The 142433-nt window shown below is 42.9% G+C and overlaps 3 protein-coding genes across 9 annotated transcripts; 1 reads left to right on the top strand and 2 right to left on the bottom strand.

The window, feature by feature from the left end:
• Positions 1 to 24089: 24089 nt before the first annotated feature.
• CD99L2 (CD99 molecule like 2) lies at positions 24090 to 55225 on the top strand. The gene is made up of 11 exons (XM_082289284.1): positions 24090 to 24209; positions 40463 to 40528; positions 42546 to 42584; positions 44032 to 44127; positions 44346 to 44426; positions 45365 to 45457; positions 47070 to 47132; positions 48071 to 48103; positions 48180 to 48299; positions 50811 to 50876; positions 51314 to 55225. Exons 1-11 carry the CDS (start codon positions 24152 to 24154, stop codon positions 51376 to 51378), a joined length of 780 nt encoding a protein of 259 aa, XP_082145410.1. The 5' UTR covers positions 24090 to 24151; the 3' UTR covers positions 51379 to 55225.
• Positions 47550 to 102406, bottom strand: MTMR1 (myotubularin related protein 1). 5 transcript variants are annotated; one of them, XR_014226752.1, is made up of 19 exons: positions 102375 to 102406; positions 93714 to 93819; positions 91172 to 91195; positions 87499 to 87574; positions 86571 to 86665; positions 86253 to 86360; positions 85752 to 85853; positions 84967 to 85050; positions 84239 to 84388; positions 83323 to 83511; positions 82653 to 82838; positions 79373 to 79579; positions 78490 to 78582; positions 73438 to 73551; positions 71856 to 72032; positions 58786 to 58986; positions 48861 to 49033; positions 48647 to 48738; positions 47550 to 47883 (listed from the first exon to the last, which is right to left on the bottom strand). XR_014226752.1 is itself a non-coding variant. In XM_082289278.1 (16 exons), the coding sequence occupies exons 1-16, from the start codon at positions 96690 to 96692 to the stop codon at positions 58822 to 58824; spliced, it is 2010 nt and encodes a 669-aa protein (XP_082145404.1). In that variant the 5' UTR covers positions 96693 to 96726; the 3' UTR covers positions 57440 to 58821. The 5 variants fall into 5 exon arrangements, 2 of the variants coding, with proteins under 2 accessions (XP_082145404.1, XP_082145405.1); XR_014226753.1 differs by lacking the exon at positions 102375 to 102406 and adding an exon at positions 96559 to 96726; XR_014226754.1 differs by lacking the exons at positions 91172 to 91195; positions 102375 to 102406 and adding an exon at positions 96559 to 96726.
• On the bottom strand, positions 97001 to 139782 carry MTM1 (myotubularin 1). 3 transcript variants are annotated; one of them, XM_082289281.1, is made up of 16 exons: positions 139695 to 139782; positions 137764 to 137915; positions 129564 to 129635; positions 128578 to 128650; positions 126983 to 127077; positions 125850 to 125960; positions 124864 to 124965; positions 115246 to 115329; positions 113936 to 114085; positions 111909 to 112097; positions 108648 to 108833; positions 107397 to 107603; positions 103807 to 103899; positions 102866 to 102979; positions 102375 to 102551; positions 97001 to 100143 (listed from the first exon to the last, which is right to left on the bottom strand). In XM_082289281.1, exons 3-16 carry the CDS (start codon positions 129624 to 129626, stop codon positions 99976 to 99978), a joined length of 1812 nt encoding a protein of 603 aa, XP_082145407.1. In that variant the 5' UTR covers positions 129627 to 129635; positions 137764 to 137915; positions 139695 to 139782; the 3' UTR covers positions 97001 to 99975. The 3 variants fall into 3 exon arrangements, with proteins under 3 accessions (XP_082145407.1, XP_082145408.1, XP_082145409.1); XM_082289282.1 differs by having other exon boundaries at positions 97001 to 100140; XM_082289283.1 differs by having other exon boundaries at positions 97001 to 97219.
• Positions 139783 to 142433: the final 2651 nt, after the last annotated feature.

Genomic DNA, 142433 nt, shown 5'->3' with positions numbered 1-142433 from the left:
CAGTACAAGCCACACAGTGAGAAGTGCCCATGGCTGCTCTCCTCAGACCGGCTCTAAGAACGGACCTGCAGCCCAGTCAACCAGTACAGCAGGCACCAGAGAGGCTTTCAGCACCTTTACACTCCCAACATCACCTGTGCATTGACTCTGTGGTGCCCGAAACTTCCTTCCTTACCATGAGCCTGCATTGCTTCTCCTGGTGAGGAAGGGCAGATCCTCCAGGTTTTCACACCTTCATCAAGCTGTTTCTCCAACAGCACTTGCACTGCTGCAGTGTCCTGACACTGTTTTTCCCTCGTGTTCCTCCCCGTCCATTTCATCCTTAAAATAAATAAATGAAAAAAGGCATTGCTGGCTGAGCCTTGACCCTACACAGCCCATACCACTGACAGGTCCCTGCTGTGAGACCCCTCTCTCCCAGAGCTGCTGGGCACAGCACACCCTGACCTGTCTCCATCACCCTGGTTCAGCTTTTCCCCCTCGCACACCCGTATAAAGGATATTGTCTGCCTCTAATTTGCTGGGATTTCACACCAATAAATGAGTGCCAGTGTTCCTGTGAAGGGGGAGAGTCACCAGCTGTGCAACATCCAGTGTCAGGTTGCAGCTCCTGGCCTAGCTGGTTGTGCAGGCACCTACCTTGCAATCCCTTCATTATTACATCTCAAGGCTCACCCCACACTTAAGGAAATTCTCCCCTCCCTACAAGAGGACACAAAGCAGAATGGACCAGTTTGTGTTTCTCAAGGCATACTGGGAAGTCAGTGCTGAGTCCGAGCCCAGGAAGGGCTCTGCAAACCTGCCCTTGTAAATCCCTCGGCAGGAGAAGTTACGGTTCCCCCTCCCCCAGCTCCGAGGCTTCACACTCCAGCAGCACGTTCCCGGTCTGCCTTGCACATCTGCTGAACTAAGGTAAAACCGGACACTGCAGAGCTGTGATTGATGTCACCAGGGTAAGGCACTGCTGGAGAGGTCCCTCCCTGCTGCAGGAGGAATTCTCACACTTCTCTCCCTCTCCTCACGCATCCTGCCCTTGTGATCATGGCACAGTTACAGAGCCTGTTACGAGATTGTCACCTCTCCTCCTCCTCCTCTTGCAGTGTCCAGAAGTCCCAAGGCTTGTGGCTACTGTGCCACCCTGTAAAGGCAGAGGAAGGGCTTGGGCATCCCTGATAGAGTCCCTTTACACAGTACCCCCCAACCACTGTGCTTTGGAGCAGCATGGGCAGCTTTACCTTCCATGAGCACAAACTGAAGAGCTCCAGCAGAGCTGGCAGCCAGCTTGGCTGCAAGAAGAGTTAACTCGGTGGAAGGAGGCAGAGGAATAAAAGACCTTCCTTTCTCCGTTTGTCAGGCAACAGGTCACACATGCTTGCAGACAGATCCCAAAGACTGTCTCTACTCTCACATTTCCTCTCTTCCTTTCTCTGACGCTTTCCTGACATATCTTCTTGTGCACTTTGCTCAGCTTTTGAAGTAACACTCCTCCCTGCTTGTTCTCCTTCCCACTCCTTGTCACTGAAGTCCTGCTGCTGTCATCACACTCCCATCAGACTTCTCCTTTCAACTGTGCGTTTCCACGCTGTCTCTCCCAACTGTCACATACGCTTCTGGTTCAAACATCTGTTCCTCCCCCTCCCAGGGAAGTTACTCCAAAACAAGCTGCTTTCTGTCTGAATGGCAGGGAGGATAGATTTGGTTGTACATGTGGCACTACACAACCATCGTGCTGCCAAGTGAAAGGCTCCTCTTCTGTGGTTTGGTCACATCAATTCCCAGGGCTACAGGCTTAGGCCCTCCTTATTCTGCCAGGAGGAAGAGTGAGAAGCCTGCTTCTTGCACCTTACAGCCTGGTTACTCAGGGCTAAGCCTCTGCTCAGCAGGAAAGCAAAGGAAGGGGACACTTGCTGCCCTGCACGGAGGGAAGGTCTGCACGATCATTCTCTGTTACAGGTAAAGGAATGCCCGTGCAAGAATGGCTCAACCCAGTGGAGTACCAGCAAGGACTGGCTGGAGGCCAGCAAAGAACTGACAAATTACAGGAGCATTGTGGCTCCCCAGTGTCCTATAGCTGGTATTGCCTGGTGATCTCAGAGGTCCTGTGGCGTTGCAGGTGAGTCTCAGGCCAGGGCCAAACTCAAAGTGGGGTTAACCCAAGCAGCATGGCCAGCAAGGTGTCCTGCACAGCCTCCCAGAACCAGGGGGCTCAGGGGCAGAGCACATCTCCAGGTCTGTGCAGAGGCCACAGCAGCCCCACTGCCTGCACGCCCAGCTCTGCTGGCAGCCTTGGACTGCCCAGCTTCACTGACACCATCAGGAAGGAGAACAGCTGGTCTCTGGCCTTCTACTTGCTCTGTCCCCATGTGCTGGCTGGAGGCAAGGCCCCAAAACAGGTGTCATAACTTAGAGAAGGTTCGGAGAGGTTTTATCAGCCTTGCTAAGTTCTTCCCATTGTGAAGAAACAGAAATGCAGTTTCTATTCTATTCCCTTTTCAGCTGCTTATAAGTTTTTCAAACAGATTCCCATTCAGGGTGAAATGTTCATTGCTTGGTCTCAGCTCAGAGATGATTTCTTTTATTTTCCCCTGCAGGAACTGTGAGCAAAATACTAAATGGAGTAGATTTGGAGTTTGGGGAGCATGAGCAATCAAGATATTTCCCCCTTGTTCCCTCTGATACCATATGTTCCAGTTGGAAATTTTACACTTGCAGACTGGTAACTCATAAATGGTAGAGATGATAGACTTCAAATGTTCTCATTGAGAGGCAGAAAACAAACCCAGATTTAACAAAATAATTGGTTCAGTTCTGTTAAGATGAGTTTAAAGAATTCTGATAATGCTTTCTCCTTCCGTCGTTTCCCAGGAGGGACAAGTACACACATTTTATTTTAATCTGTGTGCTATAATTTTAAGGATAGCTGACATGGGGTGGTCTTTGTTAAGATGTATCTATTTGCTTTGTAATCCAAAGAAGTTCAGCACTTGCAGGCTGCCAGAAATCACAGACCTATTATGCAAGGAACTTTTGAGCTGTGCTGTCAAGCCCATCAGAAGCCTGTACACTGAACAGCTTCCATTCAATGCATTTTTGTGCTCATTTACAAACTCTACAGTGGGACTGCTTGAAGCTTTATTCCCCTCAACTTGAAACTCACTTAAAACTAAAGCCAGAGAACCCTAGTGTTCTTGGAAAGGCATGTTTGGAAACCCAGCCTTACAGAAGCAATGGCAGCCTGATCATCCTCACCTATAGTGTCAGCTAGGTCATTTAAAACGTCACAGTCTAGATGATTTTTTTTACTTCAAAGTCAGTCCTGCAAACCCCAGGCAAGCTTTGGATAACCTGTTAATAAATACCCTGCATGTTGGTATAAATGCAGAAGTTATAAGACACAGACAGCAAGCTTTAAGCCCTGGAAGTTCCTGGTCACAAGTGCTCCATCATTATCAGATTCATGTACGCACGTAGATGGTTATATACATTATCTTTTCCAGGGGGCAGGTTTACTAAGGGAGACAGTATCCCTATTTCCTTCTCCCATTCCAACTGCACAGCACAGATGTCCTTTTGTACATGGCTGGGAAGACACTGAACAGCTGCCCAGCCCATCCTGCTTCCCCCACTCCATCCATGGTCCCATTCACAGTCCAGAGAGGCACTAGTGACAGCTCACATATATTTAACAACTTGGGCAGCAGATGACTACCAGAACGGCCCAGCACATTGTGGCATAGTAAAACAGCACACAAAAATCACCCTGTTTGGGCAAGGAAGTCTCCTGACCTGGAACTCACCACACACCAGGGCTGGCAGACCATCCAGGAGGCAGATGATGGCTCTCTTCCAATCCCACTGACCAAAGTGACCCAGCAGCCACCTGGAACACAGCAAGAGATGAAATCTCTTTGGCAAGCAGCTCCCAGCCTGTTCTCTGCCTCCACAGCAGCTGGCACGAACTACTTTCACCTCAAGCTCCTGATCTCTTTGATCTCCCAGATAGTTATGTACTTAAATGATTCATGATTGTTACTCGAGTCCCACCTGGAAGCAGGGAAGCCTCCAGACCGGCCTACAAAGGTTATGGGATAGCTGTGGGCTCACTTCCCCAACCTCTCCTGGGAACTACTTCCTTACACCAGTCTCACAGCATGGTAATTCTATTAAGTGCTATGGAATTAATCATGATTTATGCCAGGTGGAAGGAGAGAATAAGCAAGTCCTGTATCCTCACCTCCTGAACTACTGATACTGCTCTAATCTTGTTGGTACTTTGAAGTGCTTTACTCTGGCCAGGCTGTTAGAATTACTTTGTGCCTGTACCCTTAAACTCAGGTCATTCTTTGCTGTAATTCCTTGCTGTGGCTTCTGGAAAGGTGTTTTTCTCCCTCCACTCCCCACAATAAATGAGTTTGTCACTCGAAATATACTGCCAATGTGTTACATGTCCCACAGTGTTTGTGGTTATATCAGAAGTGTTTGTTTATAGCACCATAATTCAGCAATATCTTGATTACAGGAGAGATGGTGTTGTAACTCACTGTGGCTAGAGAGAATATTATTTTTCTTTTCCTTTAATATAAAATGTTGATTTTCAGTCAATACACTGAAAGAAAAAAAGTGCAGTTGTTGCCCTAGTAACCAGCTGCCTTGTAAACCATAAGATGTTAGGAGCACAAGGTGTTAATTGTTCCAAGTGCTGTTTGTGGTCAGGGGTAAAAAGCTAGAATGGGAGAGATCATAAGAAACACCTGGGAAGATAAAGTCAGCTGGTCTCTGGTTGGAGAAAGCCTAGACAACAGCAGGTAGAGATAAAGCGAGAGGTATCACTGCCACCTGAGGTGCAGGATGAACGGAATTGTGGCCACATGTGAAAGAGTCTCTGAGGGAAGCCTGCAAGACCACAGCACACCCTGGGAGCCTGATGGGTTTTTACCAGGCACGTTAAGGGTTCAGCACTCCATCACCACAAGTAGCAGCTCTTCCTGACAATGCTCATTCCCTCCTCCTGACCAAACCCATCTCCATTTCCCCTTCTGCTCTGTGTCCTGGTATGCTCTGCTCCAGAACGTTCCTTCCTTCAGCATGAATTGAGGTTTGTCCTTCCTGTCACACACCTACCTGGGCTGCCCTGCTGAGCAGCTCCTGCTCTCAGGCTCTTTGCTTGGCACAGCACAGTACCAACATCTTCCTGGATGATCCTGCTGTGCTCATCCTGGCTCTGCTGCCTGGGAGCAGCCGATGGCCAGGGGGGCAGACTGAACACAAAGCATCTGTGCCTCTGCCCCAGCCTCCTATGAGGCACAGCCCCCCAAATCCAGTGGGTTTCGTGCTGGGGCTGGGAGGGAGCACCAGGAGGGCTCTGTCTGCAAGGGGCGTCAGAGGGAGGAAGGCTGCAGAGGGCTTCTCTACCATCTCTCCTCCCTCACACGAAAGCAAGCTGGCAAGACAGCAGCCTCATGCTCCACAGCATCTGCCACCTCTCCCCTCTCTCCCCCTACCCAGTCCTTGCAAACTGGAGAGTGAACAGAACAGATCCGGGGGAAGGTTTTCTGCTTTCTAGCAATTTGCCATCTCTTAATGCCCACTGAACCTGCCAGTATGCACATTCCCTTAGGAAATAAAGGGAAGGAGCACAGAAAAGACAGTATATTTGCAAAATAAGCCCCTCCCAGGGGCAGGGTTGTGCTAAGCAGGAGCCTCTGCCCCAGCATGGGACGCGGATTACATCTACACGACAGTAACATATGGAGAGGAGGGCTCACGTCCTGCAGTGAAAGAGGATAGGCCACCAGGATTTTTTTTTCCCCTTGGACTCCATTGTCCAGGGATGTACTCCTGATGTCTCATTAACTTCTGGGGGGCAGTTTTTCCCCCTGTTGTTTTTATTTACTAACTCTTGGTGTTTATACTTGCCAATATTGCAAGTGAGCCACACCACAAAGCCCTGAGTGCAATCCAATGACACCTCACACTGGGGGTGAAGCCTACATTTAAGTAGAGGTTTATTTTCTTTCTCTTGCTTCCCCTGGTACAGTTGCCCATGATGATGCAGCCACCTTCATCTCAGCACAGCCTGATGTAGACCTCTGCTGCTGATCAGGGCTGGGATCTCTGCCATTCATCCTTTACACTAAGAAAACACAGTTTGAGTGAATAAAGCTGAGAAACCGTGAATTTTTCCAAGCAGAGAGTGCCTGGGCAGCACTTCAGATAGCAAAGCTGCATTTAAACTGGGATCTGTGGGAAAAACTGAAAAATAAAGATGAATGAGTTTGGTTGGGTAATTAGATAATAAAATTGAAGGCTCTGGAGTTTAGCCCAGAAATATAACCCAGTGTATGTTGCTGGCTAGCCTGCTGACTCTCCTACTGCTGGCAGCACTGTCTTAACCCAGCAAGGATATCTGTCCTTCAGAGTCCAAACACAGAAATGCATTTGTTTAGCACAGGATCAGTGGCATGGGATCAATCCTGCCCTCTGTCAGTCTCCCAGAAGCTGGATTCACTCCCCACAGGTGAGGCAGGGCTGCAGAGAGGAGCTGCAGGACTCAAAGTGGCCTTCCCACTGCTCCAGCAGTGCCCAGACCTGCAGGGCAGAACAAACCCAGAGGAGGGCTGGGCACTGGAACAGGCTCCCCAGGGACACTGTCACAGCACCAAGCCTGACAGAGCTCAAGAAGCATTTGAATAACACTCTCAGGAGCACGGTGTGATTCTGGGGCTGTCTTGTGCAGGGTCAGGAGTTGGACTTGATGATCCTTGTGGGTCCCTTCCAACTCAGGAGATTCTATGATTCTATGAACTCTCATGCATATCTCATGCCAGTAAATACTACCATGGCTCTGTAGAGGGTGGTGTTTCAGGGTAAAAAAGGGCAGCAGACCCAGTCTGAAAGGAAAACTGAGGGTGGCTTAGCTTTCTGGAGTGGCTGTTTTCCTAAATTCAGTTTTCAAATTGCTGCAGAACTGAAAAGCAAAGCAGAGGCAAGTTCTCTTTAACTTAGGAAATCCTTCAAAATAAAGCAAACCCATTTTGAAAGGCAGACTTTGTCAGCTGCCCTATTTTTAGGATTGACTCCTACAGGTCCTTCCTACAATGATAGCAGTTTTGCCTGAGCAATGACTAGGGACTGCAGGATTTAGGCTTTTAATAAAGCAATTGTGTAATTAAAAATAAATGGGTCTCTAGTGTCACTATTTAAAAGAAAAGAAAACTTAGATCAAATAAGGCATTTCTTTCTTTTTGGTTTAGTCTGCTTGGATCATGCAGAGCTTTAATGACGCAGTCACAAATGTTGTATTTAAAAGGCCTCTTAGTTGCTGAGAGGAGCCCCAGGAGAGGGCTATTAACTGGCCAAATCAGGCTATTTATTTTTGTGAGTTTTGCAAGTTTGAAAAAGAGAGGCACATTTTCACTTAGGAGAGTGATATTTCAAATAGGTCACAGGAAACTCTGGCAGGCAGGGAGCAAAGCAGAGCGTCAGTAGGAAAACATTAACCAGAGACATTTTGCAAGTGTAAGTCGACATTTGGGTTCCTAATGGCTTCTGAAGTCCATTCAAAAATCTTTCAGTGAATATAAAATAGGGGCAAGGCACTGCAGCTGTGCAGGAGCCCCAGCCTGATCCTGAATCTCTTAAAAATGGCAGAGCCATGCCCTGAGTGCTGCTGTGAGAGAGCCCAGGGCTGCTAGCACAGCCAGCAGGATGTGTTTGGAGGAGATGGACTCTGCCTTTGGTCAGGAGAGAGCTGGGGCTTGCATAGACAGACAGTCAGTCCCGAAACCTCACTGCACCTTTCTGCCTTTACCTTTGATTTTGATTCTTCAGACAAACCATGAACTTCATTTTCCTCTCACATAATCACAGCCTGGAGCAAATCAGGAGTGACTTCAGTATATCCTGTAAAGCATGCTGCATGTACACCTTCAGAATCAGGCATGGTACATTTTACATGCAGGTTGGAAAAGGTGCCTCCACACCACCTCTGCAGGCACAGCACATGCTCATCATTAGTACACTTTTTCCTCCTTTTCACCTTTACAAACAGAATCAATTAACTGAAAGCCCACTCAGGAATGATTCAGGTGAAATTACTTTGAAGGACTGGTCCACCTCCCATTACTTTCAGCAGCTGAGGATGAAGTTACCCAGAAGTTAAGAAACCTCTGGGGCAATGTCAGGCTGTCACTGGGTCCTGTCCTGTTCCCTTGAGCTGCTGCCACACAAGCAGCTAGAGCGCCACGGCATCTGGATGTAAAAGTTTTGCAAGATCAGGATGAGAAAATAAATGATATAGTAAGACAATAAAAAGCAGTGTTCCTAGAAAGTGAGGTCTAATGGGTTCCTCTTGGTGGATTATAAATCCAGCAGCCATACATGTCATAAAACAAAAAGTTAAAGAAAAAGTAACCACATGCCTATTAGAACAGTCTCCCTCAAGTTCTTTTCCTATATGAACTGGGTAATTGAGGACTCGAAGTACTGGCATGTCTGTGGCTGTGACTGTCACATCAGTGCTTCCATCACTGAATGACAAATCTCTATAAAAACACCCTTCAGTGACTATGGTGGGACAGGCCCTCAGTACCACATTCTCGTCCCCTGGCTGGGTGACCAAGTGAAGCTGCAGGTGCTTTGTGCGCAGCGTTTTCACAGGTTTTTTATCATGCAGCCAAACCAGTGGTTCATTGGATCAGAATGAGGGAGCTGGCACTGGTGTGAAGGGAGCTGAAAGGGAAACTTGGAGCACACCAAAACCAGGAGGGGTTTCTGGCATGGTGAGGCTGTGTGCTGCACTGTGAACAACACTGTACACTCAGCAAGAGGAAACCAGGGGTAGAGAGGGTCCCTCCAGCTGTGTCACAGAAGAAACCCCTGCTCTGACCCATGTGGCATGTGATGGGGTGGGCATGTTTTCAAGGGGTGAGGAGGGAATTTATAGGTACAGGGAAAGCACGATCATATTGCTTTTCTGTTTGGCATGAAAGGAGCTATAAATAGTGTGACAATTGTCTCCAGAAACCCAGGACAACCCCTGCCCTGATTAGCAACCACACACTGTCCCTTTGGACTTTACTGAAGCCATCCAGGTTGCAGTCACCAGCTCAGCTGACTCAGTTGTCTGTTATTCCCTTTAAAACTACCCTAGCAAAGCTGCCTTTTCCAAGGAGAGACAGAGGCTGGTTCTCTGCCTCAGACAAACCTGCTGTAGCTCCAGTGTTGATCATCATCCAGTTGAACAGTAGAGTTCTCCAGCTGGACCCTGTGCCTGCTCCATGGTGGTAATTCTTCCAGACCTACTCTGTGTATTAGCTTAGCCCGGCAATATTTATTTAGCAGATAAAACTTTGATGCTGCTCCTGTAGAAATAGTTTGCAATATATTAACAAGGCCATAATATTAGTCAAACGCATCTTTGATGTGCCCCCAAATTTTTGGTGTAAAAAAATCAGCAGATGCCAAAGGTCACAAGGCAAATTCAGCCCTTATGAGAAGTTAACCATTAGATAAAGCAAAAGGATGAGGGTGATCAGGGGTACCATAAAACGCTCTCTCCTCCAAGACCTTGCAGCTCACAGCATGCTGTGTATAATACATGCAAGGTTATTGCTTAAAACAATTCAATATGATCCAAGTCCATCCAGACACAAAGAAGTAATTCATCCTTTTCCCATGGATGGGCACAAAACAAACCATGCCATAGTGCCATCCAGGGACAAATAGGTGTTTCTTGTTCAGTGCATCTGTATGAAGTCCCACTGCCTGCCTGGCTGAGGTGGGGCTTTCAGGAAGGCTTGCAAGGATTTGGGTCCCTCTTGCTTTCTCTAAACCACCCCATCCCATTGCTCCCCTCCCAGGCACAGCCACGGGCATCAGAGCCTATCCAGCACCAGTCACAAAACAGCTCCTCCTGGCCCCATGCCAGGGGCGAGGCGGGGCCTCTCCAGCAGCCAGGTCACCTTCCCCAGCAAAGGGCAAAGACATTCCTCAGGGTGATGGGGGGCTGGCAGTGCCCACTGCAGAAACCTCCCCCTGGCCTGTTTTCTCTCTGTCTCTGTTTCCCCATTCAGGAAAAGCTTCTGTCACAACAGCTGCTGATTCATTTTCTGACTTGGTGCCGAGCGTGCCAGACATAACATTTGTTTGCCGCCAAAGTGGTAAAAACAATGACTTACCAGCTCATTTTTCTTCAGCTGATTATGTGGTGGGGGGAGATAGGAGCTTTAATTAAAATTAGATATGGAGGAGAATAAATCCACTGAGATGCAAAGAGCAACGCTCTGGAAGGCAGGAAAGGGGAGAGCATCTGAGGCGGTGTGGGAACAGCCACCACCAAACAAAGGAAAACAAGCGGCAGTGGGGAGGGACTCTGTGGTCCCTTGCTGCCCTTCACCAACCTCTCCTCTCTGTGCTTTCCACCATCCAGGTGTCAACAGCTTCCCCAGACCAGTAACTCTCAGATCCAATACTTTACCTTCCAGACTGAGAGGAGAGAAGCCACCTAAAGATCGCTCCAATGCAGGCAGACAAGTATACTCGTCTTTGATCCTTTCCATCTTTCTTCCCTGATTTGTCTACTGTGGTGAAGGAGTCCCACCATCAACATTTATTTGCTTCTTAAAACACTGACTAATGATTTCCCCCGTAGAGAGAATCTACATCCCACCCACAATTTGGAAGTGTTCAGGGCAGAGTGATTGGACTGAGATTTTGGCTTGCCTATTATACACTAGAGCCAGGTCTGGCTCCAATGAGTGAAGAATAATGGTAACCAGTGTAAGGGTGAGGAACTGCTGTGGGAGAACCATCCAAAGCCATTATCCCAACACAACTATTATCATTGCATATGATGATAAAGAAAAGGCTAAATCATTCAGAGGCTGCAAGAGAGATTTTTAAGGCAGATGGGGAACAGCCATTCCACATGTGGAATGTGGCTGTGTGGTCAGATACCATGATTCAAACCAAGGACTCGTCAAGGACTACTTATCTAATACCTGGTAACCTCTCCAAACACATGAAGAGGAAAAGCTCACTTTTATACTTTGCAAGCTCTTGCATTCTTTGCTTTAAATGCTTGTTTGCTCTCTTCATCTGAGGGGAATACAAAGAATGGCTATTTGCAAATACGAAACCCAAGATCAAGGAGTCATTCTTGTTCACCAGAGAAAATAAAATAGACACTAGAGAAGCTCTTTAGAAGGAAGGAAGGAATTTCAAGCATACCAAATGAGGCACCTAGATACCACCAACAAGCCACTGAAAAATCTATCCAGCTTCTTGGAATATTTTTGGAAATCCACCTTATTATGTCAACTTGTATTCAGAACCTGAAAGGAGTATTTTCAGCACCATATTCTCACAAAATGGGGAAGAAGGGATTTAAGAGGTCTCTTATGTTCTCTGTTCTTATCTCTGCTACACAACTAAACTATTCTTTCCTTGACTTGATCTACCTGCATCACCTTACAGGTCTTGTACACACTGTCTCCTTGGATGACATTGCTAAATTAATTCACTATAGCAAAATATAAGTGCTTAAGAAAATCTCCGGTTGATCTCTCAACCAACCACGGTACAAGAAGACTACCAAGAAAGGTTTCTCCCTCCCATGACCTTTTGCTGACTTAGATCCCACAGAAGGCAATGCTGCACTGCAGAGCAATGGTCAGGCTGTGGACTGACATACCTGACCATCCAGAGACACCCTGCCCTTCTTGGCTTCAGTTGGACCTGTAGTTTCTCAGCACCTTTGCAAATTAAGTGCAGAAACTAACACATTAAATTGTATTACTGCATAAGGACCTTCATTTCCAGTCTTTTATCAGCAGGAATGATATTGCCATTCTATACACTAGACCTGTTTTTGTAATACTATGGTTCATCAGAAGTTTTTATGTTAATATCGAATCAGAAATAATACACATGTGATTCATAATAATCTGAATGGCTGCACTGAATGTATTGTAAGAAATTCTGGTTAGGCAAGAAACTCATTAAAGAAATAGTGACTACTATTATCCCACAGCATATATTGTTCTTATTGTTCTACTGGAAAGTTTCCTTGAGTAGTTTCTTTAATTAGCAATTTGATATTTTGAAATAGTGTGATCTCCACAACACACAATTTGTAACACAGACTTGGCTGGCAAAACAAAGGAAAACAAGCAATCTTTTCAGAGTTTGCATCTCTAGGGCATATCTTGTCATTTGCTGCTGTATATGTGTATAACATGGTGACACTGTTCTTGAGGGATTTTGATTCTTAAAAGTTGCTTAGATAAAGAGCTTTTTTTATTGGAACAGAATATATTGTCTTTTTTTTTCTTCTTCTAGAAAATCAACATAAAAATATTTGCATAACTTTGGGCTATTCAAATAGAAGATGTTGACCCCAGCTGTGTTCTAGTGAATGAATCATTTATGTAGGAGCTCATTGCACAGAACGTATGGTATTTTATCTTTGCTGGGTTTCTGCCAAATACAGTCTGTAACAATTTTTCCCCTTTGCCACATTTACTGCTTGATATCCTTTAAAATATACCAGCTCCAAGTGTGAGAAAGCAAAACAGATTCTGGCCGGCTCTGGCTGAGAGCTGTTTGTATGGATACCCCTGTGCTGGCACCGAGGTGTCCTTGTTTTTGGAGAACATCCATTCCAGATCTGAGACTCTCCTTGCACTGACTGCTTTTAATCAACATTGATTCAAAGTTAATTTAAACCTGCAGGGAACTGCAGAAGCCCAGGAGCAAGGGAAAACAGGGATTTTCTTCAAAAACAACATAGGAACTGCCCCAGTGAGAGAGAAAAATTTCCAATGCCTTGAACATCCCAAGCTCTGCACCTGCAGGCAGAGGCTGCAGGGAGTAAGGGAGGATGTTTCTGCCACAGCTCTGCTCAGTTACAGCTATCCTCCAGGTATCACTTAAGTGGTATTTGGGCAAGACATATTTCTACCCAGAAGGGCAGGGAAAAAGATTATTTCATTAAGTGACTGAGGCACTGCATGGCCAAAGCCACTATTACACCAGGTTTGATTTGAAATGGTAAGCAAGAGGTCAGACTCTCTCAACACTGATCTCCCGGGGGAGAAGAGATAAGGCAGAGTGCTAAGATTTCCACGCTCCCACATGAATAGATAAGGTCTGAATGAGCAGCCTCATCTGTAGGCTGCTTCCCTAAGCGTTTTTCATAGCTTTCACTGGAAACCCTCATACCTTTCTACATTGAATCACATAATTATGGTTTCCACAAGAAATTCAGAGCAGGATCTCCTCCCACAAAATTTCCTCTCACCTGCACTCCTTTCATCACCAAAGATAACTGTTTGTCAGCACTACCTCTACTGTTGAAAGGGTTCACAAGCAGCTCAATTTAGCAGCCAGAGTCAAGAATATTTCCCCATGTGCTTCTAAAACGTGTTTCTGTGTGTGGCATGAGCATCTCCATGAGGAATCATTCATTCAGGACACACTTGCAGTCTCGATGTGTTCTCCCTGCTAAGCAAGGAGCTTCTTTTACAATAGACAACCCCCATCATCAGGAGGTTGCCTTCCAGTTTCCCAGGAAAGCCTTGCTCAGATGGAGATACTGCTGGCAGGATGCAGCCCCATTAATCTCTGCCATCCCAGTTCCTCATGCATGAGCTGTTCCCTGTCACAGGAGGCTCCCTCTTCATTACAACCTCCCACATGCAACAGGAACATAATAGCCTGGTGCAACCTGACCCTGGGTAAACTCCAAACACAGACAAGACACTGCTCTGAAAGTCACCAGTTAATTCATCTTTCAGCAGCAGATTATTTCTGATGTGGAATGCTTGCTCTCATTCCCTCAGAACAGCAAGCTGGGGTTTATCACAGCTCTGCAAGAAAGTCCTTCCTGATAGACTCACCCAAGAATTTGCACTGACACCGGGGCCAGTGTTCCAGAGTTGAAAGCGCCGCTGTAATTACACGTGACTGTTGTATAAACTCCAGTTTTGGTTGCTCATAACTTCATCTATAATTAATTGTTTAGGCTGAAAATTTCTCCAGCTGGATTCAGCCTCAGGCTCAACTCTTTCATTTTGGCTGAAATGGCTTGAGTCTTTCCCAAGAATATATTTAAAGAAAAAGACTCTCTTTTGCCCCTGTTAAAATGATCTTTTTGTAATTTACTGAAATGTTCTCACAACTCCATGCTTCTAAAAGCAGCACCTTGAAATACTGGCAGACATGACTGTTGTGAAACACGTCTCTTCATATTGTCAGGGGGAGAGAAGGATCATAATTTGGCTGTTTTCAGCCTCAGACTTAAATATATATAAACATATATAGGTATGTATATACATACACATACACATATTTAACTTTGACTACCCTGAGTGCTGAGCAAGTCTGGTGCCCCACTGTGCCAGACACTCCAGTGAGGGGACACACACACCATCCAACAGAGACCAAGGATACTCCTGCAGCTACAAGCCTTGGTAGAACTTTCACTGCAAATGTGCCCTTTGGTTGCAGGTTCTCTGAGGTACCAGGCCAGAAGAGAGCAGGAGACAGGTCAAGCTGAGCAGGACACAGACACTACATCTCAGTGAACACAGGGGAAGCAACTACTGAAAAGAGCCTGTGATGAGCCTGACCACAGAGCAAGGTCTGACCTGTAGGCAGTGAAGACAACCCTGGGTGCACATGGAGCAGCAAAGACAAATCAAAATGTTCAAAAGCAGTTCAGTAAATAGCTTCAGTCTACTCTGAAAACAGCCAGAAGTGTCTCTGCAGAGGTCTACTCTACAATGACACAGAGGTGGAGAAAATGAGTACGTGATCACTCATGAAAAAGAGCACAGCACAATGCAAGAGGGCTGAATGCAACGTGCCTGAACAACCTAAAGGTTCCTTCTTCAGGAGTATCTGAAGTTGAAACCTTATGACAGGCTAAAGATGTTGTACCCACATTTAAAGGGGGTGCACACCCAGTGATTTCTGGCCATGCAGAAAACAGTCAGAAAGCACATTTGGCTGCAGAAAACAAACCCTTGAAACACAAGAAGTCTTGAAAAATCTGAACAGAAAAGTGAAAATTACTTCATTAAAATTTTTACCAATGTGATAGAGTCCAGAGATGTAATCAGGAAAAAGAAACCCCTGCACTCATCTGCCTCCAAGCTAACCAGGAAAGCAAAATGGGCCCACTCTAACTAAGAAAATAAAACACTTATAGACAGTTCTTACTACTCTGTGAACATGAGTCAGTACAAGTGAAAATGGTGCACAGATGGGCCAGCACAGAAGCAACAGAAGTGCCGTGATATTTACAAGGGGAAAAAAAAAATCTTCCTTTACAAGTGTAAATATACCAGAGAAATCATCCACTCGCAGCACAAACCGGGCTTTGATGTAGCAAACACTCCCACCAGGGACGGCACTGGCTCCGCCGGGAGGAGCAGGGAGGAGCAGGCATGGTAGACGTTGCATCTGGAAGACAGTAGGCTCAAAGCACTGAGCTTTTCCAAGGAGTCACAACACACACGAACATGCCAGACACACAGACCATTTTATAGTCCTCATGCAACCAGCAGCAAGGGGCCAAGCACTGTCCCAGGCTGTGGAGAGATGCTGAGAAGGAAAGAATTGTGGTCAGTGTTGGGTCTAACAGCTGGAAAGAGCATTAGGAGAGCCCCACTAGCCTGGGCTCTGGTGCACTGCCCACAACACCAGACATGCAACATCTTAAAAGACACACGAATCAAAGCTGGTGGTGCTCTGCATGGGGCCAAGAAAGCAGCACCTGGAGCACTCTGTCCAGCTCTGGGGTCCTCAGCACAGGAAGGACATGGACCTGCTGGAACAGGACCAGAGGAGGGCCATGAAGATGATCAGAGGAAAAATGATCCAGGGAGACCTTAAAGCACCTTCCAGTACCTAAAGGGGCTACAAGAAGGATGGGGACATTTTACCAGGGGCTGTTGTGATAGGACAAGGGATAATGGTTTTAACTAAAAGAGTTGACTTCAACTAGATGCAAGGAAAAGTTTTTTTACAATGAGGGTGGTGAAACACTGGCACAGGTTGCCCAGAGAGGTGGTAAATGCCCCATTCCTGGAAACATTCAAGGTCGGGTCAGATGGGCTCTGAACAACCTGATGTTTGGGCTGAAGTAGATGATCTTTAAAACATCCCTTCCAACCCCAACCATTCTATGATTTTTGGGCCCCTCAGCCTCTCACAGAGTAGCAATAACACAGGGGGTCTTTTTCTCCAGCCTCTCTCAGGCCTCCCCGTCAGTGCAAGCTGCTCAGTTCACAGCGAGAGCACGGGGCTGAGCTCTCCAGACTAATCACATTCCTCCCCACACGCCTTCCCCTCACCTGTAAAACAGCAGTAACAATATTTACACTTCTGCAGCTGGCTCAAGATGCGGGAAAGAAAACTTAATTATCATCAGTGCTATTCACCTGTGAGGAACAGCTCACAGCCTGGCCACAGGAGGAATGAATGGAGCCCAAGGAGTCAGTGGAGCTCCCGGAGTGGAGCTGCAGGAGACAGCACAAATCTAATCCCAGTGGTAAAAAGGTCTGGCAGCTTTGAATGGGAGAGAAACAGCTTCCCCATCACTTACGAAGATGTTTATAGTGAATTATCACAGAATTTCATAATGGGTTTCCAAGCAGGTCAGGCAAACTCCTGCCATTCAGCTGCTCTGACCGCTGACTCTGCAGTGACACACATACTTGTGTTCCACGGGACAAACCATTTTTAAACAATAAACCCGGCTTTCCAAACCTCTCACCTCCCCCGGGTCCCTCTAACAACTTTGTGGGTTTGTGCTACATTGTCTCACTCTTGAAGACCTTTTTTTCCCCAGTGTTGTGTGAAAGACCCAAGCACAGCAGGGGAAATTAATTAACTGAGCAGACAGCGATTCTGCCATCAAATGAACAAAATGAAAGAGTAACAGAGACTTACACTTATAGTCACCCCTAAGTGTTTCACATGACAACAGCAGGGAAAACACAGTCCAGACTGTTGTTTTAATGTTGATAATATTCCAAAATCTGCAGTGCTTACCAATTTCTCAGTGGAAATAAAACCTTTGACATCAGTGGGAATTCTGTCTGGGCACGAAAGCTGGTTGTTATATTATGATCCAGCAGTAAGAGTCTGTTTTGATTGTCAGATGTTTAGCACCATTCCTTTCTATGCCTGAGAGCACCTGGACTGACAAGCAGAGGACAAAACTTCAGTGGAATTGTGTTAGACATGAATACATCTGTGCACTCACGTGCTTTCTGCCAAGGCTTGTGCTGGCAAGGAGTTGATTCTGTGCTCCAATACGGGCAGGGTTTATACTTTGCAATCACCTCCCAGCAGCTGGAGGGCTGCCTGACGCGTCAGCCCGCTCTGCTGGAGAGCGTTGGCTTTTTGCATCTCAGCTGGTTTGTTACTGCTGCACACATCCCGCCCAGGTGCGGACCAGGACTGGGCAGAACAAGGCTGCTAACTTCCCCCAAAATCGTGAAGATGTTAAGGTGTATAGGGGGAGGGAAGGGGAGAAGGAAATTGTTATAGTAACAGCAACAGTAAGAGGGAAAAGAACTAAAATGAAGACAGGAACAAAATTCAAAGGCGCACAAGTGTAAGACACCATCACTTCAGGCATATGTCAAAATAGTGTCAGATTTTTCTCTGTTCATTAAGTCAACAGTTAAACACCCACCAGCTCTGCTTTTTGCTAGCCCTGGAGTTTTGCTGCACCTGGAGATCCTCTCTATGGCATCAGCAGTAGAAACAACTAGGTTTGTCAGCAGATAACCTCATTCAAGAGCAGGTTGAGTGACCCCTTCCACTCGTGTCCCCATGAGGGCCACAAGCAGGGGTCAGGTCACAGAGTCTGTGTGGTGGAGACCAGCCCAAGCACAACAGAAGCCATGGAAAAATGGCCTGAATTTTATCCATTTTTCCTAGTTTTAAGTCACACATAACAGCACTTAATATTTGTCCCCAGAGTTTGATGAAAATTATCCCCATAATACTAAGTTAAAAGCATCAGATTGATATCTATCCAGCTAACGTGGTAGAGATCACCAGACTGTGGTGAAGAATGATCCCAGCAAGGGAACATTGTGCACTGGTCTGAGAAGAACTTCCCCTCTCCAGCAGTTGGGGTTCTTAACTCCCTCACATTTACAGAAGATTCACAGAGAAAGAACCTGACACAGGAGTGCTTTTCAATAGGGCTTTGAACTGCTAACAATATTTGATACAAAATCACTGCCCAATTACAAAATTTGGTGGTGTGGTTAAAGAAAACCCAAACAAACAACCCACATGCAATAACTTAAGAACTTACTGGGTTTTAGAAATGTTCATTTCCTTTTTGGTACATAACTCCTATTATACTCAATGGAACTTTTCCATTACAGATAGAAGGATGAGTAAACAAGCAAACTCTTATTTACAAAAGAGGGATAACATTGTCCAAGGGAGAGTGCATATTGGATTGAGACTATGGTAATTTCCTAGGACTGTATTTAGATGAAAGAGTCTGGGTTTTTTAGTGGTTTTGGCCTCAAAAGCCTTCCCAAGGGACATGTATAATTTAGCTGTGCTAAGTCTCCCTTAGGTTTAGGAGCCAAGAAGACAGACTCATCTCTCTTCTGCAAGAGCCAACATCCAGAATTTGGCAACAAACACAATTTTCTCCTAAGCAGTGTCAGCCCTGACTTGTACCTGCTCTTTGCCATTATACCAACCCAGGCACATAAATCACCCCTGTCCAGTCTGAGGGAAAAAATCCCACACAGACACCTTGATTGCCCTGACACTACCTGTTCTGCACTCCAATTCCCAAACTTCTCAGTCCAAATAAAGCTGCTTTATGCACTGTTTTATTACCTCAGGTAATACTGCACACTCTCAGCAACAGGAACAAAGACTTTGGTGAAAGCAAGCTTGTTTGTCTGAGGGTTTTGGGGTTTTTCCCGTAAAAAAAAAAATTCTCCCCATTTGTAGCTATGAACATTCCTCACCAGTCCTCACCTAAGTCAGCCAAAAATCACATGAGGTCTTTCTGAAAAACTAAGTTCTGTGCAATGAAGTTATTAACTGCTGGGAAAGGCAGAAAAGCTTTTTTACAGCTGTTCATTGATCCACTGAACGTCACCTTACACTCTGTAGCCCCTTTTGGATTCTGCAGACTTCTGGAGTAGGCTAAGAAAAAACAAAAACCTTGGCCAGAGCAGTTACACTGCTTCTTGAGACATGTTTTTTTTGGGTTAAGGCCTCAGATTTTCAGCCAGCAATTTCTGTCCCTGGTGGAAATAAAAAAAAAAAAAAAAAAAAAAAAAGAAAACACCAGGTTTGTCTGCTTTTCAGGAATCCAGAGAACACATGTGAGTTTCTAAGACATTCACAGGAGATGTGAATTGACCCCAATGCCCCAGCATCCTTCCATCAAAGATACCAGTTATTCTGACAAAAGCCAGCAGTGCCTGGCTCCAGACCAGAGCGCTCCCAGACACACAGAGATGGGAAGCGGGAGAGGAGCACCTGGTCATACCAGCTCCCCTTTGGCACCCAGTGAGCCACATCCCTGTGCCCACTCCAGCTGTGCTCCCACAGAAGGGGAGAGCCTGGTCCACCTGATGCTGAGGTCCCCATCACCAGTGCTTGAGCCTGTCCACACAGCAGCTTTAATGACTCTCAGAAACCTTTCACACAGGGACCACGGCTTGTGCTGCTCACTCTGGTTTCAAGCAGGTGCACAAACCCCTTGGTTTAAGCAATTGGCTGTCATCCTGCAGTGAATGAGGCCAGAATTAATTTTCTCCATTTAATTTATGCTTCAGCATTTTTATTCTACAACTGTACACGGATGCTTGGGAACCAGCAGGTGCATTTCATCGGTACATAAACCATACCCAAGCAGTCCAGTTCTTATTCCTGCATGCTTCTGCAGGAGCACACCACTCCTCACACCCAGCCTGCTGCTTAGCTTCCTTTCCTCTTTCCCTTTTAAATGGCATAGACAGCTGATGAAGAGCCAGGCACTCACCTTGACCCAGACTTGAATCTCCATCAGACTTTCTCAGCAGGAACAGCCAGGTTTGAAATGAGAGGAAATGCTTGGCAGGTGTTCCCAGGGGACTGGCCAAAAATAAATGCACTCTCCAGTTAATTTCCATCTGAGTACTACTAACATTTCTCCTTTAAGAGTGCGGCTGAAGCGTTTGATTTACACAAGGTGAGGCATTTGTTTGCAGTCGCCTGGCAGAGCCAGCACACAACAGGGAACATTCAGACCCATTTTAATCACCTATGTAAGGTGCCCGCGTTCTCCATACAGACAAGGGATCTTTTAGGGTGTGATTCACTGTAATTAGGAACCTACCTCTCACCTTTGATTATAGCAGGAGTCTAGACAGCTAGTGTTGGCAGAGAACTGACAGACTTTAAAATTAGCCTGTACAAATATTCCCCAATGCATCGGATCAGCAAGGAAACAGACTGGAGGCTCTCTGGGAAGAGGGTTATAGCGAGCAGTACTCGACACTTGGCAGGCAGAGGAGCAGGTAAGGCTGTTTACAGGGAGCTCTACTCAGCCGTGACTTCCGACAGACAAGTCCCTGGAGCCAGCACAGAACGCCGCAGGCTGGGCGAACCGGGTCCCGAAGCCCCCGAGCCGCTTCCCTCCGCTCAGCTGCTGGCACTGGAGGAGAAAAGTCTGCTGGATGTCAGCTCTGGCGCAGGACCAGAGCCGGCAGCATGGCGACCCGCCAGCCCATTGCCCAGCAAAACCCACTCCTTCCTTCTGCACGGGGATGCAGCTGTGACTGAAGAGCCCGGGAGAACCCCGAGTCCAGGAGCCGCGGGCTGCTGGGTGGTGCAGGCTGAACGCTGCTCGTAGCTCTCATCTCATACTACTGCTTGCCTTTTTAGTGTTTTTTTGTTTTTTGTTTTTAAGGAACTACATGGATCATAACTTTAATAAGGACTTTAGAAAACAAGGTATCTAGAAAATTTGGCCAGATGCATTCTAGCTTCATTAAAGAATTTAAAATCTCTCCCCAAATTAGCAAATCTTTTACTTAAAAAAAGAATTGTTGTATTTGAAAATAGTGCCATAAAACAATACCTCAGGCAGGAGACAGACTAAGGTAGACACATAGTTCAGCCTCTGAAATGACTCGCTTTAAATTGTGTATTTTCATTTTCCATCCCAGATAACTGTGTGGCAAGGCTGCGCATTGCTACATGACAGCCCGTTCTGCTTTTAAAACACCAGCACTTCAGTAGCAGCTAAATTGATGCTTTTTATGTGTCCATCACTTACCGAGGGTAATTGATTGGTGCCTGTGAGGGGCTCTGAGATCTAATGCATTACATGTTCTGAGCCTGCTAAATTATTTGAAGAGACTTAGGAAGAAAAATATTCTAAATCAGATTTTTGTGTGATCCAGTATTCCCTTTCCCAATCAGCATTTCCCCTTTCCATATTTTTGCTCAGTTTGAAAAAGCTTGCTAAGCCCAGGGAGCAGATTTTCAATGGCAGCAAGAAGAGTTGAGCTTGACACCTGTTAAAATATAATGGAAAGTGAGTATATTTTTCCACTGAAAGTTTTTCTGATGACTGTTTATCCCGCTATTTAAAGATTACAGCTTTAATCTAGCTCAAGAGAAGAAAAGGGAAAGGTCACAGCTCCGTCGAGCTCGGAGGAAAGCGATCCGACGGGCAGACGGCACTGCAGCCCTGGACAACATGCTATGCTCCAGCCTCACAACGCATCCTCTGTGGTACAATTTGGAAGCATTTAAGCTCAGCTGCCTTAAACACAGCCCGAACCAAGAATAGCCTCGGCTCCCGGGCACAGGTCAGGCGATGCTGAGTCACTTGCTGGCCGGGCCCCAGGCTTTTCAGCTGCCTTGGGCTCGGCCTCCTTAAAGACACACACAGCTCCAGCTGGGCATGACCAGACAGGGATGGCACCCTCGGATGCCAGGGAGTTTAGCCGGATGCATGATTCCAGTATGAATTCCTGGTTCGTACCGCCCTGTTTCCCTCCAGCTTCGGAGCGCAGCACTGCTGCTGCCTTCCTGCCCATTCAAAGCTACATTCATACATCTCTTTGTAATTATGAATCAACTCCCAGGCATCGGTGCGCACCCCAGGCTCACACAGAACGGCAAACAATATACTGTCACGGGTTGCATCAGCTGCACGATGCTCTCTCATGCCTTCAGGCTCGCTAAAGCTGATCCAACGCTAATATTATAATAGCCTTTTTACCCGCCTCCTCCCCCAACAATTACCGGAGGCTTGGAAAGCCATTGAAATGCAAATAGCACACGGAGAGGTTATTGGGGAACCAGACGGGGAAGGTACAAATGCTGTCCTGCTAGTTTCCTTTAGTTTGACACGAACGGGACTGTAATTCTGAATTTCTCTTTGTATAAACAGGGAGAGAGGCAATATTGTCAATGTACAGACGGCCGTATGTAGCAGCTGAAGTGCATCTTCCCCAGCACCGCCTCTCTGTATCTGGGCCCCCCGTCGCTCCCCTCAGTTGCTGTAGTAGCAGAGAATTGCACAGCACAGAAGCGTCTGTAGCTCCGATGACACGAGCGTGCCCAACTACACTAACTCACAGAAACGCACCCAGTGTGGGTTTGAGGGACCTTGCCCCCGCAAGGAAAGGCACTTTGGAGCCTGCAGTTTGCTATGTGGCCATAGATGAAAGTCAGAAATATTGCATCCCTGCCCCTGTTATCCCACCGCATCCTTCAACCCAGGCGCTTCTACAGAGGACGGGTACCCCCCACGGTCTGCTTGCCTACTATCTTTTCAGGTAATGTTTTCACCAAGGACAAAAAAGGGCTTTCTGGACCCAAGGCAGTCCTGACACTCGGCTGGAGCAGCCGCGAACAGCAGCGTGTACCAGCTGCTGTGAGGTGACACGGGACTACGATGTCCCAGACACTTCTTCAGGCTCTTAGTCCCCATTAAAGCTTCAGGAATACCTCCTAAAAATAAGCTGCATCCTCATCCCCTTTTCTGTAGCAAAACAACATATAAATATCCCAAAGAAGATGGTTACCGTGTTATTAACAATTCCCTACCCCCCTTCAAAAGAGCCAGAGAGAAGAGGGTCCAGCACCCGGTGCACAAAGGGTAGTTTGTTTGCCTTGCCGAGGAGGCGGCTGAGGGCAGCTCTAACAGCGGTTTACAGCCACTCAAGGGCTGTTATTAAGACGACAGAGCCAACACAGCCGGGGGTGATGGCTAAAGGGTCAGTGGGAGGGGCAGACTGAACCCAGGAGAACCTTATTCCCAAGGTAGAGGGATAGCACGGCCACTGGTCATCTTAAGGGAGGTGGGAGAGCTTTCAGCCCTGGAAGTTTTCAGACGTGGCTGTGGCTCGTGTAACCTGGTGTCCATGGGTTCCGCTCCGAGGGGGCCTTTGGGCTGGAGACCTCCAGAGGTCGCTTCCAGCCAACAATTCCATAGCTCCATAACCTCCACGTTAAATACTTGGCATTAAAGGGTGAAACTGCAGCAGCTCCTTCCTTTGTACTTCTGTACTTTCCCTGGAGCAGGGCAGAGCCCCCAGGCCCGCACCACCGCCCCACGCCAGCACCTCTGCAGCCTCCCAGCTGGAATACGCGGCTGTCCCAGCGCCGGAGGTCGTGCCCGCGGCCACACGGGGCTGTCCCTGCCCCCCGGGTGCTGCCTCCGGGCTCCCCCAGACGCGAGGTGCTGCTCCCGGGGGGTGATGGACGGTGGGGTCCGGCAGCAGCAGTGCCAACCCTTCCCCGCTTCCCCGCGCGTCTCCCCATCGCTGTTTGCCGCCCGGATCTCCCCACTCGGGTGAGCAGATGTGCGGCTGCCGCCGGAGACAGCCCCGCTCCCGCCCGGCGGAAGGATGCGCGCCGGGGCCGCATTTTCGCCGAGAGGAAGAGGCCGGCAGGTACCGGGGCTCGGCCATGCCCCGGGGGCCGCGGGGTCTTCCCTCAGCCGCCCTCTCCCCCGTGTGGGGCCGGGGCGGGGGCGCGGCCCGGCGCGGAGGGCGGGGGGCGGTGGCGCGGAGCGCCCGCCCCTCACAGCCGCGTCCCGCCCCGGCGGAGACGGGAGCCGAGCCCGCGGCAGACGCAGCCCCGCCGCGCCATGGCCGGCCGCCGCCTCCTGGGGCTGCTGCTGGCCTTCGCCGCGCTGCTGGGCGCAGGTAGGGCGGCCTGGGCCGGGCACGGCGGGGCGGCGGCGGGAGGGGGCGGCCCGGGGGGAGAGCGGGGCCCGGGGGCGCGGTGTGGTGTGCGCATGATCGCGGCGCCGGGCCCGGCCCAGGAACGGCGGAACCCCCCCCCCCGGTCAGGGGCACCCCGCGGGATGCTGCTCCTGAGGGATGCGGGGGTTGCGGGCCCCCCCCCCCCCCCGCCGTGGGGGCTTCTCGGGCTGGATCCTCCCCCGGTTGCACGGAGCCTGCCCCGGGAGGGCTCACGGGGCCGGAGAGATGCGGCCCGAGGAGGGGCCCCAGCTGGGAGGATGCACCCCCGGGGCATCGCCTCGGGGAGGGGGCTGCATCCTTCGGGCTCCACCCTGCGCAGAGCACCCCGACTCCGCAGCGGATGGCGAGGTGCCAGCTTGTGCATGAGGGCCGGGCCGCAGACGACCCTTGTCCCCCCTTCTTCTCCCGGACCCCACCCTGGGCTCTGTCCGCCTCCGGCCCCCCTGCTCCTGCTCCCCCCGCTCGCGATGGGGCCGGTCCCGCACCGGGACCCGCAGGCAGGGCCGCTCGAGCCCGGCGCTAGGTGACGGTGCTGGTGACGGACGCATCTCGGAGCGCAGCGTCTGCCTCCGGGTGACAGTGTCACAGCGATGCTTAAGATGTGCGATGCTGCAGGTATAAAGCTCTGGAGCAGCCCGGGGCTCAGCTAATCCTAAACAGAGGTAGTCATGGAGTCACCGCGAAAGGAGTTTGGGTTTATCTCTCTGCTCGCTGGGCTGTTGGATTAGCGGATTCTCTGTGTGACCCAAATTTGTCGAGCTGCTGGTTGCATTCTCACTCTTTTTTGGTCCCACTGTTATTTCTGCAGATCAGAATAGTCTAACCCAGAAATCGGTCCCAGCTGAACAACAACTAGGAAGGAAAAAAATTACCTTTTTTTTCAGGAGGGCAGGGAGGGAGACATTAAGATCAATGCAAACTCTTTTAAGGAAACAACTCTTTGTTTTCTTAAAAAAACGCAACAGTACTCTTAAAAAGATGTTTGTTTGAATTGAAAAGAAGGGTCCTTCTAAAGGTTATACAGAGAAAATAGACAGCAATTATGTAAAAGGGCCCAGGAAAGTTTTTCTAAACAAAATCTGTTGTTAGCTAGGAGGCACCCGGCAAGTGTAGACTGGTTAGATGATAGCATCAAAGCAGATAGTGAACCAAACCCCAAGTAGGTTTTGCTGTTGAAATAGATCAGGTTTTCCATGGGTCAGCCTGGAATTAGTTTGTTTGCATTTGGTACTTAGCTGTTTGTGCACCTGGAATGGTAACAGCATGGTACAGAGTTGCTTATGCTGACCAGGTTAGCGGCTGCATTTTTAATTGGTGGATATCTGCTTGACGGGCTGAGCTGAGATGGTGCATAAAGTCCTGATTTTAGGTTAAAATAAAAAAAAAAAATCTGATTAGTCAGTACTAAAGCTATTTGCATTCTGTGTTTTTCGCAATATGGGCAAACAAAAATGCTGTTCTTTTTCATTTTGGAGCTCTTGGGCTGCAGGGTCCAGCTCTTAAATATCATTGGCTGTGTTTGTATCAAAATGAATTTTACTGGAACATTCATAAATCATTCTTGCCAGCATGAGACTTCACAGGTAATTGAACAACATTAAGTTTGTCTCCTCTCCGAACTGCTTTAAATTGCCTCTGCATGGCAATCACTGTGCAAGGGGAAGCGGGCTCTGCACTTGCGACCTCTCCCGTGCAGAGCCTTGCCGACATGGGACACACCGAACCGAGGGGCTGGAGTGTGACACAGCCTTTCCACGTGGCCTCTGGTTCCTCCCCCGGTGTATTCCAGCAGTGGCTCTCGCAACCCGTCCTGGGGGCCTGCTCCTCCCCCCCCCCCCCCAAATGTGTTGGAGCAGTTCTGCAGTACCCTGGGAGAGCCTTGGGAATCCTTCCCCATTTGAGCACTGAACTGGCCTTTTGGATACCAGCACAACCTTCCTGCCATCATCCTGTACCCGTGGGAAAGTAACAGGTGATTGGAAGGCAGTGGGTTTCCCAGGCAGGGCGCTCCAATGCCATTTCTTCAGAACAGCAGCAATAGAAATCACACTTCGTCATTGCCTCTATTTCCCAGCTTGTTTTTTGCCTTCTTGTTCTGAAACAGTTGCTCCAGCAGTGTCGAAGGCGGCCTGAGGGCAGCCCCGTCTCTTGGAAGCTCGGAGATTTACAAATTATCAAGAACTTAGGATAACAAACAACATCGTCAGTACTTAGCATGATTCCTGCAACTGATGTCCAGATCCACCAGTGACACAAGACTGATGTGTGTCTTGTCTGTGACTGTCCAGTAAAGCAGGAGCAAACTTCACTTTTTAGTTGAAATAAAACGGCTTTGGGTTTCTCTTTGATCAAATTCTAGTGCATTTCCCTTCATTCATGACTGTGTGCTTCAGTGCCCTTCCCGTGGGCTCTCGGACACAGCCGTGCCGCATCCGTCTGTGCCTCTGAGCTCCCTCTGCCCACAGCCCGTCTGTCTGTGGCTGCAGTGCTGGAACCAGGCACTGCTTGCAGGGCACCAACCCATTTTCCAGTGCTGCTAAACTCTGGCGTATTCCCAGTGTGTTGGGAGGGCAGAAGCATTAAAGTATTTTGAGACAGTGGAGAAAACCAAACACCCTGCAAAGCCGCTTGGCTGCAGCCAGAGGCAAGCATTCCCTATGCCAGCACATTGCACGGTGTTTTAAATTCACAGATCTGTGGCTTTTCCCGAACGTAGTTATGGTTCATGTTTATGAGTCATCCAGGGATAGCCACGTGCTTGTGGAAAACAGTAAGATGGTCAAACAAGAAACTCTCCACCCTTATTGTTTTCCTCTCTCCTCTCCTCACTTTCATAAGCCAGTACAGAAATGCATGGATGTGTTTTCATGGAAAGCTGGCACATTTGACATCTGAGGGCTTTTTGAAGGGAGCACAAGGTTTCCCCTCGCAGGCCAGGCAGAAAGGGCACGTGCGGTTTTTGTGCTTTACGTTGTGTAAGAAAAGGTTGAAGAAAAACTTCACTCTACAAACGGCGATGGGTAGTTGGGCGTGTCCTCCACAGTTGCCGTCTCAGCACTGACAAGCGACTCTCTGTGTTGTTACACGTGTCTTCACAGGCAGTCTCACAGATCACCTTTCCTCTCGAGTGTGACTACAGTATCCCACCAGCAATTAGGATAACTACTTAAATGTGAAAGCAGTACTAGGCAGTATGATGAGCTGTATATAGTAACTGTTGCACCGCTGGCTGCAGTCACTGCGGGCGGCTCCCCTGCACCAGCTCCGCATGACAGTGCCCAACGGAGAGCACGGAGAAAGCAGACCGGAGCCATCTCTTTCCAGATGTTTTTTCAAGTGTCTGGACTCCACTTTGCACTGGGCAGACATGGATACAGCTGGCGGAAAAGGGGGTGCCAGTGCCAGGTAACCCCATGTCTTTGTGCCCCGTCACTTGCCAGGGTCACTTGACGCAGATGTGCTGCAGGAGTTGCAGGGAGGAATTAATTAGGAGCAGAAGAGAAAGGCTTGGTTTTGCATTGTTGTCGAAACTGAAGGAGATAGCAGCATTGTATAAAGCTGCTAAAAATCTTTGTTATACTACATTATTGTGTTATTAAAGTTATAATTACCAGGTATCAGCGGCGAGTCAAAGTAATACATTTAAAGAATAATTTTTACTTAGATAGTGTCTTTAGTGTGTATGACAAAGCAGGAGAAGCCAAATTGGTTTTCTTAGAAATTATCTCTGATCTTTGAACAAATATGCATTAATTAAATGTGCCATGCTCAGATATTTATGTACATAGCTGTGGAAATAATTAATTTCCATAGTTCTACTTGTATTTTGAAACTTTTTCTTCTACCAGCCTAGTGATAAATGTACTTGGAAATGGCTGTTTAACTCTTGGGGTCTTTTTCCCGCTCTAAAAAAATGTGATTTTTTCCTTCCATCTGTTGCAAACATTTCAGCCCTTAAAGCACATAAAACAGAAGTGCATATTGATCTCCTGAGTTGACTAGAATAAACTTTTAAAACTGCTTGGTTTAAACCCAGATTTGTTTTCTTCTTGGAAGACTATCTCCTGAAGGTTTAAGGCATTGACTTTACAATTAACTAAAGGAAAAACTGGGGTTTTATTAGACAGTGCTTCTGAAGCCACTCTAATAACAAAACATATGTTTAATAAACTACATAACACTGACGGCAAAGAGAAAACCTTTGCAATAATTCCTTTGTAAGTTGATTGATATAATTCACAATCAGTGGAAGTGCTCGAATAGAGGAAAACGGGAGAAGATGAACATGGCACATCAAAATGTAGAACATGAAAGGACTTTGAAAGGGAAACTTCAAAGTTGGGGATCCAGATGCTGGAGTCACTAGCTGTGATTTAGGATGTGAGCACGGGAATGTGACTGCTGAGGGAACAACACTTTTGAGAAGGAAATACAAGCCCGGTAGCCATGGCAAAGAGAGAGGTGAGCGCTGCCTCTGCACTCACAGGGATTTCAGTGGAGCTGCTCAGGGTCAGCTTTGGGTTTGATCTTCTGAGAGCTGAGCCTGCTGGTGCGATGGGGGCGAAGTTAATGCTAATACATATTTACAAAATTGCCTTGCAGTCACTCCAAAATCCTTTTCCTTTGCTTTTCAACCTTGTCTAGGAAACACAGAAACTTATTGTGGGAGGAGAATGGGGGCCACAGGCAGAAAGCTGATGCTGAGTGTGAGCTCTGCTTCCCTGAGTTACCCGATCACATGAGCAGCATCTTCAGGGAAGGAGAGGGCCAGGTTGCTGTAGGGATCTGGTGCTGTCACCACATACATACGTAAAAAACCCAAAGTGAGTAAAACCAGAGGCATTGGCAACATTTTAGAGGTGGTGGCTCAGACAGGGAGGAGGGATGCTGGGAACTGCATCATTCTGCTGTTGGAATGCTCTGCGGGCTGGTATGGGGTTGTGTCCAGCAAACAAGGTGCTGGGAAAAGAGAGCTGCTCAGCATTTTGTATGCCCATTGAAATGCTCTCTTTGCCTATGCACAAAGAAGTCTGGGTAAAAAGAACTCGTCAAAGTTGGAATAATCTTACTGAAATCCTGCTTCAGAAGGACACGCTTGGAGTTGGGTGTTTAGGGGTAACTGCAGCTCTGGCTCTGGGAGGGTAGAAGGTGTGGAGATCTACTTTCAGCTTTTTACCAGCTAGGCTCGTAGTTCAATGCTTTAGAAAGCCTCAGGCAGCCTAGAGAGGGAGCATGGGCAATCCAGCATTTCAGTAGCCCAGCAACAGAAGGCAGAAGCTAAACAAGCAGAAGAGGTTTCCAGCCCCAGCTGTGGATGGCAAAAGAGGTGCTTGTGCTGCAGAACAGATGTTAGATAGCTGGTAAGATTTTGAACAGCACATTAGTCTGTGTCCATAAAGCATTGTCTGCTGATGAAAGTGTTCTTTCAGGAGTAGGAGCTTGGGGAATGTCTCTATCGTAATGTCCGATCTCCGTATGATCTCTCTATGGGGTGAACGTGAGCAGCTTGGTGGGACACATCTCTGTGGTGACCAGACACCTCCAATCAGGTGTTCCTGCTACTGCAGGACTGGGATCATCTTTCCAGACAGTGAAATCTGAGTGAAAATAATGCCAGACTAATGTAGACTCTGTCTACCTCATTTGGAGTAAAAACCTCCCCAGGTCCCATCCTGCCATCTGGTACACAGCCTTTTTGCTGGGTTTCCACTACAGAGCCTGAAGAGGTAGAAAGACCCAGAATTGGTGCAACTTCACCTGGCACAGTTTGTTACCCTAGAAGTTCTTCTGGCCAGAGAATCACAGAATCAGTTAGGTTGGAAAAGACCTCTTGAGGTCATTGAGTCCAACCTGTGACCAAAGATGACCATGTCAACCACACAATGGCACTGAGTGCCACATCCAGTCTCTTAAACATCTCCAGGGACAGTGCCTCCACCATCTCCTTGGGCAGTCCATTCCAATGTTTAATCACCCTTTCTGTGAAGAAATTCCTCCTAGCGTCCAACCTAAAATCACCATGTAACCTTATGCAGAAGAGGCAACGCTAGGCACAAGAGGTTGCATCCCCCCAAAATCAAACCATCCCATCCCGGGTGGTGTTTCCAGCTGGTGCAACCTGCTCTGAGCCCCTGCTCAGCCCCACACAAAGCCCTGCTTCATGACCCAGCCACAGGCTAGGTTCTGCCCCAGGTGCTTCCTCTGGGGTGAGTGTTCAGCCTGGCCCCACTCGCTGGGCCCCAGCTACTGCTGCTGGTGACAGACTGTCTCTTGCACTGTCAAGTGACACTGAGCCCATTCCATTCAGTTCTGTGTAATTATTTGCCAAGAAACTGGAATTAGTTATTTCAGCCCCCTGCCCCCCACCCCTCCCCCTCACCCCCCTCCCCCGGACAGCACTAAGCTTTGAGCTCATGTATGCTTTTAAAAACACCCACAGTTCCCAAACATGTCTTTCACCTCATGCAGAAAATAGAGCATTTTTAAGTGAGGTTAAACATATGTTTGAAAAGAAAATGTATTTCTTCTTTCTATTTTGTAGTGATGGTCTTAACTGAGTGAATTATGTAGATACTTTCACAGAGAAAATCTCAGAGCCACAACAGTTTGCAAACAGTTGGGTTTGTAAGTGTTGGTGCTATTTCCTCTCCAAGTAGGGTCAGAGAGAGCAAGCGACCTGTTGCGGGATTTCTCTTTGAACTCAGTGAGCTCTTAAGTTTTATGTTTAAATTATTTCATGCTACATCAGTAGCACAGAGTGCTCTGATTATACAGCACCTGTTCCCCTGGTGATGGGGATGCAGCATGGGAAGTAGCAGAAGCTGGATACACACCCCAAAGTCTCCTTTTCAGAGACTTCTCCAAGCTCCTCTATGAAAGTGAGGAGCCAAACTCACCTTATTGAAAACAAGCTGTTGTAAAAGGCCGAGGGATGTGGCACAGCTTCCCTCGATGTGGGCGAGCCAGGAGGGGTGGGCTCACAGCTGCTGTCTGGGTGGTTAAAAAATCACCACCAGTTCCTGCACCGCCTGCTCAAAATTATCTCCAGCAGGTCTTTGGTGCTGCTTCCTACTTGGAGGGTGCAGCTCCCCACCCTGCCGTCTCTCCATGCTGGCTCCTTCCCTCGGCAGCACCACCTGGATCTGGGATGCTCCAGGAGCCGCAGAGCCGCATCACCCAGAGCACAGTGGGAGTGTGGGTGGGCGAGGAGGGTGCAGGCAGTGAGCAGCACGGGGTGGAATCTCAACTGCTCCCCACCTGACCCGAATACCCCATGTTTGCATGGGGAGGTGCTGTGGGAAGGCAGGGACAGCAGTGGCCAGGAGGGAGCCCTACAGTGCAGCTGTGGTGACAGGGCACACAGATCCCCTCAGCCAGAGGAGAAGGCTGAGCCCCTCCATGCCTTCCTAGAGCCCCGCTCCATCTGTCAGCATTGCCCAAGTCTTCATTCCCACCACTGCTCTGCTTCTGATTTTAAATAGCACAGTGTGACAGGAGCATCACATCCCAAGTGATGAATCAGCATTTTTACCGTGTAATTCCCTATTTACCTACTTTTAACTACAGCATCTTCTCTTGATCTTTATCTGGTGAGAATGATCTTTTTCCACCGGGAATCAGGTGATAAGCATTTAATCTCCTGCTTCAGTTTTCTTTGGGCTCATGCATCACTGACTTTGTCATCAGGTGTTCTTCACTGGATTATGAACAAAATGCTTTCATGCCACAATTTGTTGTCTGGTTGATAAACAGGCATCTTTGGCCATAGGCAAATGCGTAGTCATTACTTAATGTGTAAGCAGATATCAAATGGCTAATGTGAATGTACATTGTAATCTTTCTGGGTGGACAGCAGGCAGGAAAACACAGAAGCAGGTGTTGTGGTGTAATCCCAAATGGCAACTCAGCCCCACACAGCCATTTGCTCACATTCCCTACGTCAGGATGGGGGAGAGAATTGGAAGGGTAAAGGTGAGAAAACTCATGGATGGGGATAAAGGCAGTTTAACAGGTAAAGCAAACCAAGGAATTCATTCCCCACTTCCCAGGGCAGGCAGGTATTCAGCATCCCCAGGACAGCAGGGCTCCATCACCTGTAATGGTGACTTGGGAAGACAAACACCATCACTCCAAATGTCCCCCCTTGCTCCTCCTCCCCAGCTTTATGTGCTGAGCGTGGTGCCATATGGTCTGGGATATCCCCTGGGTCAGTTGGGGTCAGCTGTCCTGGCTGTGTCCCCTCCCAGCTCCTTGTGCCCCCCAGCCTCTCTCTGGTGGGGTGGGTGGGGAGCAGGAAAGGCCTTGGCTCTGGGTAAGAACTGCTCAGCAACAACAAAAACATCTCTGTATTATCAACATCATTTTCAGCACAAATCCAAACCACAGCCCCATTCCAGCTGCTATGAAGATAACAAACTCTACCCCCGCCAAAACCAGCATGTCCCCCAATTTTCAGCCCTGCACCCACAGTTATAGGATGAAAAGGAACTTGCTGTGTTTTTTGACCTTCACTAGGAATCTCAAACCAGATGAGCTGGGATCCATGTCTCCCACTCTCTGCCTGGTAAGGCTGAGTGAAGTCTGGGGGTAGGGCACTTGGGCACAGGGAGTACCAAGTGCCTTTGAGTGGTTTCAGCTCAAATCCTGCTCCTGCTCCCAACCTGCCTGTCCCTGACAGGGCTGGCTCTCAGCAGTGCTGCACCAGACCGTGGCTGTCTGGAGAAACCAGGCTGTTGCCTGCTGGGCGGTGGGATCATGGCACCCCCACGTCTCCCCTTCCCTTGCTGCCAGGGCAGTAATCCAGTTCACCAGCAGAGGCCTGCACGCAGCACCTACTGGGGACAAACCCGAGCCGAGGGTGACACTGTTGTTTTTTCCATCACTGAAAAGTCATCTTAAACCATTCTCTATCCTGTGCAGTTGGGTCAGTGCTAATTTCCCCTTGGCCTCTTGCAAAGTGACTGGGGTGTGGGAATAAAACAATGATGCTCTCCACATCCTTTCCCCTTTAGGTATATAAATTGTTCTTCCTTAAAAAAATCCCAAACAAACAGCAAAAAAGTGGAAGGGAAAACCAGCTCCCTTTCTTACCAGATACACCTTTAAGTTATTGAGGTTTACAGCTGGGGCATTTTCCCACAGTCCCAGGGAGGGTCAGAGGTTTGCAGAGCTCCTGTGAGGGCCGGGACAGGCTGAGCTCCCCCTGCCCTCCTTAGTCCTTGGCCACAATGTCCTGGTACCCACTCCAGGCATGGAAAGCTGGGCATCACCCCATCCTCATCACAAGTACAGAGCTGGACTCAGGCACACCCCAGAAGGGGGGGAACCTTAAATATTCGTGCTCTAAACCTTTCAGCTTTTTGCTCTGGGTGCAATTGATTGTGGACTAATTGAAAGCCGTTTTTGGCAGTGGTGCGGCAGAGCTCTCTTTGACACAAACCTCAAAGAACAGCTATCATATTAAAGTTGCTTAGAGAACATCACTTACTCCATGCACAGAGATGGCAGAGAGCCCTGGAAACCTGGAAAGCTTTGAGTGCTGATACTGAAGAAAACTGTTTGGATTGGCATCTTGTGTTGCCAGAGCAGGGCTACCTGGTCTCGGACTGTGCTGGGATGGAAGAGCTGCTGAAACATTTGTTTGTTGTGGAGTCAGAGGGAGGGCGCTGCTGTGGAGCCAGAGATGGGGCAGCCCTGACCATCAGCTGCCGGCCCAAGGCATTTCATGGGAAACCCCCACACAAAGTCTTTCCTGGCTGTGGTCCTGCTGACCTTAATGGAGATTTGTTTTCCCTCGGAGCTGTTCAGGGTTGCTGCTGGCACCCAGAGGTGTTTGTCTGTCTGTGATAGGGGCTCTCGGCTTTCAAGGGTTCCTTGCAGCCTCCATGCCAGCCCCTGGTAAATAGGGTGAGCTCTGGGTGAACCAGTTACCAGATGCAGCTGTTGGCAAAGAGAAGTCAAGGGCTCTTCCCTCTGTGGTTTTAAATCGTGCTATGGAGGAGTGGGAAAGGCTGTGCAAGAGGGCAGCAGATGAGAAACTCCTCCCTGCTGTGTTCTTTGTCTGGTATCTGCAGAGGGACCTACTGGCAGCTCCCAGTGTGGCTATGGCAGCAGAGGCTGAGCCCCTGGCTGCTCCCCTGGGGCTGTGGGACACGGCAGGGAGAGCAGGGTGGTGCTCCTTCTTTAGGTGCTTTGGAAGCAACCTGGAGGTCTGTCCTTCCACACCAGATGGGGAGAAGATGCTTTTGGACCTTTGTGCAGCCCTCAGCATGATGGAGGGTGGATGGCATTGCATCCCTTGAGCATCCAGTGTCTGGCCAGGCAGGTCCCAGTGACGGCTCACCTTTACTCACCAAAACTCACCCTTTTGGCCCTGCCCCACATCATGGTGCCAGTGATGTCTGCTGGGAAGGAGCCTGGTGCAGGCTGGTTTTGCTGGTCATGTTTTCCTCACCAGCTCCATCATCCCTGCTGAGTGTAGAGCTTATCAGGTGCCGCTGCCAAATAATTTATGTGATTCCTAGTAAGTCTGGAAATCAAATTGCAACAGACACCTGTTTCTCGCGCGGCTGCCCCAGCGCACAGAACCGCGGTGTTATCCTGTGGCTTAGAGCCCAAGTGAGGGGTGTTGCCCTGAGCTGCAGACTCCAGAGCTTGCACTGGGGCTGTGCTGCCTCTCCTGCCCTATCCCGGGGCACCGGCTGGAGGACGGGGCAGAGCTGGAGTTGTCGTGGAGCTGAGGTTCCCAGCAGGGACCCGAGGGCAGCGTAGGCGTTAGAGCCTGCACGGGTCAGGACAGCACTGCCCTGGCTGTAGTGGAGGCTTTTAGGCATTTCCCTTAATAGGTTTCAAACACAACCATCATCAGCCCCTCCACAAAGAGAAAGTCTTCATTATGCAAATTCTCATCTTAAAGCTTTATTCATGTGCTTCCTGGCAGGCTTTCCTTTAATCTCAAGAGCGAGATTGCTTGGAATTACCATATACCCTTGTTAATTGCATTAAAAAAAAAAATTCAGCAGAGGTTGTTTTTGCCATAATCAAGAGTGATTTTTGATTAGTACTTCTGAAAATCAAAATGTTTCACTGAGAATAGAGAGCAAGGACAGCAGCATTCCCTCATCCCCCACGAGGAGCAGGGGTCATCCCAGCTGGGGGAATGTGTCCCACTGCTCTTGACTGGTCATGCCCTGGGCTGGAGTGATGTACCCCCAGCATCAGCTGTTGGTCCCACTGCTGGGGTGGATGCAGGGGACTCTTTTCTCTCACACTTAGAGCCCTTCCACCCCTTGCCCTGGTAGGCTGCTGACAGCTTGTTTGTTCAGGGCAGCCAGTCTTCCCTGGCAGCAGCTGAGGAGATAGATTGGAAGTTCAAAGTCTGCTTTTTAAGGCAGAGCTGCCTTGAGGAGGATGTCTGAGCTGAGGAGGCAGCCTGGCCTGTCTGCAGGGAGCAGTGCAGCTGCACAGAAGCTGTCCTTAGCTACCTGCCCCACCAGGCACTGCTCCCAGAGACTGTGTGTGACACCCCAGCTCTGAGGAGCACTGCCCTCCCTACACACACACAACTGTGCTTTGGCCTTAGCAGTCAGCAAGAATTTGGGATTCACAAGTAAATATCCCACATGTTTGGCAGTAGCTGGGGCCAGTGGCCGGACAGCAGTGGTGGAGGCATCAGCAAGTCCAAAGCTCTGCTCTATCCTGACTGGGATCCCTGCTCTGGCTGGTGGTGTTGTGCCATTGCCTGCGCCAGGAGAGGTCCCCAGGGACCCTCGGTGGTGCCCCAGGTACCCCAGCTGCTGCAGGGCAGACCCGTGCCCATGGAGGAGCAGCCATTTACTCCCCACAGACTTCTGGGGCTGTGTCTCTGCTGAGATGGCAGAAACCCTACTGCGAGGATGCAGCCCAGAGGTCCAGCAACAGGGCTCTTCTCCCAAACTCCTCCTCCCCCAGTGCCCTGCCCAGAGCTCCCAGCACAGCTGTGGGTGCCCAGCCTCAGGGAACTGCCTGTGTGTGCCGACATCATAACTTGGAACCAAAAAGATGAGGTTGGTCACTGGGGACACCCTTTTGGCTACCTCAGCACTTGCTTTCCTGCTTTCCTGCTCCCCTGCCTGCTGCGTCGCTCCTAAGGTGGATGCATAAAAGTCAGGCTGTTGGAATTACTTTCTGCTGCCCTTGTACCTGCTTTGCATTCTCCCGTAATCTCCCGGGCTGTCAATCTTGTACCATCTCAGGCTCTCTATTCCCAGGGAAGCTAAACACATATATATTGCACAAAGAGATCCGTGGGCTGGCGCTAAAAATGGAATACACCTCGCTCTGACTGCTGCAGACGGCCTGGCAATATACTGGGTGTGAATTATGATACTGTAATTCAAGCTTTGTCAAACAGTGGGGCTTAATTAGAATATATATATAATTGTAAAAACTAAAAAGCTGACGAGTACAATTGTGTGTTTGAGCTGCCTGCTACAGAAAATAATGAGGAGAGAATACATTAAGGCACAAAACCCTTCTACCTTCAAAGAGCAGCTAGCTCTGATTAAAAATACCCCCGGCAAGGCGAGGGGACTCAGCAAGACGTGGGGGAGTCTGCCATGCTGGCTCGGCCATAACTCTCAGCCCTGTTCTACAGCTTCTGCTGGACACAGCTGCAGCCTTGGGGTCCCCCCACCTCCCCACTCTGGCATTGGGGGATTCATATTGGGTGCCATGTGATGTCCCAGCTTGGTCTCTTTGGATTGTCAGATTAAATAAAAATAGGGAAAATGTATCTAATTTGCCTATTCCCCCCTTGCCACGGAGCTGCAGTGCCATGGATGCTCCAGTGCCCTTGGCTGGTGGCACACAGGGCTGGAATTGCCCCCAGTTGCCCCTGGGGATGCGCATTTTCTCCCAGCAGTCAAAGAGCAGAGTTCTTTCAAAGACCCAGTGCAAGGGTAGCGAAAAAAAATAACCCGAACTAGCCTAGTCATCAGCCCTGACAAGGATCCCATACTGCTCCCCAGCACTGAGCAACCTGCAGGAGGGGTTTTGCATGTAACTGCTATTGTGGCCCTGTAATGGGTTGTAGGTGGGATGTCCTATGGGGAAGGTGACATGTCAGGCACGACCCTGACTCTGCCTCATGGGCATTGCAGACAACCTGTGCTGCAGCTCAGCAGCTTGTGAGTGCTGATGTGCAGGAATGGGCCCCAGCCTCTCCCGAAAAGTATAAATCCTTAATGTAAAGATACTGCGTGCTGTGCGTGGGTTCCCATCAGAGGATGGGCTTTGGAAGCTCCACTCCTCCACTGCTTGTGGAGCAGTGGCAGGGCCCCAGAAGCAAAGGAATTGCAGAGGACAGTGCAGAGCGCAGCTGTGCTGCCTCCAGAAAAACTGCATGTGCACGGTAAACGTGTACCAAGAGCTGGTGGGGTTTTCAGTGTCTGGCCATGAAATTCCAGATTTGTTGCCACTTAGTAAGTGAGTAAAACAACAAGGGGGGCATTCCAGTCTTCTCTGTCGGAGTGAGCAGGGGAGTTTGTGTGCCTGTGATGGCAACGCTCGGTTATTGATCCATAAAAGGTGTAATATGTCTCTATAACACCCTTTGCATGAAATAGAGATGTTGTCAGCTTCCATTAACTGGCAGTCTATTATTAATCCTTGCCAATGCCTAGGAGAGTCCTGGAAAAGGATGTCAGTTTGCCATGGACAGCATTGGGAAAGCCCTGGGTAGGGGGCTGTGCCAAGCACTGCAGCTCCTTGGGAAAGTTTTAGTGGGAAATTAGGTGCATTTGCAGTTTTCCCAACCCTCACTTGGGCAACATTCCCACCTCTCCCACCAGTGGGGGGAAAGCCCCCAGGATGTAGCTCCAGCCCAGGACACTTTACTGCAGGGAGAGTTGCTAAGAAGAGCTGTCATCAAACCCAGGGAGGTGTAAGTGCATCTCAGCCAGTGGGTCCAGTGAGCCCCCCAAAGCCAGGCGGAGGGAGCCCACTTTTTGGGACACTGTGTTTCCTGCAGGGCCCATGTCCCCACCAGGGGGGACATCTCTGTGCAGCCCCACAACCCCCACAGCCCTTCATTGGAACGTGTGAGCTGCACACACCCCCCAGCTGTGCACTCCCCCACTTGGTGTTTGGGCTCCTACACCGGCACAGGGAGGATACGCTGACACAGGGCTCAGCGTGCAGCAAGTCAGTGCCTTAATATTGACTTAATCATGGAGAGCAGAGGGAGTGAGGGAGAGGGAGGGGAGGGCTCCTGGCATAGTGATGCGAGTTGGTGCTGCCACCACATCCCTCCTGCCAGCTCACATAGTGATGGAACATTTCCCCCAGTCGGGTTGGTAACGCTTCTCATCCCGCCAGAGACGCGACGTGGGTTTCCCCTTCTGCCTATTTTTAAGCATGCTTTAAAATAGAAAGACAAAAATGACGGAGCCCTGTTGGTTCCTGAAAATCAGTAAAGACTGGGGAAAAAGCCATTCTGGGAAAGGAAGACTGCACAAAATTGTCAGACTGACAAGGCTGGGACACAGTGTTGGCCAGCACAGTGATGAGTGTGTTGAGTCTCAGCAGGGATGTTGGTGGTTTGGCAGCCCCCTGTGCAAGTCCTGGAGCTGGGCAGGTGTTTCTGAGCACTGTGGATGGCCTTGCACATTCCTGACTCTGCTCCTTTGCACTGACCACTTGTTAACCCTGCAGCTTCACCCAGGCTGTCAGAGCAGGAGAGCATCACCTGTCTCACAGTGCCAATATTTCACCAGCAATAAGGCCGAAGAGGGAAAGATTTTGGGAAGGCAGCAGAGAAGCATGGAGGGAGGCTGAGGGTGGCAGACACACCCTGCTGTGCTGAGCAAGAGGCTCTTCCGCATGCCTCTCCCTGTGGATTTCACACGGATTTTCCCTGCATCGCCCGCTGCCGGCCGTTCCTCCAGGCTCGCAGGGAAGCGTTGGCATCGCTCAGCTCGATGAGAAACACAGCGTGGGCTGGGACACTCATTCCTTACACACCCCCTCCAGCAGTGCCTAATGCCGAGCCTTTGCCAGGGGGGAGAAGCCCACAGCAACTTCCCAGCCCCAGCCCCTGCACGTACATCACCCACAGGGCTGCTGAGTGTACGTTTAACAGACAGCAGATGAGATGAGAGGTGATGTGTGAGTAAGTGGAACTGGAGCTGCAGCTGTTGCAGTACTTAGTGACCACTCTCAGTAGAAGTTTTTCACTGAAATGCGGATACCTGCTTTCTGATGGACTGGTGCCTTCCCATTGTTGTTGTCCTTGTCAGTAAAGCTTTAAATTTATTCATGAAGCACACTGGAGCTCAGGTGGCAATAGCTAAATCCATTTAGCAGTAGGAATAAGAGGAAAGCCATTTTAATGTTCTCTTGCAGTGCTGCAGTACTTAGCAAACCCAAAGGATATTAATTACTCAGCATGCTCCGAGATGTAAAAGCATGAATTTATCAAGACAAATACATTCAGAACTGGGGTAAGTCAACAGTAATTAATGCCATGCAAAAAAGAGACAGAGAAAGGAAGGATTAGCTGGCCCTGTTGCAGGAGAACATGATGAAGCCCTGAGTTATTCCTGGGATATGGGACTAGAGTTGTGGTGAGGCATCTCTAACAAAAAAATTGGCATGCGCCTGTCAGATATGGCCCTGGGATGGGGGGTTTGGTCCTGTTCACATTTCCAAGGCAGAATGATGCAGGCAGCCTCTGAAATGCTAAGTCGTGCTTGGCAGCCAGCAACAGCTTTTTCATGCAAAGCCTTTGATGTTGGAAGGTACTTGAGAAGAAAAGGGGCATAGGGCTTTTTTGTTTGTCACTGAATTTGTCTGCACTGTCCCAATGTTTTCATGGTGTTTAGCAAACATATAATTGTGAGCACAGCCAGAGGTGAGTGGCAGCTCGAGAGATGAATTGGTAGGCTCTCCTTGACAAATTTAAGCATAACATGTGTCTTTATACTGCATCCATTAGGGCAGACAAATGGAAAGTCCAGAGATGACTGCTCTGCAATTTAACAGTCACAGCATTTGGAGAGGGCTGATGCGTTCCTCATCACCAGTGTTGGGTCAGGCTTGGAAAAAAACAGCAAAAAACTAAAGCAATTTGAGCAAACAAGTCTAGCCATGCCTTATTTAAAGGTGGTTTGCTCAGTGTGGAGTGAGTACAGCCAGTGCTGATTGTTTTTCTTCAGGTCATGGGGATGACGCAGATGACTTCAACCTAGAAGATGCCCTGTTTGACCCCGTCACCAAGCGACGTAAGTCACATTTACACATTGTTTTAAAGAGGAGAAAACAAATAGATGTTAATGGATGCGATTTGTTTTTGGGATCTGGTGCTGGTGGGAGGGTGGTAGAGGATACAACTGCCTCATCATCTCTGCCTGGGAGATAACAGGGTCTGGGTTTGCAGACAGGTGTAGCTGGGGACAGTCGTGGAGGAGCTGGCTGCTGACCAGGTGCCCTTTGCTTACTGACTCCTGTGAGGAACCACAGAGACACAGCACACCTGTGCTCTGAGGTAGCAATGGCACTGAACTTGCCCTTTTTGCTTCCTTGCATTCCTCAGTAACACCTACCAGCAGGCCTGGCCCCGTTGGCCTGGAAGCAGTGCATCATCCACTCCCTTCCCCAGCTCGGGGGGAACAGCTCGCTGTGCCCAGCCAGGGAGGGGCAGCACCGGGTCCTTCCCTGCTCCCATGGCAGTGTGGTGCCTGGGAAAGCAAAGTTAGGGCGCTGCTTTGCTGCAGTTCCAGTGTAGCCCATCAGTTAAAGGAAGCTCACTTCCTTGTGGGGGGCCTTGCTGCTGGCATTCAGCATTCAGTATTTGGTGTTTTACACCCCAAGGACCAAACCTAACTGCCAGCAGCTGAGGGATGGGAGAGGCTCATCTCCCTCCCTGGGAAAGGTCACACGCCTGCCCCCAGTGCCAAGGGCTGAGCCCAAGACCACTGTGCACCCTCACACACCTCTGACTCCCTTTGCTACCCAGCCACGGAGATGCTGTGGCAGAGATGCACACTCCAGCACCCAGGACCCCTTGCTGCCCAGCCCTCGCAACGCAGTTCATGGTGACTGTCCCCAGACCCAGCACCTGGCGGGGCAGCAGCAGGGATTGCTCCATGAGCAATGCTGGATCCTGGGATCGTGCAGAATAAACCCACATGTATTGAAGGGAAAGCTGTACCAGTGTTTGAAACCTCTTGTGCTGTAGTCTAACAACACACGGACACTTGTGCTGTGTTACTTTGGAGTTTATGTGGAATATGGGATCTCTCTGCAGCTCTCCTGCAGTGTGCCAGGATAGGCCACGGGATATCAGACTTGGTCACAGGGCTGATGCAGCTCATCTAGGATTTTTCAAGCCCTTTAATGTAGCATGTGAGGAGACATGGTTAGAAATGACTAATGGCCACCTCATGTGAAGAGAAAGTGGTGTTCCCCAGGCTGGAGTCCCAGCAGTGGGTGAAGGGAAGAGGCAGCACTGTCCCCATGGCCTCTCCAGCTGCTGCATCCCACTTTGGATTCATGGTGTCAGCCCCAGAAAAAAGCAAACCAAGGGTCTGGAGTTGGGTCACATCAAACTATACCAGCATGCTGGAAATGAAGCCCAGCAGCACCACTCCAGTGTAATGGAAATTAATGGGAATGGAGCAGCCACAGCTCTTGCTCATGATTTATTCATATACTTGGTAATGCCAGCCACTATTAATAGGCAGTGGTTTCCATATTGCTCCCTCCCTCCCCCCTCAAAGGCTGGCTGTAGCTTGTTTTAGCCCAGGAGCAGCCAGGGGGGCTGGGATCTGAGTATCAGGGTGTCATTGACAGCCCTCCAGCTGACAGGGAACCTCCTGTGCGTAACACAGCACAGGAAATTATCTGTCATTGGACTGACTGACCAGGCCAGGGACAATAAAACATTGGCAACTCACTGCTGGTTTCCATGCTGTTCTGTACAGCATCTGTCCTTGCCTGTCTGCCGCTGTACCCAGGAGCCTTAGAGCAGATTGTTGCAGCTCCCTGCTCTCCACCTGGGATGGGATGCTGGCTTGGCCCAAGGCAGCAGTGTGCTATGGAGCACTGGGCTCCATTCTCATCTGTGGGCAGTCCTGTGGGACATTGCATGCAGGGTGTTCATGGTTCTGTGCCCTGAGTTTACAAATGCAGATGTCAGAAAGTTGTGGTGAAACCTTTGCCATTTATTCTCAATCCACAGGTGACATTTTTGGTGATGGCTATGACTAACACTTTTCTTCCCCATCTGTTTTGTCACAGCCACTCCCAAGGGCCCCAGAAAGCCGGCAGGTGGGACAGGTGAGACCTTCTTGCATGCACATTATCGCAGCCCAGTGTGGGGTGCACTTCCCGTGGGATTGAACTGTGTGAGTCCCCGTGGGCTGCCCGTGTGTGGCTGGGTGCTGCTGCCTCAGCAGCTGCTTTGGGACCCCTTCTCTTGCCTTAGGGAAGCTGGAGCTGGTGTGTGCACATGCACTGCTCCTGTGTGGCCAGAGAAATGCAATATTGATATTTCTGTCCATGCTGAAGGTGAGTGGCAGCGGAGCATTTACAGCCAAGGCAGAATTTTGCACACTTTGCAGTATCCTAATGGAGAAGACACAAATCACTGCTCAGCTACACAAGCACTTTTGTTCCTATCTGCTGGAAATGAAGCCCAGCAGATAGGGCACCTGCTAGTTTTCCTTCCAGGAGGAAGTCCAGAGGATATTTTCCTTTTTTTTTAATTCCAAGATACCCCCAACCTCCATGTAAAGTCCCATCTTGGTAACACTTCCCCATCCAGGGAAGAGTGGGTCTCCGGCTGTTTGTGCACATCAAATGTGCTGGCTGGCCGGCTCCCAGCAGTGCTACAGCTGAGGAAGCTCCCTTAAATTCACAGGAGTTTTGTTGCCAGCTGCTCCTCTGGCTCAGTTCTGGCCAGAGAGTCCCTGTTAAATACAGCACAGTCACAGGAGCCGAAGTTTGCTCCTCCAACCTGGCTGGAGGAGCTTGCAATAAACTGCATCAGGGGAGCACTCAGAAGTGAATCCACTCACCCCTGCATGAAGATCTTGGCACAGATTTAACCAATTTCAGCTGTCTGGCTCCTTGGCCACCATGGTCTTTGCTAGGGACAAGAAAAGCCAAGTGCCAGAGGCACGTGCAGGGTCAGTGTTTGGATCAGAGCCCGAATGAGAGGTTGTTCGATCCAGTAAACTCTCCCTTGGAAATGGACACATGCAGAGGCTGAGGCTTTGTCTCAGCCAGTTGCTTCTTCCCCAGGGAGTGTTTTCTGGATGAGTGATGGCACTGAGAGGCTCCTGCAGTGGACTCCTGTGCCCTGGCCCCTCTCTGTGCATGCCCTGCTCAGCTCAAGGTCACTCATGGGTGGCTGTGCAGGGAGCAGCGTCCCAGCCACTGGCTCAGTCCCACAGTCCCTTCTCATCTGCACCAGCTCTCAGGAAATGCTGCAGGTACCAGCAGGACTCCCCCAAAAGTGAATTATTTTGGGGTTGCTGGGGCTGGGCAGCAGCCACAGCTTGGATGGGGAGAGTGAAATGGTGGCCAGGCTTTTCTGAAGCTTTTGTGATAGGTCACGATTGAGCAGCAGAGTGGCTGGATGCCCTTTCCAGCTCTAGCCTGACATGGGAGCCCCTGGCAATGGTGCAGCATGACGTGCACAACACCCACAGAGTGGGGTGTGTGCCAACAGCCTTGTGCTGTCCCCACAAACAGGAGTTTAACAATCCCTTCTCTCCTGCAGACTTCGATTTGGCTGATTACTTTGACACGCCTGTGGAGACTACCACCAAACCAGCCAAGCCGACTCCCAAGCCCTTCCCCAGGCCAGGGAAGCCAGGTAACACAGAGCTCCCCGCAGGCTCGAGCATCCTCAGGACACCCAGGGGGAGTGAGTGGTGCTCCCAGTGTCAGCTGAAGCTGTGTAAAGACCAGAGCACTGAACTGGTCCAGTGCAGCCCCAGTCTCCCGGCGGGGGGGGGGATTCCCTCCCAGCACTCATCTGAGCCCACATTTCAGAGGGTAGCGTCATTTTGGTCTTTTTTTTCCTCCCTTCAGACAACAGCTTTTGGGATGGCATTCGCACCACCACAACCAAGCAGCCAAAAACAACAAGAGCACCTCCTAAGCGTAACCCAGGTGAGCATCATCTCCAGAGCCCCTGCTGCTTCACCCCAGCTCTGCTGCTGGCATGGGGGGAGGATTTGGGATGTGCCATGATGGTGCCACTGCCCTCATCCCAGTATTTCCAACCTCTGGTCTGTTTGCTAACCTGAGACACCTCAAGAAAAAAACAAATATCAAAAACCACAGAGAAGACAGGGCATCTGGGCATTACCCTGCGCTTCCTGGCCCATGTTTCATTCCCATGCCTGCTGGAAGGCTGTGAGCTGCCTGTTCCCCCATCATGGTACAGCTGTGTTGGGCTCCACTGGCACACACCCACAGGCTCAGGGCACCCTGTCAGCTGGGTGTTCGGCTGCCTGCCCGGGCAGGGTTTTGGCAAAAAGTGCTCCCAGGCTTAAAAAAAAAAGAAAAAAAAAATTTGGACTAGAATAAACTCAGGAGTGCACTGGTGGGAGGGCTGGGGAGCTCAGTTGGCTCTGTGCCGTGGTTTTAGCTGCTGTTTAGCAGAGACAATATCCTCTGTCAGAGCCAGGCTGCTCAGGGGACCAACTGAGCATTCACAGAGGAAAAGAACTCCAAGGAATCAAGTCACAGGCTGTTCTAGCCAGCACGTGAGCATGGTGCAGCCACCTCCCTTCCTTCCACTGACTGGGCCCTTGGGGCACCAGTTTGGCTCTGACTTTTCCTAGTGGCCTCATTTATCTGATTACCTGGCACTCCAGCCATGGGGACACTGTTTCTGCAGGAAGGACATGATGTTTCCTACCACAGCAGCGTGGGGGCATGGAACAGGGTAGGTTTGGAAATCTGCCAGGAGGCTGCATAGCGGAATTGGAGATACTTGTGTCAGGGGTTTCAACTCTTTCAACAGTGCTTTTCCCTGATTAATGAATTAATTGCAGAGTTCCTCAGCCTGTCACCACACTGCTAACCCTGGTCTTGTTTTCTAGAAAAGGATCCTATGGATTTGGACTTGGCTGATGCCTTTGATGATAAGAACGATAGGAAAGATGGTGGGAGGCCGGATGTAAGGCCAGGTGAAGGTAGGCTGACCTCTCCTCTCTGTCCTGCTTGCTACCAGCCCGGCTGTTCCCTGGGACCTGCAGGAGATCCTTCCCAGCTCTTCACTGTCAGACACCATTCCCACCAAGTGATGGGATAAAGAGAAACAGGCACTGCCTGGTCCAATGTCCTGCCCACGGCCAGCATCCACCGCCCCTGTCCTGCCCACCCAGAGTGGGGACGTTTCCACAGGCAGCTTGATCCTGGGGAGGGAAGGAGCCTCTTCCTCACTGGTTCAAGGCAGAAGGGGACTCTTCCTAATGACTTGCACCCTGTCTGTGTGCAGGTTTTTTTCCCCAGGGTCTCTTCTGATCCATTAAGTTGTGGTGGTTGTGTTGAGTTCCTCCATCCCCGTAGCTGACAGCTCTTTAACCGAGGGCATGTGCTGCTGGGGTTCACAGTCACTGCCAGGGTGTAAATCTAGAGCAGGCTCAGGTCCCGGCTCCACTCTGGGCTGGGAGGGTTCTTTTTCCTTCTCTGAAATACTCCAGTGAATGAATCATTTGTCTGTGAGGATTGTTCCCCTGAGCACTTGAGCTGGGAAACAGACTTTGCACGGCTGGTTTATTGACGTCGGGATGGCCGTATACCCTGCTCGCACGCGTAATTAACAGGCAGGTATTTTATTACATTGTATTAACTAGGTGACTTGTCTGCACTTTGGTGTTCTGGGTTTGCTGAGGTTTCAGGCTCCTGCAGGAAAGGTTGAGGCGTTGAGCTGCTGGAACGTGGCGCTGGCCACAAACCAGCACACGCGTTCCCCCGGCATCGCTGCTCCCTGGACTGCCTGGGACCTCTCCAGGCTCTGGCATAGTCAGGGCTTTCATTCTTTTCACACTCATTACTGAGCCCATAAATCTGTGTTTTGTGGTAAGCTGATGAATAAGGCAATCTCTTCCAGGCTGTTAAGGCAAAGGAAACCCTTCCCAAGACACAGCATCAGAAGAAGAACCTTTTGCTGTCTTGGCCTTGGATCTCTGCTCCCATCACACACCTTGCTGCACCCCAGGGCTCCCTCTGGGACTGGAGCTGAGATGTGCAACAGCACCACTCATTCAGCTGCAGATTCACAGACCTTGTTTCTCTGTACTTATCCTGCACTAATTAGACTTGCCCACTACAAGATAACTTTTTCACCTGTACCAAAACATGCTGGTGCTCAATTTTTCCCCTGGACTGCTCTGTCCCTCTGGGAAGGATAAGGGTCAGCTCCTGCCTGCAGGACCCCAGGCCCAGCTGGTGCTGCCAGGGGCTCACTGGTCCCCAGCAGCATGGCCACAGTACACACAAAACACTTCTTCCTGCCTCCTCCCCTGCCAGCCAAGGCTGAGCACCAAAACATTTCATGAACTCTTAAATACATCAGTCACTTCAGTTAAAAAAATACAGTAGCATTTAAACTAGTCAGTTATTACCTTTTCTATGACCTTAAAGTAATTCAGGGTTAACATCTGGTAATTGCGAGAGAAACAGAATTACTTTTTGACCAGTCCCAGTTCCCCACTGGGGATGGAGCAGCCCATGATCCCAACCTCCAGCACAGCTGTGGCTCCCTCAGGTGCCAGCCACTGTTTGTTCCTGTTCCTTTTAAAGGATTTTCAGATGATGACCTGGCCAGCATTGTGGACGGGGGCTACAGCCCAGACAAGAAGAAGGGTAAGTGGTGACCTGTGTATGGTGGTTTTCTTTAGCAGTCATGGCTCAGGGTTACCCCCAGCTTTTAGAAAGAGCCCTGTGCAGAGCAGTGCTCAGCTCCATGGCAGGGGCAGAAGGGGTCTCAGCCATGGAGACAAGGGAAAAGCTTTTGGCCTCCCTGGTCATGCCTGGTGCCAGCAGTTGGAGGTGCGTAGTTTTGATTCCATGGGGGCTCTGCAGCTCCAGCTGCCACCAGGACAGACAGGACCTGTGCCTCCCCTGTCACCTCGAGGGCATCCTGGTGCCATGAGCGGGTACATGCTTTCGTTTGCCTTCCACCAGTGTTTGGAACAAGGGGGAAATCCAGCAACAATCAGATAAGCCTGGGCGTTCACAAGGATCCACAGTATTAAATATTAAAAGCAGTTGCATAAAGAGCTGAACACCATGAGCCAAATCAACATTTAATAAATCCCTGTGCCAAGGACAAGACACATCAGAGGCATTAATACAATGCTGACCTGCTTCCATAAATTCCGGATGTGACTTGGCAAGGGCTGCAGTTTCCAGTGCGAGCAGCTTCTCCTCCCAGCCCAGTTTCTCCAGGGAAGGCGATGTCAAAATAGACTTCAAGCCAATTGAGGGTTCCCTAACATGATGGAACTCAGCCAGTCACCTCCTGTGACTGCCACCAGTGTGCTCTGTAACACTCTGACAGCCCTTCAGGTGTTCCCTTAATGCTGAGGAGTGGAGGTGTAGCAGCTTCAAAGCCCTGTGAGAAACAAAAATGAGCAGCCCAGCAGAGTGTGGGGCAGCAAATGCTGCATCCCATGGGGGGCATCTGCCCACCCCCAGCCCAGGGCTGCACTGCCACCCCCCTCCTGTGTCCCCTCCCTCCCAGCACAGCAGTGGGGGCAGCAGAGGGGTGCAGGGGCACTGACGGGATTGTGTCTCTGCAGGTGCCAGCGGCAACACCGACAACGACAACAGAGGTAGGTGCCACCATGGCTGGTGGGATGGAAGGGGTGGTGCGTGTGCCCATCACAAAGCTCTCTCTGTGCCCCACAGGGACAGGGATAGAGACAGGGACAATCGCCGGCATTGCCAGCGGCCTGGCCATGGCGCTCATCGGGGCTGTCTCCAGCTACATCTCCTACCAGCAGAAGAAGTTCTGCTTCAGCATCCAGCGTAAGTCCTTCCCCAGGCACCTCGAGGCACACAGCAAGCACACAGCTGTTCCACCCTGAACCCCACTGCCATTGTCCACCCAGTGCCCCCCAGCTGGCAGAACAAAGCCCCAGCCATGGGTCATTGGGTCCCCCCATGTCAGGCTTTCAACAGACAGGAACCCACCAGCAGTGACAGCCCCAGGACCCACTGCCACCCCCAGGGCTTACGCTGCCCCTCACACCCCCCACAAACACAGCCCAAGACCAAACCACCAATACCAAACACAGTCAGTATGAAAAAAGCCATCCCACCCCAAAATAAACAAACCAAACCCCCAAAAATCTCAGCAAGCCATAAAAACTCACCAGGCAGCAGGGAAGGAAGCAGGGGCAGTGTCGGCATCTGGGGCTTCAGCCCACTGCACCCTCAGCAGGTGTGTGACAATCATTGCAGTAAACTGCAAATTAAGCAGCAGAACTTAGTATTCCTATAAAACACCTTTTGCATGAGCTGCCCCTTAAAGCTGCTTGGTGCAAGCACTGCAGGAGGGTCCTTACAGCCTCAGCCCACAGCACTCACCTGGCCATGGTGGGCTCCTGCAGTTCTTCATGGGAGGGAGGCTGCAAGCAGCTGGGAAAAGCTCTTTTTTAAAATTAATCTATTGAAATCTCCTGTGAGTCCTGTTTGCTCTAGGGAAAGGGTGTTTGGGGTTGGAAATTTCTGCTGGAATCGTGCTATTTTCCCAGTTGTGCCTGAAACAAACAGCATTTTGGTAAATTAGATCAGCAGGAAAATCAAATGAATGTGATGGAATGAAACACCCTTGTATATTCCCCTCACTTAAATGATATTTTGGCAAGAATAAATAATAAAAAAAAAAGGAGTAAAGGCTTTGATGAGGGGGAAGCTGAGAGACACAAAGCCCCAGAAAGGCAGCAGGAAATTAAAGTTAATTATAAAGGAGGATTAATTTAAGCCATCAGACATGGCATGCTGGGCTAATGTCAGGCCTTAGATGCATTGCAATGCATGACAGAAATCTAAGAGCCGTCAGCCGCTGCAAAAGTGGCTTTTTATTGAAAAACATAAATTGCATTTGGTGTTATCCCAGCAAAACACACGTCTGGGTGGAGGCAGTGGTGGTGTGCAGTGACCACTCGCTTGACGCATGGAGGAACAGGCTCGGCGCTCTCTCTGTCCAGCTGTCCTTCAGATTTGAGTCTGTCCCGAGGAGCATTTGCTGATGATTCCTCTAAAGGACGTGCACTACGCTGCCAGGGACTCTGCATCCCACTTTCTTTTCTTAACACCTCACCTCGCACTCACCAGCCGTGCCCTGGGCTGTGGCTCAGCCTCAGGCGTCCCTGAGCTCTCGCTGTGCCCAGGAAGAGCGGGAGCTGCACCTCTCCTGCCTCCACAGCTTGGCCAGCTGCTGGCTGCAGTGTCTCTGCTGGCTTAGGGACTTCATGGGGGTTTTCTAGCCAGTTGCTAGAACCCTTTTTCTCCTATGCCTCGGAGGCAGCAGCTGCCCCATTGCTACCTGAGGCTCCCATCACATTCCTTTGGCTTGGCCCAGGCACCATTTCCTGCCTTCCTCCTTCACTGGGAGATACCAGTGAGCCCCATCCAAACCTGGTGATGAGGCACAGCCAGTACTTGCCACACCCTGAGCCACATTTAGATATGCAAACAAGTTAGAGATGCCTGAAAGGTGTGTGCTGCATGGCTTGCCTCAGGCTTCCTTTGCAGACCAGCACCCTAATCCCCTTTCCTGGTCTGTCTCTAATGGATGCAACGGCACAAGCACTCCCACCTCTGCCTCTTCCCAGCAGAGGAGCTGCTGAGGATGCCTGAGGTCCGTGGTACACCCCGGTCAGTCTTAATTCGCCTCCAGCTCTCAGCTGGACCACTCCCTTTCTCCTGCCCACCCTCCTGCAGCCACCCCTGCCCAGCAGTGCCCAGCCTTGCTCCTTGGCCTCGGCTCCACTTGTTGATAACGTTGGGAACTTCTTTGCATTTAAATAAGGGACTTATTCGGGATTTGACACCCCACTGGGATCCTGCTTCATCACCACAGCCCTGCTCTGAACTGCTTCTTGAAGCTCTGCATAACTGAGCTTTTAATGAGGCTGTGGCACATCTCTGCTGAGGCTCAGCCCCGCTGCACAGCAGTCCTGTCCGGGAAGCCTTCCTCCCTTCCTCCTCCCGCACTGCTCGGAGCTGAGCGCCTTAGACAGGAATTAGCTGGGCTGCCTCGCGTGATAAAGATGAAGCAGGAGCCTCAGACAAAAGAGCTGCTGCTGGAGCTTGTGCCTGCCAGGAGCTCCGTGGGCACTTTGAAACCCAGTGAGTCTCAGCACTGGCTGTGGGTTATCGAGGCTTCTGTGCTGCTGTCACTGCAGAGGAAGTTGCAAAAAAGCATCTTGGCTGTTACAGCTCTGAGGCCCATTACCAGAGTTTTTAAAGCATCAAAGCAAGTAATTCTACTTTCTACCCTTCCCATCTCACTCTGTTTATTGTACTTCTCAGAGGGACTGAACGCGGAGTATGTGAAAGGAGAAAACATGGAAGCCGTCGTAAGCGAGGAACCCCAGGGTGAGAGCCTTGTATCCCTTACCCCTGCCTGCATCCCTCCACAAAAACAGCTTTACCCAGGGACTTCCTTAAAGTCCCCGGTGCTGCACGGAGCTTCTGTGTCCCTTTGATGAAGGCACCGCTTAGGAGATGCCGCAGCTTTTGTGAAACATCCACCACAGTGCTTTTACCCCTTTACTGCACACAAAGGAAAGCCCGGTAAGAGCCCAAGGAGCTCATGCTGCAAACGATGGCAGTTAACATTTAGCTTTCATGTATCCAGCCATCGAGAGTCTTGCACAAGAGAAGCATGATCTTTCTTTTCAGTGACAGACAATCAAGGCTGCTGCAAAGGCTTTTCTAGTGTCACATACAATCAGCCAGTGCTGGGCGCCCCTTGCTTGTGCCCTGGTTCCATCGTGTGCTATTGTACTCATGTTTTTTTTCTTTCTCCCCAGTTAAACATTCAGTCCTGGAAACACAGTCAGCAGAACCACCAAAACAAGACAGTTCGAAGATATAAAGCGTGACCCAGGGCTAGAAAATTATCAGTCAGCAGCAACAGAGATCTTACATGCTTGTAATTTAGCTTTTAATTTAATTTGACTCGAAAGCTATTTAATGTGTATTTAGGCTTGAACTGGCTTTTCATTGCTCTAGGCTTTAGGGTTAGACTGGTAGCATGTGTTTATTTTTTGTGAAAAGGTTTATGTTTACATTTAAGTATTATAGGATTGGTGTGCAGTTGTATGGAAATCCACAGAAGGTGCTTCAGCAGTGGTCAGTTTTCAAGAGCTTACAGGTATGAGGACAGTGAAGTGCCTGTAAATAGCAATCCAAAGCCAAACCTTGCAAAGCCCTCTGCAAAGCGCCTCCAGCCACCTTCTGCCATCGGGCACTGTCACTTCCAGTGGCAAGGACAGAGCTGCACGTTTCCTGAGGGTGGATTGCAGTCCTTAGTGTAGCTACACCTGAAAATGAAGTGCCTATGGTGCGCTCTTGTGTGGGGCCTTGGGCTGAGCCAGGTGACTCCCTGCTCCCAAGCCACAAGTTGAGGATGCTTCACTACCACCACCCAGCGCTGGGCTTCTAACCAAAGGACCTGACTTTCAAACCAAGTCACAAATACAGCTGATAGCAGCGTGTGCAGTGTTCACTTTTAGGAAATACCATTTGAATGCTCCACTGTGCTGGAGATCAGAATGGAGCTGAAGTGATACAGTTTGCCTTAAGCTGCTCCAGGGGAAGTTGAGGTTAGACATCAGGAAAAAATTCTTCACTCAAAGAGTGATTGGGCACTGGAATCATCTGCCCAGGGAGGTGGTGAAGTCACTGTTCCTGGACGTGTTCAAAAAACGACTGGATGTGGCACTCAGTGCCATGGTTTAGTTGATGAGGAGGTGTTAGGTCATGGGTTGGACTTGATGATCTCAAAGGTCTTTTCCAACCTAGTTCTTTCTGTGATTCTGTCTCTGTGACTTGAGATACCTATGTTGTCACCACAATTAAAGCTGTGTGTGTTTGGATGCTTTCAAGGATGGGTTCAGATCTGTCACACTAGAACAAGTGACACATTTAACCCAAAAGAAAATAAACAAAGCAGGTATCTGTTAAGACCTGTAATGCTCACTACCACAACAGAAGTCAAGCTTAACAAGATGCAGTCCCCTCCTCCTTCTTTTATCAGCAACTATCGGGAGCGCTCCCAGGCACCCAGAGGCAGAAAAAGCATTTAAGCTTCACTCCTTGTGTCACCACCAACCTTTAAAAAAGGCAGTATCTCCTGAGAGGATGAATCCTCCGTCACTGTCCTGCATGGGGTTCCTGCAGCTGCCTGGGAAGCACTGGGCTGTGAGTGGTGCTCAGCAGGACACTGGGCTGCACCAGGACAGTGCACACGCAGCCCCTGCCACGCTGCCAAACCGCTGCCCAGACCCAACCTTCACTTTTTTGCAAGAATTTCTGTTTAGATTCCTAATTCCTCCCCAGCCTTTTTGACTGCTCCTAAAATGTGGATAACTGCCACTTTCCAATACATTTGTCCAAATCAATGATTGCTTAAAAAGCATGCTCTCAAGTGAAGGAAATTTCACTTTATGTGGTGTAAGAGGTACTCACTATTTATAAATAAACCTGAAATGTGAGCATTTTGTATGGGTTTGCAAATTCCATATTTTATGAACGCGTATTAAGAAAACCAAGCCTTTCAGTATGATGTACAAATTCACAGCTTTCAGGCAGACATGACTTCCAGAAGGCCTTGCCAGGAGGTGAATGAGCCCAGTAACAGCTCCATTTGGAAGGAAATTGCCTAGTAACTTGGTTAAGTATTTTGCAATAGCTGCACAATTCTTTATGCTCTTTTTAACACTTGCATTTTTAAAGCCTTATACTAGCTCTGGCAGAACAGCTACAGTGGTTTATAAGGTGCCTCACAACTATTCAGAACACTTAGGCTGCAACAATACTACTCTGAACTACTGCTGCTTTGTTTTATGAATGTGTTTGGAATAGGAAAGGTTAATTATTGGCGCAATAATGGAAGCATAGGAAGGAGATGGGATGCACTTTGTTTACTCCCAGGGAAGGGTTTTCACGAAGGAAGTGTGGTCTGCAGAATTTGCATGAGGAGCTCAGGTGCTGGCTAAGCCACGCAGCTGAGGTTGTGTATCTCCAGTCCCATGCACCAGCACTTGTTCTTTGTTCTTACCCAAACATTTGAAAGCTGTAGCATGAAATATTTTCTCTAAGTTACTGTAGATGAAGTGTTACAGCATGGCACTGATGATCACCAGAAGCCGTTTTCCCAGCTTAGATCCAGTGCCCGAAATTCCACCTTTCCCTTTGCCAGTGACTGTGTTCCTGCAGATGCAGATCATGGGTTTTACCCTGCCCTGTTTGACCAGAGGAGAGTGCAATAGTCGGTGTGGTTTAAGGGTACAGCACCCACCCCTCCTTTGGGGAACTCTTACACTAGGGCATAGAGGAAGCACAAGTCTAGTTCAAAATACTGCAGGTCACAAATGTAAAAAACAAGGCAGGAAATGTTTCACTGGAAAATCCACTGCAGGTTTTGGGACTCAGAAGCTGCAGCTTTTATTGAAGGCTCTTCTCTGACTTTGGTGCCTACTTAGAGCTTAGTGTAATGTGTAGGTATGTGGAAATCCACAAATACAAGTGAAAGAGAACACTTCCAAAGTGACAGAATTCAAGATTTCTTTCTCTAGGATTTCAGATAGGAAAACACTTGCAAATCCTGCAGTAGAGAAATTAGGCTTGGCCTTCTCTTCAAAACTCAAGTCAGAATCTTAGTGGCAAATGTCAGCAAAGGCTCAAATGATTTTTTTATTGCTGTTTGTCCCCTTCCATCTGAACTGCCAGACCAGTCTCTGAGAAACAGGGAGTTTACACATCATCTATATTTCAGGCATTATAGCAACTGAGAGGTTTCCTGTGTATTTTTTAGTAGTGATCTGAGTTCTGCAACAGCTGACCCAGCACTGACCTCTACTTTCATTTAATTACTATATATTCACTTTACATCTGGATATGGATTTTTAAAAAATCCTGCATTTAAGCTCTGTATACATGGCATGAACTTTCTTGTCCTTTATAAAAAAAGGCAATAAACCACTAGAAAATTGTTTTTTTTTTCATGAGTCTAAAACCTATATATACAGATGTCCTGAGAGTTTCTGTACTGTGTGCGCTGCGAGCTCTTTTTCTTATGACACCTCACTTCTAAAGCTAATTTAAAGGGCAATAAAACGATCCAGCAAAGGTTTGTCAAAGGTTTGACAGAGAAAAGGGAGAATTGAAAGAATTCAGCTGGCTCTTTTCCTGTTTATTCTTTCAATTACTTGCATTTTCCTTTGGCAGTATGTTTCAGATTCCTCAGCTGAGAATACTCTGACGTGAATTTCAGATCTTTTTGGCACTACAAACTCAGTCATTTTCATGCAACCCCACTGACGAACCCTTACAAGTGCTCCATTGTCATCCTTAACTACTCATTTGTTGTGATAAAAGTGGAATTAGTCCATAATACCATTTCAGACTCTGAGAAAGAAGGATGAGTCGGCAGGCTGAGGTTTTAAAAATTGCTTCTCTAACAGATGAGGTTCAGGAACAAACAAAGTTCAGAAACAAAGGGGTTGTGAAATTAGAGAACCCTTTCTTTTGAGTGAAGTTCTAACTTAGAAGCAAGACAGATTCCTTGCTGCTGAACAAGTGACCTGTACCAAATGAAGGTTGAATGTTATAGTGCAAGAAAATACATTTTGTTAATGTGCATGTAAGGGTCATGGGGGTAAAAACCAGAATTTAACTGCCTTTGGAAAACACCAAATAAACCAAGTTGACTAGAAAGACTTTTTTTTTTGTGTTTTTTTCGGTATGTTGGAAGTAAGCTGCAAGCGTTTGGCTGTATTGTTACGGTACATCACCTCTTCTGTAACTACACCGAAGACTTGATTTAAAAAAACAATCCAAACTGGACTTTGTGTGAAGATGAATACCATTATGAAAACTTTAATGGTAAAAATGAAGTATTTGTATACACACACACACTCCTCAGGTCACCCAGCAGCTAAACTCGAGGCAGCACCCTCGGGTTCCTGCAGTTTTCTTTACGTTTTCACACCCAGTAGATAAATCTCCCATGCAGTGCAAACTAAGCTTTGTATAATGATGCAATGCTCAGTCTCACAGTCAAGAAAGGTGGTTTATATTTCAAACTACTTCTGACTCATGTTTCTTGTAGAAATAAACTCTTTCTTCCCAACAGCAACAAGCTCTGCAGTTAAAAGCTATCGATACCGTCTTAGTTCAGCAGATGTGGTCTCAGCAAACGGACATTCTTTTTTACTTTTTACCATAAATGTTTCAGCTGGGGAATAGTCTGAATTGCCCGTTTTACTGTGTCCTCTGTTGTGGGGCTTAGTGCACACCAATGAGAGCTCTTGATTCCTTGTTTTCAGCTTTTAGAGAACCAGCTGTTCTTGGTGTTACTACACACAGCACATGAATTAGTACAGCTTCCCTTGGAAAATGAAAGCAGTGAAACACTTTTTGTTTAAAGCTTTAACTCCTTGAGAAGGCTGCCTCTGCAGGGAACAGAACCAGGCAGATAGGAGTGTTTACCAGCTTTAAAAGCCTTCTTCCATTTTAATGAAAAAACAAAAAAATTACTTTTATCTACAAAGGGGAAAGAAGTGTAAATTCAGCTCTGAAACAGGACTAAAATGGCAAAGTCTCTGATGCTGATGATTCACTTAACTTACTTAAAACCAAAAAATGTGTCAGCTGGTTACCAAGGCTTCATCCCCTTCTGGGACACTGGATTCAGGTTGCGGCCCTCTCACACGTCACTGACAATAGGAAAATCCTACAAGCCAAATGTTAACTGCTTGCTGTCTTTGCACATTCCCTTTATACTGAGCAGAGTCAAAACCAAAAACCAAACCAGAAGATGCAGCTTTTGAACCAGAAGTTAAGGTGCATCAGACAGGGAACAGGGTTCTGCTCTTCCCTTAACTAGTTCAATACTGCCTTATTGAAAAATAAAAAATGATGACAGAATTAGTTGTTAAATCAATAGGAAAAAATCTGATTATCAGGAAGCAGACGGAGTACAACAATCATCTCTTCAGTGTAAAGCTGTGCTCTAACTAGCACATGAGCTATAGAATGTCTGAATATTTCCATGCTAAGTATGTACAAACCCATCCATTGTGCTGACACATGGAACAGCAGGACCCTCCCCCAGAGCTCTCCTGGCACATCAGAGACTCGCTGAGCTCTGTTGAAACTGGTGGATATGCAGCCAGTCAGCTGAAATAACTGGTGTTCTTCTATGCAAAACCAAATTCTCAGAGTTTAGCTCTAGAGATCCAAGCTTTAAAAATCTCAGAATGCCCGAGCTAATCCAGTCATCGCTTTTGCAATAATTATAGAGAAAATGTTGTGATTATTAGCACAAATATAGAGAAAAACTTCAAAAGATTTTCTTTAGCACTGCATTTTGGAGATAATGTGCTTCACTTTAATATACAGTTGAAACGTCAAGGAAATCTGAAGTACGGAAGAGTTTAATTCAATACCAGCTCAACATATTTTGGCAATGTAAAATTCACTGCTGGAACACTGTTCTGCAGAACCATTTTTACAGGGAGACATCTTTCATCTATTTATAAAAAGCCTGAGGTTGATTAACAGATGCAACATTGCAAGCCTTCCTAAACTGTGCTTGTGTAGGTGAATATTTATTATAAAAAGCATTCACTACAGTAAAAAGGACACGCTGAAATACCCTGCACTGCACAGTCAACGTGTAAGACTGGATACAGCACTTCAGCCTCTTCAGCTGAAGTCAGGAAGGTGCTCAGCAGCTCACTGGACTCATTAACTACATGCTGGGTAGAGTTAATGCAGAGAACGAGACACAGAAAAGCACCATCGTGTATTGGGAACAAATGTGCAGCAACAAATGAATACTCACAGTCAGTAAAACCCACAATCACCATATAGAATCAATAGGCTCTTAAGAATGGGGTTTAACTCCCACCAGCAGAACCCAGAGCAATACAAGCACGAGTCAAAAAGCAGAGCTGCAATATTTAAGTTTCCTAAGGAGAAGAACCAGATTTTCATGAAACACAGCAAGGAAAACAATCCAGGGAAAATTTGCGGCATGCACCATTTCTAGGCCTTCCAAGAATGACAGTGAATAATTTTCTAAAAGGAGGAATGTTATAGTAATCAAATCTTTCCAATATGAGTGTTTTTGGGGGGAGATGCGAGAAAGTTGGGAATGTGTATTTAACATGACAGCACAGTTAAATTATTCATTTACAGAAAAAATGCTAGTAGGAATCTAAAAAACAAAAAGCCAAGAGGCTTTATTTCAAGAAAACCAATTAATACCATATTATTCAAAAACTTTGTCAAACAATGTCATTGCAAGTTAAGGTCCTCAAAAGGGTTTGGACAGGCAGGATCTGTTTTCTGAAGGTGCAGCTTAAACCCACGGGAGGATGCATAGGTTTAACATCACATACACATGGGCATAAACGCACACAGCTTTGCATTTTGTGTGTACACTTAGAAACAAAACACACTTCACAATGTGGAGCTATACAGACTATACAATTTACACAGCTGGGTGTCATTCCAACCCCAAATATTACCATTTGCTAGAAAACAAACTTTTACTTTGTACAAGACCTTGACATGAGCAAGTTTGCCCCTCGCTCAGGAGGCTGAAACTGAACAATAAGCTAAACAGTCAAAAGACTTTATTTCAACTTGTACAAAAGGCATTAAAAAACCTAAAATACATGCTTTACCAAATATATTACATCATACAAGTCAGTGTGGTGTACTTGATAAATCCAGCTCAACTTCATCCACTTTTAATGGCATATTTAGTTTGAAATGTAAAACTGACTACACTGGAAAACATTTATTTTAAAATCAATTTCCAAGTGCATTACCTAAAAAAAATAAATTGCTCTAGCAAAAAAAAAATATATATATATTACTGAGTGAAATAAGGAGCTCCCATTCAGAAAAACATTTTGTGTTCTGTGTAAGCATCATGTGGCATTTCATCTGATTCTTTCAACCAGGCATCGTACTCTAGACAATGTGAGAGGCATTTTTCTGTCTGCTTGGCAGATGGATTCCTTTTTAGGATGGTTAAATTGTTAGTTGCTCAAAACAAAGTTTAATTTCACAATTGGTGATTTAGCTAGAGTGTCAAAACACATGTGGGAACTGCCAACAAGAAAATACATCACATCTATTGAAGCTCTTTTTGGCCTCATCGTGATAATATCAGACACAGAGTAAGGCATGTAGATCATAGCAATTACAAGTCACTCACAATCCTTTTGTGATGGGAAAAGCATTTCACCCTCCTCTGTGTTACCTGACACTGATTTTTTCACATGGCTTTTGTTCCACATCACACAGAGGTGTGCACTGGCGTAGCAGAATGGGAAGGAGATGAACCTCTGTCAGAGGAGGAGGAAATGGAACGCGTGGCAGCTTCCCGCTGCAAATCCTCAACCTTCTTCTGAAGCTCTGTCCGGATGGCCAGGAGCTCTTTAAGATTTTGGTGGATTGGAACCTGCCAGGTAAAGAAAGAAAAGGCTTACTTTGACTCTCATAGTGAATTATCTTTTCCTACAATGCTTCTGCTGTTGCCTTCAGTAACAAGGGATTCGACACTTGTGAATTTCAGTACATCAATATTTACAGAAAGTGTTTCTTTAGTCATTTGAAATGAAACATTGCAGGAAACTGTCCCTTTCCAATACCACAGTTGGCAGGGAACCTATTCAAAAGTGTTTGCAAATGGTTTTCATGGGATTCCAAACATACTCCGATAAATGTACCTGTATCCCACTGTCAGCTGGATGTAAAATGCCTTTCCTGGGAATGATTTCTCTGGCCTCTTGGGACAGGACTTTCTTTATAAACAGAGTAGAATTGACAAAGCTGGCTCCATATGGAGCATCTTGTTACTCTTGTAACCAGGCGTCTTTCCAGGAGTCTGACCCCTTCCAGTGAGAAAAGCGCAGCAGCCAAGTGAATGGTGCTTGGACCTCCCAGAGTCACACTCCAATAAACCTTTCACAGAAGTGCATTGTACAGGTTTCTGCTTCTGACAGTACCCAACGAACACCAGAGATGCACCACTCTGCATCAGAGTTCTCAGTCCTTTCATATTCATCTCAAACATTCAACTATATCATGGCCAAAGGAAGATTCAAGCCACACTGGGTTTTGCAGCTGGATTTGTTATCTCAGACAAGCAGAGAGAACCCTCCCCCTCTTCCAAATTCCACAAGGCCAAAACAGTTTTACTGTAAGTTGCTTTTAATTTATTTTATCCTGTACAAAATCTAATTGTTTATAGCTTTTGGAAAGAGCAAGATGGGAAAAGAATTTAATTGCACTGACGCAACAATCATGGGGAAATGCAGCACTGGGAGACCTACGGATTGCTAGATGAGTGATTTACACCCTGGGCTTCTGGAATGCCAGGCTCCAGGGAATTGCACTCACCCACTATCACTTTCTACTGCTTAGCAGTGATTGTTAAGGCTGGGATGCACACCTGAGTTTGCCATTTGCACATGGTGCTGTGTGAAGGAAACAGCAAAAACCAGAAAGGGTTTTACTTGCTATCAATGCACAACTGAGTCACAACTTAAATTTTTGTCAATTCTGGCTTTTTAAAGAACATGCATCCAAAATCCATGCACTTGATATTTTCAAAACCTAACACAGAAAAATACCATTGAATTTTTAACTTTTGTTCTAACTTAAAAGAGGAAAATAGTACCAGCAGTCTTTTTAGGTCTACAATTTTTTACCCATATATTTTTTCTTGTTTGATGATCAGCCCATGAACAGAAACTCCAGTGTATTCAGAAAGTAGTGCTCCTGGTACCCTGGGAGTCATCAATTCATCCAGCATGTCATCTACAGCAATTTTAAAAGCATCCTTTTAGAGTCTTCAGCAGAACAGTCTCTGCACACCACCAGCTCCCAACCACCCTGGAGCCCTGCCCTCACTGTGCAATGAATTCCCTCTCTTGCAGTTTTACCCTGCATCCACTATACAAACTCTTCAGCAAAAGTGAGGAAGTGAGGCCACAAATCTACAGATCTCCTTCACTAATCAAACACAAAGCACACCCTCCAGAAAGCCAATCTCATTTTTCTGAGGTACACTACAGAAAGTGTATACACCTAGAAACAAGGCAAAACTGAGCCTGCTGATGAATATTGTCCAAGATGCTGTAATACACACTGTGGAAAATTTGAATTTCAGTAAATATTGAGATTTTCTGGAACTGGCACCCCCTGTATTTATTTTTTTCCCCTCAATAAAAGATCCCTTTCTCACAGACTCCTACTTTAGATTTCTTTAGGAAGACATTTTCCTGAAACATTTAGGTCCCTAACAGAGTGGTTTACCATTGGAATCATCAGTCACACAAGCCCTGTGACATGGGAGGTCTGTACACCTGATTTCTGCACAGCTGAACCACGACTCAGCAAACCAGACCCATTTCTCTCAGCCAGATTTCACACGGGCATCAGCTGCTGGGTTCCACTGCACAGAGCTCAGACACTCTCAAAAAGCAGCTCCATACAGTCGGCTTTTGGGGAGCCCACCACAAATCCCTCCAGGATACACCACACAAAAGCCACTGCAGGACTTGGCATGCTCTGTAAAGTGCTTTATGGAGGAAAAGTGTGGCTGCACCTCTCAGTCCCTCTGCATGCCCAGAGCCCAATTCACCAGGCACATGCTCCAACTTTGACGCAAGTGCTGTTCTCCCCACAGATCCATCCTGAAGAGCAGAGCTGCCTTTAAATAAATTAACTAAATAACAACAATGACGTTTAAAAAGCCTGTGTACATTCAAGTCACACACAAAACTCTTCAACATTAAGATTGCAAAATTATGCTCTCAAAGAATTAGGTGTCAGAATGAAGATTACTTCTCCAAACTCAATTCAGCCTTCCTGTACACCTGTATAAAATCATTGGTCAAATAAATATTAAAATACCAGCTTCCCCCTTGTATTCCTCATTTACTCAGAGCACAGGCTGATGCTACTTAATTAATGAGAAGTTATTCAATATTTAGTTTTCTTTGCAGTGTCTGACCCCATCTTTTATTTATTCTTCTGAATTTAAAATGCTAAAGTTTCCTTTTTTGTACTTTCATCTCATGTCAAGAAACAAATTTATTTCTGCGGCACCCTCATGAGATATGGGAGTATTAACACTCTACTTTTACAAACAAGGATCTGAAGCCAACACCTCCTAATTTTGCATACCTTGGATCTCAAACTTGTTTAACAGAGACCTTGGGAATTCTGCTGTTGGGGCATGTGGGTATCAAGCAGGACATGCACTAGATAAGGAGGACACACAGAGTGACCATTCTGCTCCCAGTGAGCTTCCTTACAACAGAGGAATCCTGTGGCAAAGGTGGGGAAAAACCTCATTTCTCCCAGGGGACAACTCTTCCTCTGCCTGCAGCCATGTCCCCTCCAGCCTACTTTCCCAGGCTCTCTTCCATGGGTTGAACAAAAAGCAAACACCTGGGGCATTATTCACTCCCAGCTCCTGTTCCCAACTAGTCACAACTCTCTCACAGACTCGGTATAAAATCCATCTCTCAGTCCTTTTATTTATTCTCAGTTCTTGAGAATCCATTGAGATTGCTGCAGCCTCAGACCTCCAAATTGGATGAATTTCTTCCAGGATATGAGCAGGACCATTTCTGAAATATAATCTCTCTTACTAAAACCTTATGTTTGCCCTAGATATGGAACATTTATAGAAAAACAGCCACTTGCCCCAACAGAAGTCCACAAGACCAACATTTTCATATGGGAAAACATTTTTCTTAGTCACACTCTCATGAGAAACTGAGCCTTCTTGGATGAAGTTTTACAAAACAATTCCGTTAGACACACATACCTGGGGACACAGGATACAAACCATTAGAGCCCAGCTAAGCTGTAAGTAAGTCAGAGTAGGATCTTATAGTGGGGAAAAAAAGGGTCACCTTCAAAATATTGGCCATCTTTCAATAAGGGCATGTTAGATTTAAACACTGCAAGACAGTTCCACATAAATATCATCATGCCATTTCATCTGGTAGTGTAAACACAAAGGATCTTCTGATAGGATGCCTTTCCCAGGAAAAATTCTTTTCAACTGCCTTTAACACAGCATCATGTAGATGCACATGATATTAAACAGTAAAATTCCAGAAATAGGATTCACACATTAAACTTCCAATACACACTTTAATTTCATGAAATAACACACCGAATTCAGTCTAGAAAAATCTCAAGCAGCTCAATTTTCAAGCACCTGACAATAGCTGATTTTTTAGTATTAAAAGTTCATGTTAAAATTACATAATCATGGGGCAAGTAAAAGGTGGTATAGGCAGCTGAAGTATCACAGAAGTTCCTACAAAAAGACCTGAAAAGCAGCCTGGCATGAGGAGCCATGTTTTCCTCCAGATGTCTTCAATTCTGTTACTGTAACTGCCCTTTTTTGGAAAAAAAGCAGCAAATTCAAATACGAAAGAATGAAAATACAGAGTGAAGGCGGGGGGGGGGGGGGGTGGGTGGGAATGCCCAAAACAAAGCCTCGACCTCAAGTTATGTGTTTCAGGGTCTTTTTTTTTTAACAAAATCATTAAGAGAAACATGGAATTACGCAGCTTCCTGGAAGCCTCTTTCCATCTTAGATGGAGGAGAAGAGTAAAAAGATGAAGCATCATGAATTAAATTCTGTCATGAGAAACATTAAACTCAGCTTCTACACTTCCTAAACACTTATTCCCAGGCAGACCTGTTGCTGTCAGTGTAGCCTCAAACCACCCTGTACAAATCTTACAGATAACCATCTCCATTTTTGTCACTTCACCCTGTTCTATTTCATCATGAGATTCCTCTCTCAAACAAAGCCTTCTTCAGAAGGAAATGGGGCCAACAACCTTCACAATAACACCTGTAATGGCTTGCTGTGAACGAGGCTCTTCTTCACTTTGCCACTGTTTAGAATAAAAGGAAATGGAAGAGCGACAAAGTCTGTAAGGAACAAGAAGTTTGAAGATCATTTATTAAAAGATCTTGTTACCACCTTAACCCTGCAAGTGTTACTTGCACAGCGCAAGTAGTGTCTCCAAGGCAAGCTTTTATTACTGTCTTGTTAAGAAATCATGTAATTGGTTTGTCTAAGATGAATTTGTTGGGAGGCTGACAGCAACTGTACTGTTTTCTACTCTCTCATTCTGCCTCTCAAATTAGGAGTGGAAGCTCAAAAGATGACTCTGGACCTATCACCCAGCTGCATTCAAGTTATTTTTGCTGCTCTAGTCCACAGATTTTCAGCAGAGTGTGCATCCTTTCCTTTGTCACACCAGTGTCCCCAGAGTGATGCTGCCAGGCAACACTCAGCTTCTACAGCCAGGTCCATCATTTCTGTCCGTAACCCAGCTAAAAGCACAGACCTATTTCTGCTCCACGAGAGGAGCCTACATAGATCAAACCTAACCCAGCAGTGCATCTACAGTTTGGCTGGGCTGGAAAACTGCCTGGGCCATTGCTCTTCAGGATGTGCTATTTATTTAAACTATTACCTCAATGTGCTGAAAAACAGTAAATTTCACTTCTGTGATTTAACAAAATAATCCAGTAAAAATGAAGTAGAAACATAAAAGTTAATGTACTACATGCCTTTTAATGGATTTTGGAGGGTTAACCTCATCAAAAAATTCTGCCATGTACTATTTATAAGAAATAGAAATAGATTTCTCTAGAGACATAAAATTTACTACAAACAGTTAGAAGCTGATCACTCCAAAACAAAATTGGCACTTACATCTAATATAGCTAGCAACAGAACCAAACAGCAACAAGAATTCGGAGTTCGCCAGCAGCACTAAGCAGTGGGGAAAGGGCCTGGATCCTCTGGCCTCACTCCAGGCATTAACCAAAAAGCTGGAAGAATCTACCTGCAATGCTTCAGGAAGACTTTTCAGAGGTTTTCTTTTTCCCTTGTGTGGTTTTTTTTTTCTTTCCTTGCCTTTTTTTTTTTTTTCAATTGTTATTGTAATATTGACTCAGGAAGTCAGACTACATGCTGCTCCCCTACCTCACAACCAATTTTTTCCAGCCTCTTATCCAAACCCTGTGCCTCAAGTCCTTGTATCCATCCTGAGCAACACCCTGAGCACTGAATATAAGCTTTACAGACTTCTTGCAGTTGTTGACAATTCTGGCATCTTTCTGTTTGGCTTTAAACTCTAACCAAATTTTGTATCATCACATTCAAATCCCTAGCTTTATTCCACTCCCTCTATTTCACTTAATTATCTTAAGGAACTAATTTTTTGCTCTGTAAACAAAAAAAATAAAAAGAATGTTCAATTAATCAGGAAGACTTTATTTAGGGAGATTAACAGTTTTTCCTGTTTTTTCCCATTTCAACATTCCTCTAAGTTTCTAGTTCAACTTTTCTGCATCAAGCCATGATTCAACATAGGACCTGATCCCGTCCTCATACAACCTATTTATTCACCTGTAGCTACCTTCAACTTTTGCACTTCTTCCCTGTTACTTGCTTCTTCTCCCTTCCCTTCCTTATCCAGGATATTGCCAGCTGCCCTGTCTCCCCAAAGAGTTTCTCCTCTCTGGTACATGCAGTCTCTTTCCCTGTAAGCCTTGACATGATTCTTACACTACTAATGACACCTGCAATATCTGAAATTCCATTCCCAAACAATAAAAAGCAGTAAAATGCTGCAAAAATTGAGCGAGCCAAGTAACATTCTTCACTCAGGAAGAACTGATTGCAGGTTCCTGCAAATTGACCAGTTAAAATGGGTGGGGGGTTATTTTCCTGATTTAGCTTCCTTTGCTGCCTATTTCATTCAAAAGCAGGTGCTTTTCCTCCACCTTATTGATAGGGTAGCTACTGCCTATACTGAGCAGAAAAATACTTAGAACACTGCTAAAAACATTCTTTATTGCTTAAAATACCATTGATATGAAACCATTTTTTAAACTGAATTATCCACATACATCAAAAGCAGAACCTGGTGTAGTGTAATGCTGAGCACACACGACTTCACAGTTATGATGAATTATTCCTGCTGGGGAAGGATTTGAGGAAAAATACTGTTTTTTTTAAACTATGCCCACAGAGAAACTATAATTATGCTATACCATATACATACTACATCCCATATAAAAACCATCTAGGCATAAGGTAGTTTCATTTCCTCAAAAATTCAAGCATTCCCCTTCACAGAATTATTACAGTTCACTTTCAGTATTGATTTTCAAGTTTTCATTCCCAAGGAATCCTTCAGGATCCTGAAGTGCTTTTGGATAGCAAAATTTGTCAACACAAGGATAGATACAAGAGAAATTATAATAGCTACTCGCTTACAGTACCGCCAAGTCTTAATTGGACGGATATCTACTGTGTGTTACTGTACGAGCTCAAGGACAGTCATTCACATGAAAATTGTTCAACAGTGAATGCATTTTGTCTTGTTCAGTGAGCACACTTTATCTATTTTAGCAACAGGGAAGAAAGGCTGCAGAAGAAAATGGTTATTTTAAATTCATTGCTTGACGTAAGACTGTCAGTTTTCCAAAAACCTATTCTGTGCATTGGAAAGACAACAGTATCTTTCACTTGAGCTTTTTGTTTCTCTCTGTGAAGAACTGGAACTCTGACGCCTTGTTAACAGGATACTTGTAGCAAAAGGCAATCTCAAATGAGGAAGACAGCAGTTTTCAATAATAGTCAATACTTCCACACTTCCTGTAGAGGTGTGCTCCTGAGAAACTAAGCAAAAACCCCTGGCCTTCCAGAAAAGCAAGGACTAGCAAACAGAAATTATGAATCCTACCAGGTGGGAACTGGAACAACTGATAGATTTCCAGACTCAGGAAACTGCACATGCTACAAGCTGATTGTTAAAACCTACAGCCATTGCTTGTTAAAACCTACAGTCCATTTAGATTTAGACATCCGAGACATGACAGAAATTGAGTGCTTGCCCTTCCAAATGTGTTAGAAACTCTCAAAAATGAAGATTATTTGCACAGTACTAGCTTCTCCCATTCTGTGCATGTTCTGATGCTCATTACAGGATAACAATTTATTTGTCTCAGGTAACTACAGTTTCTTTTAGCATCCAGGATAAGCAGTTAGTCTCTATTTTATTCCATACTGATTGAATACTGAGACTTTTATCTGTAGATGAAAGTTATCTGTGATAAATCAGACTCTGGAAATCTTGACACTCAACTAGAGAGAAGCTACCAGGTTGTCTTGGGGTGACTTTAGGATGTGTATCCCATATCACTGCCCTATGCCCAGAAATTAATTTTTGTGCCTTTTTATGCCTTTAAACTGAGCCTGAGAGGGGGAAGGAAAAACTGAGCAAAACTTTCTCAAAGCAGTTTGCAGCTTGTTCAAGATCACACACAGATGGCAGGTTTTTTTTCCAGCTGTGGCAGGGGAGGGAGGAGGCACCCAGCTTGCTGCTTTCCAGTCAGCTTTTGGCCAGTTGTTCAGCTTGTTTTTCTCTGGAGAGAGACTGAGAGCTGAACTTTGTTTTTCCTTCCCTGGAATTTCAGATTTGCTCCCTTTTCTACTGGACTACTTCAATATCAGAGCACATTGGGAGGACTTTCCACCAAGCACAGAGGGCCTGGCCCTGGGCCAAGCCCCAGCTCAGATGAGACCAAAGGGAGAACTCTGACACTTTCCCAGTTTTTTTCTCCACAGCCAGAGATTTTTATTAATTAGCATTATTTTCCTTTTCTCGTGTGTTTGTTAAATAAATAGTTTTTTTCTCTTTCACTTTCCTTTGAGGAAAATTTATTTTTTCCCGAACTTGGTGGGGGAGGGGGTGGTCTGTGACCTGCCTCCTCTCAGAGGATATATTTCTAAATTTGGCCAAACCGGTACACAGGTACTGGCCAAAACCTGCCTCATCTCACAAGAAACCCTTTATTAACTGCAGGGATGGAATCTCCTTTGCTAAGGTAACATTCAGCCGTCCAACCCACAAGGCAGTTCCTTCTCCTGACATCTCCTGCCTCACTCTTTCATTCAAACAGAGGGACTCAGAATCAGCAATGCCAAGCAGTTCCAGAGCCATATGATAGCTCTGTCCTGCCACAAAATGGTAGTAAATCAAATGTGTGGACTTTCAAAAATATCATAACCAATGTCAGCTTGCTCAGAGAGGAACACACTAGGCAGTGAGACTGAAGGTAGAGATAAATACATGAACACTCCACATGCCAGGCAACAAGTTATATGCAGGAAGTTACACATTATCCTGTTACATGCAGGATAAACCCTTTCAGTAATTATGTTTTCCAGTTTATTGTCAGCAATTTTCCCAGTGACACTCAGGATCTTATTTGTTGTTTTCGCTATACGGTATTTTGTGTTTATTGACACTGAAGCTCAGCTAACATCTGATTGCTCAATTGTTCAACACATCAAATCCTTCTGCAATAGCAGCAAATAAAAGCAGCAACTGTAAGCTGCTTGTATTTACATACTTTACAGTTATTTCTGTATATACTGAACAAACAGCTTTACTTATTCCTACCTTTCCCTTTCACATCTTTAAGTGAGCTGCTAACCTGCCAACAGAAATTCCCTGGCTCTTCCACAGAAGTTTTGGGATTGCCTTTAGCACATGATCCCATTCCAGTAGCTGAATTGAATTTCTAGGTTATAGATGAAGCTAGCCTTTTACTCTGGATGATAGTCCACACATGAAGGAAAGAATGAATTTGAAAAATTACAGGGATTTCTATGGTATTAACACTAACACTGTAGCCAAATTTACAGAACAGAGCTTGAAGAAAAATTACCAGGCATAGAAAAATAAAAAAACCCCCACATATAATGAAAATTAAACTAAGCCCTGTCCTCCAAGGGTTAAAACATCATTTCCAAGAAAGCATAAAAAGAACTAAACGTATCCTAATAGACTGTGCAAAATTTGGTGACTAAAATGCATTATTTTCCTTGCCTTGCCTCTCACAGCTTGGATTGAAAGGACCAGAACTTTTACTCATGGTCTGCACAAATGAATGGCAGGGTATGTTGGTTCAAAAATAGTGTCCCTGCAGAGATCATATTCAAGAACATGATTGTTGTGTTCTCCCCACCTTCCAGAGTTGTCCAAAGAGATACTAATGACATCTGGCAGCCAGAACTCAAACCAGTATCAAGAAGAGGACAAAATGACTATCTAGAAAAGGGAAAAATATATATCAGCTGAAAAAATTCAAAAGCATCGTATTATCTAATGTACTCCAGACTAGTAGGGTCATCTGTAAGGCCAGGAGCACATACCCACAGAGCCCACACCTCTGCAGGAGAGAATGGAAGAGCTTCTCTTCCACATGCCACATACAAATACACATTTCTCCAACTCAAAGAAAGGGCAAATCTGAAAAAGGTCTTCTCAGTCAATGAACTCAAATAAGATAGAATTTAAATCTATCTAATTTTCTTGGGACAAGAAGTCAATAATGATGTAACACCTCCAAACTCAAACCAAAGAACGTTTTATTTCACTTAAGAATTAGAATGACCTTGTTGAAGCACAATTTAGCAACAAGAGATGTCCACATTTAACCTAGAATTTTGCAGAGTGGTCACTTCTCAGACTCCTGAGCTTTGAACCCTATGGAAAGAGGCTGCGCGTCCTTAAGTGCACAGGACCTATTGCAATACAAAATAAATGGGGCTCTTGAGGCAAATAAACACTATCAAAACCACCACCTCAGGCTTCCACAAAGCTTAGGCAGAACTGAAGATGTATCATTCTAAGCAATCTTTACAGAACATAAGAATAGTACTGAACTCTGTATGTCCTAGAGCAATGAAGAACATGCTCAGACCGTACCACACCAATACAAGTTTGAGACAGGTATTTTAAGACAGCATACAATAATACAAAAACACACGGTTATATCAAGTTAACATTCAGTAATTTTCAAATTAAAAAAAATTTATAGGTCATATATGTTCATGTCCAATAGAAAAGGCAATGAAGTGCAGTGATCAACTTCTCTCAGTCCATTTAAAAATCAAAGTCACTAATCAAGCTGAAAGGCGAAAACCTAAAATATTGCCTCCAACCAAAACCTGCCCTTCTGCTCTTGAGATTTCTCTCCCATAACACAAAATTGGTTGGAAACAGGTACCAAAGAGCCCTTCTGATTATATTAAAAGTACTATTATGCATCCTCCCTTAAATTCACCTATTGGGCTTTTTCTCCTTTTTGGTGAGCTCCTCGAAAACAATAAACATGTTCTAGTTTTCTGAAGATGTTTTTGCAGCTGATAAAACAGCACAAGGTTGCCTTGAACTAATCATCAGATAACTTATTCACGTTAAATATTTAATTTTCTCTTATATTTAGTTGAAAATGAGAGTACACATTAAAAGATATTAAACAAAACCACCTTTTATCATTAGGCAGGGATGCCCATTATTTTAATAAATCCACTGATTAAGAATTTTTTTCACTGAAGATAAGTGAAGACCTGCTGGGTATCACAAGGGTCATTGTCTTTTTTTCTGTCACTGAATGGGTCTGAATGTTACTGAATTGGTTAACAGGGTGTGACAACAGGCAATGCAAACAGAGAGGAAAGCAAACCTAGTATATTGTGACTGCAGAAACTATTTATTTATTTGCTTGTACAAGCTTGCGCTTTCATAAGTAGACTGGCGAATGCAATTCTGCAACAAAAAATTGTAATTTCTGCTGCTAATTTATCCAAGTAGATGTGAAACACTCCCAAATGTTGGTCATAAATATCACATAAATTCAGGCCAGAGACAAGAGGATGTATCTCCACATGACAAAACTTACGTGGTAGAACTAAAAGTTGAAACACTTTAAAGTCCCTTGAGAAAAGCAGGTGGCAGTAAAGTCAAGGCAGTTACCAGGACCATCACATTTTGATGCCTTCAGCTGCTGATGGAGGGACCTGCTCTCAGACAGTGAATGAGTCTCACGTGCCAGAGTGACTGAGGAGCATCTCCCAGAGAAGCAGGCAGAGCACTCTGCGACAGAGAGGCAGTGAGCAGAGCTTTCACTGATGACAGCTCTGGTATTTCCTCATTATGTCATCTCTTCCCCACCCTCCCCTCGTTTAGACCAGGACTGGCTTTCATGTGGTTCACAAAGCCTGTTCTCAGGGCCTGGAGATCTCAATCAAATACAAGTCATAAACCGACACTACTGCAGGCAGTGCAAAACCCATCCAAATGATATTCACCAAACAGGCTAAAAGGAAAGATTTTATTTTGCTAAAAAGCAGCTGACAATTTCACTTGAAAAGTATATAACTTAAAATACACCATCTTTCAAAGTACAAGAGAAACAAAGCAGCTCAGAGGAAACACCTCAGTGAGAGAGAGAAGCAATCCAGACTTTCCCAGGACCTTAGAAGATATTTTTCAGATACCTGGACTTCTACCAGCAGTGTCCTTGAAACTTACCTTGGAACACCATCTTTTACTACAGCCTCTGACTTGTGGATGTCTAATAAATCTGAAACCTGCATCTCATTCTAACTGCTAGAAGATGAAAGCAGCTTTTGAGCAATCACTTAATACAGGTAATTTATCATAATATGCTTAGGGGTACCTTGGAATGTTACCTTAATAAAGAGATGGTGTAGCACACTCAGATATATTACGGCCGTGACACAATCTGAATGTTCTTTCTTCAGACTTCTAAGCATGAGAGCATATGGAACATTTGTCTGATGAGATTTAGAGATTTATCTGAATAGCAGACATTACTTATAAGAACAAATACTGGATGAATCAAGGAGCATGTATGGGGAGTGTTTAATCTTTAGTATGCCAGCTTAAAACTATAAAAGTCAATTGATAACAAGCATCCACGCGATGCTTCATTTGGCGAGCCTGCAAAATGAGTTGGTATAGTCCAGTTCTTTCAGAAACTGCTGCTATATTTTATGTCAGTGTTGGTAAAGGGCAAAACATGATCAAAAACAAAGGTGCACAAAACTACGAGAAGGTTAAGGCAATAAAAGTATTAAAAAGTGTTACGAAGTATTATAAAAGTGTTATTAAAGTAATCTTCTGACAAAAAAAAGACCGTGAATCTTTACAAACCAATACAGTGATACTATAACTCCCTAGTCTGTGGGTGACTTTAAGGAAAACATCCTTTTTCCAAGTTTGAACACATCCTGCATCATCTTCAAGACAAACACCCTTTCCCCTGACAGCTGAAATACGTGCAACAGATGAGCACTTTTGAATTAAAGGCTGCATTTGACACTAGGAAAAATAGTAATTTCTCTTAATCTCTGTGACCTTCACCAAAGCACTGAAGACATGTGAAAGCTCTTACCTGAGGCCGCATCCTCGGGTTCCACCTGACGTAGTAGTTCACCCAGAGTTCCAAATGGTTCAGACTGGCAACAGGATACAGCACATGGTTTTCATAGTTTACATAGAAGGGATTTGTGAACTCCTCTAACTGGCTGTTTATGTAGGACCACAGAGATACAGTCTTTGTGCTCACCTCCTGATTGAAAAAAAAAAAGTTAAAATAATTAATGACATGGACTGCAAAATCTTAAACTATGATGTTAGTATCTACATATCACTAATTCTGTCTGTGAAATTTACCTTATCTGCTAGAAAATTACATGCAGTCTGAGAACACTTCTGATAGCTGATCATTAAACAGCCTTAAAAATTAAGCAAAACATCTGAACACTTGTTTTGGTCCAAGGCTAATGGAAAAAGGAGACTTAGGCATATTATTTTCATAGACACTAAGGTCTAGTTGAGCAAAAGCAACCTGTACTGCTCATAATTTACAGCAATATATACAGCTACTTAAATATGTGGTTACACACTGACCAACTAAACTAAAAAAATTAGCTTTAACAAGAATATCAGTAAAGAGATAGGGAGTTTGGAAGATCCAAAATAGCGTCTGTGAAAAATAATTATTCAATTTTCCCACTCACACTATTTGCTCCTAACAAATAATTGATATTATGCTTTAAATTGACTATCTGTACCTTTACTTGCACTTCTGAAAGTTGCATTACTCTAAATTTAATCAGCATAATAATGATTAGATCAAAGACTGGAAATCTGAACTTACATCAGATTCATCTTGCAATTTTAAACTCCTTCAGTCTTGTAAAGCATGTGTTTCTACTACCGCTGTGTCTTAAATTGCATTTCTTTATTGAGAATTGCATCTGACTATTTATTTATGAAAGAAAGCTGTCTGGAAACCCTGCATTTGCTGAGAACATGTTATTCAGCTCCATCTTGTGGTATTTACATGCAACTTTTCCCCTACAGAAGTAGTAGAGACAAACCAGAAAAAAAAAAAAAAGCAAAACTAAATATCACAAGGAATTGTAACTTGCTCTAAAAATATGAGGTAGTAAAAACAACAAAGCCAAAAGTAAGCAAAAGTGTACTTGGAATATTAACAAACTTTATTTTTTTTTCACAAACACATATTTCATTGAGTCCTAACTTCATTCATTTAGTTAATTTAAATTTCTGTAGTCCTCAACCACAAATTCCATCCAGTTATATCCCATAGTAACCTGCTAAGTCATCCATAGGCGCTCCTCTGGAAATAGTAATAGAAATGCTAATATAATTTGATAATTAGTATTATTTAAAATTTTGTATTTTGGCTAAAAACATATACAAGAGGACTTATTAAAACCCTCAACCCCCCAAACAGATGACAACTAAAGACACCTAAGTACCACCTCACATAACAGCAGGGCACTCAGTATATATTTCTCATACCATGAAATGTAATGTCTGCATTGCTTTTTAAGACTATGTGACAAAAGTATCCAAAAACACAGCTCAAGTGTTCTTAGGTCATTTTCTAAGCATTTTCATATAAAATCAGAAAACCAAGAATCTGCATTATACAAATTATTTACCTCTTTTAATCTCTCTTTTTCACAGTTGCATAGGAAAGTCCCAAAGAGACAGCTGTAAAGGTGATCCAGAATGGTGATCAGAAATAGCTCGTTGAATTCAAAGGCTGCAGGAAACTGATATTAAAAAAAAATTGTAAAATTACTTTGAATTTTGTTTTAAGCAGAGTAGAAAGGAAGAAAGTCAGACATAGAAAATAACCAAATAATTCAGGTAAGATTTTTTTTCCTATTTAGGGATTATTTTCAGGAAAACTCAGCAATTTCAGTAACTCCCACTTCAATAATGCATTTCACCTACGTACTTCTTTACCAATACTTCTCAGAGCTATACTTTGCATTCATTATCCAAGTATACCAGAATACAAACATTAGCTGATGTGAAACTGGTGATACAAAGCAATCCATTTTAAGAAGCTCTAACAGTATTTTGCTCTACCCTGAACCCTCTTAAACATACGCTTTATATCTTATTACGGGACAAGAAAACATTTGGGGGGAAAAAAAAAGAAAAAATAAGATAATGGCATTTAAGAGTTTTATTTCCTATTTCAACATGCAAGGAATTGAATAATAAAGACTACTGCATATACATTGTGCTTAACATATATAAAAATTTTTTCTTTCACTTTCTACTCAACGAAGTTACTTTTCTCCATTACACCCCCTGAGTTTACCACCAGCTATATACAATAAGCCTTTAATCCCTCTTCTTCTGTATGGGAAAGTCAATCCTGTACATCTGAAATGAAAGAACTGTTATTCCCCTGAGGTCCCATTAGGTATTTTGTTCACAAGCAGAGGTTACCTGATATATTCTAAGAAAATCAGTCAGAAATCTGAAAATGTTTCTCCTAATCTGTAGTGCTCTAAAAATCCATAAAGGAAGAAATTACTGCAAACTCCAAGGGCTGCTGCCCATTCAGATGGAAAAAGTCCTTCTTCAGTCAAATACCACAGTAGAACTACATATGGCAACTGCTTGATGTGTCAAAATAACTTTGTGTTCAGTAAGACAAGGGTAGCAAATACAGACATGGAATGATAGACATTTAGAAGAATAAAAAATTGAGAAGACTTAAGGAAGCATTTCTCTCATTAACAATAAAGAGTATGTTATAAGAGAATAATATTCAGGACAAATGAAACAAACTTTGTGCGCTGCCTCTGAAAGCATACATATTCACAGAAGTCTAAACTGCAAAGTTTTAGATTTATAAGGCAGAATTTCCTGTTATGTGGAGAAATCTTAAGTGAGTATTTCACATATGTAGAAGGCGGAGGACTGGTTTCTGCTTTGTGCCACTAAAGAACACTGAATACTTTGGCGTATTCAAGAGCTACTTAAAATAAAGATGACTCCTACAGTTAGGAGGAGTAACACAGCAATTGGGACTGTGGGTGAACTAGCTGATCCAGAAATTCCTCTTCAGTGTCAGCTGTGATTTATGAAGGGCAAATGCTTATTCATGTTGAAAGTAAAGAGCTGAATAACACACAATGGGTGTGCTTGTATTAAATCCAGAAAGATCTAAGTTTTAAACAATGTTCTATAAAAAGAATATTGAGCTAAGTCAAACATTGTAAAAACATTCTCTTTCCAAGACTTCTCAAGCTAATATATACCAACTTTTGACTGAAAATTTTGAGTAAGGAGATTATCAGCATCATGAAACAGAAAATGAATGGGAACCTTCTTATTACTCTGCTACAGACTGTGCACTGTTCACCAGCACAGTGTGCTCACACTGGGGCTTCTCTCACAAATCAAGGGTTGTTTTCAACCTTCTCACCATTTCTTTTCATAAGGCATAGAGGAAATTAAGATTATCAAAATCTCTTTTTCGGTCATGTTCATAAGTTAGTACTTTTGAACTTCCTTCTCTCTAGGAAATCATGCCAAAACTTAATTACAAAACAATGATGTTAAAAACACAAATATTACTTTAAGGAAGTATGAACAGAACTTGACAAGCAGGTATGCTGAACCAAGTCAGGAGAAAATTCAGTGGGTCTCTGACCTCAGCCTGCTGTGTCCAGCTCAAAGCAGCAACCAGATACAGAGAGCAAAAATAATTTGCAAAGCATCAAAATGATATTTGGAAAAAACTTTGAAGACAAAGCATCTCCTAAAGAGACTCTCTTTAACTGAAAGCATTTAATGAGCCTTGTCACATCAGGGTTGTGTGTTGTGACAGGTCCATACTAATCAGAAGGATGCTGACATGGCCACTATTCTAATCTAGTGAAGCATATTCAAAATTCCATACATCAGTGGTTGCACTCCAACTAGTTTATTAATAAGTGATAGCACTTCATTGAAACCCTGTCTTTGGATACAACAGTTGTACTGTTGGAGCTGATGTATCAAGACTGTAAAGCTTCTATTATTGCTGCTGAAAAATCACTGACCTAAAAACGCCTTCCTCTGTAGTTCCCAGCCTATTAGCGTCTGCTTGAAGATTCAGGTGGAAAAATTCCCCAAATGAAAATTTACTTCTTGTCAAATCCACTAATTGTGAGAAAACACATGGGTCATTAAAATCTCCCACTTGTTGCTGCTGGAGTTGTTGGGGTTTTTTTAAAGCAGCATTTAAAAAAAGAAATTATCTTGTTTAAGTCTGATGATGACAAGTGGCATGTGATTCAGACACATGCAAAATACACTTGCTTTTTAATCAATGAACTCGTTCTGTACTACAGTAACATTTAACATTGAAACACTTGGCACAAACAACTGTGCAATGGACAATAATGGTTTACTGAACCCTAGACAGAGGAACAGTGCACTGCTGAATGCAGTGAAAAATGCACCTCCAGCAACAGCTGACACCAAGTAACAAACAGGATGAAACTTTCAGCTGACTTTAAACAGACCTTCCTCCTGTGAGGGTTCTGTGCATGAAAGGTAGGAAGTTAAACTGCAGTGCTACATGCAAATTTTACAGTTCTGTTTCATTTTCACCAGGCATCAGTATTTCATCAGCTCACATGTGGTCTTTCCAATTTGACATCTGCTACTCAGTATCACCCGAATTTACTAAAAGAGGAGGGAAATCAGTTCACCATAAGTTTTTTATTAAAATCTGATGTCAATGTACTTCTCTCAAGTTCTCTGTTATTATATTTGTGTGTCATGAAGACCATAAACCCAAGGGAAAATATTAGGCTGTCAAGGACTAAATTTCATTGCCTGAAGCTACCTGGAAATTTGTATCTTAGTGGGAAGTTAGAGATTCTCTCACTGTTTTAAGGTGACTATTTTAAGAATATAACTCTTAAGACCCCAAAAGAGCCTATTTGCTTGCTTTTAGCCCATGTCCAAACCAGAGCCCTTACACCCTCCTGAGGTCATTAACACTTATTTGAGCTTTGGAACGTTTCACATATGTTTATCATGAACTGTAAGGCACAGAACTATCAGTGTTTTATGAGCAAGTGATCTGCGCAACGGTAAAAGGGAATCCTGTTTTTCAAAGGTCTGTGTCAATATAATCACAGTCTCCACATCCATTCTCTAAGTGTTCAAGTCAACTGAAAAATAGAAATAAGTGGGCAAGAACTGTTCAAGAACAACTTTTTCTATTTTTTTTCCTGTGCAACATTAATGATTTTTCAATATCAGTGCTGTTCACGAATTTCAGAACAATTTCTGGATCCAGGTTTTGAACAGATGTGGTATTGGCAAAATGTTTCATAGATTCCCCCTCTGCCCTCATCCCTTTCTGTTTTTTAAACTAGAGGGAACTAAACTGTTTATAGCAAGAAATAGGAGGCAGCAAGGGAGATCACAAAAATAGAAGAGGCTGCTCTCAGTTAAGGATCTCCCCAGAGGTCTTTTGTTCCTACCAGGTGTTTAGAACTGCTCCTCTTTGCTATTGTTATTAGCTTTCCTCTGAAAGAGGGACAGATTTTTTCATTTATTTTCTCCAGCCATACTAAATAGCATGTTAATGTTGAAATATAGATACACAGAAAGAGAAAGTCTACAAGACCCCCTGGACAAGGGCCCAGTACAACAGCAGGGAACTTTCATAAAGCACCAAAGATGACTGTTTTGAATACAAGTTTTGGCAACTATGATGTAAGTTTTTAAGAACCATGCTCAGAACAAGGTAAGAGATCTGGGAGTGCTAGGATCATATGGAACCAGACTGTTACCCTCCTCCCTTCAAAACAAATCACATACTAGACAGACTTCAGTTTAACAGCTTTTACCATAAAAGCACAGATCAAGGAGGAAAAAAAAGCAAAGAAGAAAAAAGAAAAGAGAGAGGGGAAGGAACAAAAAAAAAAAAGGAGTCAAGCACCAAGAACTGCTAAATCACTTGGAAATAAAGCCTTCATGTGGACAACCTATTTCAATTACCCCATTAAAGAATTGCAATATAAAAGCTCAGAAAAACCTTGAGGTTTTGCTCATGGAGGCACAAATAAGGAAAATGAAGACTAACTCCATTCAATAATTTAACATTTCAGAACAAAAATGAGAAGATGAATATTTTGGTATCTTATGGATCACTAATTTCAAAGATCTCCCCTGAGCTAGAGCTAAGAGCAGTGATGGAAGTAAGAAAACTTATCAGAGAATAGGCTTGTTTGGTATAAATGCTGTCCTTTATACATAAAGATAAAAATGTTAACATCTGAGACATATATAAAAGAACTTTCTACTAACCTCAGTTCACAATCAGCCCAGATTTTTGCTGTTTCTTAAGGACAATATAAATCCACATGAACATCTACTCCACCAGTGAACATGCAACACAAATCATTTATCTCATCAATAACTCTTATTTATGAAAACAGCAAACCCTTTGTAAGCCTATTTTAAACAGAAAAAAACTGCAGGTATTTTGGTTTCAAGACAAAATCTCTAGCTCCTTGTACCTCACTTTGAGTCGAAATTTCTCTCTGTGTGCACAGTGCAGCCACAGAGCAACCAACTTCAGGTAAACAAGCTACTGCTCTGTAAAGGAATGTGTTCTCCTACACAAATTATGTTTCCAAGACAAAGACTGATACCTCATAGAAATACACTCTTCAGCATCTTACCTGCTTTGTCATTTGCCAAACACAGTCAATGAACTGAAGGAAAATGGGAGATCTGTCAGCATCCGCATGATCATCATCTCCATGTCCCACTCGCTGGAAGTCAGAGCACACTGCATTTCAGTCTGGTGTGTCTGCAGTACCATCCCAACCCTGCGAAGCTCAGGAACTCTTACATATGTTCCAGTAGTGAACAAGACAAGCAAGTCTTCCATAATGTTAACTTGCACTTTTCAACTACTAAAAATGCATCTCAATATTCACTTATGGACATGCCTTCACTTTTGAGCAGAGCTGGAAAGCTCTTCCAGTTGTTTCCCCATCTTCTACTGCACAGCCACTAATTTCTACCAGTGAGTGAAACCGGTAGGAATTTATTTAAGACTGAACTGAAAAAATGGTTATTCCATCTCCACCTGTCATAACTACATGCCATTTCTACTAAACCATCTTAAGAGTCAGAGCCCACAGAATGTCATAACAATTTATTCTAATTCCCCATTAGCCCATGTGTTAAATAAACACTTCAACCTTAAATCAGAGTAATAATTCCAACCATTTTACACTTTAGTACCTTAATTGTTTTTCTTGGTTCTCCATTCATAAGCTCCATAACATAAGTTACAATCCCTCATTCTCATAAAAAAGCCACATGACTTTTTCTCTCCACTGCATTCAAACCACTTCATTTTTATTTACTTTATATTATATGCCACATAGAGGTTTCCTGTTAAAAATGAACAGGTCACAATTCTCTGACACACTCAGACCATTAAAAGCACACCAGAGACAATAACTAAAATGCAGCAGAGTACTGTGAGAAAATGTCTTATTCAAAGTAAAAGCCCTGAAGGTGACAAACTGCACACTAAATTTTCCAGCTTACCATTGCAAATCGATGTCCAAAACTTATCCATTCTTTCTCTACAAGAACTTCAAAGCCCTTGATGGTTCTGTAATAGCTGTCCAGCATAAGCATGGCCAGTGCAGTGAGCTGTGCAGTTCGATCCCAGCCATCACTGCAGTGCACCACTACAGAGGTTTTACCAGATTCAATTTTATCTGCAATTCGTACTGCTCCAGCAAGAAGCATCTTAAACAAAAATGAAGAAACAAAGAGTATTAAATACTATCCAAAACTCTACCAAAAAAAAAGTTATAGTTTTATACTCTTAAAGTCATTACGTTCGAAAATTTCAGATTAATTACATAATCATCCTGATGAGAATGCTTTAAATGAGAGGTTTCCAAATGGTGGTCTGTATATTCCTAGAGGTACAAAAACTGCGTGCACTCTGTTGTCCAGGACGGAGTTCTTACCAGCTCTCCATTATCAGCAGCACATAACAAATGAACCTGGGAATCCCTTCTCTAAATTAACTGATATTCTGATGTATTATGATGAAAAGACACAAATACTGTAATCTATTCCAAAGGCCGAAAGTTTGAGGTTTTCAAAGCTCATTTCACATTAATCAATCACTCTTTCTTGCTCCATTTTCAGTTCAACTGAAACTATCGAGTTCAGAGAAAGGGACAAATCATCCAGCTAATCTATATCAAAACACAACCCAAACAAACCCAGAAACCCCTGGCTGGGAGCCTGTTCTGATTTGTTGGTGCATGAAATATACACTGCATTCAGCTTCTGAGCTGACCATTAATAGCCTGGATTTGGGAGCAATGCAGGAGAGGACAGGACAGAGATGGCACAAGACTGAGATCACCTGTGTGAACTTGATACTCTTGTCCCCACTCAAAACCACACCTATTTTGTTCCCTGATGCCACCCTCTAGCTTTTTAGAAACTTAAATAAACTCTCTCCTGTGAAGACTTGTCTCTAACATGACCTCTCATGGCACTGAAAAATATGTGGGGGAAAAAAACAACCACTAGAAATGGGACCACAGAAGAATTCCTATTCTGCATTCCAACATCAGAAAATGTAATCTTGCAAAATATTTGCACTTTTCACTTCCCAGGCATGTAAAAACATCTTCTGGGAAGTAGGAAAGCGAGCATCTGCTGGAGAAGCTGTGCACAAGACCAGTCTTCAAACCTCTTCCAAGAACCATGTTTTAGAGACAATTTCCATTGATTCTATCTTTCATTGAGCATATCTTTTATGGTAGAATTGAAGGATGCCAGGGTGGAAATATCAAGAAATAATACAAAAGTGCCTATGAGAGAGCCGAGTTCGTGGTCTGAACTAGTTAATTGCCAATTATTTCAGTTAGAAATCTCTACTGCACTAAATAGAAAAACAGTTTGGTCTTCAATAAAAGCAGAAAACGAATTTATTTATTATTTAACATACAGGTACGCAATAGCTTGCTTTAAAGAGAACACAGATGCCTCTGAAGGAAAACGGCTGAGAATAACAGAACAGGTACAGGAAATGAGCAGAGAATGGGAGACAGGAAATACATTTACTATTAATTCAGCAAGTATCTGTGAAGTATGTGAAGCACTTTATTCCACTTTGGACAACAGCCTTTAGAAAACAGCTTCCTCTACAAATTTATTACTCTTTACAGATGTTTCAAAACTTAGGAACCATCGCAGCATTTCAGTTAGGGCTCTTCATGAGTAACTGGCTTTGGATTGGCTTAGAAAACAAGAACTGAAAAACAGTTAATAGTGCAAGTTCTACCCTCAGACTGAAGATATCCTGGGTGTGCAATAAGCACCAAGTGACCCACGTTGCTACTCCTGCCTTCACACACAGAGAGTTACTGGTGCCTTCACAGACACTCCTGGACCATCTCTGAAGCACTGTGGGTGCCAGGGGTTGGAAGGTGAGTTTCCAGTAATGCATTGCATTAAACTGGGACACAGCCACACTGGTCTGAGCCCAGAAATCAGCAGATGTGTTAAGAGTAAAGCTGTAGATTGTTAATGCTATTACAAGCCAAGTCAAAAGGCAAGGAATTCTTGGAAAAAATCTCAGAAAGTTACTATCAACACAGTAACACAATAATGGCAGCTTTTAAGAAATCAGCCTGCAGTTTCTGCTGTCAGTACCATTAATGTGAAGCAGCATGTAAGGGACAGATTAATGAATAATGTCACACGTGTCAACTCTTTAAAATAATTTAAATGAAATTTCCAGTTGCTGTGCTATTGTTGCCTGTCTGACAGTGGTATCAAAGTTCACTCCTGACACTGCCTAATCCAGTAACCTCACCAGAGTCAGCAGCAATGAAAGGTGACCATGGGCACACAATAGACTACTGTATTTAATGCCAGGGCGGTAAGAAAAGTTTCCAGATACTCAGATTCCCAAAGCTGTTTCAAATAGTTCAAATTCAAGAAAAGAAGAAAATTAAACTGTTCCCAAAATATCATTAAATATGACTCTTAATTTCATGTTTGCTCCCTCTACTGGCTCTGCTGCAGTTGTCAGCTGGCACTGCTGAACAGACAGCCAAACTAATCAACGACCCCAAACATGTTTTGCATGACATTTGAGCCAGCTGCTAATAAAACAAATTACACTCCATCCACATTAATCATAAACAGCAGATTGAATGTGGTAATGAAATAATCTACTCTAAAATCATTTCAAAGGTTAGTGAAACTGACTGTAAAACTGAGTGTGGTAGTGACTTATTTTAATATTATATAATTATATTATTATATTATATTTATTATATTATAAATAGGGCAGATGATAACCTGATAGATCACTGACTACAAACAGCCCATGAAAATGTAGGTGCCCATCACAAGAACAGTAACATTGCACTGAAGGAGGGAAGGATGAGAAGGACTGCAGCATTCACAGTCAAGCCCTTTTGGCAGTGGCTCAAATATAATCTGAAGTTCCCAGGGCATTCTTCCAAACAAGAGGGATAACCCTGGACAGCTCACTAACATTCCTTCCCAAGAAAATAAAACAGTGTCCAGCAGTAAATACGATACTGTGCTATTGGGAATTAACTCACTGTCTGCCAGTACCTAAAACTGGACATACAAAGTTATTATGGAATGTTTAAAATGCTGCGTTCTAAGTGACTATTTAAAAATAAAACTTTTTCACAAGATTATCCTGATTAAAGCAACATGCTTGAGTTTCAACATTTTTTTGGCAATATTTTCTGAAGTGCAAGTTAAAAATATGGTTTAAAAAAGTAATTGATTTTTCACATCAAAAACATTTTACCCTTATATATTCCAGCCAATGTGTGGAGTCCACGTTTGACAGCCACCGAGTCTCATCAATAGTAGGATAAACTATTTCTTTAAGTTTCCGCAGGGATTCTCTCATTACATGTATATTGTGAATCTCCAGAAAGACCAGCTCTGCATTTGGGTAGGCACTTTCACTTTCATATCCTCCACCTTTAGCCTGTCATTCAAAAGGTAAAAAACAGACAATGAGAAGAACACGTACAGGATTTCAGGGACAGAGAGAGTTATTTTGCTCAAGTTTCAGCATTTTCTGAGAACGGATTATTTTAGCCCTAATAAAAACATATTTTTGGCTTTTGTTTTTCTAAAAAAACTAGAGGGTGTTTTTTTAGGTGAAAGAAATTCTAATTGAACAGGCTACATTTGATAATCCATCCATACACCTTCCCCTTATTACTGATGAAAGCTTTGATCTTCTGTGAGCTTTACTGCATGATTTCTCAGCTGTATCTTCATGCTGCCTTTGATTCCTGCCAGCCTTTCCAAAATGCTACAAGCAACTTACCTTCCTTCCCCTGCCCTCTTTAGGGACCCTTTCTTATCTCTTTTCAACATCAGGTTCTCCATATCCTGGTATCTGGCTCAAGCTTCAGCCTTGTAATAAGGCTGATGAACTAATGCTAGTTATGATACCAACCTACCTTGTTTGTATCTGCAACACTATTCTGCCTGGCATCAAAGATGATAAGTTTATGTGACTGAGCATTGGCATCCATTATTGTCTGCAAATATTTTTCATCTTCTTTGCAACGCTTATCATTTGGGCCAACTGATGGCTGGCTGCATCGTGTTATTGTTGCTTGGCTCTCAGGATGAATCCAGGATAACACCTGGAATAAGAGAATACTATTTAATTTACTATACTACTATAAAAGCAGCAGGCCAGAGAACAACTAGACAATCACATGCCTATTTGGCATTATTTCCTGGCAAATCAACAAATGCAAGTTTAAGGACAGGCCAATGCAAAAGCATACTGACAGCACACTAGCACTGACTGCTCATCCCAAATCTGAGGCTGGAGTACAGAGTGATTCTAAACATCTCAGCTTTTATTTCTAATAGCAACTTAGCCTGTATCTTTCAAATTGGAAAAAAAAGGGCAGTGGAAGAAGAAAAACTGCTTCCATGTGGAAGGCTATGGACCTGTACACTACCTTGCTAAGCATGATAACCAACACCATCTACCATATTTACAGGGGTTCTAATGCTACCTTGTCTAATCTCAAGCAAAGCACTGTGGCTATGACACATTCTACTCCAAATCAAGCTAATACATGCCAGAGCATCAGACACCACTGTGGCCTAGAAGTGCTAACTCTAAACAAAAAACTTACTACATGACACAATAATTGTGCAATTAAACTCACACTTGAGCTGCTCTCTTCAGTTCTAAACCCTTTGAGCCTAATTCTTCTTTCTTTGCCCCCCACCCCATCTCAGGAAGGAAGCCATCCCACTGTTATTTAAAAAATAAAGCCTAAAACAACACTAATAATTTCTTGTAAGCTACAAATTTTGGAAGCACTTATATCCTCTTGTACAAGCTTCACTTACAGGAACTCTCCCTTTTGCTCTAAATGCTGCCACTTTTGAGAGGTCATCGTCCTTTACACTGGTTGGCACAACAAGAACAGCAGGGTACGTATCACAAAGCTCATAGGTGCTGTTAATTTTTGATATTTTCCAGCTCTCATTGGGCAAGCCCTGTATGAAAGTAAAAACAGTTTAGCATTTTCAAGGTTAGACCTTTACATATCTGAGTTTTGGGCAATGAAAAATTTTATGTTCTGCATCCTTTTTAAAAAAAGGCATGCCCACGTTTTCTTTTAAATAAGTTAAAAACTTAGGTATTCATGCTGAATCATAAACCAATGGAAGTCTTTCCTACTAAACTGATATGGAAAATAACCATATGGAAAATGTAGATTTAAAATTACAAACAACAGTCAGTCTTCTGTTTAATGCTGCTTATTCAAATTCAATTTTTTATAAAGCCTGTATTTTGTAGAAACAGCACTTGAAAAATGTGGATTTCAGAACCATGTTAAGTTAGACCAATTTGCTCAAGTACTCAGCACCTGTACCTCCATCAACTTTAGCAGGTGCTCAACGCACTCAAACTCAGGCCACTTGCATTTTATTACCCAAACATGAGATATAGGCAGTTAGTCCATGTAGCAAGAGCTGAAAATGATGAGTTTTCTGTAACATTTTTTCCTTGTTTAAATGGCTCTGGGAGAGATGGAGGAAAAAAAACCACACCAAGTACTTCTATAACTTACCTGCCTCTTATATTCTGCCATTGGATCATACACTTTCCAGCCATTAACTGCAAACTTTTCTTTATAGCTGAATGCAAAAAGAGGCTAAAGACAACAAAACAAAATCATAAATTACTGCCTGACAGGTTGTATGCACAACAAGCTCCAAACAGTGAACACTCCAGTATTTCAAATCTAACACTTATAAAACTCTTGGAACAGCAGACATAACACCGTCAGTCAAGACTGGAAAACACTGAGCTAGAAAGAGGATTAAAAATAGTTTTCTCCATTAAGTATGAGTTTAAAATTAACAAAACCAAGACAGGAAACAGAAAGTTCAAGTTACTTGCCTCTGATCATGCAACACATCAATGGCAATGCCAAGATGAGAAAATTGGTTTCCTACTCCTGACCAGTTCCTTACCCACCCAGGCAAATGGAAACAGAATTCTGCAGCTAACTAATAACAAGATTAATTGTACCTATTTGTTGTACTAGACAGAACTTCTATATTAAATTACCTACTGCAGAAAATAAGAGTCAATACATACATATTTTTAATCAGCAACATTAGGCAAATCTAGATCTCAAAGGTTATTTATAAATTAACTTCAATAGCAGGACACAGCAGTGTTTGATGAATTAATACAAAAAGCACACAGGGTCAGAATGGCCTGCCTGCTCTGCAACAGATTTTATGAATCAACACTTCAAAGTTTGTTATAAAGCCCTCGTATTTCCTCCCCTACACTTTCCCAAAAGAGGAGAGCCAGTGACAGCCTCCTCTCCATCTTAAGACTTACCAGTCCATTAGAAACAGGAAATGCACGTGTTACAAGGTTTTCAAAGATCTCCAATCTGTTCTGCTCTTCCTGTTTATAGGCCAGCCGCAAATTTCTCATATCCTGTCAAAAAAAAGTTACAGTTTTACTCTATGATAAATTAAAAAAAAAGAAAAAGCAAATATAAGACATTTGAAGGAAGGCATATATGGAACACAAAGTCACTGACATCATCTAACCCCCAAGAGAACAGAGTTTTGTAAGCATTCATATGAGATAACTAGGAGTGCCATTAGAGATGCTTGATATAAAAATAGCCACTTTTTCTTTGAATTCACCCTTGAGACAAAATGCAGAAGTGTTTAAGACTGCAAGTATCATAGAGGAATTGAAATAAATGAAGCACAATTCAAATACAGGGAACTGATCAGACAGAAAAACAGCACATGGGCTGGCAGATTCCTCTTACAGAAAAATGAAATGAAAATATTTTAATATTAAAAAATCTCTACCATGCCTTACCTTGCAAACTATTTCTATACCACATGAATTGTCTCCATGGCTCTGTACTCCAATTTTTTCAACCCTACTTATAACTCCAAGGGGAACATCAACAACAAAAGGTGGATCCTGAAATTTGTATATAAAACAAATTAATTTTATTACATTAGAAGAAATACAAATTAATATTATTCATATGTGTTTCATTAGAGCCAACAATAATTCCTGTTTAGTAGACTGCTGTGAAACATCACACTTCACTGAATTTGTCACTTTTTGAAATCTACTTCAGCAACATTCCTACCTGAAACAACAGGCAGATGGATAGTGAAGTCTTACCCTCTCAACACTTTTGATAAACATTCTGAAGTCCGTCACTGTGAGCGTACCACTGACTGCTCCCATAAATGGACAGATATACATAACATCCTTAGCTGGAAAACAGATCAATTAAAGCTTTGTTTTACTATTATAGACATTTACTCCATAACAATCTATTTTCATTTGAAACTCACAAGATTTTGATGCTTGACCTCTTTAGGAAAGCTTATTCTTGCGGAGTTGTCTTTATCTCAGCAATGAAAGCAACCAAATTCCTTAGCCCCACTGCTGCTCAGCAGCTCCTCAGCACCTGGGGCAGGGCTGCAGCAAGGGCAGGCAGGTCCCCAACACCCTGCAGGTACCCCCAGCTGCAGGCAGCTCTGGTCCCTGCCCTGAGGTGCAGAGCACCCACACTCACCCGAAAGACAGAGCATCCAAAGGGACAATTACTGATCCACATGCACCCAACCTCCAAGTAATTCAGTTCTATGCCCACATATTCATTTTCACTTCTATTTGTGGGTATTCTTTCCTAGTGAAGTACTGCACTGCTAACATAGAGCTCACTGTCACAAGCCAAAGCAAAATAAATCCCTCTAAGAACTGGAAACTAAGTTTACTGCAACCTCATGTTTTTTGCTATTACAATTTTGAAGCTATGACGCATTCTTGGCACCCCCAAGCAGAAGTACAATACCTACACCTCTATGGAACAAAAAATCCTTAGGAAAAAAAGAAATTATCTATATGGAGCAAGTCATCCTCTGGATCTGGTTTCTCCTGCCAACACTTGGATTTAAAAGACAAAGAAAAGAAATCCACATCTAATCAGTTAATCTAAAGTGGCATTAAATTAAATAACAAAAGTCAAAAGGAAATAATATTATGTTTTTAAATAAACTAGCAATTTAATAGTATTCAATGCAGCACTCAGTAGTACACTTACCGATAACTTTGATTGATTCTCCAGGAAAAAGTGGAGCCTCTTCCATCTGTGCTAGTTTGTTTCCATCCCGCAGTGCCTGGCAGAAATCCAAAATCGTGAGTAAATCTCAGTCTCCATCTGTACCACATCGATATATTTTGATGCAAAGTGCTTTTACTACCAGATTACTGAAACACAAGAAGTGTGTCCTTTTTTAAATCACACAACTGTACTAACAGTACCACAGTAAAAGAAAGGAACAAAAAACAACCAAACACAAATTTTTGTATTAAAATGTAACACAGACATACACATTAGTAACATATTAGTAACAAAGCATTTATGCAACAATTAGTTACACATGCTAGCTACATATAGCATACAAAAATATGAACAATAAGATCAGCCCAAATTAGTAATTAACAATTTGTTAGTGTTTTGCTGAATGCAGGTATTATTTGGGGTATTTTATCTATTTGAGAACATTTTCAAGCTCTTATTATTTTTTTAAATTCTAATGCTGCTTATTTAATATTTGATTATTTTCATCTGAGAAAATTATATGGCAGAAACTTTATTTAACATTTTAACTTCGTGGTTTTGATAGCAAGAAGCACCCCACAATGCTTTATTTCAATCAATACCTTACTGAGAGTGCCACAGGTTATGTAATAGGTTCACTATAGGAATTTTGGATCCAGAAGGTCGGATTAAGAATGAAGTAACAACAAAATACAGAAGAACTATTAGCAATTTCAAAATACTGGTTAGTTTCATAACTTTTCATTGAGGTAAACGGCTTCATTGCTGAATGATACATGATGGATTCTTTGGGTCCTTTGCTGGCAGCTAAGATTTACAATGTACTGAAGATTGTAATACAGCATAAAACAGTTTGTGGGTCTGTTAAGGACCACGAGTGAAAGTGATCTCAGGTCAAAATGATGAGATATTAGGGTTTCAATTTTTTACATCCTGAATAAATATAATGGGATAACTTGTTACAGCAAACAAGGAACCTTCCCCTTGTATTGCAGCTCTGACCCACATATACGTAATTGGGAGGATCTGTCTGCTTCCAAACAGACTACCACAAGCGCTCACTAACAAATAATTTCTAAAAATATTTCAGCTGATCTCTGGCTTCAGATTTCCTTGAAAACTATTGAAATTTTACATGCAGCACCCAATCACAAAAAACAATGTGTAGAGAAATAGCCAGTGCTTACAAACTGAGGATGGATGTGCTCTGTTACACGGGGCTTATGTTCAGCATTACATTTTAGACTACGTGACCTTACAAGAAAAGTCTGCCTATCACATAACCAGTTACACACTAAATGCTTTCTAGGGCTTCTCTTGAATAAGAAATGTAAGATTTGTATGCACTGTATGAGTACTAATATATAGTACCTTGCTACACAGTTAATGAATGAAAGATGAGTAAAACTTGCCACCTGATCAGGTTCTGCTTCAGAATGATAGCCATTGTGTCCATCCTGAATCTCCTGCTTTGCATGAGGCAGCAGTAGAGCAAGAGAGAAGTAACAGCAAAAAAAATGCAAACAACAGGTGAAAGGACAGAATCTTCTCAGTTTTTGTTTCCCTTTTAAAAAATTTCCTTAAAAAGACAGCATATACTTCGACTCCAGTTTAGCCTTCCAAAATCTTCCACTCCTGGCACACACTACTTTCCACAGAAAGGAATCCAAGCTATTAGCACCATCCTTTGAATGTTATTTGGCACAACACAAAATGAAAAATTTACTCCCTTTTTCACAAAAGAATCAGTGCTCTGTAGATAAGAACATAAAAGTATGTACTGTCTTTTTAAGACAAATAACCTTACAGTGAAGAAAATTAATTTCAAAAACACCACATGCTTATCACTAGAAGAAATTGAGTACAGCTCGCAAAGGCAGCATTATGGGAAAACTCATGCAATCTTTCACAGAAAAAACCAGGTCGACACCAAATAGAAGTATCTAGAGGCTTTAAAAATGCTTTACTGTGTAAAACATGTTGTAACTGAACTCTCAACTTTATAGTTTAACGTATCTTTCCAGCAACTTCTATGTTGTGGCTTGAAACTCAGCCAGTAACTTCACAGAACCTAAAATCACTACTCACAGCAAAATAGGCAAACAATTCACATTTTCACATTAACTGATTTTTGCATCAATTGGCAGCAAATCCTGAACATTAATTAAACTTCTTTAATAAACATAAGGTCCTTATGCACACCAGAAAGAAGCACAAATGTCATCAGGTCAGCTGAAGGAATTGTTTTAGAATGTTCAGCCAAAAATGTTCTTCCGTCTTCACTCTTTAACAACTGGAGAGAAGTTGTGCTCATGACAGTCCATCACTCCCAGTTTAAATGCAAAGAACTTCTCACTTGGTCAGACTGTAAAATCAGCCTCAATCTAAATTTACAAATGTTTGTTAAAAGTCAATTTCTCTTTTTACAGGATTTCTACAGAACCCTCAAGAAACAACTTAGAAGAAGGACTTCAGATAATTTGAACTTTACATGAGTTAAAAAAATTGTAAGCACTTAAAAAAACCTTTCAAGTTATAAAGGACTACTAACATTTAGGTATGGCTAGAATTCTCTTATACAGAAATAACTTAAATTTCAGATCATAATTATGTTGTTTCTGAAATCAAAGAAAAATAGACATTGTGATCTCTAGAAGAAAACCAGCAGGACAATGAGCATATACACCAAAGAATTTTAAATACATGAAAGACAAAGAAGCAGAGCAGACCATTCAAATATCAAAGCCTTTACACAGAACTGGGAAAAACTGAACAAAACCAGTTTTTGTTACTCAACTCAGACCAATTATTTGAAGCGTTAGCTATTTAAAAGAAAAAAAAAAGATCAACTTGTGGGTTTGGATGATTGGACTAAACACATCATTTTAAAATATGTAAACAATGGATGAGAAAAAGAAATCATTCAGACTTCATCTCTTGGCTTCAGACTGAACAAGAGGTCTTTGTTTGAATAAAAGTGTTGGACGCATTTCATGAACAATGTCAAAACACTATCCAGATCACTTCTCACTCCATAAATGTTACTAAGAGAGAGGGGCAAGAAAACAAGGCCCTTCTTAATCTTCAATGAACAATGGGAAAGCTCTAGTATCAAAATTATCATTAAAAAGATGTAGGTCATTGCACTAGTGCCTAACTTCAAACCTAACCTTCAATCCTGTTACAGCTTGGTAACAACTAATGTAAAACAAGTACAAAGGCAAGCATGAATTTGGAACTTATTTAAATAGGACAGACACAGACTTAATGCTTTCACCACTGGTATTCTTTAGCATAGACATGTTAGAGCTGCTAACACAGTACTCTGCACTCTGAAGCATGTAAACCTGAATTGCAAGCATCCATTTTGTCAAAATTAATGTAATAAAACTGAAGTTAGTATTGCACATTCATAACATAATTTTAAAATATTGCTCTCTTACACATTGACTTTTATTGCTCACGAAAACATTGTAATGTATATAAAGCATTTCTATGGCAAAGAAGCTGTTGCACTGCATAGCAAAATGGTCTGACTGGTTCATAAAACCCATTAATGAGGTAAAGAAGAACACTTGACACACCAAGATCTCACACAGCACAAGAGACACACAGGTAGGAGGCCGTTCACTGCTAGCAAAGGTAATCTTACCCGTATAACCGGCCTCCTGTACACCTGTTAGTTAAAATATAAAATGTTATCCAATGAAACACACAGATTTGATTCTTAGTTAAAGACACTATATCTTATTTCACCAGATTTTCAAAAGAACTCTACTCCCAAACATTTTAATTATAGCTGGATTTTGAAAGAACAAAATGAAACTATGCAGAACTAGTAACTTTCATTTGCAGAATTGTTTTGGTCTAAAAAAAAAATCTCAGCCACTTCATTTTAGCGATGTAACAAACACCAAGGTCTTTGGATAGATTCATTCCTAATCACCCTTTTATCCTGCTACAATGCGCTATTGTTGTAAGAGAAGAAAGAGCCTGGTAATCCTTCTAGGTGGAAGACAATAAACCTGCACTAACAGCCATGAAGGAGAGCCACCTGACCTTTCAGAGAAAGACAACTCTTCCCAGCTTCTGAAGGTGTTTGTAGTCAGCAACTACAATCTAAGCAATTTTCATTTATATGAGCCCCTCATTCAAGAACACTCTGCAGGCAGAGCATGTGTCAGAGAAGACACACAACTGAGATCATGTTGCTGCAGGGTTTAGAGCTCCCCCAGTGCTCTCCAGTTCTGACCAGCCCATTAGCTGCCCCTTTGCTTCCCTTTGACTCCCCTTCCCTTAAATCACATTCTGGTAAGGTAAGTCATGTAAGAGTAATATGAGTAACACCGTTAGATAAAAGAATCAGTATATTTACCTAGTTTTGCAAACATATTAATTTTAACAGTAAAAAAAGGATGAAAGAAAGAATAAAGCAGTGAGTTCCTGGTAAATCCAGCACAAACTAACAGAACTACCTGACCAATTCCAGAAGCAAACACGCACACCTGACCCGACCTGAAGGTTCTGAGTTGTAAGATAGTCTCTAAATGCAGCAATTCAAGGTAACCAAAGGTAATGAAGACCCAGGAAAGTGCATCAAAAGAGAAAGATGTCTCAAAGGAAAACTGAGCTATATACGGGCATTGTCTTTTCATGTATGAATTCCACAGTAATAATGAGAAACCCCAACCTGTTAGTGGTACTGAGTAAGCAACCATAAAAAATTCCATCAAGTTATATACAAATATGGGATTTCAAACCACAGCAATGCAATGATGTCGAATACAATTTAACCACAAAAATTCTTAATTTAAACCATCAGGCTTAAATCCTTTTCTCTCATTTCTCAGAGAGAGACTGAAGCAGAATTTTAATTAGGCCTTAAAAGATTTATTCCTGTTAAATAATATCTGAGATGAGTCTGGTATAGAGATGGAAGTTATTTAAAATTAAACAGTGCTCTTCATTCCAGAGGAATGCATTCTAACTCAGAGATAAACTGAACACCAAGCTTACACACTTGGATTTTAAGATGAAATCCTTGGCAAATACAACACCAACAGCTGTAATGCAAGGTTTCCCACAGCGTTTTACCAAAAATGTTGGCCTTGACCTGGAGCAAGCATTTGCAATTCAGCTGCTGTAGTATGGGAGAGCTACTCTTTACAAGCTGCTGACTGTACCAATAGTGTGAAACTCTGTTGAGGTTGAACTTTTAAATACACTACAGTCAAAAATATTTTATGGACTCATCTCAGACTCAAGCTGAATCTGACCTGTTGTCACTGAATCTAAAATATGCTGCTTCCAGATAACAAACTTTATAATCACAGAGCATATGTGAATTAAAATCTAATTAAAACAAAACAAACAAAAGAGATAAAAACCTTCCTTTGGCCATTCTGTATGAAGACAATAAAACTGTTACATATCTAGGAAGAAAAAGGAATCTAGACAGCAGGAAGTTGGGCTTCTAAAGGGAATTGAAACATGGGTAACTTCTATCACGTTGTGAGATGAGAAAAACTGCCCATGCTCCATTCTTGACAGCTGAGTTGAGTGGCTGCATGGAGCGAACAGCCAGCGAGCGTGAAAGAACAGGGGCACAAATGCACAGTGGAACTGTCAGGTAAACCATGCTGTGCACTCATTACCTTAGTGACAAAAATTTTGCTGGGAGGGAATGAAAAAGGTGACTTATTTGTTTGATTTTAAATTCAGTGTCTCCGGTGAAACACCATGAAACATGATACTCAGTTATGTTCTCTGCACAGTAACAAAGTCATTCATTTATTTTTTGTGAAATCTGAGGCACTCAATTCTGCACTCTGAATAACACACACTAGAAACCATTTCAACTTGTAACTATAATCTACTTTACCAATTATTTTATATAGTAACCCAAAAAAAGACAACTCACTTCTGACATTTTATTCAAAACACTGACTTCTAAATTTTCTTTTTACCTTTCTGTTAATTTTTATTCTGTAGACTTCAACAGCACTATTCTAAATACGGAGGAAAACACAAAGCAGATTCAAGAGACTCCTACACATAATGAGATGTTTTTACTTCTGAAACATTCAGCAATCACTCAAGTACTTACCACCTGCTAATCAACATAGCAAGGGCCTTTCCGATCTCCCACTCTTTTATCTTAAAACAAATCAATGCATTCCTCAAAAGTCACTTACCCTATAGTCTCTGGACACACCCTCTGATGGGACAGACCCTGAAATCTGACTCGAAATGGTTGCAGCTATCAGCTGTTTACACCATTCCACGTGGGATCCAGTCGGGCTACAAAATCAGAAATTTCAAGTTATTCAGCAGTAATTCAAAATGTGTATTTTGAACAGCACAGCAACTGAGAAGTCCAGAAAGCAACACTGTAACTGATCACTAACGTCATAAAACTTGTGTTGCTTTGTGGGCAGAATGCAACTATTTTACCGATTAAATTAGGAAAAAGAATTTTACTAGTTCATGTCAGAAACACAGAGCTGTCAGGAGGTTAAAAGCGAGGTTAGGGTCCCAGGAACTTAAAAAATGTTATGTTCCTTATCCAGTGTAATTTTTATCACTCACACACTTTTTTCTTAAAGCCACCCGTGGAATGAGTTTGGCCAAGTAATAGGAAACTCCTTATACTGTCCTTATCAATATGCCCTGATTATTCTGTAACTCCTCAGTACTTCATGCTAGTATTAAAAAAATTAAACTATGCTAACGTTGTATTCTATATTAAATGTTGAAAATACATGTTTTCTAAAGGATAACTTCTAGTTAACTGCATTTTTTTCCAATTCATGAAATAAATCTTGGATAATCTTCATGTGGGCTCTCCCATGCCACAGTGATGATGTTCGGTGTAGGCTATTTACAAAAACCCTAAAGCATCTGAACCACACTAAATTGCAGGTAATGCAGTTTGAGAACAGTCCCCTAAACTAGTGCTGCTCACAAGTACTGCAGTACTGAGAGGGAGAAGCAATGACAGTCTGAAGTGCACTAGGTCTGCTTCAAAACACACAGGTATCCAAGTAAAAACTGGGAATGCCAGAGGGAACTGGTTCCCTGAGTGTTACCACAGCCTCAGCTGATATTTTCGATAACTGCCACTTTTCTTCAAACCATTCAGCTGGGCTCTTTTACAGACTGAATGCTTATTCAGAAGTAAAGTACAGAAAGAAAATGTTAATTTATTTTTTAGTTAATTCATAAACTAGCTTTGGATTCTGTGAACGTTCCATGACACTGAAGTGAATACACTTACACAGAGCCAGCACCCAGCAGGTGCACCACACCTCAAACATTAAGAGGGTGGGGTAACACCCTTAGATAACCAATTACTATGGACAAGAGCTCCTTCCTTACATTAACTCTGCCAGTATAACTAGGTATAAGGCAGAGATCCATGCAACAACAACATACCTGAAATGGAAGACCTTTCAAAACTTTTCTGATAAATTTTAATAGCTTTCACCCCACCTGCACATTCTACACAGGACTAGATCTCACAATGTTGTTTTGCAACTAAAGCACATCTATGATAGTCCTGCTTGAACAACAAAGATAACTTTCAGGTTAGTGCTGAACTCGAACCCAGATTCACTTAGAGAACTCTTCACTTAAGTTTTGCAAAAGAGTCCAAGGGCTAAAACCTACAGTAATCCTTTTCTTACCTCGTTTATTTCTCATTCTCTCGCATCTCTTAACTTCCAGTGTATCTCTTCAGGGCTTGCCTAAGTTTGTTTTCAAATAAGCACTCACTTGCTAATTAAGAAAAGGATTTATTTTTCTATGTCTTATCTTCACCAGGAATCACTACATCAACAGAGCTAATAGCAGCAGGAAAACGAATATGAATGCAGGACCATCCCCTGAGACCAGTGTGGGGGATGTGTCAGTGCTCCACAGAACACTGGTCACACCAATACGCCTTCTCCCCACGCACCAGTGGGGCACACACCAGCACTGACTGCCCTTGCACTGTCTCATCTGCAGTCACACACAGCCTGGCCTGGTACAACCGTACCAGCAAACAAATAAAGTATATGACAAATGGACATTATAACTGGCCCAGGGTAGAGCAAGATCAGAAGAAGGGAAGATGAAAATGAGGATAAGAAAGTGCATTAATAAGGAATACAAAGGTGTATGTTTTGATGATAGAAAATGGACAATTGATTTCCATCCTCACTAGAATGATGTAAAACCCCAGGTTTTTCCTAACAGAAAAAATGAGAGAATACAGAGACTAGAATCTAGCGCTGATTTTAAATATTCTTTTTTATTTCGTTTTCATCAGGGTGAGATTTCCGTTCATTTCTACTCCTTGTTTAAGGATTTTTAAACTCAGTTCTGAAGTCTGCCTTCAGCTGGAAACTTCTGAGTGAAGGAACGTCTCTGCCAGCGGCTGCTGGAGGAGATGTGGTCCCACCTGGCACCCAGGGCCTGGCACCGTTCTGGTGAGACCCTGCGGACTCACGGCCAGCCGGGAACCGAAGAGGCAGCACACCCCGCTACGGAGAGACGGGACACCGGGACACACCGCACACACACAGGGACACACGGACAGAACTCCGGGACACACCGCACACCGGGGGACAGTCTGGGGACAGTCATACCTCTGCACATTAAATACATGCACCAAAAAAAACCCAATCGGCAACAATCTCAAAACCCACGGACGGGCTCAGCCCGAGTTTGCAGGACGCTGCCCCAAACCACGGGGCCGAAGCCCCGCGGCCGCCTCAGCCTCGGCCAAGCCGGCGGCGGCACTGCCGGCATACGGCAACCGCAGCAGGAAACTTTGACAACAGCGGGTTCCCGCCGCGGACCATCCGCCGCTGCACAGCAGCCGCCCCCAGATTGCAGCTTCTCGGGCCGGAGGGGTCCGGGGAGGCCGTCCCGAGGCCGGGGGGCCGCGCTCGGCCGAGGCTCGGGCCGAGGGGCGCCCGCCGCCGCGTCCCCCCGCCCGGCCCCGCGGGGCGCGCAGGCCGCGGCGCCCCCTCTCCCGCCCCCCGCCCCGCTCACCTGTCCAGGGTCTCGGTGCTGGGCTGCCGCGACCCCGCGCCCGCCGCCGCGGCCCCCCCTGCCCGCACGGCTCGCCGGCTCACGCCGCCGCCCTCCACCGCCGGCCCCGCTGCCGCCGCCGCCGCCCGCTCCATGGTTCCGGCCGCGCCGCCGGGATGGCCGGCAGGCTCCCGCCCCTCCGCGGCGCCCCGGCCCGGCCCCGCCGCCTCAGCCCGGCCCGCTGGGGCCCCGGCAGCGCCGAGCGCTGTCACCTGGCGGCGGCGCTTTCCCAGAGGCCTGCGCGCCGCGAGGGCGGGCGGGCGGCGGGGCCGGGCTGAGGGAGGGACGGGCCGGGCAACCCCCGCCCGCCGCCCCCTCCAGCCCCAGCACGGAGAGGCGGCACTCGGCCGGCGCGCCACGAAAAGGGCGGATGGAGGCAGAGTTCAGCACTGACATCTTTATTTTCCCCTCCCCGCACGTACACGGCAGACGGATGATGTTCACTGCTCTCCCCCCGGCCCAACGCCGCCTGACACACAGAGCCCGGCTCCAGAGCAGTCCCGCGGTATCCAAGGAGAGCGGCCGACACGGTTAGTGAGGAAGCGGTAGTACTGAGGAGATCCTGCGCTGTTACAGATCATGTTTTCTCATGCATAACAGAATGCTCGCTGCGAGACAACACCTGAACTCAAGGCAGAGGTTAACAATACATCAGAAGGAGGTAGCACACAAGTCATGTCTTGGGTACAGCCGTAAAAGTGATGCTGGGGGGAAGGGTAAGGCATGAGCAAATAAAGAAGGCATTCAACAGATAACCTTTCTAAATAAGTAAGTGAAGCCCAACACAAAAACTAGCTTATCTCCTCAGGTCCATGGAAGGAAGAATACAAAAAACCTAAACTAGCATTCCAAGACTGACATTTCTTGTGGGATATTGGGCATTCATTGCTGGTGATGCTGACACCCCAGCTCTGCTTTTTCACCCCTCCTAGTAAAGGCACTCAGCACCTGAACTCTCATCATGACCTCAGAAGCTTCCCCAGGTGTGCTCCTGGCAGGGAACAGGCTACAGTGTGCACAGAGGACAGGAGCCCTGTGCAGAACGACAGCCCGGAGCACCCAGTTATGAGGGAAGGAGAGAGAGGTTCTGTTAGCATTGATAAGTTTGTATGCCTACATTCGCAGTATTTTCCAGAACATATTGGATTAAAACCACCCTTATGTTGGTCTCTCATGTAAAAACAATTAAAACACCTATCTTATCTGCTGACTTGAAAAATTCCAAGCCCACACAGAGCCATGTTAGAGAGCTTCAAAGACAAATTCAGCTGAAGAGTAATATGAACAAAGTAATATGTAATGAAGTAAGTGCAAAAAGATCCTTTCCCTTATATTACACTTTCCCAAATGCAATAGGTTATCATGTAGTGTTGACACAGTAAAAACTATTAGATTTTCAGAACTTTTTCACACTACTCAGAGATGTCACCAACATGTTAAATACAGAAACTTTAAATATTCTAATAAAAATAGCTTTTTTTTTTTAATAAACCGCAAGTAAGTAGAAGGCAAATATACCAGATTATGCATAGCTTTCAAAAGGTAAAGTACATCATGAACAACTGAGTATCCTTCTTCATTTATCTGATGTAATGAATCTTATTTACCTTAACAAGTCAAGATTTGGGGACAACATTGTTATTCTGGATACACATACTGGAGAGCATAGATGGGAGAATGAAATTTAGAGGACAAGAGTCATATAATTCTGCATATTTAAAACACACATGCTGTATGCTCGGAACTTCCCTGAAAACATAGTGCAACTCAGTGCATATACTGAATTAAATCCAGAGGCAGGATACCTTTACTCCTTTGAAAAAATACTGTTTTAAAAATATTCAATGTCCTCTAAACTTTGACTTATTTTATGGAACTATAGCTTTAAATTTAGTTTTCATATGCAAAATATTTACACTTTATAAACTTGCAGAATTTCTAATAAACTATATTATATATACACTTACACAAAACTTAATTTATATATAATCCTATTATATCTTGCAGATCAAAACTCACCACATGTACAATAATTTACAATGACAGAAGCCTCAAGCATCAAAATATCTCCTTTAAAATAACAATATTAGAGTCCTTTACAGATTCTGAATTGCAGTATTTCCTGGATTGCCTGAATATAATTAAACTTCTGAGAATATGCAAAATTTTAATTAAATATCAAGAGCAAAGTTTGTGCTGTCATAAGAAATGCTTGCAACTATTTAAAAAACACCTGAAAGGAACAAATTAAAGATTTACAAAAAGCTTCAGAAAGGTAGGCTTGAAACTAGAGCTCACTTGAATGTTCAGTGTAAGTGCACACACTATATGCAAATCTTGGATACCAAAGCCCCTTAAATACTTAAGAATAAATTTGCTGAACAGAAGTTAAATTAAACAGTAAAGTATAAATGTACAAGTTTTAAAAATTATTTATAACTGAGAATTTTTGCCTACTTTGGTATAAAAGCTCCTTTAAACAGGCACATTTACTTTTAGAAGACAAACAGAAGCTTTAATACTATGGCTATTGCTGGATATTAAAGCAATGTCTCTGTGGTTCTGTTTCTAATTATATAAACTTTCTTTAGAAACATTTAATCCTGTATTAATCCAGAGAACCAATACTGCCCACAGTGATAATTTGTCCTGTACTTTAGTGCTGATCAGCTAGCCTAAACAGAACTTCTCAGAATCCAGTACAATTGTCATTTGTTATTTAAAAAAAATATAAATTTACAATAAAAAAATTTCTTTTATTTTGATATCTACTGAGCTATTTGAATTTTTTATTTAGAAGCATATCAGTGAAATGCCTTTCATATTTCTGTTTATTTAAAAAAAGAAAAATATGGAATTCTCAGGTAATCTGAAAGTTTCAACACTTCTCTCTGACATCTTGCAATAGAATTTATTATTCTCTCATGAATTCCACGAATGTATTCCTAACAGGAATACACACATGCCTAATTTTATACAATGTGAATATTCCTACTGACATTATTGTGTTTATTCACAACACGAAAGACTGAGCATGAATTTCCTTACAGGAACATGACCTACAATGTAATAAATTAAATCATTCTTATGAAAACAATAAATCAATTTCATTTCAATTGTACCAGACCTACCAAAATAACTCTTAAAGCCCTCCATAGCTATGAGTTGATTAATAATGTTCCCAGTCCACAGGTTCTAAAAGGCACGTAATCGAAGAGTTGGGTTTGTTTGTTTTGAAGTCCTCCTCAAATGAAGACAGTCTAAAATAATTTGTGTTAGGACAGTCTAATGTAAGGCATTAGAATATTCCTCTTTATGCTATAGATCTATGTTAAGCACCACTTGCTATTACAGTATAGAAAGAAGCCAACATTTTCTTCAAAAATGTGTTTGTACTTGGGACACCATTTGTGAGGGAGATGTTGATGAGGCTGATGAATTGGATATCTTAGAATTATTTGTGATCTGTAGCTCTTCAAGTCTCCTGATATAATCATCACGCAACGCAAGGAGCTCCATGTAACGCTGCTCCACGGGGTTTGGCTGCTAGAAAGAGATCCATGTTAGTCTTAGCACTTCACTCCAACTACTTGTACACAGGCTGCTTGAGTATCCAGGGCTTCCTGGCAGGCGTAGCAAGTCGTAGCTAAACAGAAATACTCACTGCTGTAACCTGAGAGCCCTCTGCCTTCCAGCTGTGTCCCCAAAGTCAATCTTTGCACAAAACCATTTGTCGTAACTCAAAATCAGCCACCATTTCCTGGAGCATATGGGTTTTATTTTCTTGTTATTTAATATTGCGTGCAAGACAGTTACTCATATACCTTGACCAAAGCTTTTTTTTTGACTTACTAAAAAGTTTTAAGGGTCCAGAGGCCAAGTGTCTCAGCATCTTCCCTAAAAAAGTGTTTAGCCAGATTATTTTAGCTACACTGATCAGATTAAGATCCATGCCTTCAGATTAAACAACTTATCTCACTGATGAACTTTACTTGAGTTTTTAATAGTAAATTTGCAACTTAGTGTAAATAAACAAGTGAAATAAAAAACTTTATTAGTGAATTCTCTAAGCACACTTGCATGTGTTTAAAATCAACTGCTCTGGCTTTCAGGAGGTTACTAAGAAAGAGCCTTTTAACCGTTTCCACTTGGATCTTAAGTTCCTTTTCAGAGTAATGAAACAAACGGAGAAGTAGTATTACAAATGTCCAAGGCAGAGACAGAGCCTACAGTTACCTTCAGCTGAATATACCTGTCTGGAAATTGTTGCTGTTTCACAGTTAACTGCCTGTAATTCAAAGCTATCAGCAGTGGAGTTTCAGCAACTAATGGTTAAACACCTCACCAGTTCAAAACCAGTTCAACCAGCACTGTGAGGTGCACCACTCACCACGCACCCATATGAGGATTGTGATGAATGCTGAGGCACCTGCGGAAGTGGATCAATGCTGAATGTATGTACTCAGATGACTGGTGATGTAGGATAATGGTTTTGCTAGCAGAAGATGCTTCTAAGTAATGGCACTAAGAAACATCATAAAAAAAATGGTTTGGGCCACACATGTTCATTATTGAGTTGCTTAAGTGAAGATGAAGCATAAATTTCATGTGCAGGAAAAAAAAGTTGCATTTTGTGTACAAAAATGGTGAAAATGAGGGACCAGTAGTAGCAGCATGGAATACCGTCACTTGGGTTTGCATTTCTAATGAGAAACTCAGCCAAAAACCTCTCGCAAATAATGGCAAACTGCATTTTTAAGTAGATCTACAGCTCATTTGCATGTGTTATAATCCTTCACTTTCTAAAATAAATCTTTGGATTCACCTTTTGCAAAACACCCTCATCCTTTACAACAAGCAACAAAAGCTTTAAAACCAGAACTTCAAATTGGCAACATATTTGTAAAAAGCCATAGCAAACTGTCTGGCATTCCTGAAGCCTCTAAAGTGCTGTAAATAATACAGGAGATCAGCTATGGAAAAGGAAGTATATTGCTTGAAAACTACTGACTCCTTCCAAGGGCTGGACCGTGAAGACTGCTTCTGTCAAACAAATTGCTCCTCTATCTTCCCCTACTCAAACCTCCACAAGCTGTTAAAAAGGACAAAAAAAAAAATCTCTGTACACCATCTTTATATGCCACATGGCTGAGATTTCCAGCAAGACTGTAACAAACATAGAATGTCCATAGGCATTAAAAGCACAGAACTGAACTATGTGGCATTTAAGAAAAGCTTTTCTGGACTTCCAATCTGATCCATTTGTATAATTTTTGGTAACAGCTTTCATGCAGAGTCTAAACAATGCTGTTACAAAAAAATTCAAATCTTACCATCAATACATATAGCTTTGAAAGAGAAAGGACTCAGTGGGTCATTTCATTTGTAAATGGTTTCATAGGCTCTCTCAGCAAAAGGAGAAAGACCAAGCAAATGCAACTGTGTTTGTGTTGCTAATGCCCCAAATCTTCAGGGATCAGCAAGCCCTGTTCCTAAGCATTGTCATTCAGGATTTAGTAGCATCAAATGCCCTTAGACATGTGTCCAAGAAAAAGGGCTAGAGAGAGCTCAAGGATGACTTGCTACTAAACAGGAAAATAAGTTCAATGAGCTAATGAGAGAACTAAATTAATCACACTTTTTTCCTCCATCTTTACAAATGTAACACTAAAAACCTGAACAGATTATAAGTACTGCTCTACAAGACAGTTATGACACAAAATCCATATTTCCAAAGTCTAAAAGCATTTTTTGTACACTATCGAGAATTTACTTACTTGTTGCCGAATCCTTGGGTTCCACCTGATGTAGTAATTGACCCAGAGCTCTAAATGCCGCATGCTGGCTACTGGATAGAGTGCTCGATTTAGCTCTTTACTATAAAAAGGATTGGTGTATTTAGATTTTTCACTGTTTATCAAAGACCATAACGATAATGTTTTCTCAGTCACTTTCTAAAATGAAATCGAAATAAGAATAGTAAGCATTTGCATAAAATTGAGAAATCCATCATAGAAGCCATTGTTACATTCTAAAATTAATACACTTCTGGTTTACTTAGAAGCATAATACATTACTGTATTAGAAAGATTCCAAACCCAGTGCTTGACAAATATTTTAGTGACTGCATGGCACCATTCTATAAGAAAAAAGCCAGTTCAAAATCACTGTCTGCAAAGACTATAACCAAATACAATACAACCAAAACTTTTGCAATCACCTAGAGTAAAGACAGCAATGCAATTACACAATCAGTGGTTTGACTAACCTCTTTTTCTCTGAGAAACTCGCTGTTATACAAGAAAGTGCCAAACCGGCAGCTGTACAAGTGATCCAGGATTGTAATCAGGAACTGCTCATTGAACTCAAAGGCCGTAGGAAACTAAAACCAGGAAAGACAAATTCATTGTTTACACAGAAAACGCAGAAGGACATGCATGGTTAAAAGACTAAAGGTAGAATTTAGAAGCCTGGATACATCTACAAGTAATTTTTAAGGCAATACTTTCATGCACTTTATAGCAGACTAAGTGTTCAGATGACACAAGGTGTTCAACTTTCTCCAACTAGCCACTGAAAAAAATCTCAAAATGTTCTACCTACCTTTAATTTACAAAAAGAATAAAATACAGAATGGTTACACATATGCTTTTATTAGCAAGACAGAGTAAGGTATCTTCAGTGCACTGTTACAGTGCAGCACTATACAGGAAAATAAAGGTCCTGATCCTCGGCCCTAAACAGACTAAGTCCACTGCTTTGTTTCACTACTTACTGACCATACAATGTTAAATCATAGCACTCAAAAGCTCCCTTGCTTCCTTTTTAAGCATTGACAAAACAACATGTGTCCCTGCAGTTCAAGGCACAGCTTCACAAAATGGTCAAACAGAACAACAGACCCCATTAAGGCAGTTGGATGCAATTCCTGTAAAAGCCTTCTGCCGGGTATGAAACGTCTCTCAGTGTGTGTCTGAGAATCCTGTATGCAAGAACACCAGCCATGCCTGCACAGCCAGTGCCATGCCCAGCAACATAACCACAGCTTGTGTATCATTTTCACAAAAGTAAATACACTCTTTTTTACTACAGGTCAGAGCAGAGGCATATGCTGTCCTCTTCAAATACTTTTTGCAAAACATAAAGACGTAGGGTTTCAATTCAGTCATCTCTTCACACTGTTACCTTCTGAACAACAACACAACCTACCTGTTTAGACATTTGCCACACACAATCAATAAACTGGAGAAAGATGGGTGATCTGTCTGCATCAGCATGATTTTTATCACCGTGGCCTATTCTCTGAAATGAAGCAATACAGCCTCCTGTTAACCGAAACAGGCTATTTTATGGCAATAGACATGGTTTCTTATTTTGTACCAGAGCATTAATTCTTTTGCAATAAAGCAACCCAGTATTATAATTTCAAAATCAGTTACTGCATCAAGGAGGAGAAATTCAGATACTGCGAAGCTGTTCCAAAGATGATGAAAAAAATTCCAAACTGATAATCGGTCCTGTTATAAACACCTGCTGGTTATTGGACAAGCAGAACTGTTGAAGCATCCATTACTTAACAAAATAATCAAGACATATTCTGAACTACATTTACATGGTAAGTTTGTCAAAAGCCAAGTTACATACTTTGTCTTCTTTTTTATTTTAAGCCACTGCAGAACCTAGATCATCAAACTATCCACACAATCTTCTCTTCCCCCTCCACACTTGAACCTTAACATTCACCCTGAGATAGTATGCAAACATGAACGAGATCAAAAAATGCTCGTGTTCTTGACACAAAATTAACACAGATTTTTAAAGTTTGGGTGAGCCCGTTATTCGGAGGTGCCCAAAGTAACAATCAAAGGAATTTGCCCCACAGACAAAAAGTAGACTTGGTAAAAGCTGTTTACTTCCTTTTACCGTTTGATAGCTGAGAACAGGCTACTGATTCAGGGAAAAGGAGTTTCTATTCACTACATAATTCTGCTTGAATGTACTTCCCTGGAGCAGACAAAAGAAGAGCATTTATGTTGACCTAAGATGTTGTCTATCTGCCTGTAAGATGGCAAGCTTAATGCCTCAAGGACATGAAAAATCATAAAAGCAGTACACTGCTCTGTACAATGGCTTGCAAGATAGTTTAACATAATAGAATTGAATGGCAGGAAATAGAGGGAGATGAGGGATTGCAGCTGAACTCAGTCAACAGTAACAAACGACTAGAAAAGCACTATAAAGAAGAAAACCAAATTGGCTTCCTTGCTCTTCAGTTTTCATGGTTTGAGATACTTGTTATCCATTAAGAGTCATACATGTGTTTAGTAAGGAGTGGAAGTCTGTCCACTTTCACTACAGTTAGCAGTTTCAGGATGTCTGAGTATCATCCATCTATAATTATGTCTCATATTTGAATGCATAATTAGAATTAAATTCCACATAACAAGCAAATTTATCATCTGGAGAGTGCACTAAGTTCACCACACATAGAAAAGTTGGGGTAGGGAATGTCTTTTCAACAAGGAAACTTATTGCTCACCTCATTTGATATAAAATACAGAGAGGAACTATTAAGTAGTCTACTATTTGGTTATTTGATATTAAGTAATCCAAATTGCAACCCTGGTACCATAAAAACATGAAGCTTGCTCCAATCCAGACAATGTAAGTAACACCCTACTCTTCAACTCCCTACTAAAAGGAAAATGAAACAGCAACAGTTTCAGAGATGAGGGTCAGGAACTGCTCTAACTGCACTGTCTAGTTCTCACTATTCAAAGTCACAGGTCTATCAAACAATTACCAAACTAAAACAGGGTATGAATGATCAAAATATTTTCTGCTTACATTATAATTTTATCATAGAATAGTTAAGGTTGGAAAAGACCTTTAAGACGATGGAGTCCAACTGTTAACCCAGCACTGACAGGTCCACCACTAACCCATGTCCCCAAGCACCACATCACAGGTCTTTAAAATCTCTCCAGGGATGGTGACTCCACCACTTCTACAGAACACTCCAGAAAAAACCAACCTTCACTATACACTAAATAACCCATCAAATAAAAATTTACAGTACTCTCAGATTACAGCAGATGGCTGAAGAGTGGCTTCAACCATTTCCAAAGATTGCTACTTGAGTGAGCAAGTTGGGAAAATAGCAGTTTAAGCAAAAGCAGCTACTTAAATCATTATTATTGCTGCTACATTGTCAGACATGAACCAATGGACTGAGCGAGTCATCTGGAAGGGATGCCAAGTCCTGCCTCACTATTTGGAGAAAAACATCTGTTGAGGGAGAACAAAATCCTTTGATTACTCAACTAAATTGAATGGCTTAACAAAAAGAATCATAGATTATTTGAATTTATTAATAATGATGAAGAGCACACAGATCTCTCTTTTTAAGCTTTGTGTTAAACCATAACACATGTGTTTGACTGCAAGTCTCCCAGGGATACCATCTAATTTTATCTACATCCTCTTTTTTTCAATAAAAAATATGAGAATAAAAAGTCAAGCCACTGGCTTCACATTTTCCTGTGCCTGTACCAAGACAGAATAGTTAAAAGGTTTATAAAACATATCACTACTGAAAGACCACAAGTAAGTACACAAAAAAACAGACTACATCAGCTATCACTTCCAACACCCAAAATACAAATCTCATAAGCCTCAAAGAGCCTTTAGAATATCAGATCAAAAACTGCCACAGCCTACAAGCACATGTAAATGGTGAGGTGATTTATGTTGAGTAGCTATACATGGATTTCCAAATGACTGCAACACACTTGCAAATGTAAAATGGGCATGAAACACACACAGATATATTTTCCCATTTCTTGATTTTTTCCAGATTGCCTATTTTCCAAATTTTAGCTATATTAAGTAGTATCTTTAGAGTATTTCATTAGGGAGAAAACATCCATTCAAGTAACTTCTACTGAAGTTGTAGAAACTTCTTGCTGTGAATTACAAGGTTCAGCAACACTGCTATAATGCTTACAGTAAGTAACAGCACAGTCTCCCTGACAACCTAATCTCCTCCTCCAGGTTCCTCGTACAGATTTCTTGGTTAAATGGTTAGCTGTGGCATTTAGTAGAATTCCACTAAGACATTGAAAAGTTTTCTAACAGGAACAGGATGAACAGGGTCCCTTCCAACTCAGAATATTCTGTGAAAATGATTCACATACCTGTAAAATACTAAGGACTTGCTATGGAAGCAACTACTTAACCTTCTGAGCTTCTAACCTTCTGCCCAGAAGACAAGTGAACAGAAGTAGAGCCAAAATTACCAGTGACAGCCTCTTGGGAGCTATTATGACAAGTTTAGAATATTTAGAAATCAGCAAATCATGCAAAATCTCACTTAGAAGACACTGGCTAGACTCATTCATCTGCTTCTTGTGACATTCAAGACAGTCCAAAGAAAGAGTGATGGAAAACCTCATATCCCAGCTTTATCTGATCTTCAGCTGAAGAATTTGAGAGGACACAATTATTCTGCCTTCTTATTTTCTTTGCTCAATAACCACAGTAACCCTAGCAGTTCTATGCTTTTAAAAGGATGCAAAGGACAAAATATGAGTTCTCAGAGAAAGAATAGCAACAAAAATACTGACCAAACAGGTTCAAACCCAAAAGTTCTGCTCAGTTTACCTGGAAATGTTTTAAATCCAAATTCAGAAATTATGAAAGGAATTATCAAGCCCTGACACAAAGTGAGCGGTTTAACACTGAAAGCTTTTCAGAAAGTTAATACTGCACAGTCTTTGCAATTATGTTCTAATTCTTACCGATGCAAACTTGTGTCCAAAGCTTATCCACTCTTTTTGCACCAGAACTTCAAAGCCTTCAATGGTTCTGTAGTAGCTGTCCAGCATGAGCATGGCCAGGGAGGTGAGCTGAGCCGTGCGGTCCCAGCCGTCGCTGCAGTGAACCAGCACCGAGCTCCGGCCCGATGACACCTTGTCAGCCACCTGAATGGCTCCTGTCAGCACGAGCTGGTGAGGAGCAACACACACCAAACAAACAACACAACTTATTTCTGCTCAAATAATAACACTAAGTGGATTTCTTTGTATCTACACAGTATCTGAATTAATACTGTTTCCATTAAACGACCTGAAAAAAGCAGTGTAGTTAATTGGAAAAGAATTTTCTAGGAGATCAAGTGAATTTCTCGTATAAAAATAGAAAAGCAGATTGGTTCCCTAATCCCTTAGTAAGATCAAATTCATCTCACAGCAAATTCTTAAAAAACAGGGCACAAAACAGCAACCTTGATAAACCAAAGACCATAAGCTTCTTTTTCAAAGAAAGAGGGGATTTACCATAGCATATACTCTCCAAAAATTCTGTGTTATTTCATTTGACTCCCTTCTTTGAACTAAATTACTGAATTATCTCAGTTGTTGGAAAAAGGAGCTTGCACCCTTCTAATATACTTATTTTCCAGCTATTAAATTAAAATGAAAATTTTATTAAGCAGGATTCATTACATAATACTCTAATTGCTTTTGCACAGCTATACTTGAGGCAAAAGGTTCAAAGGTGAACTAGTTAGAACACTGGTGAATTACCAGCTTAAGTGTTTCATTTGTGCTGCGAGATGAAAACTACAAAATTTACAAATAAATTTACAAGATTTATTTACAAAACCACAATTCACAAAATAAAGTCACATACACACTGACAACTGAAGTATTTACTGATACTTCACAGTGACGGTCATCTGCAGGCCTGTACTGCAAGAAACCGAAATAAATCAGTTCTCACACATGTAAAGCCAATCAGAGTAAAAATGCATTCCTCTGCTAAAGACACGAAACTTGAGGCAGACAGTAAACACTCAATTTCACCTACTGTTGCTTAGTTATGGTATCTCATAACATACTCTAAGATGAGCTGGCAAAAAAAGCCAACGCTCAGGGATGTTGCTTTTGTAGTCCAAGTAGTTTGATGCGTTCTAGGACTACTTCACAGCTTAGCACAGAAAGCAAGTCTGATGTGACAGATCAGTTTTTGAACAATCAAGGAAAAGTTACCTTTATATGTTCTAACCAGTGGGTTGATTCCAGACTTGACAACCAGTGTGATTCTTCCACATTAGGATAAACAATGTCCTTCAGCTTCTTCAAAGATTCCCGCATGACATGAATATTATGAATGTCCAAGAAGAAAAGTTCTGCATTGGGATATGCATCTTCACCTTCATATCCTCCCCCAGTTGCCTACAAACAAGAGATCTGAAATTAACTTTAGTAATATACACACCCTTTTCAACAGAGCAAGAAGGGAATGAATGTCATTTGACATGGAAATAGACAAAAGTGATAAAATATTTGGCCAAATAAATTTAAATTTAAGAGTTCAGTTACGAATAAGCTACCTTTCATTTAAAAATTATGTTCAAGAATCTTAGATTCTGTCTTTAAGAAGAAAATTAGCAATAACATTAAAGTTTACTTTAACTTTTCTAACACTAAATTTTAGTGCTGAAGAGACTAAATATATATTTAGACTGTTAAGATATTAAAGAGCCACATAAGTAAAAAGTCTGTTCTACTGCTGCTCTCTTAAAACATTTCACCATCACCACACCACAGGATGTGCCTGGTTACAAAAGGAAGTAGAAAACCCACACATTTTAGGGCACAATGTCACTGATCAGACTTTCCAAAGACAGAAACACGCAACTGTTTGGGTTGGAAAAGACCTTTAAGATCATTGAGTCCAACCATTAACCCAGGAGTGCCAAGCCCACCACTAAACCATTCCCCCAAGTGCCACATCTTTTAAAAACCTCCAGGGACAGTGATTCAACCACTTCCCTGGACAGCCTTTCCACAAATCAATTTTTCCAGATATCCAATTTAAACCTCCCCTGGTGCAACTTGAGGCCATTTCTTCTTGCCCCACCACTTGTTACCTGGGAGAAGAGACCAACCCCCACCTGACTACAACCTCCTTTCAGGCAGTTGTACAGAGTGATAAGGTCCCCCCTGAGCCTCCTTTTCTCCAGACTCAACATCACCAGCTCCCCCAAGCTCACAGAGCTGCAAAATTTCAAGTATTTCCTGCTGACAGCAAAAAAATGCCATAAATTTGGATAAATAAATTTTACCAACTACACATCAGACAAGAGCCTAAAGCACCATGTAAGCCTTTCCCCATGAGTACCACCTATAGTGCTGTACAGCAGCACAGTATCTCTATTCTATGCTATCTCCTTTCTCAGATGTGGGGTTATTATCAGAGCTGCCAGGCTCTGCAGTGAAAGAAGCAATGAGTGTATTTTTCTCTTTCCTTTGAGTATTATGAAGTCTTGGTGAGGAATGATTGTAATTTCAGCATCAGGGCTGCAGCAGCTCCTGGCTGTGTGTCTTGACCTATGTACAAGGAACACAGGAATGCATGAGTAGCACAACCCAGGATTTTGCTTAGACAAATCTTCACAGCTGTTCACAAAAATATTTTCAGTGCAGATAAACATTGACTAGCACTTTTTATATCGTTCTCCCTCAGACCCAGAAATGTACCCTACTGTGTCTATTGCTCTGATTGAGCATTTTATATATAGATATATGAGGAGTTAATTAAAATGTGCATATCAAGTTTGTCTACAAGACATTACCTTACATTTTTTCTCACTTCTTGGACAAACTCAATTTTTTTACCCCATTTGTTTCAAAGATGTAATTGACAATCTTTCCACAAGGCAAACAGAAAGATTACATGTTTTATTCACCCATAAAAACTCAGTGTGCAGAGGATAATGGGCTTTGTACAGTCAAATGCAAACAATTGAAGCAGACCCTCAAAATACAAACCATCACGTTAAAACAGCCCCTAGGATAGAGTCTCAGAAAGAATGTGTGCTATACACACAAACATAATAATAATACTTAACAAATTATATTCTGTATTATAGAGAAGGAGCCTGTACAGGTACAAATACGTGCACCTAACTTGCACAGATCAAACTACCAGGATTATTGTCCCCCTTGAATCATTACTGTTCCTCTTGAAAGCAACATTTGTTACATATAAACCTCTTATGCAAACAAGTTTTACCATTTCATATTCCTTTCAGCACAAACACCGAAGAGGACTCATTTCACTAAACTAGTGTGCCGTTTTGTTCCACAAAACTATTCAGAAGCTAGAATTCCTTCTCTCCACATAAGCACATTTATCATTTCACTTGGACCTCAAACCCTCTTGAGCTCAGCTCTCTTGCCCTTTGCTGTGCAGACACACACCTTCAGTAGTAAGTGCTGAAAAGCACGTCCCCTTCATTTGTGTTTGAAGTTCCATGACTAAGGGAATCCCCAGGCGTGGCACATTCTCGTATGACAAAAGCATTAAACTTGTCTCCTTCACCACCACTCCCTAACATGGTTTTTTCATATGAAGATGGAGCACATCCATGTCTACCGTGCTCCATGCCAAATACAACTCTGACACAGTGTACTGGCATTATCTGAGCTTACCTGAATAATCTAGTCCTCAACAGAGCTGAGGGGGAAGCAGAGGAGAGATCAATCCACGGGCACAAACTTTTCTTCTTGAAAGGTTAGAGGAGATGATTTTTCAAGATCCCTTCCAGCCTGGGCTCCTACATGATTCTGATCCCATTTAGGTTTCGATCACAGATAGCAAAGAAATAGTCACCTTACCTGATGGGAACACTTTCTGTACTTACCAACCACAAGCACCTGGGGAAGAACAGCAGGTACCAAGGTATCCAAGATCATACCCATACTGCTGTTTAGAGTGGAAGCACCCAAATTAACTTATTTATCACTTCTCTTTATTTGCTGGATGCCAGGATAGGTCTGAAGTAGTCCATGTAATGATTAGGAAGAACCAAATAAAGGATGCCTGTCATTCGGCTTGGCTTTATGCACACACCCTCTCTAGGATGGAATTTTCCCAGAGGATCTGAAGGTTGCACAGAGCTGGCCTGTCATTCCTACAGGGGACATGCTCTACAGCCCAGCTCACAGCTACCTCCCAGTGCAGAGTGGAATCATGCCTGACTTCAGTCGCATGTTAAGATCTGTGCTTGGCTGAGAACAGACACCGTAAAGCACGTCTGGAAATCTACATATGGACCTGAAACTGCTTAGGGACCTACTTTAGACACTCATGTCCTTTCATGGCCTTGAGCCTCAGTATTTGATTATGTAAATTTATTTATATTAAGATTACTACTATTCCCCAAAACCTCCCCACAGAAAACTTCCAACTAAGCCTCCTCCTCATTCCCTTTGAAAATAAGACTGTTAAAAGCATCTGTTTACCTTGTTTGCAACTGCATTGACATTGGGCCTTGCATCATAGATGGTCAGTTTGGAGATCTGCCCGTTGGCCTCCCTGATGATATCAAGGTATCTTTCATCATCTTTATTCCGCTTGCCACTCATTCCAACCAGGGGCTGACTGCAGCGCATGATTACAGCTTGGGTCTCTGGATGAATCCATGAGAGAACCTGGTCACATGGCAAACACACAGCAGAAGAAACTCATTTTAGTAAAAAAATCATAACTTAAAGCTATATTCTTTAACATGCACAGTATGAAAATCAACACTTTTTTTTTTATTTCTTCAAAATACAATCCCTTGACATCTCAACTGCTTGTAGTCTCATAAAATTTATTAATAATCTTCAAAAAAGTTCTCTTACATATTTAATGCTTACTGAAATAATACTTACCTATATAATCCAATGTATTTTAATATTTTTCTACAAGTCTTAGATTACACAAATAATGCTGAAAAGTAAACTAGAAACAAACACAGCAATCTCTGCTGAAACTAAGAAACAATTCTGGAGAATGAACTCATTGTAGAAAAGGTGACTAAGATGCTCCAATTCTACAAGAACAGCTTTTCCCTTTTTTTTTGGATAAGCAAGGCAAGCTGAACCTTTCTGCAGTATCTTGAATGTTTTCTCTTCTCTTTAAAGCACATTTTGTTCCTCAGTCCTCGTTACAAAGAGGAGGCATTGGAGCATAGCACATGCTGTCTTTGTTGTTCTGAGCCAAAGAGGACTTGTCACAAAAGACAGTGAGCTGCCCAGGGAACAGATGCAGTACCAGAGATTAAAGATAAGCAAGAAACCCAAGAAGCAGGCAAAAAATGCAAATTCATTGTTGAAAATTATTAAGAAATAAAATTCTCACCCACTCTGAAAGTTGTGGGTTACAGAGTGGAAGAACATCAAACAAAAAACCCCCAAAATCCAATCTTCAGAAAGTGTTCATTCCTGAAATACAACCTGAGGTGTAGATCAGAAACAAGATCTGCCAGTGTGTGTGGGGGGGGTGAGGATGAGTAGCTATTTCCTGACAAGAATGAAATTACTATTTGAAATTACTATTTTAATAAAATTACTATTACCAAGGAAATTACTCTCACTCTACAGGCATGCCAAAAGGCCTGTCATGAATTTTGAGGTGACAGGGATGACACAGCTAGGTTATTAGAACTATATGCACAGGCTATACATTACACATATGTATTTCATACACATTATGTATTATACAGTTATATGTGTGTATATATAGTAAATTTATAATTATAGGCCTAGTCTGTCAGTAAATACCACATCTAATAAATATTTATCATATTGAGCTGTGCATCTGTTTGAAACTGAGATTCAAGACAGCTTTCCGATACTGTCTAAGAATCCAGCACACCTTCCAAGTTTGCTGAAGGGAAATACCAGTTAAAACAAGTATTGGAATAGAAATCAGTATTTTCTATAGTGCTATAAAGAGCTGATGCATAAAACTCTCTTATCTCATAAAATTTTCATTACAGAAACACACTCAAGAAGTCAAACAGGTTTATCTTAAAATTCTGCAGACTAAAAAGCCCAAGAATTCACTAAAGAGACTACGCATGAGGTCTTATTTTAGGACTGACCAGTGGAACTATGTTTAAATGCCATGTGGTTTGCTTGCAGGACAACATTTGTGATCACTTTTTATGGGCATCCAGTAATAGCAACCAGTGCACATGGCAGTGTAAGGCTCATTCTTCATCAAAGGAAACTGCACTGCTGGCCATTGGTACTGGGCAAGTCAAATTAAAACCAGTGAAGCTGTCATGGGCGATTGTTGTGGGGGAAAAACGGAAATGTGGCTTGGCCAAGACACCAGTTTCAAGCAGTGAAAACCACCAGCCAATCAAAACTATTTTGCCATAACCATTTCCAAAAAAAGCATCCTCTGTGTCGTGTTCAGCAGAAAGTTGTTTGGATGCAACTTAAGCTAGCTTAAAACTAGCTACACCATCAGGCAAGTTCCATCACCTCATACTCACTGGGATTCTATTTCGGGACCTAAAGGCAGCAACTTTCTTGAGATCATCGTCTGTTGCATTGTATGGCACGACCAGGAGCGATGGGTACGTGTCACACAGCCCGTAATGCTCGTTAATGAAAGTCACTCGCCACCGGTCATTAGGCAGCCCCTAAAACAGAACACCAAGTTATTCAATGTATTTTTGGCTGAACAAAAGTAATTCTGCTCTTGAATTTTACATGACATTATGGCCACATGGTGGCAACAACCTACCAATTTAACTAAATACCGTTTCAAAACAATAGAAGCAAAAAAGACTACAAGACCACACAAACCAGTTCATTGCAGATGGATTCACAACCTTAAACAGCTGCAGAGCCATCTCATACCCTTATGTACACAATTATAGCCTCAGAGTAAGTTTCAATGACTGAAACTAGGAGATGTATTTCTTTAACTGGGGGATAGAGGAAAGAAAATGACCTTCTTTCCTTCCCTAAAGCTCTGCCTTTCCACCTTCCCTGGTGAAGAGAGACTGGGGGAGAGAAAGTCTCACTATAACCTTTCTTCCCTGTAGCCTGATACTACCTTCAGGTTAAAAGTAAGATTCAGGGTAACTTTCTTATTGAGAAAGAACAACTCCTAGTTGTACTCTGCCCAGTAAGGCGTTTCCAGGAAGCTGAGAAATACTGATAAGTCCACACACGCACACAGTGGGGTTTGTGTGGGTGTTTGTATTTTACCTTTTTTGGGTGTTAGGCTTCTAAACCATGAACCAAAAAACGATGGAGGGAAACAAAATTAAGGAAGTTCTTACTTTTTGCTATTTAATTTTTTTTAATGTCATACTTAAATTATCTAACAGACATATTAAAATGAAATATCATCCTCTTTCATTGACATTTTTCCAAGATCAACTAAAGAGCAAGGAAGAATACTGACAGACATCCGTAATTTCTGTAAAGCAATGCTCTTTCTAAAACAAGCTTTTTTTTTTTTTCCCACTTCATTTTGGGAAGAAGAACAAATCCAATCTATGTTTAGGACACTACAGTTACATATTTGGCACATTCTCCCCACCCTGTGCCCAATTAGCAGTGGCACATTGTAAGAGGCATCAGTAATTTCCTTCCAAGAGCAAAGACTCCCTTCCTGTGACATTCCATGTTTTTTTAAAGGTTCAAGTCTTTTATTTCTTTTCTTTACCTTTTTTCAAGTTGAATTTCCATCCTCTCCCAACAGCTGATAAGAGAAATGTACAAACAATAATTCCTCTATGCAAGTCAGGAGATGTGAAAGCACCAGGCAATGGCAACCGTAATAACTCACCTGCCTCCTGTATTCAGACATCGGGTTGTACACCATCCATCCATTTTCAGAAAACTTTTCTTCATTTACAAAGGCAAAAAAAAGCTGTATAATGTAAAAGAAACTTATTACACCAAACTCTGACTGCAAATGGCAAATATGGGGGCTTATCATCAGTTATACCCTAACGCTCGCCACCAAATAGGACTGACTGCTCCATGCCAGCCCCACTATCTCCATTTTTATGTCATATGTGCAAGACTACAAAGCAAAGAGCAACATGTAACAAAAAATGCAGATCTGGTAATGAAAATAATGAAAATATGACAACAGTTATGAGGTGACTAAAAGAATAGAAATTATAAAGCTTAACCAGTTGGATTTTTTCTTTTTTATTATCAGCAGGTTGAAATGTTCTAGAATGGTTTATTTTCCATATTTCACATTATCACTAAATAAAACTACTGTCTTCTCACCAAATTTGTCCAACAGGCACAGCTTCAATTACTGCATACAATATTAGATCCTAAATTCAAAGTGTAAAAGGGTTTTGCTATTCATTGCCATTAGGAAGCAGCTGCCTCTCTGCATCCCCTCCCCAACTGATCCTTACTAAGGGAAATCCCAGCTACTGTAAAACTCCATGAAAGTGAAAAAGTTGCCTTTGAAAATGAAATAGTTAGCTGCTTACACTACTTACTTTTCACTTGCTTTGTTGCTCGTTCTCACAATTAATTTAAACAGCACAGCAGCCTCACTCAATATTTCACCAAGTTCCTCATACTTTTTATTTTCCTTCTCCTTCCAACAAATTCCAAGTGGGCTGTATTACCTAACTAACCCCCTTCTCCTCCCTTGTTTCTATAGTTTAGGAGGAAAGCAGAAGTAATGTTTATTTTATCAGTCTCTCTCATGGAGAAAATTGATTTTGGTGGCCTACAAATTCTTCAGATGCCAAAAGGAGCATGAAACAAAGTTGTTTCAAAAAAAATAAAAAAAAAAAAAGCAAGAAAGAAAACACAGACGAGAACGTATTGTCCTGAGCTAACTGAGCAACAGCAGCCAGAGCAGAAACACTCCAGAGCCCACCATAGCTCATCTGTAACGAAACAGCTGAAAGTCTCCTAGCTATTCAAAAACATTAAAAGGAGAAACTGAATGCTGAACTGAACATCCACATCTGCATCATTTTCACAGGTGCAGACCGGAACTGAGTAGAAATGCAGAAAACCCAGCAAGCAAGAAAAAAACCGTGTGGTCTAAGGTGCTGTGATTCTGCCTACAAAGGTCCAGAGAAAAGGCGATGCTTCAAACCTGCACCACCACCCCTGTGAAGGAGGCTTTGGATCTTAGGAAGGATCCAGGCAATTCTGCTCAGCCCATTACACTGCTTTAAACACTGAACAGCTCATATCAAAACACAAAATTGAATCCCCCTCAAAATGAGGAGTTCTTTCCTCATGTAGTTCAAGTAACAAATATTTTAAAAGGATGTTACTGCTCACTCAAGATGCTTTATCTCACTAGATTTACAAACCAGAATTTTAAATTAAATCACTATTTTAGAGCAAGTGCACTCATTAGCAAGTTTGCAGAAGTAAACAGTGCATTCCCTGGTTTTGTTTTCTGAATATCTTTACCATTTTTAAAGGGGTAGAACTTCAGTGCAAGTAAACATTACAAATTCTTTTGACTAAACTGCTATCAAGTGGTACAGAGGGAGAGATAAAGTGGTGGACAACTACTCTATCAGAAAAAAACCCCCCATTCCATTAAAAGTAGATGAAAGTATCAAAAGTTAAGCAAAAAAACCTGCAAAAGGTTAACTGGAAACAAGAAATACAGCAAAATGGGAATATCACTATCTGAAGCAGTAGATGCAACTGATTTGCTGAACTATTAATAAACAGCTACACACAAGAACCATCCCCTCCTCCCAAAGGAATTTGCTATATCCCAAAGAGCAACTATGCTAAGAATTCACCAAGGAACCAGAGACAAAAGGAGAATCTTATAACAGTAGGAAACAGAAACACTGGGATCCTACCAGGTCACTTAAAAGATGTCTTGAAGGCAGGAATTTATTTAAGTTCCTACTTACTGCAAGTTTCCTCGTAAGAATGAAAAAATCACCCATCTGAAGCCCTGGTAAGTAGAACTCACAGGTTTATTACAGTGCACTGTGATAGCTGTTACATAGAACAGGTTTTTACTTACTGACAAAAATCATAAAGGTGTTGTTCCAAACTAAAATAAATAGCAGATATGCTGCTCATGTCACCCACAAAAAAAATCCACAAGACGTCAGAGGGAAAAGTGCATTTTGTTTTCACCTTTTAAAAACCAGGGTTGAATTTACTATGCATGAAGGGATGGACTGAATCCTTTCTGAAAGAACAATGTCCTACTATGTACAGCATAATTCATTTAAAATGCTTGGCTACAGCAGCTTTACCACATCTGCTACAAAAGCTTTCAGTCACACAACCCACAACTATTTAAGTGCAATTATGCTTCATCAGTTTTGTTGACATTCCAGGTAGTACAAATTCTTCCTATGTTGCTCAATAAAAAGAAACTCATTAGTAGAATGGATCAACCAGCAAAAACCTGATGTCTAACAAATCACAGAACACTACAATGAATGCAAAGGCATACGGAGCAAAATTCGGACTCAGATTTTTATGTGAACAATTCAGAGAAAACTCCTGCATTATACTACTCAAGAACAGTATTTAAAAATGACCAGTCTCTAAAATCCTGAAGACCAAAAATTATTTTTCTTCTGCAAGCACTGAATAAATTATAGGAAAAGGTTTATACACACACGTTTGGATGTGCACTGCCGTGTACAGACTGCACAGTTCATCTGGTGACAACTGAAATTCTTACTTGCTGTACCAAAAGATTAAAGACCTGAATTCCATCCTCACCATCTCCAACAGCTTCTCAGATAAGACTTGAAACACTCTGTGAATATGGCCTGAGCTTTAGTCCAGCCTAACTGCCGGAGTCCAAAATACAGTAATATCCCCACCCTACCTTAGGCCCATTTCTCCCAACAAAATACACAATTATTGCTGTGTTGTCATTAAAACAGAGTAGGAGATACATAAATGCAATACTCTACATACATTTATACTCCATTCATATAGTTCTATTTAATTTCTAATGACAGTTTAACTTGACTGTAAGAAGCAACCCACGTTTATGACCATTTAAATATAAGAATCATATACTTAACATAAGATATATGCTTGGATACAGCTGCATTTTATGACCTGTATCAGTACAAGCCACATTTAGCACATGTTTGGACATTACTTCATTTTGTTCATTATCCCATTTTGTTTCAAGCAAAAAAAAGTAATTTCTACTGAATAACATTTTTTCTTGAATTGGGCATTTTATTATTCTAATGCAACCAAACTGATAAACCACATTATAGTGAACAAGTAACGGTGATAAATACATATTTAGATCCCAGAAGGCTTTGCTATAGCTCAGGTTAGCTTCACATCTGCACTAATGACCCACATATTTCCACTTTTGTCCTGAATAACCCAAGATTACAGACTAAATGCAATATGTTTGTACATTTATGTCTTAACGCTGCTGAAGCTTTCACCTCACAGTGCATGAAATCTGAATGCAATTCTACACTGCAGCAGGCAAATGAAACAAAAATGAATGGGAAGGAGAAATTATGGCATTCACAGTATAATATGCATAGGTTCTCTTTATCACTTGATGTAAGATTTGAGAGGTGCTATCTTAGTGAAATTATATGGCTTAGCTTTTTGTGGATACAGTTCCTTCACATTAGAGCCCCTCACACACACATACATTCATGTGGGCATGAAAGCAGGGAGGTCACTCCACTGCCCACAGGCACTGAGTACAGACCAGCTGGGTGTGTATTTATATCCTTCAGATGGAGAGGGCAGAGGAAGGTCGGAGAAGAACGACACCAGCAGCTCTTGGAATCTCATGGCCCCGCAAGGCAGAAAAGCCCTGCCAGCCTCTCTCAGTGCCCCGTTATTCACACAGGAAAGCCTTGCAAATACCAGAATAACAAAAGCTTGGCCAGTTCCATGTCTTCTTCACACATCTTCCCTTCACATCTATGGTATATCCCTGCTAGATCCTCCTCCTCCCCAAATACTTTATGTACTCAGAGTCTCCACTCTGACCTCCACTCATTTTTTCTTCACTCCACACACAAAATGCCATCCCCTTCTCTCATTGTTAATCCTGCCTCTTGCTCTTCTCCACAGCTCCTCCTGCACACAGTCTATCTTCCCAGGAATTAAACCAACTGCAGCTTCATCAGATGTGTCCAGATTTGAGTGGGAATTAAAAAAAAAAAAAAAAAAAAATCAATCTACATACAAGAGATATTCAGGTTCAGAAGAATATTGCAGTAAAACAGAAGAGTCTTTCATTGTGGGTTTTTTGAGATCGTGATAGGTTTTTCAAAATCAAGAACATATAACTAAAAAGCAGAACTATGGTTTGTACAGGTGCACCTGAGACAACTCCACATTAGTTTGGTTGGATACAAAGGACAAACAGCAGCACAAGTTTCAGGCAGGCTACCTGCTCAACACGTCAGTGTTTCAGGCATTAAGCCTGAGCTGGCATCCCTCCTCTCAGCACTGAGACTGGCTAGCTGAAAGCTACTTAAAACACAGATTTACCTCAAGTTATACTGATTATTTGTTTTATCTCACATCTCAAGTCCAAGGTAGGATAATCTGCAGACACTTCCAATGCACTGATTATATCTATTCTAAGTTTGATGGAGATTAATACTACATGTCTGATGGAAGCCCATCAATTCCAATTAGTCTGTCAACTAATTAGAAATCAGTTTCAAATTATTTTCAGCTGTCATGGGAAACAGAAAGAAGAAATCAAAGAAAACATTAAACAATAAGAAATCAAGTATAGTAAATCACCACTCAGAACAATTATGGGGTGCAAATTTTGTGACTTTTCAATACCTATAGCTGGCAAAACCAAGCAAGGCTTGCCATACATCAGCTAAGATTTTTGCAAAACCAAATTAAAGCCCCTGCACAAAACTGAAGTAGGGATTTCATTGCAGATCCACAGTCTAAAAGCAGATGACTACTGCTTCACTTGAACCAGAAGGCTAATACAGTTCAAAAAAAACCTTTCAAATCTTGTAACATTTTTGGTAAACTACTTTTTACGCTTTGCTGTGCAAATAATTGTTTACTTCCTTGCAGGTGTTAACCCACAATTTCAATACAGTCTCTTTTTTTAAGCCTCCTACAGACAGAGTGCTTGTCTTTAACATTCAGTTTATCCTCTCCTTTCGTACACAAAAATAATATGCAATACACTGGTTGCTCAAAACACAACATAGTTCTGTGAGATAAAGGAGAAAGCACCTGCAATCTGACAATTACAGTTTAGCAAGCAGTCTATTTAGCAGTATAAATATAATGTAAATTTATAAATATCAGCATAAATACAATAGTTACATATTTACTCTTTATGGAATCACAGCACATAAATACATGTTATACTTGTACACGAATATATAACATAGACACAATTTATTAAATATTTGACCAATCTTTATGCATTGCAAAAGAAGAAAGCAGCCAAACTAGAACAAGATGCCACACAACTGTGAAGAAAATCAACTGCTTTTCCTATTTCTAACTCACTGGTGTATGCTTTTTATATATTATAAATCACTAAGTTTTTACTCACTGTGAAGGCTGACAGTTTCTCAGTGTATTAAAAAATAAATATATTATTATCCTTGCCACTATTAATGGCATTTAGTATGCCATTACTACAATCTAGCCAGTTACATCTCACCCCTTCATCTAAGAACTAAGGTAAGACACTGCAGTGCTGGTGTAACTGCCCTCTGATCATTTGTGAATGCTGTCACCTCACACCACTACTGCCCTGGCTCTGACTGTCATGGAGAATGAAGCCTCAAGTCAAGGGGTTCTCTGCAAACTCAGGTGCTCTGTCAGATCCCTTCGCCAGCCTCACTCCATCTAAAGTCATCTTTGTAGATCCAACAGCAACAGTGGCATGAGCTGACATTCAGACATTTTAAATTAGCAGGATAAGCAGTGGCATCAGGGGCAGTCCAAGTCAGCCAGCACAGCCACCAGTCTCATCAGAATGGGCATTCCCACAGACCTACCAGGGTTAGGAATAAACACAGATTGTGCAGATATCACAGTGCTGAACAATCTTATAAAAATGATGATGTGTAGTTTCATGATAAGATCAGGAAGTGAAGCAGCTGCTATGTAGAAACTGAACTACAGAGACCAAATATATCTCATCTTTTGTGGTGTATTAAACATCTCACTTGGGGGGGTTTGGCTATTTTGGTTTTATTTTTTCAAACTTCAAAAAAAACCCACTTTCAGCAACAATTTTCTTTCAATTAGCACAAGTTTACAAATGCAACAGAGGATTACCAACAGCAGCTGTTTGCTCCCCTCAGCTATGCTGTCAGTCAAGTGAGCTACCAGATTTTGCTTTATGTTACTGATTCAAGGATATCTGAACCCAACCTATGCTCAAACTGGAGACAAACAAGAATTAGCTTCTGCACGTGAGCACAAAGGACTATGCTGAGGCACAGAGGAACAGTTGTGAACAGGTCTCTGATTTATTACAAGCTCTCCAACACTTCCGTTGGGATGATGATAGAGACATCTTGAAAACATTAAGTACACTCCACTCAGAAATCATCTTTTGGGTTTTATTTACCATCTGTTTGTACAAGAATGGTACAGCATGAAGAAAACAGAAGCAAGGCATCTCTACCAGTTCCTGTTTAGGATTGGCTCTTAGTATATAGTTCCACTACAGCTGAAAACCAATCATAAAAATCTGATCTAAAATACAAAAATACAGATAAAAATCAGGACAATAAAGCTTTAGAACTTTATTGTCTTGATGATACCTTCTTTCCACTGCAGAGCTGTACAAGCATCAGTGTTGCTGAACCAGCTAAACATCAAGGATGTAGTTCCACAAGATGGTCTGAGCTAAACTAACATTTTCATATTGCTAAAATCAGGACATCTCCCTCTTTTCTCTCCTCCCTGCTCCACTCACATGTCCACTCTTGCACTGGTTCTGATGCATACTGATTTCAAACCAGGTCTCCCCAAATTATGAAAAGCAGCACAAGACTAACCAAAATATTTTGTGCTGGGTGAGTTACACTGGCTTACTTAGTGATTATACAACTATCCGTTTGGTATTAGAAGAATTATGAACCACACGATGGGAAGGCAGAGAGGAGACCAGGATTTGAGTAGCAGAGGGCTTCCATCTCCACCCAGCTGTCATGGGGAACTACAGCACATTCTTTGTAGAACATCTCCCTGAATGAGCTGGGTACATGGCCAGAGCATCAGAGAGCACTCCCAGGGGAAAGCAGGCATGCATAGTCCAGACACACTGTGCAACTTTGTTCTAAACCAGCCACTGAAAGGAGCAGTGCCATCATCCCTCCTCATTCACATCCACCCAGAGACGCCTTGACCCCACTGTCACTTTGGACTAACAAGACAGGAAATAACTCAGAGTAAAGCTTTTTTTTTTATCTCCTTGTTTAACTTCAGTTCCTTTCAGTTCCCTATATGGTTCATCATGCAGCCTCAAACTCATGCAGGAAAAAGCAAGGCAGGAATGGAAAACCAGGCAGAAACACTCACCTTTAGCAGGATCAGTTTAAAGGGCTTGCCATAATACAATGAAAGCACACCAAAAAATCACACACTTGCTTAGCCCACGTTAAAGTTAAGGGCTCATCCACACTGTGACATTAGAAAATAAGAACAGCTGCAACTTCAGATGTAACACAGGCTCACTTTATTTCCCTCCAAAGTAATCCTGATTTCTAATGGGTATACCCTGCTTCAGACATCGCTATGAGACAAAGAACAGCCATTCTCTCTCCACATTGTCACTATCTTCCCAACTTCTGTGCTTTACTGAATCCGAGGGCCAAATTACTACTGCCTCAACCAAGACTTTTGTTATTAAGCTTAATTTCTGTCAGCAAGTGGCCTTCACATAGGCCATATAATGATGAGCTTTACTACGTTCAACAGGTCCAGCAAATAAAGCAGGAAGTGGACAACTCCACACATTACTCACTGCCATCACTATACAGGATCTCTGGGTCTTTTTGGATGACAAAACCTAATACAAGTTCACATCTCATCACCAAGTTATTCACACCCTGGCATTCTCCTAAGTCAGTTACAACTTGACTTGCCCATATTCACTACATACGATCCTCAAAAAAAAAAAATTCTTCAGCATGAGAATGTGGATGAGATTGCATGGGCATGATGGAATCTACAGTGCAGGAAATATTCAACAATACACTTGACTGTGCCCAGGATAACCCAATCTACAACCCTCTTGCAACAGAAGCCAGGACCCCATGATGTCTAGAAGCTGCTTTTGACGTGAACCTCTACCTAACTTGATATTTCCACATACAGCTTCTTCTTTTCCATCATACTTTCAAAGTCCACATATCCTGTCATACTTTCAATCATTCTCTATTTCAAAATTGATAAAATGTCAACAGTAGAATTAGATATATTCACTTCTTTAACAACCATCTTCTTCGTGATTACAACTCTTCACACCTACCCAAAGGTAGAAATCTGTTTAATTTCTAAAGGCCTATTTGTCAACAATACAAAATATTCTAAGCAAAAGCATTTTCCCTTCTGCTTTCGCTCCACAGTTTGCATACAGAATGAAAATTTCTACAAAAAAGTTTTAAAGAATTAAATGTTTATAGAGTCCAGCCCATTGACTGACACATATATTCATAGAAAGAAATAAGATTCTTCCTACAGCCTTGTAAAGACAACAATTCTTTGAATTCAGAGCAGAACCTCCCAATACTTTGTGAACAGTACTCTTATACAATTATCCTAAATTAAAGCACACCAATAAAGTGTAAATTGAATATTACAATGGACAAAATAAAGCATTTACTAAAGAGGTGTCAAATGATTCACACCAAGGACAGTGCACAGATTTCAAAGAAATGGAAGATAATGATTAGCTTGTATCATTGTTGCTCAATTCCTTCCATATGACACTTTTTTAACCTGAAATAAATCTGTGCAAATTCATAAATGTATTCCTGTTATACTTTTCATTAGTTTCATCAATAAAACAAGTATTGTCTTACCATATCTTCTTCTCCTGAAGTAAAACCCTTGGTAATTCATATTTATCATTGCCTTGGAGACTGCCTGATTGATCAGTGTTTTCAAGAAATCAAGTAAGGCATGTATTCCCTATACTCCCAAATTAGGGAGGATAACTTGCAGTTTCTAAGCAATGAAACCTGTATGGAGCAGATGTACTCAGCAGTTTATCTGGAATACATCCATGATTTTACAAAATACATAGATTTAAGTGTTGTAAATACACAAAATAAAAGCTGCTGGGTAGTTTATGCTAACACCAGATTCTGTGGCTATACTTTTTAAGCAGCCATGATGTAGCCATTACTACGTCAAATAGGTAAAGTTAATTGGCAAGAAGTCTGCATTAATACAGCTCAGCAGTAGAAATGATGTAACTTACCAAGTTATGTGACTGGGGAAAAGCATATTTTGTGAGAACTTCAAATATATCTCTTCTACTGTGCCCTTCTTGTTTTAATGCAAACCGTAAATTCCTCATATCCTAAAACAAAGCCATTATCTGTTAGGTGAACCAAAGCTGTAAGATGCTTCTCTCTGTACAAGTGCTATATTATACACTAAACATGATTTAGAATCTGCTTGTAACACACCTCCAGTCCTGTTCAGTTTTACTTCTTATCCCATAAAACAGAATAGAGTGTAAGAATTGTAAAAATAAAGCAGCACCACACTCTGTGCTACAAACGCCACTTCGACATGAAGCCATCAGAAATGGCTCTATTTGATTCACTAAAAAGTCTCACCAGCTACTGAAAGTTTGCAGGATGGGAATTACCGTGTTTTCAAAAGAAACACTTGCCAATAATCTGTGTAGAACACATTGTTCCTATGTTCCCATCACTTGGGTCAAAAATAAGCAATCTGCACATTGACTGCTAAGACTCAAATGAGCACATGCTCGATTAATGAATCCAGCAAAGGACCCTGAATTATCCACTGGGAACTCCCCTGTGACTGTCATGGTGCCCATTTTTTGTAAGACTATAGATTTTTTTACATAAACTTTTCACTGGCTTTATAGCTTACAAAGACCCCATCTGAGGTGTTCTTGAAAGATACCAGAATTATTAAAAATATTCCTTTTAGAACAAATGAAATAAAGCAGTGCAGAAATAAGGCCCTAAAATACAACTACTGTGCAAAACCTTGTCAATTAGTGATCTGGAAAGCAAGACCAATACCTCTGCTTGAATGCAAAGAGGACAGTTAAACAGCCCTTTATACAAAAGGTATTTTTCTGTCCAGTTTCAAGAAGCTCTTTTTAAATTCAGTGTAAGCACGTACTTTTTCCTTCCTACAAATAGGTAATCAGTGAGAAAAAAACCTCTAGATTTCATTTCCTACTGAATTATTGGAAAGTCTTACTTTACAGGTTATATCTAATCCATAAGAGTTCTCTCCTCTGCTTGAAGCTCCTCCCATTTTTTCAATCCTTGAAATTACTCCCAATGGAACATTCAATATCACAACTGGATCCTGCAAGAAAAGTTTTGAGTAAGGAAAAGATTAATGTGAAAAGAAGACTCAAGCAAAATGTTCTTATGCATTCCAGAATAGAAAGCAGACATGAAATACATACAGGAAACAAAAGCATGTTTCTGCCTTGGAGTCTCCTCTCCCAACATGTTAGGAAGTCTGTACAGTCACTCTACAGCCTTGAGCATCATCCAGTTTAACATGCTACAAAAATACTTCATGCCTTGTTCAATATGCAGGAAAAGAGGTGGCAACACCCTCAGAGATGCCTTCTGCTATATACTGATTGCCCCTGCCTGCTAATATTGCTTTACTGATATACAGCATAAAGTAGAACTAAACAAAAAAAAGACCTTACTAGTACAGTTAGCCAAAACCAGAAAGACCTTAGCTCAATAGTCCCAAATCCTTATTTTTTTAAAAAAACCCATATTACGAAACAGATCACAAGCACATTTTATGCTCTTCCATGTCACTGCTTATCAAACACATTACCACTCCCTGCACCCACAAAAGGTTCTATTGATCAAAGTATTTTTCTTTTCTAACAGTAAGGACAATCAAAGTCTCGGTTTACTGACAGCTATTTTAAGAACTGTTGCACATCATTAGTTGCTGCTCTTGATCTATCACAGATTAAGTGTAAAGGGAACAGCTATCAAAAAAGCTCTGACAGACAAAAGACAAAGGTATCAGTTCACTGTAAGTGATCAAACTGTAATTTTACCAGGCAAAAATCACACTTTTACAACACATTTAACTTTAAAGGACTTCTGTTTTAATACAGATTTCTCAGTGGCACAAAGGCAATTACTATTTAGTCATTACAGAATTAAGATATGGTTATTACAAACATTACAGACCACTTCAAGCAAAAAGCCTCCCATGCAATTCTACAAGCACATGTGTGCCAAAACTGAAATAAATGAACTGGCCACAAAATAAATCAAAGGCGGTGGGGGTGAACGGAAGAGAGTTTAAAGCCAACTCATTCCATGAAGTAATTGTGGCATATTACTCACATTTTCCACACTTCTTAGGTACAGCCTGTAGTTTGTGATGTACACTCTTCCTTTAACAGGGCCATTAAATGGACACATATAAATAACATCCTTGTCTGTAAGAAACATAGTATTTCGTAAAAGATTATGAAAAGACAAAATGGGAGCTAAGGACAGTATCACTCAAGTAGCAGTAAAATAAAATGAGAGCTGTACTCATAAGAGCCACTCAGAGGTGAATGAATTTAGAAAGTAATACATCTGAGTTTTATCTCCTTGAATTATTAAAAAAATTCGGAAGACTCATATACTAAACTTGCCCAAATTAAGTGCACAGATTTCAGTAGCCTTCCCTAGTTATATTTGTGTTTTCTTTCTCAGCACTACACAGGAGAGGGCAGGACATAGAACAGGGAGTACTGTGATTTCTATAACATAGCCTATTCACCATCCCATAACAAATACATTGCTGATACTATTACACTATTCTGTAAACAATTCTCTACTGAAGTAGAGTTCAAGTTGTAGAGTGTTTAGGAAATTCACCATGCTGCAGAGAAACATTACATTTCAATTCGAGGCAATCAAACAGAGTAGGGCCATCAGCAGTGTTACAGCAAGGACAGTAACAGAACAAATACTAACACATACCACTCAAAAAGAAGATTTAAGTGAAGCAATGCAATCAGAATCAGAATCCTTCAGGCTGGAAAAGACCTCTCAGATCATTGAGTCCAACCATGACATTGAAGACTTCCATTTATTTTTCCCTGTCCACTCATTTCTTTAAGCCCAATCTATTTACCAGCCTTGCACAAAAAGTGCCTATTTCACTGCAGTGCCCCAAAGCACAGCCAGTTTTCATAAGGATCACATCACACATCCATCTTAGTCCCACACCCTCTCCTTCACACCTTCTTCATTAAAAACAAAACTACTTCCTCTGAATTACCACATTGCTCTCAACTGAGCCAATCTTGTTTACAAATCCACCCAACAAAGCCGGGCATAGGGGAGGAGAAGCAGCACAAGTAAAAGACAGACCCCAGCAAAGACTTCCATTTCAGGAAGAGCTTCCATCAAGAAAAGAAAACTAATAATACATTCATCTCCCTTATGCTACCACACTTTTGTATGTAAAGGCCAACAAGAGCAGAGGCGCCCTGTTCATGCCCTGCTGCGTCAAGGAAGCATAAAATGGTACTTTGGGAATTCACATTTAGACTTGGATTCCACGCTACTCTACAATGTATCAATGCATACTGGGTGGCACATAGAATTCTCTTGACTTCCAAAAGCTTGGAGGAGCTCTCATCACTCAACATGTGCTACTTAATCGGTAGATACAACTATAACATGACATGCAATTTCTTTCTATTGGAAGATCTGCCATGTGAGGATGATTAAAAACCAAGATTTTAAAGACTTAGAAAGTTATTTGTGATAAACGATAAAAAGTCCCTTTCACAATTTCTTTGAAAAATTCATTATATTCAAGCATGACTTACCTTTGCCCCCCACCCAAACCAGTCCAAACTACAAAATAGCTCAGTGAGATATAAGTGTCTGCCAGACTGCTGAACATCACTGCATCAGGCAGCCATGGAGCTTCATACCTGTAACCCTGGTCTCTCCTGGCAGACGAGGTATTTCTTCATTTTGTTCCCAGTTAGTCCCATCTTTTAGAGTCTAAAGAGAAGCACAAGAGCACACCACGGTTTATTTACAATTTCAAGTTCCAGATTAAAAATAAAAAAGCCCAAACTTAAAGGTAATTCCTGCATGGGAAAGAACAGGTCTTGGCCAAGTAGGAATTCACACACTGAACCAAAACAGGAACACACCCCACTATCTTAAAATACAACTATGAAACATTTAAAGGTTGAACAGATCTGAAACATAAGCAGGTTTTAGTCTTCTCCTAAAAGAATAGTCAGTTATATTTGTGTTAAATTGGAATTAAACCTCTATACTCTAAATACTCTGGAAGTTTTGTGCATTTAATTTTCCAAGTACACTGGGCTTGGAAGAACAAATCAACTGAAATTACTTAACCAATGTACTCACAACTATCACACACAATCTACTCATTTGTGACTTTCCCACGTTCAGTAGTTTCTGTTTTCTTGCACCCAGGTTACATTTTCTTCAGCTGCACAGCATTAGAAAGCAGAGGGGGGGTGACATTTAGATTGTTTCAATCTATTTTTCACTGCAGATGAACATCTTAAAACTGAGCCAGACAAATGTAACAAGGTATAACTTAGCAATTGCAATACAGAATCTTTCTAAGGCAACAAAGTGCCAAAAATTTTCAAGCATGCCACAGAATATTTCAAGGTAGAAAGCAAGGATAAGACTAAGTATATTAGAATTGATTTTAAGGAGTGTCTCGTTAGCTATGATAGAGAACACTTTGCCTATCCACTCCAAAAGATATTTAAATCATCTCAGTTAACTGCATAAGAATTTTAGCAATAAAAATAAGTATAGACATTCAATAAGCCATTTAAATACTTATTTTTCTAACCAAATATACAAGACAATGATCTCTGGGAACTCTGATGTAAAAAAATAAAAACATGAAAAAAGTTACACTCACCCGTTTGCTTGAGGAGTTCTCCAAGGAGTTTGAATTATATTTAGGTGCAGATGATGAGGCCATGCCAGGTATCTGACAAGTAAACACAAATCGGAGACTTAAACTTCCTCCTGAACTACAGACTATTTCCAGGAGAGATTTTAGACTTTTGAGGTCCACAGGTAGACATCAAGAACTTACAAGAATGTTTTGCAAGGTACTAGTAATTCAAAAAATTACACAATGCCCTGTAATTGAAGGTTACTATTCAAAAACATCCAAATCTAACAAGAAATTCATTACTAGCTTTGCAATCAGGCCTTATTATAAGGAATATTCTGACTCAAGCTCTCTATTGAAATTCAGATGTTGGAATACGAGTATTAGTTCAGTAAACAGACATTAGAGTGCTTATTTTAAGTCACTGTATACACATATTATGAAATGCAACCTACTTGGAGTATTATTGCACAGCTCTCAAAGTCACAAGCATGTCAATACACTCAAGTGTTTCAAGTTTAAAAAACAAAACAAGAAAAAGCAGGACTTCCACAGTACTTCTCCACTTAAAAACAATCCCCCATTTCCTAACTGGAGCTTCAGTTACTACACCGAAAGAGTGAGTGTCCAGCCTGCTGGTCTGAACAACATTCATGTATTTAAAGGAAAAGGATTTTATTTATTTTTTAAATGGTATTAAAGACAAAATCTCGCGTGTCATCACAAGATGATTCATCATCTTAATTTCCCAACATTGCACAAGTGAATTCTAGAAATAACACTGGGAAAACACTTCCCTTTCACTACTCACACACCCTTCATCAACTGACCTGACATCACAGCAGTCTTGAAGAAATTCTGTTTGTTTGCTTGTTTGGGAGAGTGGGGGGGGGGGGAGGACGATTACAGACTACACAGTTGTCATTTCTATTGCACAGATTTGTAGTCTTTGGAAGGCACTTTCTCTCCCCTCTCAACACTGGGAAGTTTGGCCAGATTTCTGCACCATGACAAAGCAGCCCACGCTCCTGTGTAACAGTGGGCTGACCGTGACACACTAAACTGCAAGAGGCAAAATGCTCTGACACCACTTTAGCAGTACAGGAGTGTGTCTGTGCAGGAATAAAGTGGAAAACCACACCCTGAAGTTCTATGGGCTTGTTACCCAACTCTTTCATATCTCATTAAGAACACAGGAAACATGACATTGTATTTAAAACTGTAATATTCAGTGATACAGTTTATCAGTAAAAAATCACATCCCTCCACAAAAAAAATTTAAAAAATTAAAAAGGAGCACACATTCAGTTGAAAAAATGAAGAAAAAAGCTTTTGAATGCCACAGAGCCCGTGTTACCCTGTCACACAAGTTATTTCTTCCCTTCTGGGTCTCCAGCTATCTCAACTTTCTCCAAACACTGAAACAAGGGCCCTGAAATCATTTTAGCGCATCAGCAACAATTTAAATGAAAATCTATTAGCAATCAAAATTAAATCATTGTCCTTTCAACTACCCTCCACAGAAATACTGTTGCAATACTGGAGTCTAATATTTTGACCATAGAGTATTAAGAGAAGATATTTGCACAGCTTTTCTTTCCTTGCAATATCTTACATACTATCAACTTAAGGTAGATTCAATTTTTGCTATATTGCTATGCCAACTTGTCAACATCCAGTATTTGTTCAGATTACTTTCCTTAATTTATAGAAGTTTAAGGTTTTATAAAGATAAAAGGCATATTTACTCAGAATGTTATTTTTAAAAAATTTCCTTTATGAAGTGGCTTTTTTTCATATTTTAAATGAGAAATGCCAGGTGACACAAAGGCACAGCAGCTCCAGTTTTCCTATGTCAGAAGAGACTAAGTAACTGGAGATTTTAACTGGAACTCACGTAAATTTAAATTAAGGCTGCACCAACCACAAGAGACAAGAGAGCACAAACAAGCCCTACAAAAACGACTTTTAAAGGATGTGCCAACCCTGAATAGATCTGCACTGCAAAATGGAAATTCTGACTGCAGCAGGTACCAGCACACCCAAGCTGGCTGTTGATCCTGCAACCACAGCTACTCCAGCAGCAAAGCCACAGGAAGAGCTCAGCAGAGGCCACAGGAGCCCACCCAGGACCCTGGACACTCACCTCAGAGCCAGCCCACTGCCAAAGCTCAGAAAAACAGAAGCTTGTTTGGACACTCCTTATGCCTTCCAATCGCAGCGTGCTCCTGCTGCTCACACAGGGAACAGCACCAAGTGTTTCAAAAGCCTTCCGTGTGCTCCTGTGCCTTCTGTATTATTTCCTCCCCTTCCCGCACATTCACTAAGTTTGGGCTGAATAGGAGCATTACATGAGGTGAGTTAAGATTCTGAAATAATCCAGAACACTGAATATAACTCACACTGAGATGTGGAAAAGTTAAAAGAAACAGGCAGAGATCCTTTCAGGTTCTCAGAAAAAATTTTCCTTGAGGAACCTGACAATACAGCAGGGACAGAGCTTCCCTTCCCTTCCCTCCACGCTGCCACCTGCCCAGGCCACTTCAAGCAAACAAGATGTGTGTGGTCTTGCAGCAGCTGTTTATATCTCTGTGCATGCAAATTTACTTTGCCTAAGATTCCCCCAACTCTCCATGAGACCCACTTCTTTAAACATACTTTACAGTGAGAATAAATTCATTATCTGACTTCAATTTCTATAGAAAACTACACTCTAGAATTACAACCAACTACTCTGTTTCATTTCCAACACTTTAATGATGCAAATTAGACTTATTCAGAGCTAATCAAGTTGAATAAATATGTAATGAAGATAAGGTGTTATCTGTCATGGTATTTTTAAAATCCATCAAACATTTTCACTAAAATTAGTGTCAGTTAATTTCATCAATATGCAAGTGGAAGAATTCTTCTAATGCTACAAAAATTTTGTTTTGAAATCCAGTCATATTTAAAAATCCCAAATACTAATAAGCATATTTATAACCACCCACATCTCTGTAAGTAAACTATGTCCTAGTATTTAATTATAGAGCACTCATTAGGCAGCATTTAGAACAGTGTCCACTGTTGGACACCAGTACAAGGCAGGCATTGATAAATTGCAACAAGTTCAGCTGAGGTTTCCCAGGAGGAACAGAACATGGAGCACCTGCCCTACAGTGAGAGGCTGAAGGAGGTGGGAACTGTTCAGCCTGAAGAAGAGACAGTTTCAGTGGGACCTCACAGCTGCCCACTGCTATCTCTGAGGTAGTTGCTGAGAAGGCAGAGCCAAGGTAGTGGTGAATGACAAGATACAACAGAAATCAAAACAAACTAGATTCCAGCTTGATTTCAGGGAAAAAGAACAACAACCCCCTTCTTTTGCACTATAAGGCAGTCAGGCTGCGAAAACAGGGACCAAGGAGGAGCTTTGAGCAACTAGGTCTGATCCTGCTTTGTGCAAGGGGTTGAACTGGAGGCCTCCTGAAGACCCTACCAACTTGGATTATGCTATGCTTCTGTGATCTTCAGACAACAGACAAGATTAAGTTCTCATTAAAAGTACCCATCAAACAAGGGCACACCCTTAAGGAAGTGAACTTCACTGTATCAAGAGAAAACAAGTTTCCAAAAACATTTAAAATGAACATGAAATATTTCCTTTTTTAATATTATTTCTTTTTCTGTCTAACTGTAGAAGCAGCTTCTGGCAGCCTCCCAAAGTAATACTGCCATGAACAATTCAAAGAACTTACTCCACCACAGTCTTAAAATAGCTACAACTTTCTCATTATCGCAGAGCAGCAGTAGTCCTTCCACACAGGGAGAAATCTTTCAAGTAGTTTTCCACTGCAAGCACATTTTATTCCCCAGTATCACTTGTGTATTTCTACACTTGCACAAAAATTGATAACCTGTCAAAGCTCACACTTGACAGCAGCTGAAAAGAGAGTTACTCTGCAAATTTAAAACAAATCAGATTTGTGATTTGTGTTATTCTGCAGTTACAAATAGCTGAACATTCATTCCTCAATCGAGAATAGCAAGGAGACAAAGCAATTTTACTGGATTTAACTTGAGCTAATAAACAAAGCTTTGTTAAAGTTATCAGAACTTAATATAGTAACACTATCAAGAAATGGAGGCTCCAGTGATCTTACAATAACAATTAAACTACTTGGAATCTGTATTTTCATTAAACATGATATTTATACTTCTGCTTCCTAGGATTCATGGGAACGGAGAGACACAGAGCAGTGTTTGAAAGGCATTCTGGTAGAGTTTTCTTTGCTATAGTAACAACATACAGAGCCAGTATGAATATACTGCCTTGTGTTTCCCATAATAAAATTAAAAGTATAAAATACAAAGTCCTAAAACCAAAGGCATGTCTGTCAGAACCACAACTGCACAGAAGAGATAATACAAAATATGTAGGATTTCAGAAATAACATTCAGACTAGAGCACAACTCTAGGAATTTCTAAGACAGCATCAAAGTTAAGCTAGGACAACCATGAAGGAAAAAGGAAAAAAAAAAAAGTAGTGCACCCTAAGTATTAAGCAGAAAACAACATAATTCCTTCACAAAATATATATGGAAAAGCAGCAGTCCTGAAGTGTCAAGCCAACAACAGCATCTAAGTTATCAGGGTCACCAAAATAAGCATCAGCATTTTTAACACTAGTAAATAGGTATTTAATCTAATGAAGTCAAGAGTAGTCATTCATCTTATTAAAGGTTAATAAAATTTTAGGACAAGATATAAAGACATACAGGGGTACAAAACAAGTCACAAGAAAAATCTAAGGCAATGAAGGCAGTTTTCCAGACATCAGCTGTCCCTAACAAAACAGCACCAATCAAACAAAATGAAACATAGTGAGACAACAGAGCAACAACCAACTAATCAAGTCCACAGAAATAAATATATCTCTTTCAAACTCATTTAACCAGTTATATTTTACAACAAGGAACTACACTCAGAAACAAAAATAAGGTAGCAGAAGTCTCCAAAGTTACAATGCTACAAAAAGTTAGCACAAAGCAGAGCATTCCAGTTTCAAAAAAGGTACAATATGCAAACAACTAAAACCCCACAGATAATCCACACCAGAGAAATACTTGCTGATACGTATTTCCAAAGGATATAAACCCAACAACAATTTCCTGCAACAGTGAAAGATACCGATGCAGGGGGAATTTAGAAGCAAAACTCCTGGGGATGGAAGGGACCTCTAGTCATCTGGTCCAATCCCCCTGCAGTGAGCAGGGGCATCTTTAAGTAGATCAGGTTGCTCAGAGCCCTGTCCACCCTGACCTCAAATGTTTCCAGGGATGAGGCATCCTGTCTGGGCAACCTGTGGCAATGTTTCACCATCCTCATTGTGGAAAGCTTTTTAACTAGACTTTAACTAGTCTAAATTGACCCTCTTTCACATTAAACCATCACCCTTGTCCTATCCAAACAGGCCCTGATAAAAAGCTTGCGCCCATCTTTCTTCTAGACCCTCTTCAGGTTCTGGAAAATGCTATAAGGTCTCCCTGGAGCCTTCTCTTCTCCAGGGTGGACATCCCTGACTCTCAGCCTGTCTTCACAGGAGAGATATTCCAGATCATGATCATTAACCATAATGTTGTTCGTGCTCTCTTATCGCAATTGGTAGACCACAGAATCTCCTATTTCTTCTTTACCATCACAGTTACAGGGTCTAAAATTCTTCCAAGCATAACCTCTTAGTAATGGAGGCCACAGCCCTCACCTTTGCTTGAGCGGACCCTCATGATTCTACTGATCTGAGACTGGACTGTGCCACCAGTTGGTCTTCTCCCCTTGTGTCTAAATTACATTCCCTATTCACATGTACTTACTAAATCTACTTTTTCCAGGGAAATCATATGAGTTTTCAAGTCTCTTTGAAAGCCTTCCCAATTCAAGTTGTAACCAGAACACACAAAGCATGCCAGCAGTGCAAACTTCCATGCAATACTGTCCATGTAGAATCTATCTGCCCTTCTGCACCAAAGTTTCCAAGTCAGTTAAATCAAAAAACTGTATCCTACAAAAAAAGTAGCACAAAAACCCTCTCAATCTGAAGCTGTTTGCTCAGCACCAATTCTCCACCAGGCTTTCCATCCCTAAGAAAGATGCACTCCAGAATTGTTGCCAACTCTCTGCTAGACTGTACAGCAGCTGCACAACTCAACACAGACTGCTGAATTTGTTTGTGAAGAGCCAGAAACGCTCCCTCTCCCAGAAAAAGCATTGTCTTGTTCTCTAGCATGCCCTGCATTTGACAGGACAAGTCATTGTCCCCAAAGGATTCAACACAAACAAAATTCACAACAGTCAAGTGACTGCTAATTCAACAAACAAATTACAAGTGCATCACTTGCCTCCCCACTCAGATTTTACAGGCTCACTGTAGAAGGGTGTTTTCAGGATATTAGAAGGAAGATCTTGCACTAACAAAAACTGGTATCCTGACAGTGGAAATCTACAAATGGCAGTGAAAGAAACAGCTTGGCAGAAAATTTCTCAGTGCCACCAGATGCTAAACACTTCTATGTATAACGTTCCTAAAAAGAAAAGCCTCTTGTAGCTTGTACATGGAAGCCAGGTATTGAATAAAGAATAGCTGGAGGAAGCAAAAAAATCCTCAGATCTGTCTTGACTGATATTTCTCCTGTCAGCATTTGAAGTTTTTGTTTTAGTGTCTTAATGTTTCAAGGAATTTTACTCCCACCCTTTATTCAAAATAAATCACAATTTCCAACAAGAGCTAACATAAAGGTCTTTAACATTACTTTTTCTAATTATTAACCCAATTGCTTCCTCCTTTCAAATTACATTGAAAATATAGCTTAGAGTGATATCCTAGCTTTTATCCTGGCAAGCTTTCTTTTAAGAAAATTACAAGTCCTCTCACAAAGAGAGGTGACAGTAGAACACATGCCATCATGGATCTGATAGGTATTTTTCCTGCTTTATATCACCATTACAAAGGAAAAAAAGTATCTTCTTTTGTAGCAAGAAGTGTAATTATTAGCTAAGGCCTGTTTACCAGCAATTGCCAAGAGTCCTACTCCTTGCAATTTATGCTAACAATCATTTCTGTCCAGTTTTACCCACTTATTGCTAATCTTGTATTTGTTCTATGTGTATCACCTTTCCCTTGCCACCATTATCTTTTTTCCTAGACTGCTTCTTAATATTCAATCTGATAGCCAAGTTCTAAAGTGGAAGTTCAGTCCTGTGAGTGGATCAAAGGAAGCAGTGGTTTTCCCTCTACCAGTTAAATCTAGCTAGATTAGATGGCATGACAGAAGCGAGTGGGTTTTTTAAGGAACCATTTGTCAGATTACCTCTAGAATCAACATTACATCTGTAGGAAACCTGTGCCTGAAGGCTGATCTGTGGCTTTCTAAACCCACCCAGTCTATTTTCACTACTTTGCATCCCCTGCAGGGAATGCATACCTCCCACATTGTCAAAAGCTGATGCACTTGACAGGAAAGCCTATGGGATAGCAAACACAGCTTCCAAGTTTTCTATTAAGAAAGCCTTCAGCTGCTCCCTGCTCATTCTTCTTGAAAGATATCCCCTTAGGCCACTGTAGTTCTATTGCTAAAGATTTAACTGATGATTCCACAAGCAAAATGGAAATTGTATCTGTTACACAATGATATACTGTATTTAAAAATGACACTGTAACAGTTAAAACTACATCCCCTACTCAGACTTTCCTCCCAACTTTCCTTTAAGAACATGTACAACCCATCAGACTCCTCCTCTGCCATCTGCTGTTTAGTTCCCTCTTCCACTACATAATGCCAAGGAGAAAGTACCATTCTGAGCTGGTCTGTGCTTAAAAAAGTAGACTAAGTACACTATGATGTCAAAGATTATGATGAAGTCATTTACAAACTGATGTTTGCTTCCATCCCTGAGAAAGGGGAGATTGGCACTACCCTGCCTAAGTCATTCACGGGGCAGCACCACACTTCTGGGGGTGCTCTCTTTCAAGCAACAGGCAGGGACTTTGCTGGGCACAGAAACTTGGATCCTTTCCACACTGATGGGTCCAGTCACATCCCAGTCTCTGCTGTACAGCCTTTCCACACACTACATGCAACAACACAGCAAAAACGTTGTGCACCAGTTACTTCAATATCATTGGGAAAAAAACAGATCCCATCTTACACAAAAGTGTACTACAGTCTACTTAAAGGCACTTACTTTTGTTCTTGCTTGCTCAGAAGTCTCCAGATTTAACAAGTCATTTCAGCTGTATAAAATACAGATGCCCACTTCAGTGTCAGATGGCAGGAAAACTGTGTTCATTCCTTCAACTTTCCAACAACATTTGACTTTTGTGCTGTAGTTGGCACCTAACAGGAATGGAACAGGTAGGAAGACATTAGCACTGCCAGAAAACATCAATTGCCATTACTTTTAAAAACTTCAGAAAGGAAGCAAAATCCCAGAATAGTTGCTGTTAAAAACATTCTGGAGAAAGGAAACAAACAGTACTAGTTCTTTTTATGGTTTACCTTATGTCAGGAGGTTTGGCATCAAATACGTGGAATTGAGAACTTTCTCTTCTAAAATTCTAAGAACTGGTTTTAAAATGTTGCTAAGTCAGTTTCTTTTCCCAAATACACTTAGGAATGACTTTCATATGAAAGTTGCCATGTAACTTGGCAAAGTCAGAAGGAATAGACCATGAAACAAAAAACTTATTTCTACCCGATTCAAGTTCTTAGAGAAATTAAAATTAGTATGTTGTGTCCTTTAAAACAACACACACAATATTTACAGTTTTACAGTCACTTCTCATTAAATCAATCGTGCACTCTAAATTAACTATCGGTAATTAACCCTGTAACTCTACATGCAGGAAAATACAATAGCACTAGGGTTTGATCAACCCTGATGGTGCTACATGCCCATCTCTTTTGCAAGTGTGTTTTCTGTGAGTTTACTTCTGACCAAGCATAGAATGATAAACAGTGCAAAAAGGGAAAATTCTACTTTTTATTGAAAACAGCTCTATAGCTCATCTCCTGGGACACTTGCAGGGCCAGAAGTTCTGTGTATTAAGACTCTGTTAATAACTGTACAGCCTAACTTTTTTAACCACCTAAACCACAAATTAACTTTAAAAAGAAACCTATAGCAGGGAAGAGGTTCTGGTTTTACGTCATACTATTCCTGTAACATGAGATACCTGGTCCTTCAAATCTGGCTAATGATGAACAAAGGTATGGCCACTAGCAAGCAACGGGCACAATTCCTGCCCCAGAAAAGGAGCTGTGCCACAGAGCCAAGGTACTTTTTAAACATTCAGTTTTTGTCAGTGCCTATTGTAGCAGCCAATCTACTGACCCACGACAGAACACTTAACACCCAGTTTGCCTATGCTGCTTTCTATAGCACTAGGAAAAATAGGGCTTTCTGTGAAAAAAGGTAATACCCTTCTTATGCTCTTAAAACACGTACACCTGAAAAAAACCCACACCAACAGACCAAAACCCACCAACTACACAAAGCAGAAAACATGCCTTTTGATTGCCGCAACACAAAAATCAGCAAGGAGAAAGTCTGTCATCTTCAAGAATCATTTCATGCTTTAAGTCAACTAAAAAGTTTGCTCTGAAATGGAAGGTTTCAGCTTTTCAGCCGTGAACACTGAAAGAAGTAACATGCCTCAGAACAAAATTTAAGCCAGTCAGAAATGAACGCGACAGCGGCTTAAAGGTCTGAAGGCGAATCAAGAGCACTCGGGATATTCTCACATCACAGGAGACGACTTAACAAGAAAGGTCAAAATTACACTTCAGAGGTGTCTTCGCTGAGCCCCGACACTTCAGCAACGCCTCGCTCCCGGATGGATGCTGCACACCGGGGCGTGAGCCAGGAAAAGCCGGAGCCCAGCCCGGGCAACCGAGCCCCGCCAGCCGCTGGGCCTCACCGACACTCCCCAGACCCAGGGACACTGCCCGGGCCCCGCACCGACACTACCGGGCCCCGCACCCGACAACGCCTGGGCGCCGCACCGACACCGCCGGGCCCCAACGACGCACAGCGGCCCCGCACGGACTCTCCCGGGCCCCGCACGGACTCTCCCCGACAGTCGCGGCTCCGCGCCGTCCCTCACCCACACTCACCGCGCCGCCGCCGCCGCCGCCACGGGCCCCAGCGCCGCGCTCACGTGACGGGCCCGCGCCCGCCCCACGCCGCGGGGGCTGCCGGGAGCTGCGGCCGAGGGGCGGGGCTGCGGCGGGATGGGCGGGGCGGGGGCGGGGCGGGGCCAAGCGCGGTGGGCGGGGCTTCCCCGAGGGGCGGGGCGGGAGCGGCGCCCTCAGGCCGTGAGGGCGGGCGGAGCCTCAATGGGGGCCCTGCGGCGCTCGGGGCCGTGGCCGCCGCCGTCCCCGGCCCGCAGAGCGGTCCCGAAGGAAACACCCGGGGAAAAGGGAGGGGAAGAAAGGGGCGTGCGGCCAGTGTGAAGCGGAGCACGCTGATGGAGTGATGAGAGACGCCCCAAGCCTTCTGGATGCCCACTGGACACCCCTGAACACTATAATAAAAGGAGTAAACGATCAGAATGCTAAAAGAAGTAAAAGAATTGGTGATGTAAATGGCAGGGGTATCATTAATGTAAAATTAAAATGAAATTTAAATTGTCCATAAAATGGCCCATTGGCCCTGTACAGGGAGCAGCTGTGCGTGTCTGGAGGGCAAGTGGGGACCGGGGCACCTTCTGTGGTCTGATGCTCTCTGCTCTCAGGGAAAGAGGATTTGTGATATTGTCAAGCCTTTTTGATATCATGAAACATATTTTTGAGTTAAAATACAGCAGTGTGCAGCTTCTCCAGTGATGTGGCTAACACTAACTTGATCTCCCATCAGTGGAAGGACAATTTCTCCCTGCTTGTATGACCGGATACCACAGAAGAGCTGATCAAAGAAAAAAAAATAATACAAGAAGTAACCTTGGGTTCAGTTCCTTTGTGAGCAATTAGGAGCTCCGTACTCAATTTAAGCAGATCTCACAGACCTAGCAGTGCTCCCCTTGCACCTGTGCGGCGCCAGCATTGGCTCCTTTGGGGAAAGATCATCCCCTGCATCATACCAACAACTATATCAAACATACCATATCACCTCTGCTTTTCCATGTCTTCTTGAAAAAAAAGTCTTCCTCCAGTTTAATTTTGGCAGTTATTTGTCCTCTATGAACAAAGAGTTACGCCATCTGAAGAGCTGACTCTGAGCTAAAGGCTCTTTGAGGTGAACCATGCATTTGTACCAGGCAAGAAGTACTTTCAGAAGAAGCCACAAGACAGTAATTTTGACAATAATTTTATGCATCATTTTTAGGTGTCATCTTTACTATCAACAATTTACATCTGGAATTCCAAAAACTTAAGAAAATCAAAACCAGAAAAACACAGGGGAACTGGGCTGGTGCCTCTTATGACAGAAAAAAAATGTTTTTGGAATGAAAAATATTTTTCTACAATAAGCATGGAGCTGTGTGTTTTACATTAATAAGCAGCAGATGTAAGCAGTGAGCAAAAGGAGATGAAATATTCACCTCCCCTCACACAAGCAGTCTTGTCTGTTGTCTTCTGGTATGATACACCTTTGCCTCTGATGTCATCCTCTCACCAAAGATTAGCTAAAACATCCACTGATGCAGTTTTGAAGTCTTGCTCTGATGTATTCCAGTGTGGTATTTCCAATCATAAATAATGTATTGCTTCATATGTGTATATATATATATTTATGTACAGGTCTACATATACATGTCTGTATACACGCAGAGAATCCTTCGTATTTGATCATTCTGTCAAGGTTTCATTCAAATCACGTTTTAAAGGTTTTTCTCTATCATCATGAGAACTAGAAGGATTTTTTTCCTTACTCATTTCTGACACCTCATGACTCAGATCACTAAAAGTGCTCTCCACAAATGTTCTCATAAATTTATTTCCATCAATTTTGTCCTAGATTTTTTCCAACCTGGCTTATGCCCTTTGCATTTCTTTCAAAAGACAAAATCTCAAACAGCCTCTTGCTCATATGACCTTTAATGATCACAACTATTATTCCACCTGAATCTGTCAAGTGAAATACTCTCCACCTCTGCTCAGTGACTGACCTGTCCTTTTTTTTTCCTCCTACATTTCTAAGACACCTACTGGCACATTTTTCAGGGACTGTTTCTTACATGCCTTCTAGCTTCCAGTCAGTATTAACCAGACCTTTCTCCCTGGGTCGCTGCGCTAGCCACTCCACGCTTTATCCCCAGCTAATGTGTACATTTGACCACAGCTCAAATGACCTTTTCCACTCAGTTTTTTTTCCCAGCTATGCCTCCTCCTCCTCCTGCAGATTGACTTGCTTTCCTAAAAAACTTTAGCTTGTACCTCTAGTACCTTCTTATGACTCTTCTGTGGGACTTCACTTTCCGCTGCATGCAGTCACAAATGTCCTGTGAGTCCCACACCTGTGTGGTCAGGCACCCAAAGGTGATGTGAAGTGGAAGAAATGTGCTTAGTCCCCTGACTGATGAGTCAGCCGATAGCTCCTTGGATCTACAAGAGCATAAATTATTAATATTTTGCTAATAATGTGGGACATGAGTGGGGTTCAGGGATGTTTAGGCTCTCTCTGTATTTCTGAGCCTGGTCCTTGTCCTGTTGTATTGCAGGATATGGTGCCTTTGTTATAATCAGCCCAGACAGCACACAGATACTCCAGCCTCCAATCCCTGGACCATCTGGATAAAAACTGGTTAATTGACAATGCTAAGTACAGTTCAGCTCAGTACAGTTAAAATAGTGTCAAATCTTCTCCCACAAGTACTCTCTACTTTATCTATGACGCTATTAGCTGCCTGTATG

The sequence above is a fragment of the Coloeus monedula genome (assembly GCF_965178545.1).
Source record: "Coloeus monedula genome assembly, chromosome: 12".
NCBI classification, from domain to species: Eukaryota; Metazoa; Chordata; class Aves; order Passeriformes; family Corvidae; genus Coloeus; species Coloeus monedula.
Note: the sequence above shows the minus strand (reverse complement) of the source record. Positions and strands in the feature narration are given on the sequence as shown.

What these genes read in the sequence shown, in the direction of transcription:
- CD99L2 (XM_082289284.1), top strand. Translation starts at nt 24,152, where the DNA reads ATGGCCGGCCGCCGCCTCCTGGGGCTGCTGCTGGCCTTCGCCGCGCTG. An exon ending in GGATGTAAGGCCAGGTGAAG is followed by an intron (nt 45,458 to 47,069) that starts GTAGGCTGACCT and finishes TTCCTTTTAAAG; the next exon opens with GATTTTCAGATGATGACCTG. An exon ending in CGTAAGCGAGGAACCCCAGG is followed by an intron (nt 50,877 to 51,313) that starts GTGAGAGCCTTG and finishes CTTTCTCCCCAG; the next exon opens with TTAAACATTCAGTCCTGGAA.
- MTMR1 (XM_082289278.1), bottom strand. Translation starts at nt 96,692, where the DNA reads ATGGAGCGGGCGGCGGCGGCGGCAGCGGGGCCGGCGGTGGAGGGCGGC. An exon ending in AGCACCGAGACCCTGGACAG is followed by an intron (nt 93,820 to 96,558) that starts GTGAGCGGGGCG and finishes CTGATTTTGTAG; the next exon opens with CCCGACTGGATCCCACGTGG. An exon ending in AAAAAGAGAGATTAAAAGAG is followed by an intron (nt 72,033 to 73,437) that starts GTAAATAATTTG and finishes TTTTTCAATCAG; the next exon opens with GAGGTGAGCACAAAGACTGT.
- MTM1 (XM_082289281.1), bottom strand. Translation starts at nt 129,626, where the DNA reads ATGGCCTCATCATCTGCACCTAAATATAATTCAAACTCCTTGGAGAAC. An exon ending in ACCTAAGAAGTGTGGAAAAT is followed by an intron (nt 125,961 to 126,982) that starts GTGAGTAATATG and finishes CTTTTCTTGCAG; the next exon opens with GATCCAGTTGTGATATTGAA. An exon ending in AGTTTCTCAGAGAAAAAGAG is followed by an intron (nt 102,552 to 102,865) that starts GTTAGTCAAACC and finishes ATTTCATTTTAG; the next exon opens with AAAGTGACTGAGAAAACATT.